The following is a 120,390-nucleotide window of genomic DNA, read 5'->3' on the forward strand; positions in this document are numbered from 1 at the left end:
TCTTCACCCAGAGAGTGGTGGGTGTGTGGAATGCTCTGCCCCAAAGGGTAGTGGAGGCCCAGTCTCTGGATTCATTTAAGAAAGAGTTGAATAGGGCTCTCAAGGATAGTGGAATCAAGGGTTATGGAGATAAGGCAGGAACAGGATACTGATTAAGGATGATCAGCCATGATCATATTGAATGGTGGTGCAGTTTCGAAGGGCAGAATGGCCCACTCCTGCACCTATTGTCTATTCCACACTATCACACAAGTGGAATCACATGCAGAGTGGACGATGACCCACTGACACATTCTTAAAGCTGAAAGCTTGGGAATTCATCACAAATTTTACCAGTATTTTAGCTAAAATGAGCTGTCTTTCATAAACAGTTCTACCTAGCCAGTATTCCATTAGATTAGAGGCATATTTCGCAAAAGGATGAGACTGTCTGATTACCCACAGCACAACTACAAATCCACAAGCAGAGCATTATCGACAGTGGAACAAGTTAGACAAAACAAGCTAGCTGATGCCAGAAGGCCTTTGACAGGGTATCACACAGGAGGCTGCATAATAGATAAGAGCCCATGGAGAGAGAAAGCCAGAGAGAGTGAGTCATAAACTGCATAAATCTACAAGAGAGTCAGGAAGTATTGTAAGCTTAGGGGACAAATAGGGCTGCACATAGCATTGTTGCGAACATGTTAGTAGAATGTGTTTCCTAATAATGTTGAGTCTGTTTATAGTGGTACCAGTTTGTGTTGATAGCGATTTGACTGGATCAGTATGGTGGAATACCTGGGCAAATATACTCAACATCCTGGTTGGAGTTGTCTAACATGTTTTAAGGAGGCACGAGACAATAATTGTCAATCGTCAGAAAAACTTATCTGGTTCACTAATGTCCTTTCGGGAAGGAAACTGCCAACGTGACCAGGTGTGGCCTACATGTGACTTCAGACCCACAGCAATGTGCTTCACTCTAAACTGCCCTCTGGGCAATGAGGGATGGGCAATAAATGGGCAATCACCCACATCAGTGATTGAATCTTGTTGGTCTTGTTTGCAGAAAGATAATGCCGCTCCTGAAAAATACCGACATTAAAAGCAGAAGTCATGGGATTAAAGAGGGTGAAGCTGGTGAGAGCTTAGGAACTGTTTGGTTCAATGGAACTGTGTACACGTAGAGATTTGAATAAACAAAAATTGTGCTCATTAAATCCACATCTTTAAATCGTGCACCATCGGCTGCACAGAGAGGTTGGAATCTCAAGAGTCACAACTGGGAGGGTTCAAGCTGCTGCAATGTGCTGAGACAGGATACAGTGCACTCTCCAAGTACGGTATTACTGCTCTCAGTAACGTCACTACAAAAAGCCGACAAGCCTGGACAAAGATCTGCTCCACAGGAAGCAAGGGAGAAGCTTGAAGGGTTGTCAGGCTGAGCCGCTCTCACATGCATGGAGGGCAGAACTGGAGACAAGCTGTCAGCAGCTCCTTGATCATACGAGCCAGGTCAGGTCAGGCCTATAGTAACTGTCAGATATCCATCCATTCACAAACTATAACTGACCTGATATCTGATGTGAGATGCTATTGATTCTTTTGTGTAAGTCATGATCTAGAGTGCACCGGCTATAAAGTGAGATGGAAGCAAACTGGATGGTAACTTTCACAAAGGAACTGGGTAAATATCTGAAAGGGAAATGTGTAGGTTTGTTGGGTAATAGAGCTGGCAAAGAGCTAGTGCGGACAAAATGGGCTGGTCAGTCTCCTTCTGCATTATACAATTCTATCAAACTATTTCTTAATTGACGGCTAGCCCCATTCAAAGCAAAATGCTACTGTTGTGATTATTGCAGAACACTTTCTCTGAATGCCCAGCAGGAACAGGTTACAGTGAGCTATCATGCTAATCAATGGTCTCAATATTGCTCCCATATTAAATTCAATTCTGAAAAGTGTGCAGTAATACACTTTGAGGTCTAACAGATAAGAGATTCCGTTGTGAATGGTCAGAGCTTGGAAAGCATTGAAAATCAGATGGACCTTGATATGCTTATCCAGAGATCACTGACATTACCAGGGCAGGTAGATACGGTGGTTCAAATGGTATATGAGATGGAGCAGAAGAGTAAGGCACTCCAACTGCAGCTCTTCTGCTTCACCTGTTTGGGAGAGGTCACAGCAAAGAGATGAGTGAATAGGTTTAAATGTCACCTTGGGGCCTTGCTGCAAGTCTGCAGTACTGAATAGTAGTGAATCTTTCTTGATTATATATGTTTGATTGATCTATGTCTCTTGATTAAACTTAAAAATGTAAGCATTAAGTAAGCCTGGAGCAGTATTTTGTAGATGAATAACATGGTGCTATTTTCTGGGACTGCAGATTGGAAGAAGCAAAATGGCCCTTAGTAGTGTGATATGCTCTTCTTCTCGGATGTGGGAGTTTGGGGAGAGTTGACATGTTATGGAGGATTATATCTGCAATAAATGCTGTTGCTTGTGAATCCCATCAGATCGAATGGAACTGTTGGAACGACGGTTAGAGGCAATGAGGAACTTACGAGAGCATGGGGATGTGATGGATGGCAGTTATAGGAAAGGACAAAAGTTGCAGATACAGTCACATAGATGTGTCAACTCTAGAAAAAAGTAAGAGAGGTAGCAAGTAGTGCAGGAGACTTCTGTGGCTGTCCCCATTTCAAACAGGGATGTTGTTTTGGAAAATGTATGTTGTGACAGATTCTCAGGGGAACGTAGCGCAAACAGCCCAGTTTCCGGAACCGAGACAGACTCTAATATAATGACGGGTACGTCGGGTTCCAAGAGATCAATTGTGTTAGAGGACTCGCTATTCCAAAGTACAGACAGATATTTCTGTGGCCAGCAGCGCAAAATCAGAATGATGTATTGTTTCCCTGGTGCTAGGATCAAGGTTGTCTCAGAGGGTGCAGAACGTTCTCACGGGGGAAAGGGGCCAGCAGGAGGTCATGGTACACATTGCAGCCAACGACATAGGAAGGAAAAAGGTTGAGATTCTGAAGGGAGATTACAGAAAGTTAGGCAGGAATTTAAAAAGGAGGTCCTTGAGAGTAGTAATATCTGGATTACTCCCAGTGCTACGAGCTAGTGAGGGCAGGAATAGGATAGAGCAGATGAATGCATGGCTGAAGAGCTGGTGTGTGGGAGAAGGATTCACATTTTTGGACCATTGGAATCTCTTTTGGGATGGAAGTGATCTGTACAAGGGCAAATTGCACCTAATTTTGAAAGGGACTAATATACAGGCAGGGAGATTTGCTAGAGCTGCTCAGGAGGATTAAAACTAGTAAGGTGGGGGGTGGGACCCAGGGAGATAGTGAGGAAAGAGATCAATCTGAGACTGGTACTGTTGAGAAAAGAAGTTAAACAGTCAGAGCAGGCAGGGACAAAGCAGAGAACAAGGTAGGACTGATAAATTAAACGGCATTTATTTCAAAGCAAGGAGCCTAACAGGGAAGGCAGATGAACTCAGGCCATGGTTAGGAACATGACACTGGGATATCATAGCAATTGCAGAAACATGGCTCAGGGATGGGCAGGACTGGCAGCTTTACGTTCCAGGATACAAATGCTACAGGAAGGATAGAAAGGGAGGCAAGAGAGGAGGGGGAGTGGCATTTTTGATAAGGGATAGCATTCTAGCTGCACTGAGGGAGGATATTCCCGGAAATACATCGAGCTAAGTTATTTGGGTGGAACTGAGAAATAGGAAAGGGATGATCACCTTATTGGGATTGTATTATAGACCCCCTAATAGTCAGAGGGAAATTAAGAAACAAATTTGTAAGGAGATTTCAGTTATCTGTAAAACTAATAAGGTGATTATGGTAGGGGATTTTAACTTTCCAAACATAGACTGGGACTGCCATAGTGTTAAGGGTTTAGATGGTGAGGAATTTGTTAAGTGTGTACAAAACAATTTTCTGATTCAGTATGTGGATGTACCTGCTAGAGAAGGTGCAAAACTTGACCTACTCTTGGGAAGTAAGGCAGGGCAGGTGACTGAGGTGTCAGTGGGGGAGCACTTTGGGGCCAGAGACCATAGTTCTATTAGTTTTAAAATACTGATGGAAAAGGATAGACCAGGTCTAAAAGTTAAAGATCTAAATTTGAGAAAGGCCAATTTTAACGGTATTAGGCAAGAACTTTCAAAAGCTAATTGGGGACAGATGTTGGCAGGTAAAATGACGGCTGGAAAATGGGAAGCCTTTAGAAATGAGATAACAAGAATCCAGAGACAGTATATTCCTGTTAGGGTGAAAGGAAAGGCTGGTAGGTACAGGGAATGCTGGATGACTAAAGAAATTGAGGGTTTGGTTAAGAAAAAGAGGGAAGCATATGTCAGGTATAGGATTGTGTTAGAGGACTCGCTAGTCCAAAGTACAATCAGACATTTCTGTGGCCAGCAGAGAAAAAGCAGAATGGTGTCTTGTTTCCCTGGTGCCAGGATCAAGGTTGTCTCAGAGGGTGCAGAATGTTCTCACGGGGGAGAGGGGCCAGCAGGAGATCATGGTACACATTGCAACCAACGACATAGGAAGAAAAAAGGTTGAGATTCTGAAGGGAGATTACAGAAAGTTAGGCAGGAATTTAAAAAGGAGGCCCTTGAGAGTAGTAAAATCTGGATTACTCCCAGTGCTATGAGCTAGTGAGGGCAGGAATAGGATAGAGAAGATGAATGCATGGCTGAAGAGCTGGTGTATGGGAGAAGGATTCACATTTTTGGACCATTGGAATCTCTTTTAGGATGGAAGTGACTGTACAAGAAGGACGGATTGCACCTAAATTGGAAAGGGACTAATATACTGGCAGGGAGATTTGCTCGAGCTGCTCAGGAGGATTAAAAATAGTAAGGTGGGGGGGGCTGTATTCCTGATGAAGGGCTTTTGCCCGAAACATCAATTTTACTGCTCCTTGGATGCTGCCTGAACTGCTGTGCTCTTCCAGCATCACTAATCCAGAATCTGGTTTCCAGCATCTGCAGTCATTGTTTTTACCTCTATGTCAGGTATATACAGGATAGATCGAATGAATCCTTAGAAGAGTATAAAAGCAGTAAGAGTATACTTGAGGGGGAAATCAGGACAGCAAAAAGGGGACAGCAGAGAGCTTTGGCAAATAGAATTAAAGAGAATCCAAAGGGTTTTTACAAATACATTAAGGACAAAAGGGTAACTAGGGAGAGAATAGGGCCCCTCAAAGATCAGCAAGGTGACCTTTTTGTGGAGCCGCAGGAGGTGGGGGAGATACTAAATGAGTATTTTGCATCAGTATTTACTATGGAAAGGTCATGGAAGATACAGAATGTAAGGAAATAGATGGTGACATCTTGAAAAGTGGCCATATTACAGAGGAGCAAGTGCTGGATGCCTTGAAACGCATTAAGGTGGATAAATCCCCAGGACCTAATCAGGTCTACCCTAGAACTCTGAGAAGCTAAGGAAGTGATTACTGGGCCTCGTACTGAGATATTTGTATCATCGATAGTCACAGGTGAGGTGCTGGAAGACTGGAGATTAGCTAACATGGTGCCACTGTTTAAGAAAGGTGGTAAGGAAAAGCCAGGGAACTGTAGACCGGTGAGCCTGATGTTGGTGGTCAGCAAGTTGTTGGAGGGAATCCTGAAGGACAGGATTGACATGTGTTTGGAAAGGCAAAGACTGATTAGGGATAGTCAACATGGCTTTGTGTGTGGGAAATCATGTCTCACAAACTTGATTTGAGTTTTTTGAAGAAGTAACAGAGGATTTATGACGGCAAAGTGATAGACATGATCTATACGGGGTTCAGTAAGGCATTTGACAAGGTTCCCCATGGGAGACTGATGAGCAAGGTTAGATCTCATGGAATAAAGGGAGAACTAGCCATTTGGATACAGAACTGGCTCAAAGGTAGAAGATAGAGGGTGGTGGTGGAGGGTTGTTTTTCAGACTGGAGGCCTGTGACCAGTGGAGTGCCACAAAGATCGGTGCTGGGTCCATCTTTTCATCATTTATATAAATGATTTGGATGTGAACATAAGAGGTATAGTTAATAAGTTTGGAGATGACACCAAAATTGGAGGTGTAGTGGACAGCGAAGAGGGTTACCTCAGATTACAACAGGATCTGGACCAAATGGGCCAATGGGCTGAGAAGTGGCAGATGGAGTTTAATTTAGATAAATGCGAGTTGCTGCATTTTGTGAAAGCAAACTTTAGCAGGACTTATACACTTAATGGTAAGGTCCTAGGGAGTGTTGCTGAACAAAGAGACCTTGGAGTACAGGTTCATTGCTCCTTGAAAGTAGAGGCTCAAGTAGATAGGATACTGAAGGCGGCGTTTGGTACGCTTTCCTTTATTGGTCAGAGCACTGAGTACAGGAGGTCATATTGCGGCTGTACAGGACATTGGTTAGGGGCCACTTTTGGAATACTGCATGCAATTCTGGTCTCTTTCCTATCGGAAGGGTGTTGTGAAACCTGAAAGGATTCAGAAAAGATGTACAAGGATTGGCGGATTTGAACTATAGGGAGAGTTGAAAAAGCTAGGGCTGATTTCCCTGGAGTGTCAGAGGCTGAGGGGTGACCTTAGAGGTTGATAAAATCATGAGGGGCATGGATAGGGTAAATAGAGAAGGTCTTTTCCCTGGGGTGGGGGAGTCCAGAACTAGAGGGCATAGGTTTAGGGTGAGAGGGGAAAGATATAAAAGAGCTGGAATGATGGAGGAAGTGGTGGAGGCTGGTACAACTGCAACATTTAAAAGGCATCTGGGTGGATATATGAATAGGAAAGATTTGGAGGGATACGGGCTGGGTGCTGGCAGGCGAGACTAGATTGGGTTGGGATATGTGATCAGTATGGACGAGTTGGACCAAAGGGTCTGTTTCTGTGCTGTACATCTCTATGACTCATTATATTAAGTACCTAAGATGGCGCCAAAGATTACATTACAAACATTCATTCAAGTGCACGTGACAATATAGCTAATTCCTTCACATGCCCTTCTGCACCATGATGTGGACTACAAAGCAAGGAGGCTCTGCTGGAACTGTACAAACATTGGTTAAGCCACAACTGGAGGACCGTACACACTTCTGGTCCCCATATCATAGGAAGGATACGATTACATTGGGGAAGGTGTGGGAGATCTACCAGGACATTGCTTGGGCCAGAGTTTGAGCTCTGCAAAAAGACTGGACATGCTGGGGTTATCATCCTTGAAGCAGCAAAGGCTGAGAGGCGGCTTGCCAGAGGTGTAGAAGATAATGACAGCAACAGATAGGGCAGATAGGAAGGCACCTTTTTAATTAGTAGTGGGATCAACAACCAGAGGATATAGATTTAAGGTAAGAAGTAAAACGCTAAGAGAAGAGCTGAGGAGAATCTTTTTCACAGAGCGGTGAGAATTTGGAACTCGTTGCCTAAAAGGATGACTGAATCAGTAATTCTACAACATTTAAGCAGTATTTTGATCACCTATGTTGATATAGCCTCCAGAGTTATGGACCAAAAACTGGAAAATAGGATTAGTGCAGTCAGATAATTGTTGACAGCATGGATACAGCAGGCCAAATGACCTCCTTCTGTGTCATAAATATTCACGAGTCTACATTCCTATAACTGTGTATAATAAGTGGTCTTCCTCTCCTGACATAGTGCCTTGGCACGGATCCCGTCACAGCACCACAGACAGGGAATTTGATGGGCAGTGATTGCTGGTGTGTAGGAGATGGGGAACAGCTATTCTGCCCACAGCTGGAGTTCCTCCGTTATTACAATAATGCTCTCTATGTCCACAGGTCTGTGAATCCTCCAACGCTTTCTCCAAATAGCCAGTGTGAACTCCTGCAATCCTGCACTCTCACTTTCCAGTAGCTGACCAGTAAATCAAGACCAGAGGAACCCGCAACAGTCCAGTCCCACTCTTCCTCCAGATAACATATCCCCCTTTCTATTCTCCTCCTCATTATTACCCTGACACTGGGTCAGCTGGGACAGAAGCTGCAACCTTTTCTGACTGCCTGAGAAATAAGGAACCACTAAGTAAGGGCTGCACTGCTTTACATCTTGAGCATTCAGAAACAGCCATCAGATCAACACTTCAACAGAAAACAAGTGTATTAACATCTCTCCCCCACCACACAAACTGATAAACCTGGTGCACTGTGACAAATGCAGCTGTTGGCTTATAATGTCTCAGTGAGAACCCTCACCTGTAACAAGCGTTTGGGAAGAGAGTCAGAGTGCGTCACAAAATTGCCAGTTTTCTGCAACAAATCTTCATCTTCATCACTTTCTATCATATCAGATAAAACAAAGTTCATTAAAGCAAATGCACTGAATACAGAATAATACATACCTTAACATTTAAGGCAACTGTTTTAAGAGTCAGAGTCATACAGTACGGAAACAGACCCTTTGGCCCAACCCCGTGCTGTCACTGTCCTGGGATTGTTTGTTGGGAGACTGTGTAGAGAAAGCTTCACAGTCAGAATCATATGAATTCTTTGGTAAAAGCCGTCCATGCCAACCAGACATCCCAATCTGATCTAGTCCTATATGCCAGCATTTCAGTGACATCCTTCTAAACTCTTGCTATTCATATACCCATCCAGATGCCTTTTAAATGTTGTAATTGTACCACCCTCCATCACTTCCTTCAGCAGCTCGTTCCATACACACACACCATCCCTGTATGAAAATCTTACCCCTCAGGACCTTTTTAAAATCTTTCCCCTATCACCACAAACCAATGTCCTCCCTCACCCTCGGAAAAAGACCTTGCCTATTTACCCTATCCAAACCTCATGATTTTATAAACTTGTGTATGGTCATCCCTCAGCCTCCAACAAACTGGGGAAAATAGACCCAGCATGTTCAGCCTCTCCCTATAACTCAGGCCCTCCAGTCTCAGCAGCATCCTTGTAAATCTTTACTTCAACCTCTCAACTTTAACATCCTTCCTATAGAAGGTGACCAGAACAGTACAAGAGTATTGCAAACATAGCCTCACCAATGTCTTATACAGCTGCAACATGTCATCCTAACTTCTCTATTCAACGTTCTAACCAATGAAGGCCAGTTGTTGTGGTTCTGTTCGCCGAGCTGGGAATTTGTGTTGCAGACGTTTCGTCCCCTGTCTAGGTGACATCCTCAGTGCTTGGGAGCCTCCTGTGAAGCGCTTCTGTGATGTTTCCTTCAGCATTTGTAGTAGTTTGTCTCTGCCGCTTCAGCTTGTCAGTTCCAGCTGTCCATTGCAGTGGTCGGTATATTGGGTCCAGGTCGACGTGCTTATTGATTGAACAGAACCACAACAACGAGCACCCGAGCTACAAATCTTCTCACAGACTTTGACTGAAGGCCAGTGTGCCAAATGCTTTCTTCACCACTCCATCTACCCGTGACTCCACTTGCAAGGATCAATGCACCTACACCTCTCGGTTGCTTTGTCCTGCAACACTCCCAAGGACCTCACCATTAAGTCTTGCTCTGGTTTGCCTTACCTTACAATTATCTATATTAAACTCCATCTGCCACCCTTCCACCCATTGGCCAATCTGATCAAGATCCTATTGTACTCGGAAATAAATCTTCACTGTCCACTACACCACCAATTTTAGTGCTACCTGCAAACTTACTAACCCTTCTTCCTACATTCACATCCATATCATGTCTATAAATGACGAAAAGCAGCAGACCCAGACTGATCTTTGCAGCACATCGCTGGTCACAGGCCTCCAGTTCCAAAAATCAACTCTCCACCACCACCCCCTCCCTCTCCTACCATCAAGCAAATTTATATCCAATTGGCTAGCTCCTCCAGATCCCATGTACTCTAACCTTACTAACCAGTCCAACATGTTGAACTTTGTTGAATGATTTTCTGAAGTCCATGGAGACAATAACTACTGCTCTGCTTTCAATCTTCTTTGTCACCTTTTCAAAAAACTCAATCAAGTTAGCGAGACAACTTCCCATACATCAAGCCACACTGACTTTTGTTAATCAGTCCGTGCCTTTCCAAATGAATGTAAAAGTTGTCCTTCAGAATCCCCTCTAACAAGTGATCTACAATCTAGTAAATGCCTTAATCAAGTTTCATTTCTGTGTTTTACAGAATCCCTCAATTAGATTCAGTCTTTAAGTTGCTCCCATTGATCTGTTATTCCGTATATGAACTCATCCAAATCTCAAAAATATCTCAAAACAAAATTTGTTTATTTTATACAGCTCTAAACAATCATTGAGAAATTTGCATCCAATGTTTGACCAGATGATAATGGCTTACCATCCTCCACATTTTTGTCTTTTCTTCCCTTTTTCTCTTTGTTCTCTGCCCAGGATGGCGTTCCACCCATTGCAGCCTGGAATCTGAACATTAATTTACATTGGAATTAAACTATTTTAAGGCATACTGACATAACACTCTTTGACAATGCTCCCACACACTGCAGAAACGACTGCCCATTAATACCAGTGAGATCAGATACAACATCAAACCCACACATGATGGTACACTGTGCCATGCACATCAACTCTGTTAAAGTGACAAATCATATTCATAATTTACTGCCAAGGGCTTCACATTTTCACTTCTATCATTAATAAGGAATGATTTCTCTGGTGTTGAATTTTCACATTCCACATGATTTCATAACAGAGGTAAATGGAAAAGCTCTAGTTTTGTTGACCTGCAGCCGGGAGCAGACACCTGGCTGAGGTAATATTTGGGGAGTGCCCAAAGACACTGGGATCATTCTCCACACATCCACCCTCTATGCTTTTCTCCCCCCGCTTGGAAACTGCCCTCAACACCAGAGTTGCATTTAGAAGCTCCAATATGAGAGACCAAGTATTATTCCACCCTCCACTCTCATGGTCTGAAGGTCATAGGTGCAAGACCCACTCCAGGTTGACATTCCCAATGTAGCATCCCCTCTGTACCTCAGAAACAGAGGTGATGAGTTTTAAACCAATTCATCTCCAACCTCCTGAGTTGAAGGTATAATACTTATTCACTGGCACTGAAGTCCAATATTTATCCTTTGACCGTTCTAACACAAATTATTTGATCATTATCACATTATGGTTTGTGAGAGGTTGTTGCATATAGATTAAAAGCGGTTTATAATCAGAACAGTGATCACACTGCATGAAATGCTTCATTTTGTGTAAGAACTTTGATGTGTTCAGATGTTGTAAAAGGCGTTATATAAATGCAATTCTTTGTGTTAAAATGTGTTTGAGACAAAAGCTTTACTGCATGGCTCCTAAGTCTGGTCCCTCAGTAGTTTAACCAATCCTCAAAAGAGATCAGTACCAAGTCTGTTCCAAACTCTCTCAGTGCCCGGACATATGTACCAGTACAGCAATGGGATTATCAGAAGTAGCAAATGCTGTGTTCCTTCCGCTACTTCAGGTGAGGGGAACCACTGAAACACAGATCAGGGAATCAAGCCAAGATTCCACAGATATATTATTCAATTTCAACCAGCTGAACCACCACAAGAGATTCCATCCCCTGGCACTACATGACAGCCTTTTAGATTAACTCAAGTCAGCTGAAACAGTATGAAAGTTGGTGTAGTGAAGGAAGAGGCCACTCAGACGAGCAGCATTTGTTGGTTATTCAAAAGATTCCAATTGATCTTACTCTCTTCCCAAATATCCTCTGCCTGAGCCCAATGGCCCCCTACAAACCCCTGCCTCTTGACAGCTTTACAAATACCTCCCTCTCAATTTCATACGATTTATAAAACAGCACACCACTTTTCAGAGTCACTGCTCACTGATCAAAGGGAAATGCCTGAAATTTGGAAGCAATAAGTCTTTGAAGGAAAGAGAGAGACTTGAAGAGAGAGTAACTGGTCTGTTAGTACGTACTGTTCCTTCAGTCTCTGCTGCAACCGCCCCATGCTAAGAGTCTTCTCCGTGGTGCTTTTCAGTAGACCTTTCCGGAATCGATGAGTCATATCCACACTAGAAAGAGAAAGAAAAACAAGTTCACTCACAATAAACTGGATTCCATTTATTATATTAAAACCAGTGAAGTCTGGGTACAGATGTACCATCAGACAGTAAGAACTTGACTTCTGCTTCACTCTGCAGATCAGCATCCAACACTGCCCTTACAGCCAGCAACACGTTCCCTTCGAGGTCCACTTTCAGAACTCATTATGCTTTTATTTTACTCTGTCTTTACCTCATTTTCCCAATCCATGGATCTTATCTCCTAACCCTTATCTAGCACACTGAATCTGTGTTTGTATTTGTTGGTGGTTTTCCCTGTGCTCTCCTTAATAATGGTCATTCCTCCTTTCACTGGCCCATTCTGGTATATACATTACTGTGGTCCCAACTTTCAGTTGTCCTACTCTGGGACAAATAGTCTTGCCCTGCACTCTATATCACTTTGCCCAGATTCAATCAGCCCTTCACGTGCCATAATCCGGTCCTCACAAATGTCCAACACACGTTGACATGAAGTACATGGTGCCTGATCACTTTTGTGACTTGCTTAGATTCTCTAAGTGTGCAACTAGCATCACTTAACCATGAGGAACGCACCAGTTCTGTTGCCATGCTGTAAAATGGTCATATTTCCATCACTTACCATGACCTTCTCCAAAGCTTTCTATCCTTCCTGCCCTTTTCTGTAATATATAATGTCCCCTGATGAACAGTTATTTCCAATGGCCTTATGATCCTGTAAGACTCACCAAATTCTTAAAGTCGATCCTTGCTGGACATTCATGTCCCTGTACAGAGGGTACATTAGAAAGCACAGTTCATTGCAGTGCTTTCACAAGCTGGGTGTGATCACTCATCACTGAAGCATTTTTAGAATTTTTCCCAAAACCAATTAATATGAACTGTGACCTCCTCCCCCCACCCCCCAACCATTTGCAGTGAGTTCCACAATGGTCTGCCCCAGCAAGGATTTTAATCTACAACTTGGTTGATCAGATTTTACAAAGCATATTATCTATTATTACATGATTTCTTTCACGCACAACATTACTAAAGAGACTTTCTCAAGTCATAGGATCTTACAGCACTGGCAGGCCCTTCAGCCCACATATCTATACTGACCAAATATTAAACTACACTAATTGTGTAGTTTAAACACAATAAACACTCGATCCACAGCTTACTTGGCATTTTAAGTACTCATCCAGATACTTTTTCAATGTTGCGAGTGTGTCTGGCTCCACCACCCTTTCAGGCAGGGTATTCCTATATCTGTCACCCTCTGGGTAAAAACATTCTCTCTCATAACTCCTCAAAACCACTTGATCCTCACTTTAAACTTATGCCTTCACACCCTTTATCGCCATATTCATTACCAAACTACTCTTTCTTCACACTTATCCCTAAATTCATCATTGCCAAATTCTCCTCATCCTCCTATGTCAGTTAGGAACACAGCCAATAAACTCCAACCCAGTCCCCTTTTCCATTTCTCCATTACCTTGTCCAATATACTCTGCTACCATAACTATATTCCCATTGTACACTGACTAAATCTAGTTGGCACGTCTCCAAGTGCAAGATGAAAATGCTTTCTCCTGAATCTCATACCTTCAAGCCCACTGCTACAACTTGTTTAAAGTCTCTTGCTAATGGGAGACTCGCTATAAGCCATGATGGTGCCCATCTGTATTAATTACATACATATGTTAATTGACAATTGCTTTTCTAAGTTAAGTTCCCAGCTTCCTACAACTTTTAGTGAAAGTTTGAGCCTGTGAAAAGATGGATGGGCAAACTGCCAATTTGGCTTTAAGATAATTAGCCTTTTTTTGCCCTTTCAACTCATCTCCTGGCGCTAGTAACATCAGTTTAATATTTTGACTGGACAGGTTAGCTCCCATCAAAGAGATGCAATAATGTTTGGACTGTTTAAATCGCAAATTGTTCAACAGAATACAAGTGAATGAGTCTGTGACTAAAACATTCATGCACTGATCAGCAGAGAATTTACTGAAGGATTGAATCACTTCCTCCTATTACAATGTAAGAACATAACAATTAACAAAAACATCAAGAAACATCCTTAAAATATTTTTGTGGGGTTTTGGAGAAGAGAGATTGATTGGAAGCTAACAATGTAGATATTTGAGTTAATTCAGTAACATAAGTTTTAAGTTCACCTGGACCATCTCAGACACCTTGCTCCCCTTCCTGGACCTCTCCATCTCCATCAAGGGACCGACTCAACATGGACATCTTCTCCAAACCCATCGACTCCCACAGCTACCTCGACTACATCTCCTCCCACCCTACCTCCTGTAAAAATGCCATCCCTTATTCTCAATTCATCCGCTGCATCTGCTCCCAGGAGGACCATTTCCACTACAGAACACACTACTTGGCCTCTTTTTTCAGAGACCGCAATTTCCCCTCCCACATGGTCGATGATGCTCTCCAGCACATCTCATCCACTGCTCGCACCTCTGCCCTCAAAAGCCCCCCGACCGGTCCTCACCTTCCACCCCACCTACCTCGTATACATCGCATCATTCTCTACCATTTCCGCCACCTACAAACCAACCCTAACACCAGAGATATATTTCCATCCCTACCCCTATCTGCTTTCCGTAAATAACATACCCTCTGTGACTCTCTTGTCAGAGAGTATCTCTGAGACACCCCCACTAACCAACCCCACCGCTCTGTGGCCGAACACTTCAACTCCCCCTCCCATTCCTCCAAGGACATGCAGGTCCTGGGCCCCTCCATCACCACATCCTATCCACCCAACGTCTGGAGGGAGAACGCTTCACCTTCTGCCTTGGGACCCTCCAAACCCATGACATCAATGTGGATTTAATCAGTTTCCTCGTTTCCCCTCCCCTCCTTCCTTACCCCAGTTGTAACCTTCCAACTCAGCATCATCCTCGTGACCTGTCCTACCTGTCAATCTTCCGCCCCACCCTCCTCTCCAAACTATTACCCCCACCCCAATCTACCTACCGCATTGTCAGTTCCCTTCCCCCCAGCCCCACCCCTCTCCCATTTATCTCTCCAGCCCCTTGGCTCAAGCCTCATTTCTGGTGAAGAACTTTGGCCCAAAACACCGATTCTCCTGCTCCTCTGATGCCTCCTGACCTGCTGCGCTTTTCCAGCACCACACACTTGACCCTGATCTCCCGTATCTGCAGTCCTCACTTCCTCCCAGCTCCCTTTACATCCAACAGAACAAATCTCACTCACAGTTCTTCTGCTTCATCCTCTTCATCCACCCACACAGCTTTCTTGGACACAGGAAAATCGGATTTGGCTTCATTTTCCACCTCAGAATCACTGGAATCATCGTCCAGCAAAGATTTGCCTATATTTGTCTGCTGTCCAAGCTGTGAAAACAAAATAGGCAGGTTGTATAAAGACAGTGGTGAGTCGCAATAGTATGAACCAAGACTCAATCTGTATTCCCAAGGCAGAAGGCTGTTTCCTGTGATGTGTAACAGTTCATCCATGGTGCTTTTGGTTCAGCTGCCCACTTCCTGACTCTCACTTAGTCCTATTCGATCTAAACCAGTACTCACTGCCATACTCTGGCTCCCAGTCTTGAATTGCATCAATTTCAAATGCTATGGTCTAGCTCCACCCCCTATCTCTCCCATCCTCCAAGATAATCTGCACTCTACTCGAAATCCACCATGCGTTAAGGTTACTAACGCAACAATGCCTCCAATTGCCAAGGTCCTAAACTCTGGAATTCTCTCCCTAAACCTCTTTTTTTTTTGCCTTTAGATGATGCTTCATCATACGCCATTGCAGGCATTCGAGCCATGGGGAGTTGCTGAATAGACTGGGGCTATTTTCCCTGCAGCATCAGGGGCTGAGGGGTGACCTTATAGAGGTTTATAAAATCTGAGGGGAATGGATACGATAAATGGACAAGGTCTAGATGTAAGTTTGCTTGCTGAGCTGGAAGGTTTAGAGTCACAGAGTCATAGAGATGTACAGCATGGAAACAGACCCTTCGGTCCAACCCGTCTACGCCAACCAGATATCCCAACCCAATCTAGTCCCACCTGCCAGCACCCGACCCATATCCCTCCAAACCCTTCCTATTCATATACCCATCCAAATGCCTCTTAAATGTTGCAATTGTACCAGCCACCACCACATCCTCTAACACTCATTCCATACACGTACCATCCTCTACGTGAAAAGGTTGTCCCTTAGGTCTCTTTTATATCTTTCCCCTCTCACCCTAAACCTATGCCCTCTAGTTCTGGACTCCCCGACCCCAGGGAAAAGACTTTGCCTAATTATCCTATCCATACCCCTCAATTTTGTAAACCTCTATAAGGTCACCCCTCAGCCCCCGACGCTCAAGGGAAACAACATTTCATCACCATACTAGGGTAACATCAGTGGGCCTCTGATGAAGCATTGGTAGTATGCCCTGCTTTTAATTTGTGTGTTTAGCTTCCTTGGGTTGGTGATATAATTTCCTGTTCTTTTTCTCAGGGGGTGGTAGATGGGGTCTAACTCGATGTGTTTGTTGATAGAGTTCCAGTTGGAATGCCATGCTTCTAGAATTCTTGCGCATGTGTCTGTTTGGCTTGTCCTAGGATGGATGTGTTGTCCCAGTCAAAGTGGTGTCCTTCCTCATCTGTATGTAAGGATATTAGTGAGAGAGGGTCATGTCTTTTTGTGGCTCGTTGATGTTCATGTATTCTGATGGCTAGTTTTCTATCTGTTTGTCATAGTTCTTGCACAGTATTTTGTAAATGACATTAGTTTTGCTTGTTGTCTGTATAGGGTCTTTCAAATTCATGAGCTGCTGTTTTAGCGTGTTGGTGGGTTTGTGGGCTACTATGATGCCAAGAGGTCTGAGCAGTCTGGCAGTCATTTTTGAGATGTCTTTGATGTAGGGGAGAGTGGCTCGGGTTTCTGGACGTGCGGTGTCTGCTTGTTTGGGTTTGTTACCGAGAAATCAGCGGACTGTGTTCATTGGGTATCAGTTCTTTCTGAATACACTGTATAGGGGATTTTCCTCTGCTCTGCATAGTTCCTTTGTGCTGCAGTGTGGATGTTGGGATGATTGCTTCTGTAGTTGAGTATTTGGTCCGTGCGTGTTGTTTTCTTGTAGACGCTGGTTTGAAGTTCCCCATTGGCTGTACTCTCTACTGTGACATCTAGGAATGAGTTTGTTGTTGTTTTCCTCCTCTTTAGTGAATGTCATGCCAGTAAGGGTATTGTTGATGCTCTTGAAGGTTTCCTCTAAATTGTTTCGTTTAGTGATAACAAAAGGTGGTATCCACATAGCGGACCCAAAAGTTTGGGTTGGATGATTGACAGAGCTGTTTGTTTGAGTCTCTGCATTACTGCCTCTGCTGAGAACCTGATATCGGAGAGCCCACGGGTGTTCTGTTGGTTTGTCTGTAGGTTTTGTTGTTGAAGGTGAAATGGGTGGAAAGGCATCGGTCCAGTAACTTGACGATATTGTCCTTGCTGATGAAACTGGTGGTGTTTGGTGTATGTGTCTTTGGTTCTTCTAATAGTGTAGTCAGTGTTTGCTTGGCCAGGTGATGTTGATGGATGTTAATAGGGCTGTTATGCCAAAGGAGACCATTATTTCATCCTCTTCTATTTTGGTGTCTTTGATGGTCTTCAGGAATTCTTGGGTGGAGTGGATGGAGTGGCGTGAGTCTTTGCTGTAGCTCCTTGGCTAATCTGTATATTGGTGTTCCAGGTAGTGAGACTATGGGTCTGAGGCAGGGGGCTCCTGGTTTGTGAATTTTGGGTAATCGGTAGATATGTGGTGTGTTGGATCTATCTGGTTTCATTTTTTTGGAAGTCGGTCTGATTTCTTTCTCCACATATCTGACTTTTGTTTTGAGTCGGGCTGTAGTTGCGGGGTTGGGGCCATCACCACCTGTTGGTAAATGTTGGTATCTGCAAGCAGTGCATTCTCTTTCTCAATGTTGTCTCTTTGATTTAAAATGACTGTCAAGCATCCTTTGTCTGCACATAGGATAACAATGTACATTTACAAAATATCTTGCAAGAACTGTAACAAACGCTACATTGGATAAACAAGCAGAAAACTAGTCACCACGATACATGAACATCAACTAGCCACAAAACGACATGACCCTCTCTCACTAGTATCTTCACATACAGATGATGAAGTACACCACTTCGACTGGGATAACACATCCATCCTAGGACAAGCCAAACAGAGACACACATGAGAATTCCTAGAAGCGTGGCATTCCAACTGGAATTCTATCAACACACACATCGACTTGGATCCAATTTACCACCCGCCCTGAGAAAAAGAACAGGAAATGACATCACCACTGGAAATGACAGCACCAGCCCGAGGAAACCTAAACAAATAAAAAGCAGGCCATACCACCAGTGTTTCACCGGAGGCTCACTGATGATGTTACCTAGTAGGGTGACAAAATGTCTGAAAACGAACCTTCCAGCTCAGCAAGCAAACTCACATCCAGAACCTCAACCTGAGCTACAAATCTTCTCAAAACTCACTAACAGACAAGGTCTTTTCTCTGGGGTGGGGGTAGTCCAAAACTAGAGGGTATAGGTTTAAGGTGAGAGGGGAAAGATACAAAAGGGTCAAAGGTTTTACGCAGGGAGTACTGCATGTATGGAATGAGCTGCCAGAGGTGTTGGTGGAGGCTGGTACAATTACAAGATTTAAAAGGCACCTGGATGGGTATATGAATAGGAAAGGTTTGGAGGGATATGGGTCAAATGCTGGCAAATGGGGCTAGATCAAATTGGGATCTCTGGTCAGCATGGATGAGTTGGACTGAAGGGTCCGTTTCCACACTGTATGTCTTGATTACTCTATTATCTGTCCTATCAGTGCCTTATTTTAGCCTGCCATTAAAACCTGTTTCAGAATGCTTCTGTGAAGCATCTTATGGTGTTTGACCAAATTAAAGGTGCTATATAAATGCAAATTCTTGTTAATATATATTCACACAAATAGTGATAATGTCACACTGGAAACTTCAGGCACAGTTTATTTACTCTTCCATCTTTGTCTTGAAACTAAGGTAGAGATAGATAGCAAGATACATTCAGGAAGGCAGAAAGACCTCCTGAGACACTATAGAGGGAATTGTAGGGAGTGGCAGAGAACCTGCCTCTGCTTAAAAAAACAGGAAAGAGAGCCCCGACAGACCAACCACAAGCTGTCATCCTTTCAACCAGAGACACCTCCTTAAAATCACTTAAGTGACTAAAAAGAAATTCTGTGATTTACATATTAATGAACCAAAACCTGCAACCCATCCTAAAAGATAAAAGATTTAACAGCAATCTGGGTTTGTTCAATATATCATTTCATTTGTATGAAATGTAATATTTTTCAGTAAATTCAGTATCTTATGATCCTGCTCCAAGCTACCTGATGAAGGAGCAGCGCTCCGAAAGCTGGTACCCTGTACTTCCAAATAAACCTGCTAGACTATAACCTAGTTTTGTGTGATTTTTAACTTTATAACAACAACATGGTTTAGATGATTGTGGCATCAACTCCACATTGTTGCCTGAAAACTTGGTCAGAAGTCACATGATGCCAGGTTTTAGTGGAACAGGTTTATTTGAAATCACAAGCTTTCAGAATGCTGCCCCATTGTCAAGTAAAGAGAAATTGGTTCAAAGTTAAGAATGCAGATATTTGAGGTGAGTCAGCACCCCTTTCACCAAGAACAGAGCTCAAAGGTTTGTGATTTCAATTAAACCTGCTGGACTGCAACCTGGTGTCATGCGACTTCTGCCCCCAGTCCAACACCTGCACCTCCACATTATGACTCCCTTGATATTGGAAAAATCCAGCTAATTAATTTGTATCAGATACTTGTTTGACCTCAACTAGGGTATTGTGTAGAGCTGAAGGTAAGACATGATAGGAAAGATGTGAAAGCGTTGGAGAGAGGACATAGTGATTTACAAGAATGGTTCCAGGAATGAGAAGCTTTAGCTGTGAAGAGTTCAGCTCGGATTGGGCACTGCTCTTAGGGGAGAGGAGGCAGCTGAGCGATGTGATCAAGGTTTTAAAAATCATATGTACAGAACAGATGTGGGGGAAACTCATAATAAAAATTAAATAGCATAGATGTAAACTGATTTGCAATTATCAAATGATTAAGCAAAAAAGAAGTGATGTGATTCAACAAGATCACATTTGATTTATCTGAACGGTTAGGGTGGACTCTCCAGGGTATAGTCTCCAGGGATGTGGAGGTTCACAGGATCCCCACAGTGGGGCAACAGGCCACTTGGCCCAACAGGTCCGCACCTGCTCCCACACCGTAAAGATTCTCTAATTCTACACAGCCAGCTTTTCCTCAGAGAATGGCCCCGGCCCCCGGCACCCCACCAGCGCCTGCTCGCCCCCGAACAGCAGCTCCTCCAGCCGCCGTTCCACCGCCTCCTCCTTCTCCACTTCCGCCGCCGCCGCCACTCTGCGCTTCTTGGCCCGGGCCGCCATCCTGCCCCAGCTACCGGTTACACGCTCTGCCCCGGCTCCTGGAGCGGGAGGAAACTCCACCGGAGGCTGAGGCCCTGAGCAACTGCGTGGAGACGGTCAGCACATCCGGGTGAGAGGGCACGAGGCCAGTCCACAGCCGTTGGGGGGGGGTTGCGGGGTGGTCAGAGAAAATTACTGAGGCACTTTGATCGGTTCCAGAGTTAAACAAAATGGGAGTTCACCGGAGGCTCCGGGTTTTTATTCTCGCTGTCTGTCTGGGTTGATGTTATTGAGTTTGATTTCCCCCATTCCCCCCCCCCTTGTAGTAATGGCACAGGCCGGTTTCCGGTTTGGTTCTCTATAAAAAGGCAGCGCCGGGAGGCCGCCGCTCTTTCAGCGACTGGAGCCTGAGGGTGAGGGTGAGGTAGGGACCGGGGACCGGGGACCGGGGAAGGTGATGCACCGGGCGGGGACAGAGGCCACTCTGGGGGAGCCGCTGAGGGACAAAAGGCCACCTCCCGGGCCCGGGCTGACGGACTCCTGCAGCTTCTGTCCGTTTCCCGGCGAACCCCCGGCCCCGGGCTGTTCATCAGGGGCGGCCCTCCCGGGACTGAGTGAGCTGTCTCTGGGCTGGGGGTGGGACGGGGGCCCGGTGCTGCTGCTGGGGACCGCCCGGAGCTCTGCCTCCTTGCGGGGGCTGGTGGCAGGCTGTGAGGTTTCAGAGATGTTGCTGGGTGGAGCCTGGGGAGGGGGAGGGGGTGGGGATGGGGGAGGGGGATGGGGGAGGGGGAGGGGCAGGGGGAGGGTCCCTGTAAAGTGGGTGCGACCTCCCTGATCATCCCTGTCTTGTTGCTGGGTGACCTCCTCACTGGTCTCTGACCTTTTATCACAGGAGAGCTAATGAAGTCCCTCTGGGCAGGGTCTCTGCTGTTGCTTAGTAAACTCCGAATGTACCTGAGCATCCCCTGTATAATAGAGCAGTCAGAGACCCCATCCCAATAACATCTTGTTCTGTGGAACCTTTTAGAAACATGTCTGGGATCAAGGAGCGAACCTTCATTGCCGTGAAGCCGGATGGAGTCCAGAGAGGCATTGTGGGTGAAGTCATCAAGCGCTTTGAACAGAAAGGGTTTAAACTGGTTGCCATGAAATTTCTTCAGGTATGAGTGTCAGAGCCTTCATGTAAACCACATCAGTAATTGACCTTTGCTGCTAATTTTCATAGAATCCCTATGGTGTGGAAACAGGCCCTTTGGCCCAACAGGTCCACACTGACCCTCTGAAGAGTAAGTCACCCAAACCCATTCCCCATCCCTATTAATCTACATTTACCCCTGATTAATGCACCTAACCTGTACGTTTTTGGATTGTGGGAGGAAACTGGAGTGCCCAGAGGAAACCCATGCAGACACGGGGAGAATGTGCAAACTCCACACAGCTGCCTGAGGATGGAATTTTTTAATGTTTTACTTGAGGGAATGAAAGTTTGACCTAATTCTATTTGCATATCAAACCTCTTTAGTTATTGGCTACTGTCTTAGTTTTTGGCTGGTTCCAGTTCCATTTGGGGTTACTTTGTAAATTACTGGCGGAAAGCTTGCATCCATTGATTTGTGATTTTATTCCTCTTTTTTTTTCATGGGATGTGGGTGCCACACAAGGTCAGTATGGGTTATTCATCTCCAATTGAACTGATTTTATACCACTTTACTGAGTCTGAAGCCACACATGGCAGATGGAGTAAGGACCACAGGCTTTTATAACCTAAAAGACGTTGGTGAACACAGATGATAATTCAAAGTTTGTGAGAAGATTTGTAGCTCGGGTGCTCGTTGCTGTGGTTCTGTTCGCCGAGCTGGAAGTTCTTGTTGCAACAAAAACTTCCAGCTCGGCGAACAGAACCACAGCACAGATGATAATTGGCATGGTCACTGTTCCCTAACTTTCAGTTCCAGATTTTTATTAGCTTGTGTCACAATTGGAGTTTGAGCCTATGTTTCCTTGACCTCTGGATTACTGTGGAATCGAGCATTGTTAACCTAACATTACCATTTTCAATCTGGTTAATTATAAGTCGGTGAGTAGCCCATCAAACACTCCCTGGACAGGTATCCTTCTATACTGACTTAATTGTAAATTCTATTTCACAATATGATTGGATTTTGCTCTCTCCCTGCAGGCTCCTAAGGATCTGCTCGAAAAACATTACTGCGAGCTTTCAGACAAACCTTTCTACCCCAAGTTGATCAAGTACATGAGTTCAGGTCCTGTTGTTGCCATGGTGAGTGAGCAGAAGAGAAGTGTGGCTCTGGGCACCTGGTTAAATAGCTTTTCTGTTGAATTCTACTAAGAAGGGATCTGTGTCTTTACAGACCTGAACTAACATCTACTCTCAGCCAGTGTTTAAGCACTGGTGCATGGATCGCTTTTGGGAAAAGTCAGGCAAGTGAATGTGGGAGTTTGAAGCTGATTAGAATGGTGAATAGAACTCTGAACAGTCTTGGGATGGAGGTGGAATTGGCAATGTATTTGAGAGAACTGGGATAAATGAGGTTTTTGATCTTTGATTTTGGGGCTTTGAAAGGAACAATGCATTATCTGGATAGTGCAATCTCTGTAGCTGTGGTAAATGTGGGGTATGGGGATGGGGAGGGGGAACAAGTGGGGTCTGTGTGGGTTAATGCTCAGCGAATCAGTTCAGACTTGGAGTCAGATGTACAGCACGGAAACAGACCCTTCGGTTCAACTCATCCATGACGACCAGTTATCCCAACCCAATCTAGTCCCACCTGCCAGCACCTGGTCCATATCCCTCCAAACCCTTCCTATTCATATACCCATCCAGATGCCTTTTAAATGTTGCAATTGTACTAGCCTCCACCACTTTGGCAGCTTGTTCCATACATGTACCACCCTCTGTGTGAAAAAGTTGCCCCTTAGGTCTCTTTTATATCTTTCCCCTCACCCTAAACCTAAGCACTTGTGTGCTGGACTCCCCCACCTCATGGAAAAGACCTTGTCTATTTATCCTATCCATGCCCCTCATAATTTTATTAGCCTCTCTAAGGTCACCCCTCAGCCTCTGCTCCAGGGAAAACAGCCCTAGCCTACTTAACCTCTCCTAATAGTGCTCATCCTCCAACCTTGGAAACCTTTTCTGAACCCTTTCAAATTTCACAACATCTTTCTGATAGGAAGGAGACCAGAATTGCACGCAATATTCCAACAGTGACCTAACCAATGTCCTGTACAGCCGCAAATGACCTCCCAACTCCTGTACTCAATTCTTTGACCAATAAAGGAAAGCATATCAAATGCTGCCTTCACTATTCTATCTACCTGCGACTCCACTTTCAAGGAGCTATGAACCTGCACTCCAAGGTCTCTTTGTTCAGCAACACTCTCTAGAACCTTACCATTAAGTGTATAAGTCCTGCTAAGATTTGTTTTCCCAAAATGCAGCACCTCTCATTTAACTAAATTAAACTCCATCTGCCACTTCTCAGCCCATTGGCCCATCTGATCAAGATCTTGTTGTAATGAAGTAATTCCTTTGCTGTCCACTACACCTCCAATTTTGGTGTCATTTGCGGACTTACCAACTATACCTTTTATGCTCACATCCAAATTATATAAGTGATGAAAAGTAGTGGACCCAGCACCGATCTTTGTGGCACTCAACTGGTCACAGGTCTCCAGTCTGAAAAACAACACTCCACCACCACCCTCTATCTTCTCCCTTTGAGCCAGTTCTGTATCCAAATGGCTCGTTCTCGCTGTATTCTGTGAGATCGAACCTTACGAAATAGTCTCCCATGGGGAACCTTGTTGAATGCCTTACTGAAGTCTATATGGATTACATCCACAGCTCTGCCCTCATCAATCCTCTGTTACTACTTCAAACTCAATCAAGTTTGAGACACGTTATTTCCCACGCTGTCCACTGGACCTCCAATTTTGGTGTCATCTGCAAACTTACTAAGTATACCTCTTATGCTCACATCCATATCATTATATAAATGATGAAAAGTAGTGGACCCAGCACCGATCATGGTGGCACTCCATGTTGACTATCCCTAATCTCTCCTTGTGTTTCCAAATACATGTTCATCCTGTCCCTCAGGGTTCACTCCAACAACTTGCATCACTGACGCCAGGGTCACTGGTCCATAGTTACCTGGCTTGTCCTTACCACCTTTGTTAAACAGTGGCGCATTAGGCAACCTCCAGTCTTCTGGCATTTTACCTGTGACTATCGATGACAAATATCTCAGTAAGATGCCCAGCAATCACTTCCCACAGAGTTATAGGGCACACCTGATCAGGTCCTGGGGATTTATTCACTTTTATTCTAATCTAATGTGTTTCAAGACATCCAGCAGCTCCTCCTCTAATATGGACATTTTAAGACATCACCATCTATTTCCCTACAGTCTATATCTTCCATATCCTTTTCCACATAAATACTCATTTAGTATCTCCCCCATCTCCTGTGGCCCCACACAATGGGTGCCTTGCTGATCTTTGTGGGGCCCTATTCTCTCCCCAGTTACCCTTTGCGGTACATCCACATAATGAATCAGAAAACTTGTAAACACAACAAATTCCCCTCCATCTAAACCCTTAGCACTATGGCAGTCCCAGTCTATGTTTGGAAAGTTAAAATCCCATCCACACCACCCTATTATTCTTACAGATAGCTGAGATCTCCTTACAAATTTCTTTCTCAATTTTCCTCTCTATTAGAGGGTCTATAATACAATCCCAATAAGGTGATCATCCCTTTCCTATTTCTCAGTTCCACCCAAATAACTTTCCTGGATGAATTTCTGGGAATATCCTTGTTTGGCCAAGTGGCCTTTCAACACTGTGGGGATTCTGATTCTTGTTTGTATTCTTCCAGGCCTGGGAGGGTCTGAATGTGGTGAAGACTGGTAGAGTGATGCTGGGTGAGACCAATCCAGCAGATTCCAAGCCTGGCACCATTCGTGGTGACTTCTGTATTCAGGTTGGCAGGTGAGTACACTTGGAGCAAAGGAAAGTTGGTAGTGTCATATTTGCAAAGACTGTTCCATATGGTTAAAGGAAGATTTTGCTGTGGTTCTGAAGAGCTACCACAGCATGATGAAAACAGGAAATTCTTCCCCCCCCAAGTTCTATAAGATAAATGTTAGATTTCAGGTGGAGTACTATGCATGATTTTGGGTGAATGTTGGCAAGAGTGCAGAAGTGATTTACTTGAATGGTTCTCTGGATGAGAAGTATTAATCATAAAGATAGTGAAGTGGTTGGGTCTGTTCTTTGGAGGGAACAGGCTAAGAGGAGATTGGAGAATTTCTCAGTCAGTGGCTGCATAGACTGGGAGAAGCTTCCCATTTGTAAATGTACAAGGACAAGATGGCATAGACACTGATTTGCAAAAGAAGCCAGGGTGATAAATTTTGTCTTGAAGTAGTGAGGGTTTGGAATGTAGTGCTTGGAAGTGTAGTGGAGGCTAGTTTAATCAAAGCATTCAATGGATATTGGATAATTTAGATAAAAATGTTCAACGGTATGGAGAGAGGAGATTGACACCAGGTAATGATGATCATTTGAACAGCTGGTGCAGACAAGGGGCCAAACAACCTTCTGTACAGTAAGACTTCAGTGATGGAGGTTGTCAGGATAACATTCTCCCATTAACCTAGTGCCTAATCTCACTTGCAGTTCTGGAATCTTGCATGATAACTGTTTTACAGTAACATTGCAGCATAAAATTCCTACACTGCTCCACTGGATCATTTGCATTTAAAAAGGAAGTGTCATGTTGCAGTTAGGAGCCATGCTTGAAATGACAGGTGAAGGATTTTCTTCTCTCTAATCAGTGTGAACCATAACAGAATGAAAATGGGTTAATGTGCCTGTGACCTGAGTTAGTGCCACTTTCCTGACTTTCAAGTTGCAAAGATAATGTTTGAGGGAGGGCTGTTTTAGTAACTCAGCATTTTATTCTGCAGGAACATCATCCATGGCAGTGACTCTGTAGAAAGTGCAAAGAAGGAAATTAACCTTTGGTTCAAATCAGAGGAGCTGGTGGAGTATCAGAACTGTGCCCAAGACTGGATCTATGAGTGAATCATTCCAGATTACAGATGTAACCCTTCTGAATCATTCCAAATTGTCTGCAGAAGTTTTTAAAAACTGATTTCATATCATGTTTTGATCATGAATGTAAAAGCAAACAACAATAAACTGACTTTAAAATACCTATTTTCTTTAATCTGTCAGCTGGAGTTTAAACCCATTCATTAACCTGTTGGTGTTTTACATGGGGCATGTGGTCTGGTCGATAGTGAGGGTTCCATGACAGAATCTTGAAGCTGATCCAGCATTTTGTAGGATGGGTGCTTTGTATCCAGTATTTCCTGTGGAGTGTCTTTAACAGATTTGAGGGGCGAGGAGAAGAGGTCCTCAATCTGCATGGGATCTACATGTCACCTGCAGACTACCTTCTGTGATTGCTGAAGTGAAAAAAGTCTACCAGTATGGCTCCAGTCTTTTTCTGAAGTCTATCTAATGCCTGGGCTATGATAGGCAATTGGAACATTTAATTATTTTACTATGAGACAGATTAGCTTTAATTCTCATCTGGTTTCCCAAGAACACTGCTGTTTGCAGCTCAGTTCTGATCAGGTTTGCATATTCCCTGATTCTCCCTTCATTACAGACTCCTTTTCAATTTTAGGATTTTGGTTAGTTGAATTTAATTACACACTTTTAGGACATAGGTTTAAATACCTGTATGGCAGTGTGTGCAATTAAATTCAATTAACTAAAGTCCTGGAATTGAAAATGTGGACAGTGACTGGGGTAAATGCTGAAGAGGATGTTTTCCTTCATGGGATAATGTCAAAGCAGAGGGCATAGTCTCTGAATAAAACAGCATAAAAGACTGATCTGAGTAATTTCTTAGGATTTAGTGTCAGGACTATAGCTTTGGGGACAGTTGAGAGAAGAAAGAAATTGTAGAATAGAGGATATGAAACCAGGTCAATGAGCTTGTAGCAGTTTAAAATCAGCAGGTATGTTGTGGACATCACAGTTGTAGCAGGAAGAGGATCAGGGCTGAAAACTACATATCCATGAATACAGGGTTGCCTTGCCAGTAAGTAAAGACTTGAAATCAATAGCAAATAGTGATATCTCTATGGGTAGAGTTGGGGAACCACCAAGGGAAAAAAGACCCTGATGGAGGTTGTGTGGAGGCCTCCTAGCAGTCGTCAGAATGTGGGGAATAAATCAGGCAATAGAAACAGCATGCAAGAAAGTCACTGATCATGGAGGATGTCAATATGCAGATAGATTGGGGAAAATCAGGTTGGTAACAGAAATTCCTTTTCTTGAAATCTATGTCTGCAAGATTTTTTTTTGGGAGCAGCTTTTGGTAGAGCCCACTAGGGAAAACAAATTCTGGATTTGAAGTGCAATGAGGCAGACTTGATTAGGGAGCTTAAGATGAAGGAATCCCTGGGGGGCAGTGACGATAATATGACAACTCACCCTGCGGCTTGAGGGGAAGAAGCTGGAATTAGATGTAATGGCATTAAAATTGGGCAAAGACATTACAGAGGAGCTGGCCAGAGTTGAATGGAAAGGGAGCCTAGCAGAAGGTAGTGGAGCATCAGTGGGAGAAATTTCTGGGGATATTTCAGGAGAGGCACAGCAGAAATCCATTGCAAAGATGATGAGGCAAGGGGAGGATGAGGCAACTGTAGCTAACAAGGGAAGTCAGCAACAGCAGTAATGCAAAAGCATATAATGTGAAGATTAGTGTGAAGCCTTTAAAAACCAGCAGAGAATAACTAACAAAACAATAAGGGAAGAGAGTGGATGAAATAGGGTAATCAAGCTCGTGATTGGAGATTGCAAGATGTTTTTAGATATATAAATGTGAGGTTGGACATTGGACTGCTAGAAAATGAAGCTGGAGAAGAAATGGCAGACGAACTGAATAAATACTTGGCATCAGTTTTTACAGTGGAAGATCCGGGGACAGAGGTGAGTGATGTAGCCATCAGGAAAGAGGTGCTGGGGAAGCTGAAAGGTGAAGACTGATAAATTACCTGCACCAGATGGACTACATTCCAAAGTTTAAAAAGAGATGGCTGAGGAGATTGTGGAGGCATTGGTGGTGATCTTTCAGGAATCACTAGAGTTCAGGAGGATCTCAGAGGACTGGAAAATGGCTAATGCGACACCCCTGTTTAAGGGAGGAGGCAGAAGACAGGAAACTCTAGCCCAGTTGGCCTGATATCAATCATTGGTAAGATTTTAGAGTCCATTATTAAGGATGACATTGCAGAGTACTTGGAAATGAATGGTAAAATATGGCTGAGTCAGCGCGGCTTCATCAAGGAGATATCATGCCTGACAAATTTGTTAGAATTTTGAGGGAACGAGCAAGTTAGACAAAGGCGATGCAGTGTATTTGGATTTCCAGGCCTTTGGCAAGGTGCCACACAGGAAGCTGTGAAATAAAGATAAGAACCCCTGGTTTTCAGGGCAAGGTACTGGCATGGATAGAGGACTGGCTGACTGGCAGAGAGTGGGGAATAAAGGGGTCTTTTTCAAGATGGCAGCCAGTGACTAGTGTAATCCCACAGGGGTCAATGCTGGAACCACAAGTATTCACATTATCAACCTGGATGAAAGTACAGAGGGGGTTGTTTCAAAGTTTGCAAATGACAAAAAAAGGTAGATGGAGGGACAGGTAGTGTCGAGAAAGTGGAAAATCTGCAGAAGGACATGATCAAGTTAGTAGAGTGGGCAAATTGGTGGCAGATGGAAAACAGTGCGACAAAGTATGAGATGCCCTTTGGAAGGAAGTACAGAGGCATCGACTATTTTCTTAACAGGGAAAGACTTTGGAAATCTGAATCACAAAGGGCCTTGGAGTCCTAGTTCAGTTTTCTCAAGGTTTACATGTGGTTTCAATTGGCAGTTAAAAAGGCAAATGCAATGTGAGCATTAATTTCGAGAGGGCTCGAATACAAGAGCAGAGATGTACTGCTGAGGCTGTATAGGGCTCTGGTCAGACTACCTTTGCAATATTTGAAGAGAAAATGAGGTCTGCAGATGCTGGAGATCAGAGATGGAAATGTGTTGCTGGAGAAGCGCAGCAGGTCAGGCAGCATCTGGGGAACAGGAGAATCGACGTTTCGGGCATTAGCCCTTCTTCAGGAAAGCACCTGCCTACGGAACCGACTGATCCCGCACGGACTCCGGACTACGTTCCGACCAACAAAACTTGGACACAACCAGTACCTACAACAAATCCGAAGCCTCCAGCAACAGACGTCCCTCCGGATCCTCCGCTCCACACTTGCAGCCATGCGCCGCTACCTACATTCCCTGCAACTCGACCTACCCCAACTCAGGACAACACTCTCACAGACCTGCAAAGGACCTCTACTGTTCTTCATCCACAGAAGGATCCATAAACTAAACAAACAGTTCTTGATTCCTGAAGAAGGGCTAATGCCCGAAACGTCGATTCTCCTGTTCCCTAGATGCTGCCTGACCTGCTGCGCTTCTCCAGCAACACATTTCCATCTCTACCTTTGCAATATGGAGAGCAGTTTTTGAACCCTGTAACTAAGGAAATATATGCTGGTGTTGGAGGAGTTCCAGAGGAGAATGATCCCAGGGATGAAGGGCTTGTCATACAAGAAACAGTTGAGGACAATGGGTCTGTATTCAATGGAGTTTAGAAGGATGAAGGGAAATCTCACTGAAACTGGCAGAACACTGAGAGGATGGACTTGGAGAAGATGTTTCCCCTTGTAGGAGAGACTAGGACCTGAGGGCACAGCCTGAGAGTGAAGGGTTGGCTCTTTAGAACGGAGATGAGGAATTTCTTCAGCCAGAAGGTTTTAATTTTTGGAACTCATTGCCACAGAGGGCTGTGGGGGCCAAGTCACTGAGTGTATTTAAGACAGAAATAGGTTCTTGATTTGTAAGGGGAGCAAGGGTTATGGGGAGAAGTTATGAGAATGGGGTTGAGAAACATATCAGCCATAATCAAATAGTGGAGCAGACTCAATGGACCAAATGGTCTAATTCTGCTATTATATTTTAAGGTCTAATGATACTCTTAGCCATAGAGAGATGTGGGGAAGGGTGCTTGCCTATATTTGAAGAGTGATAATAGGTCAACCTGTGCTCAAGTAGGCAATCTAAGATTGTTGGAAAAATATAGGAAAGCAGATGTAGGAATATTGGATCAGCCACGATCCTAGTGAAGGGTACAGCAGGCGCGAGGAGTCGAGCAGCCGCCTCCTATTCCTATTTCTTATGGTCTAAAGTCCACAAAGCCTCTTCTGGCTTTCTGTCTAATAGACAGATCCAAAGGTTGTAGCCTTGGTCAGAGTAAATAACAGATTACAATCCATTTAAAAGGTTTTATTAAGTGTAAAAAAATGACCATTTAGTGAACAATTTTCATTTCTTTTTACACAAAGCTGTGACTAATGCAACTAATGTTTAGTGAAAAGTATTTCTGAAAAACAAAACAGAAAAGTTCTCTGCTTGGACATGCAGATGCTGAGAGACTGGCATCTTCTTGTCCATAGCCTCGGTACGAAGTAAAAAGGAAAGATTACATTTGTACAATTATCGATTTAGATTATCAAAATACATAGAGAAAACAATGTATAAATCCCACCATTAGCTACAACATTGCTGTCCTGCTCAGTGTCAGGAACAGCAGGAAAAGAATTTCTAGGAACTATGTTTTTTTTTCCCTTTTTGCAATTTTATCAAAATTCGTGCGACTGCCCAACAGGAAGAGAATAGAAGAATTTTCCTGAATCAAATCACAGTTTCTCAAAATCCCTCTTAAGAAATGATCCATATTAAAGATTCATGTAGCACCATATTACAAAAATCAGGGAGGAGCTCACATTGTGAAGAAAAAAGCTGCTGACAGGTTAGTCTGCAGCATGCATGAGATCACCAGAGGTTGTGTGCAAGCCTAGATACGTTTGCGTTTTGAATCAATAATGAATATTTTGAAGGAAGAGCAGGTTGCAGATTAGATTGCTGATCTTGGAGATGGTGGGGTGCACATTCAACACGAACCTGCCATTCCATCCAGTTCCCACTCCCTGCAACTTTTCTCAAATACAGAAATAGGCTGGGACGATAAGCTCAGTTTAGAAAGAGGGAGAAGTTATGAAAAATAGAATCCACAGCCAATCTACTCAAGAGATGACAGATTGGTCAGTCAGTTAGTTTCAAATCTGTCAAATTATGTTTACAAATTCAAAGAAGCTTTGAATTGTAAATTGTGCTCTGGAGTAGATGGTTCCACAGAACATACCCAATAATATCCTGGACTGAACAACCACATGTTGTGAACAAGCCAGGACAATTTGACTGGAAAGCCACATTGGGAAGCGGAATCTTCCATTGGGTTTGCAGGTGGGAGCCAAATTTAGTGAACTGTCCTTGTTCTTTCCTTTCATCCTGCAGACACCTAGATCAGAGCCTGAACCACAACACTGTCAGAAGGCTGTGTCCATATACTCCATTCAATGCCCATACCCAGTCACTCGAAAGGAAGAGTGGAAAGCCTATTGTGGCGCTCTGTATGCTCCCATTTCCTTGAACACTGGATTCCAATGCACAGCATTAAACTCTGCTTGAGAGACAGAATGTCAGCATCTCATTGAAATCTGATGCTTCACAGATAAGATTTTGGCGAAAAGCTGAGGGGTGCAATAGGGGTTGGAGAGACCAGGTTATGCATTTTTATCCATCCCTCATCTCCCAATCCATGGGAAACTGACCCCTCGACACAGGAGAGATCAGGTGGTGAACTGACTGTAGACAGTCAATGGTTAAAAGATTAGTGTTGCCTTTGTTAACAATGACAGAAACAAAATAAGGGTGTCTCCTGTTTATTTTGTTGGTAAAGTGAATGCCATCTTCCTTGCGATGAATCTACCACTAAGTGGAACAGAATCCAGTTTACACAGCAGCCTCTCAAGCAGCCAATGGCAAGGTGGAAGTGCCTACTGACTGCTCCTTGGATATGCTGGAAAGAGAGGGAAGGAGAGGTGGCCACCAACAAACAGTCCCTTGGCCCCCCCCCCCCCTCCTCCATATTCACCAAGTAACCAATTACAGGGGAGCACTGGTGTAGCTGAAAGCAGCCAACCACCTGCCTACACCCCTGATCATCCCAGGGCAGGAGAAGAAACTGTAATGCACATTAGTCATGCTGCCAGTTTAAACATTGTCCTCTAGACGATGCTTTCAAACTCCTAGCAAGGGTAAAGAGAAACACTAAGTTGCAGCATAACAGGCCACTTGGATCACAGTGTGATCCACCCAGAATTTGCTGGTTTCAGGTGCTCTCTTTAGCAACACTTCTCCATTCATTTCAAACATTGCCTCGTTAGCGTTAAACAAAAGGAAAATCAAACAGCAATAAAATGAGGTTGAGCACAAGAGAGCTGTGAGAGGACCAACACAGTCACTCCAAAGTCTGCAGAAGCAACATGTGGAACCATACCAATTAACAATGTTACTGCGTATAAAGACTTCAATCCTTGTGGGGCCCACTCAGTACTCGACAATAAAACACAACTGGCTCAGAGGATAAGAACTGGCTGCACCCTAGATACACATGCACACACACAGGCAGAGTCAGCAAGACCAGGCATCAACTTCCTGAGAGGGGGTTTTCTTCTGGTTTTTATATTTATACAAATAAAAAGTTCAACCTCAAATGAAGAAGAGGTGGAACAGTCTGGCATGTGGCGCCTATGGAGGATGCAGAGTGTCAGAAGTTAACATAACTTCACCTGAATATGTAATCACAGAATGCTCATGAGAGCATTTTATATTTTAAAAAATTAAACACCAAAAACAGACATTCTCCCCTCCCATCCCACCAGTAAAATAACTTCAAGTACAATATACAAGAACGTCCAACAGGGGAACCAAAAACTCGAGCCTTATCACCCATCCTGAACCAGAAAAGAACTGTCCAAGTGTACATAAAAAAAGTAATCACTGCATGTTCTCGCTATCACAGCCTGCAGGACCTGTGGTGAACTGCTCCCATGTTGGGATCCAACTGATTAAAAAGAGCAGATGCTTCAGTCAAGCATCCATGCTTGATACAAGCACGGAGGCCGTGTCTTCGAGGTTGCTGGGTTAGCTGCCACGTCACCTCGCTTTCCTGCTTAGGAGGCACCGTGAAGGAGTCAGAACTCGGCGGGTGACATCCATAAAATTCACCTTGTGCTCCAGTGAGATCACTGGGGAGAGAAAAAAAAAGGACAACAGGTTACAAAACCTCAGCACTTGGGTCAAAACAGAAGGAAAGTCAAAATACAAATAATTTCAGAGGCAAGTTTCCTCCTTCCCTCTGCTCCATGCAAGAGGAGCTGGAACTGAGACTCTGCTTCTCAGTTCAAGGTTCGCTACCCAGGAAGTACAATCTCAGCTAAATAAGGCAACAGGGCAGATCATCTAATTCTGCAAGCAGCAGAAATATTGGAAGGAAAATGAAAATAAAAACAATTGAGGGGGAGCTGTAGAATGTGACCCCACACCAACCATAATCACAATCAGTGACAAGATGCCAGAGTGAATTGGATAGCACAGTACTGTTGGTTTCACTTTAGGAGAACCAGGCGGGAAGCAATGCGAGTTCTACTTGTGGACAAGCATCAACATCAGGAAATGAGGTTTCTCTGAGAAAAGACTGAGTCTTATGCTAAAGAACTAACTTCCTCCTCTTCGTACCCATTGGAGACTGTAAGAGCAGAGCAGTCAGCTTGCCTGGTGGTGGCGCTGCAGGGCAAAGCAGCACTTCCAGCGACAACAGGTTCTGACTAAGAATCTGCTCAACTTTGTAAAATCATCCCCATTTTATTGGAAGGTTAGGAGAGTGACATTTTGTTAAAAAAGCGTAATGAATTGACCAAATAATTGCCAGCAAATAAAGAATTTAAATGACAGAACCTCACAGAAGTTGTTGTTGCAGAAAGGTCAAGTTTATGAGCACCAACAATCCCATACCCACATTCTAAAATGAATATTGCTGTACATCTTACAGCAGTCAAACACTCACATTCCCAACTCCACCTCGTTCTCAAACTTGAGAACCCAACAGACCGTTCACTTGTTCTGCCCCCTGCCCCTGCAGCCAAGATGGAGACTGAGCTTGCATTCTGTACATGGAGATTGCTGGCAGCTCCAGGCATGGGAGCACTGATTCACAGCTGGGCACAGCTCAGACTCTACATTTGGAGCTAGTTTCCAGAAATAATCCTATCCCATTCCTTTCCATCATAATCCAATCCAGCCCCACACAGCAAACAGGATCACAGCCTCTTCCCAGCTCAGGTGACCTTTCGTAATCCCCAATTTCACAGACCCACAACACAGCTGCCTGTTCAACATCCCTCTGCCATCACACAACTATGAGCATGGCATTGCAAAACTGGTAGAATGCAGAGAGTTGCTGCTTGTGAAATTCCTCCTGGTTTTCCACCCACCTGGTAGCTGCCAGTAAACGCCGTGGAGAGATGGCAGCAGCCTTTGGTCACCAGATGATGATATCCCGGTGTTTACTGCTGCTTGCTGAAAGACACAGGGAAATCACACCAGTCAGCACACCAAGCTACTCATGCACATGACCCATCATCTCGTGACTAGCCCAAGGGGCACAAGACAGCACTCATCACCAACTGACCATCAAATACAAAACAAACTGTATTTCAAAGCAGTTCCTAACCCAGGATGACAAGAGCTGTGCAGTGCAAGGAGGAGACACTGGCTGAGGGCAGGAAAAGTGACTCCAAGTTACCAGTTTTTGGGGTGGGGGCGGACAAGCAGATGTCTGTAAGAGAACACATCAAGATTCCTAATCCTCAATCCCGTTATGGCTAAGGGACAAAGGAAAACTACAGTGGTGATGCTGGACGATTTACCGTGTTTCATCAGGTCAGGCTACGTATTCCCGATGCACAGAGTGTGGAAAATGGCACATGTACTGGACAAAACCAAAAATATAAAATAGTCAGTCAAACTGAAGACCATTGCTGTATGATTCCAATCCATTGCTGAACTGGACTGTGTATCTCAACAGTCAGGATCTGACTTCAGAACAGAGAAACCATGACAACAACACATCTCACCTTCCTTCCACAAGGGGAGTTCCAAAGTTAGTCAGAGAGCAGGTGAACTGGGGAACAGACTTAGGAGGAACAATGGAAGGAACATCCTAGGACTACTCAAACATCTCACTGTGGGCTCCGAATGCCTACTGTTTGCACAGTTTTAACATTAGACTGAAACATTACATACTGCAAGGAAACAAGTGCAAACAAGGGCAGGGTTAGGAGCAGCAGCTTCCCTGTAGGGAGGCAGTTAGGAACAGCTTGGTTAATGTGGTTCTGCGGTTGTTTTAACAATCATCTGGTGTGATGAAAGGTGTGGCTTTTTATTAAAAAAATGATTTGAACAGTTTTTAGGTGTTGTGTTTTTAATTAAGGGATTTAATAATAAACTAGGTTAGTCTTGTTCAGAAGAGTTTTGGAAATAAATTACAATCAGTAAGAGAGTCCATTTTGTGAAAACTTCCAGAAGAGGAGTATTTGGCTACAATTGGTTGGTTACTTAAAGCTGAGGATGTCTGAGGTCACAGGACAAGAACTGAGGAAGAAAAAGCAGTTACATTCCAGAGGATTAAGGAAAAGAACCCTGGTAACTGTGAAGTGGCTGTTTTGGGGACCAAATGGAATTTTATTTGCCATGTATTTCGAAATATTTCAAGCCGTATTACTGAGATAGCTTGGTGTGTTTTATTTTATTTCCACTGTATAATAAACTTCTATTTTATAGTTAAATGTAGCAGAACGTTCCTGTGTTTCAGTAAAGGACGGTCACATTAAAATATAAGATAGTCATAGGATCGGACACAGTCAGCATGGATTTACAAAATGGAAATCACGCTTGATTTCCATTTATTGGAAATTTAAAAGGATGTTACTGGTAGAATTGATGAGGGGGAACCAGTGGATATGGTTTACTTGGACCATCAGAAGGTTTCAAGAAGGTTCCATGTAACAGATTAGCAAGTCAAGCTCAAGTACAAAGAACTGGGAGTAGTGCACTGGCGCAATTAGAGAACTGGCTGGCAGACACGAAACAAAAAAAAAGGAACAAATTGATCTTTTTCCAAGTGGCAGGGATCAGTCCTTAGACCTTGGGTATTCACAATATATATGAATAATTTAAATGAAGAACTTAATGTGATATCTTCAAGATTGCACACAATACGTGACGTGTGAACTGTGAGGAAGATGCATAGATGTTTCAGTCTGATTTGGACGAACTGAGCAGATGGATCTCAGATGACCCGATTAGTTTTAGCAGGACTAGACGGAGTAAACACAGGCAGGCTGTAGTTCTTGGAGCTAAAGGGATTAAAGGCTATGGGGAGAAAACAAGAGGAGTGGAAATCACCCGCCATTATACTGAATGGAGGAGCATGCTCTAACAGCCAAATAGCCCACTCTACCTCCTATTTTCATGTTGTTATTATCGAGGTAGTTTTCATTCTGGGATCTGTCTTGTTCAGTAAGAGTAACAGCATCAGCTGAGGTCATAACATTGGGTGCTGTGGTCTCCAACAATGTAGCCTGGGATCTCCATTCTCAGTGACACCAATCTGGCTCTGTAGATGCTTGGCCAGCACAGCAACAGGTTTGGTGGTGATACTGTCCACGGACAAATAGCCATCACATTACAGGATCATAGATAAGCATAATCTGAGAGGCTCCTGGTATAGGATAGACATCAGTCCTATTGGATGAGATAGTAAGATTTCCTTTCCTAAAGTCATGTTAAGGCCGAGAGAAATAAAGTACTTTTTTGTAACTCAAATGGCACTTTACTGTGGCGACAAAACCCTTTTTATTATATCTTTCTAGATATGATACACTAAATGTCTAATCTAATCTAATCTAATTTTGGCCTTATTACCACTTTTCTGCCCGATCCTAAAATTCTCAACTCTCTCCTCGATCAAAAATAGTGTTTGATAAATATATTAGCTTTTGAGAAGTCGAACGTAGATATAGGGGAACCAGAGGATGTTGTATACTTGAGTTTTCAAAGACATTCTGTAAGATGTCACTTAAATGTCAAAACACAAGATGGGGGCTCATTGAATTACACTATAGGCAGTGTAATGTTAAGATTAGGAAGTGAAGTTGCCATAAACAGGGATTGTGCCATGTTGGCAGGCTGTGACTAATGAAGTGTTGCAAGGATTAGTGCTGAAGCCTCAACTAGGCTTCTCTGCAAATAGACTGGGCATCAAAATGAAGCCATGTGCCACTTGTATATTGGAGCCACCGTACAGTTACTGTGTGCACATTTGAGCTCTATATACAAGGGTGGATATACTTGTATTTGGAGGTGGTAAAGGTTCACTCTGAGTTTGAGTAATGACAGCAGACTTAATTGGGTCTATATTTCTGAACAAGTCATATCAGACTCAGAACAGGAAATGTTTCTGTCTCCACAGATACTGCCAGTCTTGCAGCTTCTTCAGCACTTGCTGTTTTTATTTCAGATTTCAGGTATCTGCAGTTTTTTTTTGCTTTTACGATACTTTCTGGAGTTTAGAAACATAAAAAGTAATCACATGAAAATCCAAGATTCTGAAAGGGCTTGACATGGAGTCACTGTTACCCCTGACTGGGGAACCTAGAAAACCAAGGGCAGAATCTCACAAGGAGCAGCTGATTATTCACAAAAGAAATTCCTTCATTCAAAGGGTTTGTGAATCTTTCGATTTCTCCACCCCCAGCAAATGCTCCATCACTGAACATACTGAAGGCTGAGCGCACGAGAACGCAAGTTTTTTTTATTGTCAGGGAATCAACAAATATGGACAGATGTTGAAGAAATGGAATAGGAAGCTGAAGAACAGCCATGATAGTACTGAATGATGGGGCAGGCTTGGGGGACTATACACAGATTTCCTCTACTCTGTTTGTTGTGCTGTGTACAGGGTGGGAAAACATCCACCATATATTTCCAAATCCTGTGTTTCAACATTAAAATGGGGATACTTGGAATGGGATTAACTATATCAAACGACTCCTTTCATATTACAACCATGAGATTACCTGTTCTGAGCCCAGCATTGACCTGCCTGCTAGTGCTGGGAGGCACGTGGGCCTCTGAGGCTGCCTGGACTGGAAGAGTTCGGTATGGAGGAGTCAATTCATCATCCGCAGAAAAACTGCTGCGCGTCCCGCCACTCAGAGGCAGGATCGGCAAACTGACCGGCTTCTTCCCAACTCGATTCTTCCTCTCTAAACATCAGGTCAAACTTTGTTAAGCTCTCATTACAGCATTCTAAATGTCTGCACTACATTTGCTATCAATCTTATTAAAATACAGAGGCAATAGGGCTCAGTGTGACTAACCTATAACTGGACCTTGCTGAGGCCCAACTACTCTTGAAGGAAATGTTCTGCATTTGTTCTGTTGGCCAGAGTTGGTGGCTTCCATGCAATGTGCTCAGTATTGAACAAAAAGCAAAATCAACTGTCACCAAACATCCTTGTCCAAACTCCCTTGTTGTGTGATGATGCCTGCTTTAAAGCATGCAGGCAGCTGGGGGAGGGGACCATCAGACAGTTATTGGACTTCCACCATCTCTCTGGTTCACACATGATAAATCCTCACTGTGAAACAGATTTTGAATGCTCAATATGCTGAATGAAAATAAGAGCTTTACTCAATGTTTCCTATGATGTGTTCTTGGGAAAAGAAAGGAATACTTCACACTCTGCTTGATTATAGCTATTCATAGAATGAAAAATAATTACTCTCAATTTGAACAGGAGGAAATGATCAGATACAGACAAAAGTTCCTTCTACAGTGTGATCATCCAGCACTCCCAGGACAGTGCAGCACAGGGTTAGATACAAAGTAAAGCCAGCACTACACTGCCTTGGTATGAGAGTCTTTTCTGTACAGCCTTGGTGTGAGCGCACTCATTTATTCAGAGATTCTGAATAATTCTATACCGTGGCCTAACTACTTTAGTCATTAATATTTAAACACTTCTTTGGGGGCTTCACTCCACTAATTGTGACATCAAGGGAAGAACAAAGTTCTAAAGAAGTCCCCCAGCCCTTCCTTCACAGTTCAGGCAAACTTGCTGATAGGTTCCACCACACAATCAAGTACATTCTGATCAATCCCTGACCCTCCTGAATGTGCAGACATTGGATAAAGGACAGGATCAGGATAGGCTATGATCCTACTCACATCAACAGTCTGTCAGACCATCAAACTCAGAAGAAAAAATGCCTTCAAATGACAGTCTTCAAAACAAAAACTTCTACTCCAGAAACTAAAACTTTCTCCAAAACTTCATTTATTGAAGCAAAATTATTCACCAGCAATGACTGAATAAATAATTAGGAGCTGCCTCTGGGATTTACTGAACTCTTGTGAAGCAGCTAAATCTAACACAAGAAAGCTGTGGACACAGGCCAAAACAATCAGCCCAGACAAGAGCAGACTTTTACTCAGGTTGCTTTGTTGTACCAAGCTACCTGCCCCATTTCCCAACTCATGTCACTGCAAAGCATGAGGAACATCTCCACTTCAGATTTCAAGCACCATTTTGTTCAGTGATGAGCATTTCCTGTTACATGTCACTTGCATAGTGCAACATTTCCCTTTCTGTGTATCAGTATTTCCCAAACATTCACCATGAATAGTCTCGACCAAGGTGGCCAAAGGTAGTTGTTCCAAAATGATGACTCAGAAGAAATAGTACAAAGGCAGACCTCTTGTGAATTTACCAGCAGGAAGAGACGGATGGGCTGGAAATAGCAAAATTCAATGCCAATTTTCAACAATGAACAGGATCAGGTCAAAGTACCACAAGCTGATGTTAATGCTAAGTGAAATGAGGCACCCTGCAAACCCTCTCTCAGAGTAATGAAGTTCAATGGTGCTCGTTTTACCAACGGCCAACAACATAACACAGATGTGCTAAAAATCCATTACTGTAAAACCAGATTCCATTGCTCACATACACATTCCCTAAGAGAATAACTGGGTTACAACCCTGCCTCCTCCCCAGATGACAGCATGAGTGAAATTGCAGATTTCATAACATGGGAGGTTTCAAAGATGTTGGTTTGTTCCTACTCACCCTGTTTGTCAAGATTTTAAACAAACCTTTTGGCAAGAGCACACATAGAATCCCTACTGTGTGGAAGCAGGCCATTTGGCCTACCACGTTCACACCAACCATCCAAACAGCATCTCAGCCAGACCCATCCCTTATCCCTACATTTCCCCATGACCAATCCATCTAGCCTGCACATCCCTGGACACTATGGGCAATTTAGCATGGCCAATCCCCCTAATCTCCACAGAGACAGTTGCTCGAGGGTGGAATCGAACCTGGGTTCCTGGTGCTACGAGGTAACGCTAACCACTGTGCCATCCATTCATCCCCAAATTGTGGTTACTAACCTGTCACTTTATAGAGTCATAGAGATGTATAGCACAGAAACAGATCCTTTGGTTCAACTCAACCATGCTGACCAGGTATCCTAATCTAATCTAACTCCATTCGCCAGCACTTAGCCCATATCCCTCTAAACCCTTCCTATTACTGACAATCTCATTCTTCATCCACTGACACATACCGAATAGGTCCCACTCTTTTCACTGGACAGCCATAAAATCATATACCAGTTAGATACAGGCCACTCAGTCCACGAAAGCTGTATTGCTGTTCTTCATCATGCAATAAGTTAGCCTACTCTAATGCTATCCAATGCTAATAATCGTTAATGGATCTCATTTTTAAACAGGGTGCCTAATGCTGAATTGGTCCTGTAGGCAGGAATAAAATTCAGTCCTGAGGGATGTGCTCTGTTTGGACTAAGGAGATGGACACTGATTAATATTCATCTGGTGAAAGATGAAGCAGGAACCAGAGTGTCCTCTACATTGGTTTATTTACAATGTCTTGTGCAACCTGAGTGCAGACTACATTTCCCATCCACAGACCAACCACTCCCAAATGAAACTGATTCTTACAGCTATTTTAAAACCAGCCCGTTCAGACAGATTATAATACTTTTCATTTGGGGGGCAGCTGGGATTTGAACCTCGACCTTTTGGTTCAGAGATGGGGGCTCTACCACAGCATCACCAACAGCTCGTAGGAAATTGGTCCTTATTTCTTTATTCCAATCTTTCCTTAAATAGTATCAGATGCTGTTAATCACAATTAGAGCAGGTATACACACACTGATATGACACATCATTTGCAACATTATCATACTCAATGAACAAACTGTTTTCTGGCAGATTTCAGCTGAAGCTGGGGAGCACTGTATACACTGAACCGAGCTATTTCAAACACTATCAGAGAGTCAATTAGAAAGATCACAACAGAAAACCTCACCAAGGGAAGAACTTCTATTAACTCTGTCAGGAGTGGCAGTGTCCCTAACTCTAAGCTAGAAGCCCCACCTGCTGCAGAAGTACCTGTGAACACTCTCAGGTCATCCCAATATATTTCACAGCCAGTAGATTGTGTTTTGCTGCGTTTAGTTAAGGGATGTGATTTAAAAACTCCTCTAAGGAATGACCAAAGTGGTCAAAGACCAATACCAACCATGAAAGATTATGTTTGGAATCACTAGGCCTCCGCTCTCTGTCTGGAGGGAGAATCACATCCAGCATTAAGCCAGTTTACCCCGAAATACACTCCTTCCAACTCAATGCACAGGCTGAGCTCCATGCAAGATTTGGAAGGATGTCACCTTTTCACATCTGAATATTTACAAATCACAAATTCCTGAGAAATAAATTCTAACCTTCAAGGTGTTCAGCATATTTCTGATGAACTAAATACTAGTTTAAGAACAGAATAACCAAAAACAGGGAAAAAAAATCTATAAAAACCGAAAGCCTACTTTTTTTGTGTCCCTTGTACTGGCTGGACTTTGCTTTTTTCTTCTTCATCACATTGGCCTGATTCTCCCTCGAGGCTGGAAGTGAAACAGGAAAGCAATTTAAGAGACACAAGCCAGGAAGGAGCAACGTTCAGTTCACAAACCAGGACTCTCACATCTCCACTGGCAAAGTACAGCTCCAAACAGACAGAAAACCAGACTCTGATGATCTTGGAGAATTATATATCAACACCCCAGTTGAGGAAGGTCAAGGGGATGAGAACAACCCACAGAAACTCAGGCATAATGCGTACAGAGCAGCTATTTCCCATTTCACCAAAATCATCAATAACTTGAATACATCACTTTTAACAGAAAAAAAATCCTAAGGCTCTTTATCAAGGGGTAATCAGACAAAACAGTTTGGACAAAAAGGTGAATCTTAACAGGGTCTTTAAAAGGAACAGAAAGTGAAGCAATGCCTGGGGAGGATCATGGAACCCAGGTGAGATCTGGAAAATTGCAGTTTAAAACAAAAACGGTAATAGAATGCTTATACGATTGAACTCAAGACCTTGGACTAATAATGTGAAACCCGAGATTGGATCATACTGTGGACTGAATTGAATTTATCATCATGTGTACCAAGGCACAGTGAAAAGCTTTGTCTTGCGAGCAATACAGACAGATCAGAGTTAAATAGCATAGCTAAGTAAATAATAGGTATACAACGGTAAAAACCAAAACACAGGTACAGGAAAATGTTAAGAGTTTGAGAGTCCATTCAGTATTCTAATAGTAGGGTAGAAACTATTACGAAACCGGCTGGTGCGTGTGTTCAGGCTTCTGTACCTTCTCCCCGGTGGTAGAGGTTGTAGAAAAGCATTGCCAGGGTGGGGGATGGATCGTTGAGAATGCTGGCGGCCTTTCCTTGACAGTGAGCCTGGTAGATGGATTCGATAGATGGGAGGTTAGCCTTCGTGATTGCCCGGGCCAAGTTCACCACACTCTAACAGGTACAGTTGTCATACCAGGTATCGATACATCCAAACAGAATGCTCTTGATGGCGCACCTATAAAAGTTGGCAAGGGTATTTACCGTCATGCCAAATTTCCTCAGCTGCCTGAGGAAGAAGAGACGTTGTTGGGCCTTTGTAACCAGTGGGTCCACATGAATAGTCCAAGAAAGCTTGTTGTGGATGACCACCCCCAGGCGCTTGACACTCTCCACTCATTCCACCTCTGAGCTGTTAACGTGTAGGGGGGGCATGAGTAACATCCCACCGAAAGTCAATAATGAATTCCTTGGTTTTGCTGGCATTAAGAGCTAGGTTGTTCTTGGTGCACCATTTTTCCAGGTCTTTCACCTCCTGTCTGTAGTCTGTTTTGTCGCCATCAGAGATTCAATCGACTATGGTGGTGTCATCAGCGAACTTGTAAATGGCATTAGCCTGGTTTTTGGCAACTCATCATGGGTATACAGTGAGTACAATATGGGGCTGAGTACGCACCCCTGGGGAGCTCCAGTGTTGAGCATTAGTGAGGATGAAATTTTATCCCCAATCTTCACTGGTTGTGGCCTGTGGGTCAGGAAACTGAGGATTCAGTTATAGAGAGCAGGGCTTAGTTCAAGATCACCGAGTTTCGTAATCAATCAATCAGTCTCGAGGGGACAATATAGTATTGAAGGCTGAACTGTAGTCAATGAGTAGGATTCTTATGTAGCTTTTCTTGGTGGCAAGATGCTTGAGGAAGGAGTGAAGGAGAAGTGTGGGAATGGAGAGTTTAAACTGAATTAATGAAATAAGTCTCTCAAGGAGCAATCTCAATAACAATGGCCAAAGTGTAAAATCACACCCCGCTCAGTAAGGAAGGAAGTTTACCACCTAACAGGGCCTGGCCTATACATGACTCTCAGCAATGTAGCTACTCTTACCAGCCCTTTGAAATGGCCTAGCAAGTTCATGTGGAAGCTTACCACCCCAAAAAAAAAATCAACACATTTCAATCTCACGCAACTTCCCTCAGGCTCAGGTGTTGTCAGGTATCTATATTTGTTGAGTTGGAATGGGACGGGCTGTTATTAGATAGGTAATAGATGCTGGGATTGTCACTGACATCCACACCCTGTGAAGAAATAAAAACATGTGGCATTCTGCCAGAGGGTTTGAAAGGATAATCTGGTAACTTACACTGTGATGCTGGTGGTTGAAGCTGGTAGCCTGTCAATTCGCACCAGCCGACAGGGTAGAGATCTGGAGATTCACAGTCTACCCACTGGTCATATTCATCCTCCCATCCATCAAAGTGGATCCTGAGGAGCCGATGGACAATGCGGGTAACAGTCGCCACACACACCAAGCGCGGCTCCATCAGATCGACAGCTTCCAATTTCATTCCCACTCGAAAGCCATGGTTTGGAACTTCCTGCGTTCACAGGGAAAGCTGGAAATTAATGATTTGGAAAACCCTTTCAAAAATATTACTCTGCAAACAACGCCAAATGCAGGGGTCAGTTCTGTGGGTCCAGGCTGCCTCTGGGAACACAACACAGGTTTCACACATTCCAGTTTCAGCAAGTACAAGTAAGCTTCACAGTTCTCAGTAAGCAGTTTGGAGAGAATATATCGAGAGTGAGCCATAGCTAGAGTGTGCGCACATTCTAGAATTTGAGCTTTATGGGAATTTGGTGGAGAGGACAACAAGTGCTTTTGGCATTGTTTTGTGATTTATAATTTATAAGTGCTATATTCAATAGTGACCAATAGACCGAGGAGTAAGGACCCTAGATGAAACAATATGATTTGATATTAAGCATCTTCCAATAGGTTTAAAAGTAAAAGGGGCAAATCATGGCAGGAGAGCTCAAAGCAGTGGTGTGCTCTTCCTGTTAGATTTGGGAAGCTAGGAACATTTGCTGCATGTGTGCAGGAAGAAAAGTGTCTCTAGCTGCAGCTCCTGGAAGGCTGAGTTTCAGAGTAGTGGCTGGGAACACTATGCAGCATCTACAAAGCTGAGGGAGGTGGTCACACTGAGGGCTAAGACTTCCCAGGCTGGAAGGGAATGTGTAATGACCAAGCAGAGCACAAGGATTAGGCAGGCAGTGTAAGATCTCCTGTGGCTATTCCCCTTGCAAAACAGATGTTCTGCTTCGGATACAGTTGAGGCGAACAGCGTCAGTGGGGAAAACACAAAGAGCCAAATGTGTTGCACCATGGTTGGCTCCATTGCACAGAGTAGTAGTAAAAGATGTGGGCATGTTTTAGTTCAGATTCAATTTTAAAGGAATTGGACACCACTCTGGGGTTATGTTGCCTTCCTGGTGCTAGAGTCAAGAATGCCTCAAAGTTGCTACAGGACCTTCTGGAGGGAAGAGGACAAACAGCCAATGGCCATGAGTCCAGAACTTAGAGGGCATAGGTTCAGGGTGAGAGTAAGATGTAAAAGAAACCTAAGGGGCAACTTTTTGATGCAGAGAGTGGTGCGTGTGTGGAATGAGCTGCCAGAGGAAGTGATGGAGGCTGGTACACATTGCAACATTTAAAAGGCATCTGGATGGGTATATGAATAGGAAGGGTTTGGAGGGATATGGGCCAGGTGCTAGCAGTTGGGAATGAAATAGGTATGAGAGAAAAAAGGATGTGGTCTTAGAAGCAAAATACATGGCATTAGGAAACATGCTGAAAAGTAGGATCTCAGAAGGCAGGGATCTTAAGATTGCTACCAGTGACATATGCCAGTCCCAGTAAAAACAGCAGGATATATTAGAAATATGTGGCTGAAGAGATGGCGTGAGAGAAAGTATTCAGGTTCCTGGGGTATTGGGATCAGTTCTGGGGGAGGTGGGACCACTATAAACCAGATGGATTATACATGAGCAGGGCCGGGACTGATGTCCTCAGCAAGGTATTTGCTCATATGGTTAGGGAAGGTTTAAACTAAAATGGCATGAGGATGAGAATCTATGCAAGGAGTCAAAGCAAGGTGAATCAAGGGCAAGGAGGACAAGAATCAAACAGAGCCAAAAGTGAAAAACAATTGAAATGCAATAAGTAACATCATAAAGATAAGCCACAATGCTCCGAACATTCACAATACAGTGGATGAATTAGTTGCACAAATAGATGTAATGGTATGATATGGATGGGATTACAGACATAACTGCAGGGTGACCAGGGTATGGGAACTGAATATTCAGGGGTACACAATATTTGGGGAGGACAGACTAGAAGGAAAAAGATGCTGGGATTGCACTGTTGGTTAAAGGGGAAATTAATAATAGTAAGGAAGGAAATTTGCTGGTGGAAGGGTGAGCTGTGAGGAGGATGCATAGATTTGGACAAGGTGAGTGAATGGGTAAATGTCTGGCAGATGCAGTATAATTTGGAAAAACGTGAAGTTATTCACATTGGTAGCAAAAATAGGAAGGCAGATTATTTGAACAGCTGCCGAGAGAGGAGAATGTTCAATGAGACCTGAATGTCTTCATGTATCAGTCTCTGAAACTAAGTGCTCAGGTGCAGCAAGCAGTAACGTATGTTGGTCTTAATGGCAAGAGGGTGAGTCCAGGGATATCTTACTGCAAGTATACAGGATATTGGTGAGGACACACCTGGAATATTGTTTCGCGTTTTGGTGTCCTTATCTGAAGAACTATATTCTCGTTGTACAGTGAGTGCAGAGAAATTTACCAATTGACTCCTGGGATGGCAGAATTGACAGGAGGAGAGATCAAGTCAAGTAGGAATGTACTCAGTTTAGAAGGATGAGTTGAGGGGATCGAGGGGGTAATCTCATATAAGCTTATAAAATGCAAACAGGACGAGACATGTCAGATGCATGAAAGATGTTCCTGATAACAAGAGAGTCCAGATTAAAGGGTCATCATTTCAGCATTAGGGATAAACATTTTAAGACAGAGATGATCTGAAAATTCTTCAGCCAGAGTGGTGAGCCTGTGGAATTCACGATCATGCATACCATTCGAGGCCAACATGTTCTATGATTTCAAGAAGTAATTGGTTAAAGCACTTGGGGAAAACTGAAAGCAGACTATGGAGTTGGATGTTCAACCATAATCATAAGAAATGGTGGAGCAGGCTCGAAGGGTTGAATGGGCTACTCTGCTCCTATGTTTGTGTGTTAGTCAACCATAAGTATAGAATGATTTATAGTTATTATAGCTGATTGTAGGTGTTATAGCAGAGGCTGTTAACAGCTGTACACATGTCTATTCCACTGTAATAATTAAAATATCTGCAACAACTAACCTGTTGATCAGACTTTTGCTTCCCCTTACAGTGAGGAGACTTGTTGCCATGAGATTAACAAACTCTGTACATCTGAGATCAAACATTGGCTCCACCTAGTTCATATGACTCCATACTGCAAAGCAAGTCTAATCAAATAAACCCAATGTTCTGATGGCTATCCAAGCAGCCCCACGGGTTTATGCACAATCTCCCATTGATGCAAATAGAACCTTAACTTTCTTGATGAGAGATTATCTGAAAATTCAGTAGCAATTTCAACTTTACCGTCAAGGTCACAACATAGAAATGGCCAGAAAAAACAAACACACATTAGCTTAAAATAGACAACTGTCAATAAAAATTCAAAGCTACTCTTTCAAGAGAGAGCTCCTCAATGCCAATTTTTGAATGCAGGCAGAAGGTGAAAGTGGAAGAAGTCATCTCTGACAACACATCCTCTCACCTTGTTGAACAGTTTGACAGGTGCTGCAACAGATCCCGTCTCCCTAAGGTAGTCGAACCATTTGAAAGGAATTTTGGAGTAACCTGTAAAATAGCCAGCATCATTTTAGTGTGCAATAATTTACTAAAGCTGAAGTGCCCATCTCATCTTGGGACAGCAAGAATGTTCAGCTAGTGGGACAGTATAAAACATAACATGATACGATATCAGTTCACATACCTGCTTCAAATACAAAACCAGAGGTACGTCCATACATGTGCACAACCATCATGCTCTTTTTGTTCTTTCCACCCCCTTTGTTATTCTCCCATCCTTGCTGTTGGTAACAACTTTTTTTAAAATTCATTCACAGGATGAGGGAATCATTGGATAGGCCAGTATTTTTGCCCTTCCCCAATTATCCAAAAGGCAGTTAATAGTCAACCACATTAGCGAACCAGATGGATTTTTTCTGACAATCGACAATAGATTCATGGTCATTATTAGACTTTTAATTCCAGATATTTATTGAATTCAATTTCCACCATCTACCATGGCCCAGGTGCCCAGAACATTTCCTGGGTCTCTGGATTAACAATCCAGCGATAATACCACTAGGCCATTGCCTCCCCTGGTATATGACACAAACTGAACACCTTGCTAATGGCAGTCATGGTGGCATCACCATTGAATCCGATTCCACAGTCTTCCCATTATGTTTACTTAAAGGTTTCTAGCAAATGTGAATGGAGCCGGAATACCACTGGCTTTGTCCTCCTTCTAACTCTGGGGTTAGAAGGCTACCCGTGGCAAACTGACGACTTGTTCCTGCCCAAGATCAAGATAACTCAATTCACAACAGGAATCCATTCTGATACCTTCTTGAGATTTTGTTGTGTGAAATTCAAATCAGAAGTCTTCAATTTTCAAGAGACAGAACTGTTATCAGATTTTTTTTGCTTTAGAAGTGATGCCATTTTATAGACTGATATTGGCTGGGGTAAATGCCAAACTCTTGTTCAAGATCATCTCCTGTAACCTTTTATATCCACAGCAGATGATGTCGTGAATTAAATCTCGTACCAAAGATATCACCTTCAACTGCACTGAAGCTTTAAGCAAGACTTTGCACTTTACAGCAGAAAAACACGTGCCCATGACAATGAAGGAGCCAACAATCAGCTGAACAGAGAGCATAGACACCATATAGTTGAAGGTACACTAAGTGTGGGTCCATTAACATCAGCGCTTAATTACCACAAAGGTGCTCTACTTTAGTGCAGATTAGACTGTTAACCTTTATCTACATAAATTCTCCTTTTCCATTCCACTCATCACCAGAGACAGCAATTCTACTACCTAGGGCTTAAAGCAAGGCTAAAGGTATTGCCCCAAATTTTAAAAAGTATCCAACACAAGATTCTGAGTAATCCAAGATGGAGGACAGGAAAACATTGTGGCTGTAAGAGCTGCTTTTATTTTGAGGTATTTTAGGTATTGTAGGTGATTTCCTCGAATTCCAGGAGCAGCAATTACTGTTTTATATGCTCTTGCATTCTTTTGGAACTTTGGGGAAAAAAGTCAAAACAACAGCACTTTTAAAAGGGAGCGAGACAGACAAAAGGCAGTGACCACATGGTCAATGAGGGAGAGAGTGAAAGAAACCCACACTGCTAACTGACACAGCAGTGAATCTGCAGTTACTGCCTTTGCTGTTTGAGTTCATATATCGCTGGACATCGGAGTGCATCTGGGAAAAATTAACAAACAGCAAAATTCACAGCTGACCTTGGAGGAATCTGTGTGGGAGAGCTTACAGCACAGGAACAGATAAGTGCATAGCTTTTTTTAGACATGTAACCTTGCCATAAGTCCACAGTAGTGAGTAGAGTGGATTCTTTCTTGATTAAATGTTTTATTGAAATCTGTTTCTTGATTAAATTTTAAAAATATAAACCATAAATATTAAGTTAGCCTGGAGCACTGTTTCTTTGAAAGAGCAAAAAGACAGTGCTATTTTCTGGGTCTGTAGATTGTGAAGGAGCAAAGATGGCCTTTAGTAGAGTGATAGGCTCTTCATGTTCGATGATAGAGTTTAGGGAGAGTTTCCATATTACTGATGATTATCTCTGCAGGATGTGTCTTTGGTTGAGAAATCTATCAGATCGTATGGATCGGTTACAGCAGCAGTTAGAGGCAATGAGGAATTCACAAGAGCCAGGGAATGTGATGAATGGCAGCTATAGGAAGGGAGGAAAACTACAGATATAGTCATGTGGATGGGTTAACTCCAGGAAAGATGGGAGAGGTAGGGAGGAAGGGCAGGAGTCTTCGGTAGATATTCCCATTTCAAACAGGTATGCTGTTTTGGAAAATGTAGGAGTGATGGTCTCTCAGGGGAATGTGACACAAGCAGCCCAGTTTCTGGTATTGACACAGGCTCTACTATAATGAGGGGTATGTCAGGTTCCAAGCGATTGATGGTGATAGAGAGCTTTCTAGTCAGAGGCACAGACAGATGTTTCTGCAGCCAGCAACGAGAAGTCAGAATGGTGTGTTACCTCGCTGGTGCCAGAGAGGGTGCAGAATGTTCCCAAAAGGAGAGAGGGACCAGCAGGAGGTCACTGTACACATTGGAACTAATGACATAGGAAGGGAAAAGGATGAGATTCTGAAGGTAGAATATATAAAGTTAGGCAGAAATTTTAAAAGGAGGTCCTCGAGGGTAGTCATATCTCGATTACTCCCAGTGCTACAAGCTAGTGAGGGTAGGAATAAGAGGATAGAGCAGATGAATACATGGCTGAGGAGCTGGTGCAGGGGAGAAGGGTTCACATTTTTGGATCATTGGAATCTCTTCTGGGGTAGAAGTGACCTGTATAAGAAGGATGGATTGCACCTGAATTCATGTAGAATTCAGCTAGAGCTGCTCGGATGGATATAAAAGAGACGTGGCGCGGGGGGGCGGCGGTGTGTGGAGCTTGGGAACTATTGAGAGACAAGATCAATCTGAGGTTAGTTGGAAAAGGGAGACAAACAAACACAAACAAAAACAAACAAAAAATACAAACAAAACAAACAAACAAACAAGTCAGGGCAGGCAGTGACAAAGCAGAGAACTAGGTAGGAAGAATAAATTAAACTGCATTTACTTCAACACAAGAGGCCTAACAGGGAAGGCAGATGAACTCACGGCATGGTTAGGAACATGGAACTAGGATATCATAGCAATTACGCAAACATGGTGCAGGGATGAACGGGACTGGCAGCTTAATGTTCAACGATACGAATGCTACAGGAAGGACAGAAAGGGAGGCGGGGGGGGGAGTGGAAGTGGCATTTTTGATAAGGGATAGCATTACTGCTGTACTGAGGGAGGATATTCCTGGAAATACATCCAGGCAAGTTATTTGGGTGGAACTGACAAATAAGAAAGGGATGATCACCATATGGGGATTGTATTAGAGAGCCGCTAATAGTCAGTAGGAAATTAAGGAATAAATTTGGAAGGAGATCTCAGTTATCTGTAAGAATAATAGAGTGGTTATAGTAGGGGATTTTAACTTTCCAAACATAGACTGGGACTGCCATAGTGTTAAGGGTTTAGATGGAGAGGTATTTGTTGCGAGTACAAGAAAACTTTCTGATTCAGAATGTGGACATACCTACTAGAGATGGTGCAAAACTTGACCTACTCTTGGGAAATAAGGCAGGGCAGATGACTGAGGTGTCAGTGGGGGAGCACTTTGGGGCCAGTCACCAGACTTCTATTAGTTTTAAAATAATGACGGAAAAAGATAGACTAGATCTAAAAGTTGAAGTTCTAAATTGGAGAAAGGCCAATTTTGACGGTATTAGACAAGAACTTTCAAAAGCTGATTGGGGGCAGCTGTTCACAGGTAAACATGGCTTGGAAATGGGAAGCCTTCAGAAATGAGATAACGAGAATACAAAGAGAGTATATTCCTATTAGGGTGAAAGGAAAGGCTGGTATGTATAGGGAATGCTGGATGACTTGATAAATTGAGGGTTTGGTTAAGAAAAAGGAGCACAGGAGGCTCCCAAGCACTGAGGATGTCACCTAGACAGGGGACAAAACGTCTGCAACACAAATTCCCAGCTCGGCAAACAGAACCACAACAACGAGCACCCGAGCTACAAATCTTCTCACAAACTTTGAACACCTACAGGAAGCATATGTCAAGTATAGACAGGATAGATCGAATGAATCCTTAGAAGAGTATAAAGGCAGTAGGAGTATACTTGAGAGGGAAGTCAGGAGGGAACATGAGATAGCTTTGGGAAAATGGATTAAGGAGAATCCAAAGGGTTTTTACAAATACATTAAGAACAAAAGGGTAACTAGGAAAAGAATAGGTCCCTCAAAGATCAGCAAGAAGGCACATGTGTAGAGTCGCAGAAGAGGGGGAGATACTAAATGAGTATTTTGCATCAGTGTTTACTGTGGGGAAGGGCATGGAGGATATAGAATGTGGAGAAACAGATGGTGACATTTTGAAAAATTTCCACAATACAGAGGAGAATGTGGCTGGATGTCTTGAAACGCACAAAAGTGAATAAATCCCCAAGACCTGATCAGGTGCATCCTAGAACTCTGTGGGAAGCTAGGGAAGTGATTGCAGAGGCCCTTGCTGAGATACTCGTATCATAGATAGATAGTCACAGGTGAGGTACCGGAAGACTGGAGGTTGGCTAACATGGTGCCACTGTTTAAGAAAGGTAGTAAGGACAAGCCAGGGAACTATAGACCAGTGAGTTTGACGTCAGTGGTGGGCAAGTTGTTGGAGGGAATCCTGAGGGACAGGTTTTACATGCATTTGGAAAGGCAAGGACTGATTAGGGATAGTCAACATGGCTTTGTGTGTGGGAAATCGTGTTTCACTAACTTGATTCAGTTTTTTGAAGTAACAAAGAGGATTGATGAAGGCAGAGCAGTGGATGTGATATATATGGAGTTCAGTAAGGTTCCCCATGGGAGACTGGTTAGCAAGGTTAGATCTCATGGAATACAGGGAGAACTAGTCATTTGGATACAGAACTGGCTCAAAGGTAGAAGACAGAGGGTGGTGGTGGAGGGTTGTTTTTCAAACTGGAGGCCTGTGACCAGTGGAGTGCCACAAGGATCGGTGCTGGGTCCACTACTTTTCATCATTTATATAAATATGAATAGGAAGAGTGCATCAACAGGACGAATTTCGAGGGATATGGGCCAAGTACCAGCAAATGGGACTAGATTAGATCTGATCAGCATGGACAAGTTAGACAGAAGGGCTATGACTCCATGGCAAGTTCTTTCTTGCAAGGATCAGCTCTGAACTCAATTTCCTACAGAACTTTGCACAGATACTCAAATCATCCTTATCTTTCTTTTGTAGGTAACTATGGTTACAAAAGAACCTCTGTTTACGACTGACCTGGGAGCTACCCTGGAAAGCCATATTCTCAATTATGTCAGGAGCAGTAAGCTTACAGCAAAAGAGAAGCTGAATTTAAAAAAGGAGCAAACAGCAAATGTTGGGTTTCAAACATAATATTAACTCAGACCCTCAATGAAACAATGATATCATATTGAGCTTTAACAGAGTTTGATTTACAGCAATTAAAGTATTACACCACATCCTATCCCCTGACAAAGGTGTTACCTCTGGGCGGCGTAAGTTCAATCTTGTTGATTTCACAGAATCCCACAGGGAAGATTGATGGAGATACAGAGTGGTAACAAAACCAGTCCGAGCCATCTGCTGCCTCTGAGCCATCGATGCCAATCATCAGGTAACCCTCAGCTAATACCTATAAAAGAAATGGGAAGTTTCACAAGTCAGGAGAAAAGCACACAGTTAATATCACAGAAATTCACATGGGTCCCTTTGCAGAATGCAAAAGTATGCCAGGTAGTGACAATTTCTCCTTCCTGTACAACTTGGAGAAAGGTTCACCATATGACCATCTTAGTGAACTGATACTCTCCAGGAGCCCATCAATTTGAAACTTTGGTGGCTCTTTCAAATGGCAAAACACAAAGGCAGGCTTGCAGCATCATCACAGTGTGCTGCCATTCCAACTAACAGGTCTGACAGGCAAACAGTTTACAGCAGGATTATTCCCATGGCTCTTTATAAAAAGAACAGACAGCACTTCTTTACAGAGGGGAAGAATGGCAGGAGAAATACACAATCAGAGGTTGATGTGGCAGGTCCTAAAATCCATGTCCACTCACAAATGCCCAGTTAATTGTCCCAGATTTTATTGCACAGTAATTGATCGTCAAATTGTAGTTCACTTTGCTCAGAGAGAAATTTGGTTTTAATTACACATCTTTCCTCCTTCGGACTTAATCCAGTGCTGCATTTAATCACAATACAAACATACTAGGAGCGATTAATTAATTTGTGTCATTAAGGACTAGAATATTTCTCCGCAGCATTCCTTTAAGCAGATAAAACACTCCTCACTCAGATTAAGCCAAAGGAGAAGGAAAAGTTGGAAGAGCCAGCAGCAAATTTGTTAGCAAAGCAACAGATTCTACATGGAGAACTGAAATAACTGGAAAGGGAAAAGTCTCTTCACCCTCACAGTGGGAAGAAACAAAGTAAAAATGACTTTACAAAAATTAACAGGATGTATATTTCAGTACGTGTGTCCAGCAACAATGATCATTTGGTTTTAAATCCCTTGTATAAAGCTCAACAGCTGGAGGAATCAGGGCACACGCCCAATCTCTGGAAACAAAGTTAATTTAAATAACTCAGGAATAGCTTAAACAAACAGTGATGACTTTAAATCTCAAACATATTTCAAAACATTAAATAGAAAAAATACTGCAAATGATGATTGATCTGAGTTTGCATGTATGCGAATTCAAGTATTTATTTACTAAGGGTCATCAGGATTACTTGCTTACAAACCCGATCTTCCTGTCTTCACTGCAGCAGGTAAAATAGGCTGTGCCTGTATAATAACTGTATTCCACATTCCTTCAATGGAATGAGAATGAGGTTTGAGAATCAATTCATGATTGATCAGTTGATACTGAGCCTGTGGGCAAGGTAGAACCTGTAGCCTCAGGACAATCCTCTAGTTCAACAGTGGAGAGTGACAATACGGTTTAAAGCATAGACATAAATTCCAATTTGAAATAGCTAATAAGGTTTGGTTCAAGCATACCAGTATATACACAGAATCCCCAACTGGAAAGCATCAGAAACTTCAACTCACTTGAACTGAGCTGATAGATGATTCCAAACCCATCTCAGTCAAGGTTCTTCCAGTAAAAGGAAAGAAACTTTCCTCCCATCAGGGCAACCATCTGTCAGGGCCCAAAGGCAGTACATAACCCAGAACAAGAGCCAATTACCATTTATAAAGAGGATGATTAGAGTAAGATGGTAGGGTTCTGCATGTGTGCTAGTGACCTTACTTTGCGGACAGTTGCCACACAGATTGCAGACAGATTCAGTGGGTCAATTGCTTCCAGTTTCATCCCTTCCTGGAACCACTCTCCACTCTGGTCCACATCCTTCACCTGAAAAATCAAGAGATTCAGTACGGTCACAAAGAAAAGCACATCATTCTTTGCAAACAAAAAATAAATCATTCTCATGATGGGGGCATCAAAGGTTTTATTTCCCAGAGCAGATGGCGAACTGCCATGTTGAACCATAAAATGATTTAACTGGGTAGCACATTAGGCCAAAGTGAGGACTGCAGATGCTGGAAGTTAGAGTCTAGATTAGAGTGGTGCTGGAAATGCACAGCAAGGCAGGCAGCATCCAGGGAGCAAGAAAATCGATGTTTCCGGTAGGAGCCCTTCATCAGGAATCACATTAGGTCACTTCAACGCTAGTTAATAGATGGCACAACATAACGAGAAATCAGAGCAGGTGCAGGCCAGGCTTTTGATGCTATTTCATTCAATGAGACCTTGGCTGGTCATCTACTTCATCACCACATTACCTACACAATTCCCTTGCTATTTCTAATAGCCAGCAAAATATTAATCTGTCTTGAACATACTCAACATCTGAACCTCCACAACCCTTGAGTAGAGGGTTTCAAAGATTCACCATCCTCACAAGAGTTTACTTGTCACCTCAGTCTGAAATGGTCTATCCTTATGCTACCTTTTGAAAGTTATTAGTATAGCTAATCACATGCTATTGTTTACTACGATGGGATGTGAATACAAAATGTCGCAAGTTATGTTTCAGTTATATCAAAGTGAGATAATATCTCAAGTACTGTGTACAGTATTGGTCACCTTATTTAAGGATGGATGTAAGTGCAGTGGGTGCAGTTCAGAGACAGTTTATCAGACTAACACCTGGAATGGGTGGGTTATCTGATGAGAAAGAGTTGTACAGGTTAAGATTTTCTCTGCTGGGGTTTGGAAGATTAAGAGGAAACTTGGTTGAAGCATAAGAGATAGTGAGGGGTACTAACAGGTGGAAAGGATCTTTCCTCTTATATAAAGAACTTAGAACCACCTCCTAAAGACATAGATGAGATTATTTTCTCAGGCACTCGACTTCAAGACTGTTGAGGTAGAGGGTCTTTGAATATTTTCAAGGCAGAAGTAGACAGATTCGTGATAAGCAAGGGGATGAAAGATCATGAGTAGGCAAGAATGTCAACTAATCATCTATTACTTTATTGACTGGCAGAGTGGGTTTGAGGGACGTGTACTCAATGCTTAAATGCGGCAAAAATAGTGACAATTATTTGATAGAAAACAGCTTTCAAATCATTTGTGTAAAACAATTAAACTTCACTAGATGGGATTAGAATATTTTAAACTGATAGATCAGGAGTCAAAGTTGATAACAGTCCATGTCCTCCAGGAGTTTTGACACAGTCAAGCTGAAATGGGAATATCAGTGCACAAATGTAGCCACAAGGAAAAAGAGTTATAATGCTGATGCAAAACTTAATTCCTAAACAAGACCTTTAGCATGAAACAACATTGATATTTGGAAGCTGCTCTCTTCAATGACAGATTACAAAATTGAGAGGCAGATTCAAGGAAAAAACTGCATTCGTTCCTTGAATAATGGGAGTCCGACAGAATTAAAGTTACCTTCTCAACTCAGGGGGAAAGAAAAATGCTACTCATACTCAATGACTATAAATCAGTCACAAGTTCAGGCTCATGACAAGATTTTGTATTCATATTCCTTGGTCTTTCTGCAGCTGTACAGCTTTATGTAGCTTTTCACAGAATGAAATGTTTAATTCTTCTGAAGTCTTTCGCGATGGCACAACAAGAAATCCTGCATTTAAAGATGAAGTTATCAACTTATTGTTGTACTAAAGAAAATGAACATGACTACTAACATCTTGCATACCTCTGCTAGCAAGTCATGTTTATTTCATCTAGCCAGTTCAACCTCATTGACTTTGTAATGCTGCATGATTAAACAGCATTTATTACAGCAAGCTGCAACATGAGCTTATAAACATCACATCCAAGTGACAAAGCAGGAGTCGTGTCTCGATTATAAAGGCACATGCAGCTTTTGAACATACCATTTAGGAGGCCATTCAGCCCCTCAAGTCAGCTCTTCCATTCAGTAAGAACATGACTGATCCGATTTTATCCCTAACTCCAAATTCCCACTTGCCCCTGATATCTAGTCCCTTGTTAATCAATTTTCTACTTTTGCCTGAAAAATATTCAGTAACTTTGCCTCCACCAGTTGAGGGAGGAGGGTTCCAAAGACTTAAGCATTAAAAAACAAACCTCTTCAAATGGGAGACACCCTCATTTTTAACAAACCCGTCAACCAAATCTAAACTCTAATAAGGCAAATCGAAAACTCTAGGCCATCATGAATGTTTGCAGATTATAAATATCAGGAGCACTCCATATTCATTCATGAAGGACACAATACCTTACTTCCTGAAGCTTACCTTTGCAAACAGCTGTGGTGCAGCATCACACTGTCCTTCCTGCTTCTTTGAACCATCTAAATATAAACAAAGTTTGTAAGTTTAATCTAATTTTTAAAAAGGGCACACAGTCAAGCAATGCAGGAACTATTCAATGATAGAAACTAAACCCAGATGCAAATGAAAACCAACCAACAGAAGAGAGAGGGGAATTTCAGTATCAGTATTCAGATGATATTTCATAGACATGAAAATGTGAATAGTCAGAATACCAATCAATTCTGATTTCAGCTACATCCTTAATTTTAACCCTATTCTAAACATCAGAATTCTCCCCAAGCCTTATTCTCAACTGCCAAGTGGTGGTTATTTGTCTTTTGTTTCTTTCATATCTATTATATATAGTATCCATTACAGTCAATCAGTCATGATAGCACAGATAAAGGCCCTCCAGCCCATTGTGCCACACCAGTCATCAACTATCTAATAATAATCCCACTTTCAAGCACTTGGTCTGTAGCTTTGAATGCTATGGCAGTTCAAGCTTTCATCCAAATACTTATGTCTTGAGGGTTTACACTGCTTCTTAAGCAGCGAGTTCCAGATATCAACCACCTACTGGGTGAAAAAACGTTTCCTCAAAATCCTTTAAATTTCTTGCTCCTTCCCATTGAACTATACCCTATTGACCCTCTACTAAGGGCAAACATTTCTCACTATCTATTAGAGTCATAGTCATCGAGTTGTACAGCATGGAAATTTGAGTCTAGATTAGAGTGGTGCTGGAAAAGCACAGCAGGTCAGGCAGCATCCGAGGAGCAGGAAAATCGACGTTTCAGGCAAAAGCCCTTCATCAGGAATAGAGGCAGGGTGCCTGCAGAGTGGGGCACCCCTGCCTTTAATCCTGATGAAGGGGTTTTGCCCGAAATGTCGATTTTCCTGCTCCTCGGATGCTGCCTGACCTGCTGTGCTTTTCCTGCACACTCTAATCTAGACTCTGGTTTCCACCATTTGCAGTCCTTGTTTTTACCCAGCATGGAAATTTGTCCATGCCGACCAGATATCAGATATAAATCTAGTCTCATTGGCCAGCATTTGGTCCATATCCCTCTAAATGCTTCCTGTTCATATACCCATCCAGATGCCTTTTAAATGCTATAATTGTACTGGCCTCCATCACTTCCTTTGGCAGCTCATTCCATATAAGCACCACCCTCTGCGTGAAAAAGTTGCCTCTCAGGTCAAACCTTTCCCTTTCTCATCTTAAACCTATGCCTCTAGTTGCACCCCAGGAAAAAAACTTGTCTATTTATCTTATCCAGGCCCTCATGAATGTATAAACCAAAGATCACCCCTTGGCCTCTGACACTCCAGCCTATTCAGCCTCTCCCTATAGCTCAAACCTTCCAACCCTAACAACATCTTTGTAAATAGTTCCTGAACCCTTTCAAGTCTCACAACATCCTTCCTATAGCAGGGAGACCAGAATTGCATTCAATACTCCAAAAGTGTCCTAACCAATGTCCTTTACAGCCACAACATGACCTCCCAACTCCTGTACTCAATGCACTGACCAATAAAAGCAAAGCATACCAAACACCTTCTTTACTATCCTATCTATCTGCAACTCCACTTTCAAGGAGCTATGAACCTGCACTCCAAGGTCTCTTTGTTCAGCAACACTGCCCAGGACCTTACCATTAAGTGTATACATCCTGCTCTGATTTGCCTTTCCAAAATGCAGTACCTTACATTTATCTAAATTAAACTCCATCTTCTACTTCTTGGCCCATTGACCCATCTAACCAAGTTCCCATTGTAATCCAAGGCAACTTTCTTCGCTATCCACTACACCTCCAATTTTGGTGTCATCTGCAAACTTACTAACTATACCTCTTATGCTTGCATCCAAATTATTATATAAATGACAAAAAGCAGTGGACCCAACACCGATCCTTGTGGCATTCCACTGGTCACAGGCCTCCAGTCTGAAAAGCAACCGTCCACCACCACCCTCTGTCTTCTATGTTTGAGCCAGTTCTGTATCCAAATGGCTAGTTCTCCCAGTATTCCATAAGATATAACCTTGCTAACCAGGCTACCATGAGAAATCCTGTTGAAGGCCTTACTGAACTCCATATAGATCACGACCACCGCTCTGCCTTTATCAATCCTCTCTGTTACTTCTTTAAAAAACTGAATCAAGTTAGTGAAACATGATTTCCTACACACAAAGCCATGTTGACTATCCCTGATCAGCCCCCACTTTTCCAAATACCTGTAAATCCTGTCCCTCGGGATCCCCTCCAACAACTCGCCCACCAGTGATGTCAGACTCACTGGTTTATAGATCCCTGGCTTTTCCTTACCACCTTTCTTAAACAGTGGCACCATGTTAGCCAACCTCCAGTCTTCCGGCACTTCACCTGCGACTATCAATGATACAAATATATCAGCAAGGGGCCCAGCAATCACTTCCCTCGCTTCCCACAGAGTTCTAGAGATTTATCCACCTTTATGCGTCAGAATTTTATACAGGACCTGTATAACTGCAGCAAGACACCCGTCCTCCTATACTAGAATCCTCGCACTATGAAGACGACTATACCATTTGTTCTCTTCATTGCTTGCTGCACACCTGCATACTTACCGTCAGCAACTGGTGTACAAGGACACCGAGGTCTTGTAGCACCTTACTTTTTCTGATGCTGGTTGTGAGGAAGGCAGAAACACATAAACTATGAGATGTCAGGCCACATGCAGTAAGTGCAGCTGAGAAACGTAACCGGGAAGGGGTGAGGGGAGAAAATTTGATCAGAACAGAATAGTTTGCTCATCAGACAGTTCTCTCCATTATAGTCAGACAGATGCCTCGACCCCACTACTTGGAACATACAGCAATGAGCTTTTACCAGAGAAGAGCATCAGCTTAATGTGGCATGTGGAGTCTGAGGAAGAGCATTGCTGCAGTATAACAGGGATTGCAGCTCCTAGACTGAGCTGTCAGCAGCTCAGGCCCAGCTAGAGTGCGCTGCTGGGTCCAGTGCCCAGAACAGTACTTTCCTCATACATTGATTTACAAAGAGGACTTGAACTTTTATGGCGTTTAATCACAACAGTCAGCAATTAGTGTCAAACTAATTACCTTTTGGTGCAGTCTCAGCTGTTACATTGGCAAAAACTGTAGCAGGATCTCTCAAATTGCAATTGGGTAAATGTTCGGTTTAATCTGTTTCCGAGGGTGGCTGACGTAGGAATGTTGGCTCCTCTCATACTTTCAGCATCATCCAGAAGGCAGCTCGGGACTTCCCTTGGGATTTGAATGTCTGTTCTGAAGCACTCACTCAGTACTGCACTGCTACATCTGGACAAGCTGAGCTCAACTCGTTAGGGTGATGCTCAAGCTCACAGTCTCATGGCTCTGGTAAGAGCAAAATAGTACTGGGCTAAATATCCCATCTGTTTCGGAGATAGCTATTCTAACATCCTTCCCAAGCCTCTGGTCAGGACACGAGAAGATCTTAAAAGACCCCATTCTACTTCCATCACTATAATGCATATATGCTGGCCAGTTCCCCACCTGAAAGGCGGGAAGAAATTAAAGCTGCTTCATTTGGGCAAGATGGCTCCTGTGCCCATCAGGGGCAACATGCCCTTGATGCTGCTACTCCTCAAAGCTATCACTGCTGCTTTGTCTCAACCCCTGACCTCAAAATCTCAATGTCCACCTCACTTCCCTTCCCACCCCAATCCCCAGGCTAGCGGTGGCTACATCTGGTGTTGCTGGATTGGCTGGCAGCTGGAGGGGCTCAGATTCCATGTCACTTGGAGGCAGAGGTCCTGCTCTCTAATAATGAAGAACTGGCCCAGAGGTATCATGTAGGGCAGCTAGATTTCAGGTGGTAAAGTCAACCGGGAGGTTAGTGAAGACTAGCACCACCTCAGGAATGTTCCTTATTTGCATATGTTACCAGAGAGTGTATTTTTTAAACTTTAAAAAATTTGTCCAGTTCTCCTACCTTGGCCAAAATCACTGTTGACTCCCATCCCTCATATCTGCCCTTTACAAATTCGATTTAATTCTACAGACTACATCAGCTGGCAGTGAGACCCCATGGAGGCGGGAATCCCCAACATAGTGAATCTCTGACCTTCCAGCCATCATTTGGCTTTTGGATAGCAAGAACTTGAATTCTATACTTAAACACTTTGAAGTCATCTTATGGCATTCCTCAGGTCAGGAAATAAACTGAAAGACAGACTTGCATTTATAACCTCAAGTTATTCCAAGCACATTGCAGTCCATAAAGTGCAGGTGAAATATAGTCACTGTTGCACCGTCCAACAATGCAGTGCAGGAATGCACAGCAAACACAGTTTGATAATGATCTGATCAGCTACCTCTGATGTTAGTTGAGGGACAAATGTTCACTAAGACACTGAGGAGAACTTAACCACTAGTGACTGTGCAATATTTTATATCCACCTTATTTTCCTTTTCTCTTTCATGGGATGGCCAGCATTAGCTGCCTGTCAATTGAGTGGCTTGCCAGGTTATTTCAGAGTGTAATGAAGGGTGTGACAATGCTGTCACTTTCAAAAAGGTTATTTTGTCAGTGGGTTTTTTTTTGAACAGAAGTTGTAAAGGCAGAGGTACAGAAGAGTCTAGTTTAACAATGGAAAGGGAATGGCCAGTTCTCCCAGTTCAGGATTGTTTTTTCTAGCTTGTTTTAACTGTAGCAGTCACAAGACGTTAAGAGTCCAGGAGAGATGCCAGCTTCAGTAAAGAATTCCTCTAAATTTCTCGGAAATCTCTCTCTAGATGTTGAGCCCTCCTGCCTGTATGAATCTGTGTTTGAATTTACCTTTTTGCCAAGAAGCATGTTTATGGATGTTACAGTGTTGGAACAGTTAGTCAAATGGTAATAGGTACTGTGTCAGATTGATTCAGTTTTCCCAAAGCCAAGTTGTTCTAAATTTCATTTTCTTTTGTTCATGTTTCAACTGTAGTGTTGAAATCAATCCTGTTTTGCTTAAAGCCGAGTGGTTTGGCCAGCTGCATCACACCTGGAACACCCACTTCACATCTGCCTTTAAAATTACATAAAAAGTTAGGATCTAGGCTACCTTCTTAGAATACTTGGAGGGGTCTGGCCAGGTCCATAACAAGAGTCAACACTTTGCTGAGGTTCCTGAGTCATATGTAGACCCGACTGTGGAAGGATTTGGCAGATTTCCTTAAGTCATTAATAAACCAGATGGATTTTCATGGCATTTGAAAATAGTATAGACCCCATTACTGACAATGGGTTTCCATTACAGGTTATCACCAACTTAAATGCTCAAATCAGATCCCAGTAGTAAATTGGACATTCAACAACGTACATTTGTAGGTGAAAGTGAGGACTGCAAATGTTGGTGATTAGAGTTGAGTGTGTGGTGCTGGAAAAGCACAGCAGGTCAGGAGGCAACCGAGGAGCAAGAGAATCGACGTTTTGGGCAAAACCCTTCCTGATGAAGGGCTTTTGCCTGAAACGTTGCTCCTCCTGCTCCTCAGATGCTGCCTGACCTGCTGTGCTTTTCCAGCATCACACTCTTGAATGTACATTTGTGGATCACCTTTTAAAAAAATACCCGTTTAGGTAAGTTATGACATACCTCTGGGGAAGTGGTACTTCAACCCAAACCATCGGGCCCAGACTTAGGTATACTACCACTGCGCCACAAAAGCACCAAAATAGATTGATACATTTAAGGTCTCACATTTCACACGATTTTTGCATCATTCTACAGATTACCCACATATTGAAATGGCAATCTTTTCCATGCAGCATTTTTTTTAGTTCATCCATTGAAGGTTAGCATCACATATCCCCAACTGCCTTTATTGAAATGGCTTGCTGGTACTTTGAGGGCAATTAAAAATCAATCACATTGCTGTGGACATGCAGTATTACACAGATCAAACAAGGCAAGGACAGGAGATTTAAAATGAGACCTTCTGCCTCTCTCACGCCTGCAGCTATCCTTCAGAAGCAAAACCAAGTCGGCACAGGACGACCACAATGAACATGAAGAGGGATTTCAGCTAAGCCCAATCCTGGTCTGACTAGAAGTCCTTACAAAACAAAACTTCTCAACTCAACACTTACCTGTTCTTTTGAATCGATGTCCAATACTTCGAGACCAACCAATGGGGTGAATGAGTGGACTCAGCATATGACACCAAAAATCATCTGTTCCATCTTCACATTCTTCGTAAATAAGCCGTAAACGACCACCGATTATGCTTTCAACCACTGCTATTCGTGTTCGGCAGAGGTGAGTCTTATCAACAACTTCTACACGCATGGCAGTTTTGAATGGGTACTGCATGCTTTCAACAACCTGCAAGACAACTTAACGTGACTGAAGGGAACAGGCTGGCATTATCTGCACTTCTGTTCCTTAAGTAGGATGATGAACACTGTTGTTCCAATACTGTGAGTAGCAAGTCAGTCCATGGCCCATTTCAAATTAAAGGACAGTACGGAAAGCTCAATGACTTTATATGAACTAACACAGCCACAAAATCATGTTCATGCAGCAGATTACTGTCTCAATGGAAACGAGTACCAGATCAGAATGAACAAAGATTTAGTAGTGACATTGTAACCACCTGTGCTTATCAACAAGCTTGGTGCATGCTCTCGTGTTGGGTGAAGTATCAAAAGGAACAACTGATGCCTATGGAATCAGACCCAAGGATAATTTCACATTTGTGAAGAAACAAAGTATTAATCACGTTGACAGGAGCATAAAATGAAATAAAAATAATGAAGAATAAATAATACAAGATGATATCCGTCTCCAACATTGTGAAAATGTAACATTTATGGAATGGACTGCTCCAAGGGTTACCAGGCGGAAACAGTTAATTCAACCCAATAAGACAGGGGCTTGTTGCAAGGTTTGAAATAAGTCACGCAGGACAGTTCGGGGGTCACCGAGGCAGATTTCAATAGTTACAGGATATCAGTGTGAAAACACAGATGTAGGCTCCACATTAGGCAGTGCTGCTTTTAGCTGTACTGCTGGGAAGGCAACTGATTAACATGGGTTCTGTACAGGAGACTCAGTGAGAAGTCAAAAAAAGTTGAATGGCTCTTTGCTGTTAGAACGCAAGGAGAAATTCTAGCAGCTAAGTGTTGGAGTCTAGGCTCAGGGTAAATCCTGAGAATTGTTTGGGCTTAGAATCCATGTGTTTCCTTGTAAAGTTGAGAACGGCTTTTGAAAATACTCCATCAAGCAGTATTTGCTTCATGCAACTGAGCAACATTAGACCTTAGAAGAACCCAGAAGTATGAAGCTAGCTTGTCACTTCATTCTCTGCATAGGTTCCATGGGTCTCACACATCGTGAAGCTTTTTAGTTTGAAAAAAGTTACTTCCCTTTGCCCAATTGCAACAAATTTTGGCAGTATAGTTCAGGAACAAATGGAAATGATAATAAGGAAACGATAAAATGGAAATAAGGAGCTGGCCATCTTACCTTGGAGCAAAAATCAGGTGGAAGGGTCTTGGCACCAGTCAGTCTTTTCACAAGAAAAGCTTTCCAGTTTGTATATTTGTGTTGGATAGCTGTCGAGGGAACAAGGGGGAAATTATGCTGGATTGAAATTAAATCAGGTAGTAACAAGGCATTAAGCCCAACATTAGGCAGAAAACTTGATGTTCTGACTGTACTCGTCACCTAGAATACTTAAGATAGTAAGTGGAAGAGATGTTCACCTGCAGAGACCATGCCTGTGGTGAAGACTGCAGATTGAGATGAATGAGAAATGAAAGTTGATGACTGTCACAATCATATAAGGTAACAGTGATTACTTTGTCAAGAGCTATTTCAGTGGCCCATAGGAGTAAAGGAAACTTGACTAGAGGGATTCAAACATGGATTTCTGAATTATAAATTTTCTTTACCGAGAGAGTGGTGGGGGCATGGAATGCGCTGCCTGTGGGAGTGGCAGAGTCAGAATCATTGGTGACCTTTAAGCGGCAATTGGATAGGTACATGGATAGGTGCTTAAGCTCGGACAAATGTTCAGCACAACATTGTGGGCCAAAGGGCCTGTTCTGTGCTGTATTGTTCTATGTTCTATGCGCACGGGCTTGGGAAGTGACAACGTCAACATGATTTGGATGAGAAAAGGGAAATTAAAAATGAGGCACCATTTTGCAAGGGCATTGCAATGGGAAGTTTTTTTTTTAAGAAAGAGGATGGGGATGATATTAGCAACTTAAAAAGGAAAGGCACAGTAGATGGAGAGAAAATTGTAAACAAACAGGTAGAAGACTGAGGATGGGGGTGGAGGGTCGCTTTTCAGACTGGAGGCCTATAACCAATGGTGTTGCCACAAGGATCGATGTTGGGTCCACTGCTTTTTGTCATTTAGATAAATGATTTGGACGTGAACATAAGGGGTATAGTTAGTAGGTTTGCAGATGACACCAAAATTGGAGGCGTAATGGACAGCGAAGAAGGTTACCTCAGATTACAACGGGACCTTAATCAGGTGGATCAATGGGCTGAGAATTGGCAAATGGAGTTTAATTTAGATAAATGTAAGGTGTTGCATTTTGGGAAAACAAATCAGGACAGAACTTATACACTTAATGGTAAGGTCCGAGGGAATGTTGCTGAACAAAGAGACCTTGGAGTACAGGTTCATTGTTCCTTGTCAGTGGAGCTGCAGGTAGACAGGATAAAGAAGACGACATTTAGTATGTTTGTCTTTATTGGTCAGAGAGCACTGAGTATAGGAGTTGGGAGGTCCTGTTGTGGCTGTGCAGGACATTGGTTAGGCCACTTTTGGAATGGTGTGTGCAATTCTGATCTCCCTGCTCGAGGAAAGATGTTGTGAAATTTGAATGGATTCAGAAAAGATTTACAAGAATGTTGTTAAGATTGGAGGGTTTGAGCTATAGAGAGAGGCTGAATAGACTGGGGCTGTTTTCCCTCCAGCATCGGAGGCTGAGGAGTGACCTCAGAGGTTTATAAAATCATGACAGGCATGGATAGGGTGATTCGGAGATGCTGGTGTTGGACTGGGGTGCACAAAGTTAAAAATCACACAACACCAGGTTATAGTCCAACAGGTTTAATTGGAAGCACACTAGCTTTCGGAGCAACGCTCCTTCATCAGGTGATTGTGGAGGGCTCGATCGTAACACAGAATTTATCTTCCTGCGAAATTCTGTGCTACGATCGAGCCCTCCACAATCACCTGATGAAGGAGCGTCGCTCCAAAAGCTAGTGTGCTTCCAATTAAACCTGTTGGACTATAACCTGGTGTTGTGTGATTTTTAACTATGGATAGAGTGAACAGACAAGCACTTCTTCCTGGGATTGGGGGGGTCCAAAACTAGAGGATATAGGTTTAAAGTAAGAGGGGAAAGATTTAAAAGGGACCTAAGGGGCAACTTTTTCACACAGAAGGTAGTGCATGTAATGGAATGAGCTGCCAAAGGAAGCAGTGGAGGCTGGTACAATTACAACATTTAAAAGACATCTGGATGGGTGTATGAATAGACACGGTTTAAGAGGGATATGGGCCAAGTGCTGGCAAATGGGACGAGATTTATTTGGAATATCTGGTCAGCGTGGACAATTTGGACCGAAGGGTCTGTTTCCATGCTGTACAGCTCGATGACTAAGACTAATACGGAGCACCAGGAAGAGAAGTTGGATGACCAGCAGTTTATGGGTAGAGGGATGTGGGAACTGCAGTTGGGTCTTGCTGACAAGAGCTGTTTGGAGGGGTGTCAGTGAAGACAAGAGGAAAACTGAAGTAAAAAACACTAGTTCAGGGCTAGGGCAAAGGGGAGTTTTGCCAGAGGTTTGGGTGGTGAGGGCAGTGAAATTGAAAGAGATCAAAGTGATGGAGGCAGCTAATTAGATGGTGTCAATGACAAAAAGAAAAATCCATTAAATCCTTTTTATCTTGTTGGGGTGACAGTGAAGGAAGCAAGGGACATGGGTTTAAGATCATTGGCAATAAAGAATAGAAACTGAGTGAACCACGTTGCCCCTGGAATCTCTGAATGACACAGGCAAACAAACCTTTCGAATTTTAAAAGGGAAATTGCCCAAGAACACTTACTGCGAGGAGTAACTAATGGCTTGCCACTGGTTGCACACCAGCCAACTGGATGAACATCAGAACCACATATGTTGCACCAGAAGTCAAGACTAGAGTCATTGTCAAAACCTTCATATCGGAGCAAAGCCTTGTAACCTGCAAGAAAACAAAATAACTGAGACCAAGAAATTAAATTTTTATTAGAACTACAGAAACCCTACAGTGTGAAAGCAAGCTATTCGGCCCATCAAGTCCACACTGACCATCTGAAGAGCATCTTACCCCGATTCCCCCCACCCTCCACTCCATTCCTGTTATCCTGCATTTCCCACGGCTAATCCACTTAGCCTACACGCCTCTGGACACTATGGGCAATTTAGCATGACCAATCCACCTAATCTGCACATCTTTGGACTGTGGGAGGAAACCTCAGTTCATGCCATCCAGCTGAAATGTCAATCACAGCCACATTACTACAAGCACAGATCACATCCCAGAGAGAATGTCAGACATCACATGACAATGGGTTATAGTCCAACAAATTTAAAATCACAAGCTTTCAGAGCGCTGCTGAGAGAGAAATATTGGCCAACATGCCAGGGCCAACTGCCTGTCCTTCAAAATAATGCTGTGTGATCTTACTGACAGGGTCTCTGTTTCCTGTTTTCTTCAAACAACAGTGCACCTCCAACAGTGCTAGTTACCTGAACCTAGAACCTTCTGTCTCAGAGGCACGACATAACTGATGTGAAGGTTATGAACTGTCCTCTTCTTGAACTGGAAACCAATGAATCTTTGGCCATAACTATACAGAGAAGTTTTAAAATGAAGGACAATTAGATGATACATTGGTGTTTCAAGATGACAAAGTCATCGTGCTGTGTTAGCCCCAGGCCTGAAAGTCTTCGTCCTTTGTAGAAAGGACTCTCTTTATACCCCTGCTTCCTTTCTGGTTAAGATTGTCTAAGTTAATGAAGGTAAAAGTAGTTGTGAATGTCCCATCCAAATTGCAGTCCAACTTGCCAACATCCATGCTCTCAGCAAATAAAAACTGGACAGACAAATTTACTGCTACAACCAATGTTTAACTTAACATAAGCTGTTGGCATCATTGCTCCAAGGGCAGGTTAGCTCCCTCTCATTGAAACACAAAAGGTAGGAGGGGTAGGCCATTTGACCCCTCGAGCCTGCTCTGCCATTATTATCATGGCTGATCATCAAACTCAATACTCAAATTCCACCTTCCCTGCTACACTTCAGCCACAACAACTGTATCTAACTCCTTCCTGAAAACAATGTTTTCATGTCAACCACTCTCTGTGGTAGTGAATTCCACAGGCTCATCACTCCCTGTTTGAAGGAATTTCTCCTCATCTCAGTCCTAAAAGGTTTACCACTTATCCTTGAACTATGAACCTTGGTTCTCGCTTCCCTACCATCAGCAATGCTCTTGCTGTATCTAACCTGACTGGTCCTGTTAGAATTTTATAGGTTTCTATGAGAGCCCCACAACACCCCCCCCCCTCCGCCCCCCCCACCAACATTCTTCTAAACCCCAATGAATATAGCCCTAACTGACTCAATATCTCCTCATACATCAGTCCTGCTATCCCAGGAATCAGACTGGTATACCTTCACTGCACTCCCTCTACAGCAAGAACATTCTTCCTCAGATAAGGAGGCTGAAATTGCACAATATTCTAGGGTGTGGCCTCACATACTTAACTGAAGCAAGACGTCTTGATTCCTGTACTCAAATCCTCTTGCTATGAAGGTTAACATACAGTCTGTTCTCTTTACTACCTGTTGCACCTGCACACACATTTTCAGCAATTGGTGCATGAGGACAACAATGCCTCGATGAACAATGTTAAAAATCACACAACACTAGGTTTAATTGGAAGCACTAGCTTTCGGAGCGCCGCTCCATCAGGTGGTTGTGAAGAACACAATTGTAAGACACAGAATTTATAGCAAAAATTTACAGTGTGATGTAACTGAACTTGTACATTGTACATTGAAAATTGCCTTGATTTCGGCACTCCGAAAGCTAGTGCTTCCAATGAAACCTGTTGGACTATAACCTGGTGTTGTGTGCTTTTTAACTTTGTACACCCCAGTCCAACACCAGCATCTCCGAATCAACGAACAATCCCTTCTTTCAATTTACAACCATCGTTTCCCCAACAGGTATAACCAAGAAACTGCCTAAATTCAGGGGAGGGAAACATTATTGAAGTGACTAGGCTGGAAACCAAATGATCACCATTTAGGCACCATAATAACTGTAGGAGAGTTCTTGTATCATTGAAGTTTTATTATCATTGAAAGCAGTACATAAATCTCACAAGGACCTCACAGCAGAGTTATAAAACAAATATGATAGTAAACCACAGAAATATCAGGAACAAGAAGTTTGGTCAAGAGCTGGTTTTAAGGAGTATCCTCGGAGAGTAAATCATATGCAGCAATACCTATCATTGCTATCAAAGCAAGCATTTGATTGTACCTGCTAATTTTATGATGCCTGCAATCCAGAAGACCTTGGTAGGCAGGTTGCAATCTGTGTTTGGTACTTCCACCCTTACACCCTCCGCAATATCTCCCCAGTGAGTCCCCATTGGTACCTGTTTGATAACAGAAGGAAGTAATGTTACAGATGCTGCAGCCAAAGTTAGATTTGCAGATGTATACATTATCATTGTTCAGACTTTATACTCTGAGCCCATGGTCTTTTGGCTGACCATTATTTATAGATATTACTGGATTTAATCTTTCAATATGAATAAAGCTGAAGTCTATACGACTACAAATAAGATAAACAGGCTCTACATCTTCCAGGAGGTGGCTACACTGATCAAATCATCACTTCTTGTATCTCGTGCAAGCCCATCAAAGGGCTTCTTACTGCTAGCCTAATCTCTGAACATTGTACAGTCCATCTCAGATCATACTGAAAAAGGGAGGAGTATCTAAAATTCAGAGTTAGTGAGGCCATGAAGCTAATTGTCAGTAAATGTACTAGCTTTTTAAATTTCCCACAGCAACACCCTGACCAGTGTGTATCTACCTGGTCTTTCAGCTAAATACAACTAACAGTTAACTTGGACTGTTTCTATGCTGTATGACTGACTCGGAGTCCTGATGAAAAACTTGGACATGCTAAGTGAATGAGCTAGAACATGGCAGAAGGAATAGAATGCAAGTTAAGTGTGAAATTTGGCAGAAAAAAAAAGCAAGGGCAAAATATTTAAATGGTGGCAAGTTCGGTGATCAAAGCGGGGCCTTGTTCACAAGTCTCTAAAAGCTAGCATATACTTGCAGCAAGTAGGATTGCAAAAAAATGGTATGCTGGCCTTCATCACAAGGGGATTGTAGTAAAGGATTAAAGATGCAGTTGAATAGATCCTTGGTGTGACCACACCCAGAGTATTGCAGAAAGTTTTGGCCCCTTTACCACGGAGAGATTTATGTTATTTGCCACCTACAGGGAGTATAACAGAAGTTTACCAGATCAATCCCTGCAGTGATCAGATTATTTCATGAGGAAAGATTGGAGAGACTGGGTCTGCATTCCCTGGAGGTCCTAAAAAGAGAGGAGTGACCTACCCAAAAACAGATTTCTGACAGGGATTGGCAGGGTAGACGGATAGGATATTTCCCCTGGCTGGTGAGTCTACATGATGTAGATATGCAGGTGTTGGCCTGGGGTGGACAAAGTCAGAAGTCACATGAAACCAGGATATAATCCAACAGGTGTATTTGAAATCACAACTTTCAGAGTCCTGCTCCTTTGTCAGGTGGCTACAACCTGGTGTCATGTAACTTCTGACTTGATCAGTCTAAAACCAAGGGATTTAATCTCAGAATAAAGAGTACGTATTTAAGACCGAGAAGAGGAGGAATTTCTTCACTCTGATGAATCTTTGGAATTTTCTACATCAAAGTTGTGGAAATTCAATTAGAGCAGGATCAAGACAATAATTGATAGCTTTCTGGAGCAAATAACATCAAAGGATATGAAGACAATGCAGGCTATTGGCATTGAGGTAGACAATTAGCCATGATCTAACTGAATGAAAGAACAGATTCAATGGGCTGAGGGGCCAAATTCTGTTCCCAAGCTCTTACATCCACAGTTCCAGCTGCATCACCATGCCATCTGTAATAAGTATCCTCTTGTCATGTGATACAAATTGGTGCTCCCCTAAGTTTGGTTTCTTGAATGTCAGTCCTGAAGCGTGCAAAATCAAAAGCTTAAACTGTTGCTTTTTAGCTAAGTTTCAGTTCTGGGGCATAGCAAGTGTAGTCATAAAAAAACCCACTACTCGCAGAAGTCGAAGTTAGTTTGCAAAGGGGTGGATAAAAATAAATAAAAAGTGATCAAAAAGAGCAACTGGTTAATAGACAGAAGAGAGTTAGAAAACGGAAACAAGTAAACAGTTACAGGAGACTCTTGCACATGACCAAGTTGGTTAAAAAAATAAATTGGAAGAAAGTTTACAAGGCAGAACCATAATTGAGAGGTTCAGATGACATCATAGTCTACTTGATTATACTGCAACCTCATCAGCAGGATATTTTTAAGCTGTTTTAAAATACTCAATCTGGTCTTATTACAAATGAACTCACTTCCTCCCACTTATTATGCCGCACTGATTATATCCCTCCAAAATTCCAGTGACTGTATTTTACAATTAAAACTCCAAAGGAAACAATTACATCTCACGGAGTTACAATTGTGTCATGGTGCTAACAATATACCATAATTAAAGTCACTGACAATCCTAAAATTTCAGCACTATTCCTGAGGGAACTACAACATTGTCATCTGTTTCAGAAATAAAATAGTCAAAAACAACTTATGTAGGAGAGGGAGGCCAAGAAGTGAGGCAAACAGGGGAATGTTAAGGCTCATGGCATCAATCCCAAATGAAACATCAAGTAACTGAAACATACATAACCTCTCTCTCCCTTCATGGGATGTAGGCATCGGCAGCAGGGCCAGCATACATTACCGACCCCTAACGGCTCTGGGAAAGGTAATGGTGAGCTGCATTCTTAAACCAAAGGAGCATCTGCAGTAATGATACACACACAGTGCTTTAGGAAGGGAGCTCCAGCGACACTGACGGAATGACGATATATTTCCAAGTCAGTGTGGTGAGGGGCTTGGAGGGGAACTTGCAGGTGGTGGTGCTCCCATGTATCTGCTGCTGTCTTTGTCATTCAAGGCAACGTTTGTGCTTAGGTGTTCGATCGAGCAAGGGACATGGTGCAGATATAACTACTCCAAGCAATACCCCAATCAGAAAGAGCAATACAATTAGAACTTTGGTATTACATTCAGACCGTCGACCAATTGCTCCCATTCAATTAGATCACAAGTTATCTGAAGCTCAAATCAATGTGTCCATCTTTGGCCGATATCACACCACAAAACTCTTGGTGTTACTGAGTATTGGGACAGTGCCACAAGCTGAGCTCCACCATCCCCAGAATTGTGCCAAATGTTAAAGATTACCCCGATTTACTTCACTTTCAGATCAAGGTAGGTAGAAAGCACGGAACAGATTTCTGTACCAAACAAGAATGATTTATTCCAAACAATTAGACTCTAGCTTCTGGTAAACAGATATAAACCATTGGTATTCAAAATGACTAACACAAACACACTAACACACACAAAACAGGTGTTTGGCAGAGGTAGAAAAACTGCAAAGTCAGTTCTGACATTTTTGCTTCCTGCTTTCGATGATGAAATGATCCTTTGGCTAGCCAGACCACTTGTTGCTCAGATGCCTTTCTCTGCACTTGGAAAATGTCTCGGATTTATCCATTCAAAAGTTACACCTCACAGCAACTTTGAGCTGTAAGGAGAGGCTGGATAGGCTGGGATGTTTTTCACTGGAGCAGAGAAGGTTGAGGGGCCTTATTGACATTTCTAAAATCATGATAGGTATAGATAAGGTGCAGGGCAGCTGTCTTTTCCCTAGGATGGGGAATTTCAAGATCGGAGACATATTTTTAAGTTGAGAGGCGAGAGATTTAAAATAAAACATGAGGGGCCTTCTTGTTTTAAACGCAGCATGGCTCATGTGTGGAATGAACTTCCAGAGAAAGTGGTGGATTTAGGTAAGTGCAGGAATAGGCAAGGTTTGGATGGTTATGAGTTAGGAGCAGGCAGGTGTGACTAGTTTAGTTTGGGATCATGGTCAGTTAGGACTGGTTGCACCAAAGGGCTTGTTTCCGTGCTGTATGATTAACTGCTCCAGTAAAGGGAACTGGCATTCTTCAGGTTTCTACTGATTGCAGAGAACAGACTGCTGCTGGACTGGGAGAAGATGATCACCAGTGTTCCCTCTAATTTTAACTGCAACTCAGTCTTTGGAGGATTCTGTGGGGGCAGTGACTTCCAGAACTGAAGTCAATGCCATGATCAGCATGCCAACTCCATGCACTGAACATTGAAGCAGCTGTAGGAAGCTTACAGCGAATATTGTTCATCACACCGCTTTTGCTCAGTGTCTCTGCAACCTGTTTCCAGCTTCAAGCTGCTCAGACAACAGAGATCCAATCACATAATTGTTGGCAAGCAAAAGGTCTCAGTCATTGATGACTGTCACTATTCCACTGACCATAAACCTCTTGTCACAAAGAGGAGCTGCATCAATACATACCCTCAGTTCCAGATTCAACCATTGCTTGTTCCAACAGTTGATTATAATGCCTGGTATCGGGTTAGTTGCCCTCAAAACTGCAGCCACTCGCGAGAGTGGCTTTAAAAACCAGGGTTCATTTTCATTTCAGTAAAGACATAAAAATAAGAAGACAGGACTTGAATTGATTTTACTCTTGAAAATGTCACGCCTTTCAGATGATTTCAGGTTTCCATTACTATTTATGTGAAAAGGTGCTTCTTAACTAACCGCTAAGTAACAGTAGGATTTTGTTTCTGCACATTCACAGGATGAATGTGTCATGGCTTGGTCACCACATATTGCACACCCACTCTTGTCCTTGAGAAGAAAGATGTGGAGCTACTTTTTTGAACTGCTCAGTCCCTGGTATGTAGGTACACCAATGCTATCTTGGAAGGTATTTGACCCAACAACAGTGAAGGAACAGTGACATAGTTCCAAGTCAGAGTGGTGTGTAGCTTAGTAATCGCAGTCCCAATCATCTGCTGCTCTTGTCCTGTGTAGTAGAGGTGGTGGGGGCAGTACGGTGGCTCAGTGGTTAGCACTGTTGCCTCACAGCACCAGGGACCCGGGTTTGATTCCAGCCTCAGGTGAACACCTGTGTGGAGCTTGCACATTCTCCCAGTGTCTACATAGGTTTCCTTCGGGTGCTCCAGTTTCCTCCCACGATCCAAAAATGTGCAGGTTAGGTGAATTGGCCATGCTAAATTGCTCATTGTGTTCAGGGATGTGTAGTTAGGTGCATGAGTCAGGGGTAAACGTAGGGGAATGGGTCTGGGTGGGTCACTCTTCGGAGGGTCGGTGTGGACTTGTTGGGCCAAAGGGCTTGTTTCCATACTGTAGGGATTCTTTAAAAAAAAAAAGGAACTGGATAAGCTTCTGCATGCATGTGTAGTTGGTGCATGCTGTGACACTGTATCAGCGGTGACGGGAATTAATGTGAAGGTGGTAGATGAGTATCAAGCTGGCTGCTTTCTCCTGGATAATGTCAAGTCACAAAACGTTGGAGTTGCAGTCATCCAGAACAAATGGAAGAGTATTACATCATGTTCCAGCCTTGTGCTTTGTGGATAGGGAAATACAACAGATGAGATGGAAAGTTACTTAACATGGAATTTCTGGCTTCTGATGTGCTGTTGTTAGCACAAACATTTAAATGGCTGGTCCAGTTTAGTTTCCAGTCAATGGCAACACCCAGCTCGTCGATGGTGGGAATTTAGCAAGGGGAGATGGTTGGACTCACTTAGGTTTGTGATCATCATCTGGCACTTGTGTGGCACAAATAAAAGTTGCCACACCAGGCAATGTCTGGATTTTGCCGAGATCAAGCTGCATTTAGATACTAACTGCTCCCTTAACAAAGGAATGATGAATGGTGTTGAACATGGTGGAATCATTGGTGAACATGCCCCCTTTGACTTTAAGATGAAGGGAAGGTCATTATTGAAGCAGCTGAAGAGAGTTAGGCCAAGGACACTTTCCTGAAGAACTCCTGCAGAAGTGTCCTGGTGCCGAGATGACTGATCTGAGAGCCACAGCGATTTTCCTTTGTGTTAGGTATAAACCAAACCATTTGTCCTGCCCATTTTAGCATCCAAGTTTCCAAATCATCATAATAACAACAGTCATTAACTTTCATAACAGCTCATGTCTAAACAATCCTGGGGTTCTTCGGGAAAGAGCCACATGTACATTGTACCACTTGCTGCCTACAAGTCAGTAAAATAAAATTCTACTCACGTGCTTGAAGCAGCTGACAGGTGCCCCAATAAATTTATTGTTCCAAACATATTGACCCCAGTCAAAGCCTTCCACAGTGACTGCTGTAAAATTACATAACAGTGAAAAAGACAGCCTGCGGCAACATTCTTACAGTCAATAACTGAACAAGATAGCAACTGTACAGCATAAACTAATTGGGAAGTACATTTCTAGAAGTACTACTTTCTTTCCCCTCACACATTTACCCTCATCATGCCCTTTTGGTCACATTGTATCAGTTACCCAACTGTATCGGTCAACTTCACCAGGAACAAGTGCCTAAGCTTAGATGGGTGGGTGAGAAATTCCTAACGCTGATCTAACACACTCTTCCTTATGTGTGCACTTCACCATCTGGCTAACTGCAGCAAGTACACTGGCTAGATTTTCTTCTGTCAACCCAAGTTTGCCAAGGCCAATTGTAGATCATCTACTTGCACTCTGCTCCAGATTGGTTTCTCAGCACAAGTGAAGGGTCAAACTTAGGGTATTTGGTGATCTGGTTCAGGCAGCCACTAGATATGCTGGCTGAAACACAGGAAGCAATTTTTTTTTTGAGAACTGACTCGCCCTTGCACAGTGTAGCGTAAGATGGACAGTTGACCTCACTAAAAGGGGATCTGGGATGACACGGGGATTTTGTTCAATGCTGAGTGGGGCTGCAACAGATACAAGATATTAATAAACTTGCAGAAATTGCAATTAATTTTAGTACAGATAACTGAGGTACTCCATTTTGCTCAGTAAGTAAGGTGGTGTCATGTAACTTCAAAAATAAGAATCTAAATGGAATACAGGAGCAAAGGGAATACCAAGATATAAATCTCAAAATGGCAACACAAGTTAAAATTAAAAGCAAATCAAGCACTGATGTCTATTTTATAGGGATACAGAACTGAAAAGCAGAAAAGCTATAGAAATTTCTATCGAACTTTGGTTACTGTACTGTAGTCTTGCTTACAGTAGTCATGTTATTATAAAAGAATATAGATGCACTGGAGACTCAACAGCTATTTACAAACATTATATCAGTAGTCTGCAGTCATACTATCAGGACAGAACTAACAGCTGGCACTACTTTTCTTTTAAAAAATGAGAAAGAAATTAGAGAATCTAAAAGTATGAATGGCTTTGATCAAGTAGACAATATTTCCACTTGTGGGGGGAAATGCAAAAATAAAGAAAATCAATGCCAGAGAGTCATCAAGAAATCAAACAGGGAATTCAGAGGAAATGCCACAACCAAGAGAGTAACAAAAACTCTCCAACAGGAAGTAGTTGAAATGAATGGTATACATTTCAGGGAAAGCTTGATAAGATTAGCAAAGGAGTGGGGGGGGTGCTTAAGACGGTTAGGCTCAAGTGAGATTGGAGCATGGCATGGACTAGTTGTACCAAATGAACTGCTTCTGTGCTGCATATTATATATAACTCCACTTGAAGAAATGCAACCATTCAAAAATAAAAGGCATATAATTTTTAAAAATTGTCTTGATTTTTAAAATCTTTAATAAAGGACATAATATACTGTCAGGCTTGGTAACAGTGACAGTAAAGTGCTGCAGGTTTCCTCAGCTGGTCACACATTAAAGAGGGGACAGAGATTCTGCCAAGCTTGGAGGTGAATCATCCCAGGAAAGCATGCTTCCAGCTGTCAGATCGATGGGATTTCTTCGCAGTAACAATTTCTGGTCCCTGTTCTGATTAGATTAGATTACCTACAGTGTGGAAATAGGCCCTTCGGCCCAACAAGTCCACACCGACCTCTTCGAAGAGTAACCCACCTAGACTAATACACTTAACACTATGGGCAATTTAGCATGGCCAATTCATGTGACCTGCACATCTTTGGACTGTGGGAGGAAACCGGAGCATGGGGAAGAAACTCACGCAGACACTGGCAGAACATGCAAACTCCATACAGACAGGCGCCTGAGGCTGGAATTGAACTGGTGCTGTGAGGCAGCAGTGCTAACCACTGAGCCCCACCGTGCCGCTCTACACAAAAATTTGCAGATGACACAAATGCAAAACCAAATAGGATTTCCTCTCAAATAAATGATATCACACACTCAAAACCTCAATGCTTCAGCTAAATTGTTAAAACTTAAAGATGAATGCACAAAAATTCAGGGAAGTTATCCAAACTTTTAAACTTTTCCTTGCTGACCAGCATTTTTCAGTGCTATGCAAGATAACAGAAATGATCCATTACCTGCTTTACTCTTGGTTTGGTTCTGTTGGAGACTTGCCTGGTACTGTGCGTAGGCTGCCAATTTAGCCACTAACGGCTGTTTCTGTAGAACTTTTGCTTTCTTTGTTGGGGGTTTTCCCTTTTGAAAGGAGAATTAGGCATAAGTGAAAAACATATTGCCTATTCCTGCAATAACCAAATTAAATGCACTTGACGGAAACCACTTACTGTTAGGGATTGTCACCAACCTTAAAGGTGTCATTTTTGGAACGCTGGTGTCGCTGGTTAGGCCAGCACTCACTGCCCAATTAATTACCCTCAACAAGGGGGATTGTGAATTGTCTAACTGAACTACTGCAGTCAATGTGGTGTAGGGGCACCAACAAAGCTGTTATGCAGAGAGCACAAGGATTTTGACCAGTGCCACTGAAGGAAAGGTGATTATATTTCCAAGTCAACATGGCCCTTGACTTGCAGAAGAAATGCAGGTAGTGGCATTCTGAGATATCCACTGCTCGTCATTCTAAATTGTAGAGGATGCAGATTTAGAAGGTGCTATCCTTTCTAAGAGAATTAGGACGAAGAGGATTACCAGGGAAAGAGTGGGACCTATTAGAGACCAAAGGGGCAATCTATGCCTGCAGCCTGTGGATGAGGGCTTAAATGAATACTTCTCAACTGCATTCACAAGAGGAGAAAGACATTGTAGCCGGGGATGGAAAGGTTCTCAACCGCAGTAAGATTAAGAAGAAAGGGAGATTAGATTTAGTGGGCATGCTGGTGCATAAATCACCAGGGTTTGATGCCAAGGAGGAGATTGCTGAGGGCCTGCCAGAGATATTGAATATTTTGCTGGCCACAGGTGAAGTGCTGGTTGACTGGAGGATCGCTAATGTGGTTCCTTTGTTCAAAGGGCGCGCGCGAGAGAGAGAGAGAGAGGGAGCGCGTGCGGGAGAGAGAGAGCACGCGAGAGAGAGAGCGCGAGCGAGAGAGGGGGCGCGCGAGCGAGAGAGGGGGCGCGCGAGCGAGAGAGGGGGCGCGCGAGCGAGAGAGGGGGCGCGCGAGCGAGAGAGGGGGCGCGCGAGCGAGAGAGGGGGCGCGCGAGCGAGAGAGGGGGCGCGCGAGCGAGAGAGGGGGCGCGCGAGCGAGAGAGGGGGCGCGCGAGCGAGAGAGGGGGCGCGCGAGCGAGAGAGGGGGCGCGCGAGCGAGAGAGGGGGCGCGCGAGCGAGAGAGGGGGCGCGCGAGCGAGAGAGGGGGCGCGCGAGCGAGAGAGGGGGCGCGCGAGCGAGAGAGGGGGCGCGCGAGCGAGAGAGGGGGCGCGCGAGCGAGAGAGGGGGCGCGCGAGCGAGAGAGGGGGCGCGCGAGCGAGAGAGGGGGCGCGCGAGCGAGAGAGGGGGCGCGCGAGCGAGAGAGGGGGCGCGCGAGCGAGAGAGGGGGCGCGCGAGCGAGAGAGGGGGCGCGCGAGCGAGAGAGGGGGCGCGCGAGCGAGAGAGGGGGCGCGCGAGCGAGAGAGGGGGCGCGCGAGCGAGAGAGGGGGCGCGCGAGCGAGAGAGGGGGCGCGCGAGCGAGAGAGGGGGCGCGCGAGCGAGAGAGGGGGCGCGCGAGCGAGAGAGGGGGCGCGCGAGCGAGAGAGGGGGCGCGCGAGCGAGAGAGGGGGCGCGCGAGCGAGAGAGGGGGCGCGCGAGCGAGAGAGGGGGCGCGCGAGCGAGAGAGGGGGCGCGCGAGCGAGAGAGGGGGCGCGCGAGCGAGAGAGGGGGCGCGCGAGCGAGAGAGGGGGCGCGCGAGCGAGAGAGGGGGCGCGCGAGCGAGAGAGGGGGCGCGCGAGCGAGAGAGGGGGCGCGCGAGCGAGAGAGGGGGCGCGCGAGCGAGAGAGGGGGCGCGCGAGCGAGAGAGGGGGCGCGCGAGCGAGAGAGGGGGCGCGCGAGCGAGAGAGGGGGCGCGCGAGCGAGAGAGGGGGCGCGCGAGCGAGAGAGGGGGCGCGCGAGCGAGAGAGGGGGCGCGCGAGCGAGAGAGGGGGCGCGCGAGCGAGAGAGGGGGCGCGCGAGCGAGAGAGGGGGCGCGCGAGCGAGAGAGGGGGCGCGCGAGCGAGAGAGGGGGCGCGCGAGCGAGAGAGGGGGCGCGCGAGCGAGAGAGGGGGCGCGCGAGCGAGAGAGGGGGCGCGCGAGCGAGAGAGGGGGCGCGCGAGCGAGAGAGGGGGCGCGCGAGCGAGAGAGGGGGCGCGCGAGCGAGAGAGGGGGCGCGCGAGCGAGAGAGGGGGCGCGCGAGCGAGAGAGGGGGCGCGCGAGCGAGAGAGGGGGCGCGCGAGCGAGAGAGGGGGCGCGCGAGCGAGAGAGGGGGCGCGCGAGCGAGAGAGGGGGCGCGCGAGCGAGAGAGGGGGCGCGCGAGCGAGAGAGGGGGCGCGCGAGCGAGAGAGGGGGCGCGCGAGCGAGAGAGGGGGCGCGCGAGCGAGAGAGGGGGCGCGCGAGCGAGAGAGGGGGCGCGCGAGCGAGAGAGGGGGCGCGCGAGCGAGAGAGGGGGCGCGCGAGCGAGAGAGGGGGCGCGCGAGCGAGAGAGGGGGCGCGCGAGCGAGAGAGGGGGCGCGCGAGCGAGAGAGGGGGCGCGCGAGCGAGAGAGGGGGCGCGCGAGCGAGAGAGGGGGCGCGCGAGCGAGAGAGGGGGCGCGCGAGCGAGAGAGGGGGCGCGCGAGCGAGAGAGGGGGCGCGCGAGCGAGAGAGGGGGCGCGCGAGCGAGAGAGGGGGCGCGCGAGCGAGAGAGGGGGCGCGCGAGCGAGAGAGGGGGCGCGCGAGCGAGAGAGGGGGCGCGCGAGCGAGAGAGGGGGCGCGCGAGCGAGAGAGGGGGCGCGCGAGCGAGAGAGGGGGCGCGCGAGCGAGAGAGGGGGCGCGCGAGCGAGAGAGGGGGCGCGCGAGCGAGAGAGGGGGCGCGCGAGCGAGAGAGGGGGCGCGCGAGCGAGAGAGGGGGCGCGCGAGCGAGAGAGGGGGCGCGCGAGCGAGAGAGGGGGCGCGCGAGCGAGAGAGGGGGCGCGCGAGCGAGAGAGGGGGCGCGCGAGCGAGAGAGGGGGCGCGCGAGCGAGAGAGGGGGCGCGCGAGCGAGAGAGGGGGCGCGCGAGCGAGAGAGGGGGCGCGCGAGCGAGAGAGGGGGCGCGCGAGCGAGAGAGGGGGCGCGCGAGCGAGAGAGGGGGCGCGCGAGCGAGAGAGGGGGCGCGCGAGCGAGAGAGGGGGCGCGCGAGCGAGAGAGGGGGCGCGCGAGCGAGAGAGGGGGCGCGCGAGCGAGAGAGGGGGCGCGCGAGCGAGAGAGGGGGCGCGCGAGCGAGAGAGGGGGCGCGCGAGCGAGAGAGGGGGCGCGCGAGCGAGAGAGGGGGCGCGCGAGCGAGAGAGGGGGCGCGCGAGCGAGAGAGGGGGCGCGCGAGCGAGAGAGGGGGCGCGCGAGCGAGAGAGGGGGCGCGCGAGCGAGAGAGGGGGCGCGCGAGCGAGAGAGGGGGCGCGCGAGCGAGAGAGGGGGCGCGCGAGCGAGAGAGGGGGCGCGCGAGCGAGAGAGGGGGCGCGCGAGCGAGAGAGGGGGCGCGCGAGCGAGAGAGGGGGCGCGCGAGCGAGAGAGGGGGCGCGCGAGCGAGAGAGGGGGCGCGCGAGCGAGAGAGGGGGCGCGCGAGCGAGAGAGGGGGCGCGCGAGCGAGAGAGGGGGCGCGCGAGCGAGAGAGGGGGCGCGCGAGCGAGAGAGGGGGCGCGCGAGCGAGAGAGGGGGCGCGCGAGCGAGAGAGGGGGCGCGCGAGCGAGAGAGGGGGCGCGCGAGCGAGAGAGGGGGCGCGCGAGCGAGAGAGGGGGCGCGCGAGCGAGAGAGGGGGCGCGCGAGCGAGAGAGGGGGCGCGCGAGCGAGAGAGGGGGCGCGCGAGCGAGAGAGGGGGCGCGCGAGCGAGAGAGGGGGCGCGCGAGCGAGAGAGGGGGCGCGCGAGCGAGAGAGGGGGCGCGCGAGCGAGAGAGGGGGCGCGCGAGCGAGAGAGGGGGCGCGCGAGCGAGAGAGGGGGCGCGCGAGCGAGAGAGGGGGCGCGCGAGCGAGAGAGGGGGCGCGCGAGCGAGAGAGGGGGCGCGCGAGCGAGAGAGGGGGCGCGCGAGCGAGAGAGGGGGCGCGCGAGCGAGAGAGGGGGCGCGCGAGCGAGAGAGGGGGCGCGCGAGCGAGAGAGGGGGCGCGCGAGCGAGAGAGGGGGCGCGCGAGCGAGAGAGGGGGCGCGCGAGCGAGAGAGGGGGCGCGCGAGCGAGAGAGGGGGCGCGCGAGCGAGAGAGGGGGCGCGCGAGCGAGAGAGGGGGCGCGCGAGCGAGAGAGGGGGCGCGCGAGCGAGAGAGGGGGCGCGCGAGCGAGAGAGGGGGCGCGCGAGCGAGAGAGGGGGCGCGCGAGCGAGAGAGGGGGCGCGCGAGCGAGAGAGGGGGCGCGCGAGCGAGAGAGGGGGCGCGCGAGCGAGAGAGGGGGCGCGCGAGCGAGAGAGGGGGCGCGCGAGCGAGAGAGGGGGCGCGCGAGCGAGAGAGGGGGCGCGCGAGCGAGAGAGGGGGCGCGCGAGCGAGAGAGGGGGCGCGCGAGCGAGAGAGGGGGCGCGCGAGCGAGAGAGGGGGCGCGCGAGCGAGAGAGGGGGCGCGCGAGCGAGAGAGGGGGCGCGCGAGCGAGAGAGGGGGCGCGCGAGCGAGAGAGGGGGCGCGCGAGCGAGAGAGGGGGCGCGCGAGCGAGAGAGGGGGCGCGCGAGCGAGAGAGGGGGCGCGCGAGCGAGAGAGGGGGCGCGCGAGCGAGAGAGGGGGCGCGCGAGCGAGAGAGGGGGCGCGCGAGCGAGAGAGGGGGCGCGCGAGCGAGAGAGGGGGCGCGCGAGCGAGAGAGGGGGCGCGCGAGCGAGAGAGGGGGCGCGCGAGCGAGAGAGGGGGCGCGCGAGCGAGAGAGGGGGCGCGCGAGCGAGAGAGGGGGCGCGCGAGCGAGAGAGGGGGCGCGCGAGCGAGAGAGGGGGCGCGCGAGCGAGAGAGGGGGCGCGCGAGCGAGAGAGGGGGCGCGCGAGCGAGAGAGGGGGCGCGCGAGCGAGAGAGGGGGCGCGCGAGCGAGAGAGGGGGCGCGCGAGCGAGAGAGGGGGCGCGCGAGCGAGAGAGGGGGCGCGCGAGCGAGAGAGGGGGCGCGCGAGCGAGAGAGGGGGCGCGCGAGCGAGAGAGGGGGCGCGCGAGCGAGAGAGGGGGCGCGCGAGCGAGAGAGGGGGCGCGCGAGCGAGAGAGGGGGCGCGCGAGCGAGAGAGGGGGCGCGCGAGCGAGAGAGGGGGCGCGCGAGCGAGAGAGGGGGCGCGCGAGCGAGAGAGGGGGCGCGCGAGCGAGAGAGGGGGCGCGCGAGCGAGAGAGGGGGCGCGCGAGCGAGAGAGGGGGCGCGCGAGCGAGAGAGGGGGCGCGCGAGCGAGAGAGGGGGCGCGCGAGCGAGAGAGGGGGCGCGCGAGCGAGAGAGGGGGCGCGCGAGCGAGAGAGGGGGCGCGCGAGCGAGAGAGGGGGCGCGCGAGCGAGAGAGGGGGCGCGCGAGCGAGAGAGGGGGCGCGCGAGCGAGAGAGGGGGCGCGCGAGCGAGAGAGGGGGCGCGCGAGCGAGAGAGGGGGCGCGCGAGCGAGAGAGGGGGCGCGCGAGCGAGAGAGGGGGCGCGCGAGCGAGAGAGGGGGCGCGCGAGCGAGAGAGGGGGCGCGCGAGCGAGAGAGGGGGCGCGCGAGCGAGAGAGGGGGCGCGCGAGCGAGAGAGGGGGCGCGCGAGCGAGAGAGGGGGCGCGCGAGCGAGAGAGGGGGCGCGCGAGCGAGAGAGGGGGCGCGCGAGCGAGAGAGGGGGCGCGCGAGCGAGAGAGGGGGCGCGCGAGCGAGAGAGGGGGCGCGCGAGCGAGAGAGGGGGCGCGCGAGCGAGAGAGGGGGCGCGCGAGCGAGAGAGGGGGCGCGCGAGCGAGAGAGGGGGCGCGCGAGCGAGAGAGGGGGCGCGCGAGCGAGAGAGGGGGCGCGCGAGCGAGAGAGGGGGCGCGCGAGCGAGAGAGGGGGCGCGCGAGCGAGAGAGGGGGCGCGCGAGCGAGAGAGGGGGCGCGCGAGCGAGAGAGGGGGCGCGCGAGCGAGAGAGGGGGCGCGCGAGCGAGAGAGGGGGCGCGCGAGCGAGAGAGGGGGCGCGCGAGCGAGAGAGGGGGCGCGCGAGCGAGAGAGGGGGCGCGCGAGCGAGAGAGGGGGCGCGCGAGCGAGAGAGGGGGCGCGCGAGCGAGAGAGGGGGCGCGCGAGCGAGAGAGGGGGCGCGCGAGCGAGAGAGGGGGCGCGCGAGCGAGAGAGGGGGCGCGCGAGCGAGAGAGGGGGCGCGCGAGCGAGAGAGGGGGCGCGCGAGCGAGAGAGGGGGCGCGCGAGCGAGAGAGGGGGCGCGCGAGCGAGAGAGGGGGCGCGCGAGCGAGAGAGGGGGCGCGCGAGCGAGAGAGGGGGCGCGCGAGCGAGAGAGGGGGCGCGCGAGCGAGAGAGGGGGCGCGCGAGCGAGAGAGGGGGCGCGCGAGCGAGAGAGGGGGCGCGCGAGCGAGAGAGGGGGCGCGCGAGCGAGAGAGGGGGCGCGCGAGCGAGAGAGGGGGCGCGCGAGCGAGAGAGGGGGCGCGCGAGCGAGAGAGGGGGCGCGCGAGCGAGAGAGGGGGCGCGCGAGCGAGAGAGGGGGCGCGCGAGCGAGAGAGGGGGCGCGCGAGCGAGAGAGGGGGCGCGCGAGCGAGAGAGGGGGCGCGCGAGCGAGAGAGGGGGCGCGCGAGCGAGAGAGGGGGCGCGCGAGCGAGAGAGGGGGCGCGCGAGCGAGAGAGGGGGCGCGCGAGCGAGAGAGGGGGCGCGCGAGCGAGAGAGGGGGCGCGCGAGCGAGAGAGGGGGCGCGCGAGCGAGAGAGGGGGCGCGCGAGCGAGAGAGGGGGCGCGCGAGCGAGAGAGGGGGCGCGCGAGCGAGAGAGGGGGCGCGCGAGCGAGAGAGGGGGCGCGCGAGCGAGAGAGGGGGCGCGCGAGCGAGAGAGGGGGCGCGCGAGCGAGAGAGGGGGCGCGCGAGCGAGAGAGGGGGCGCGCGAGCGAGAGAGGGGGCGCGCGAGCGAGAGAGGGGGCGCGCGAGCGAGAGAGGGGGCGCGCGAGCGAGAGAGGGGGCGCGCGAGCGAGAGAGGGGGCGCGCGAGCGAGAGAGGGGGCGCGCGAGCGAGAGAGGGGGCGCGCGAGCGAGAGAGGGGGCGCGCGAGCGAGAGAGGGGGCGCGCGAGCGAGAGAGGGGGCGCGCGAGCGAGAGAGGGGGCGCGCGAGCGAGAGAGGGGGCGCGCGAGCGAGAGAGGGGGCGCGCGAGCGAGAGAGGGGGCGCGCGAGCGAGAGAGGGGGCGCGCGAGCGAGAGAGGGGGCGCGCGAGCGAGAGAGGGGGCGCGCGAGCGAGAGAGGGGGCGCGCGAGCGAGAGAGGGGGCGCGCGAGCGAGAGAGGGGGCGCGCGAGCGAGAGAGGGGGCGCGCGAGCGAGAGAGGGGGCGCGCGAGCGAGAGAGGGGGCGCGCGAGCGAGAGAGGGGGCGCGCGAGCGAGAGAGGGGGCGCGCGAGCGAGAGAGGGGGCGCGCGAGCGAGAGAGGGGGCGCGCGAGCGAGAGAGGGGGCGCGCGAGCGAGAGAGGGGGCGCGCGAGCGAGAGAGGGGGCGCGCGAGCGAGAGAGGGGGCGCGCGAGCGAGAGAGGGGGCGCGCGAGCGAGAGAGGGGGCGCGCGAGCGAGAGAGGGGGCGCGCGAGCGAGAGAGGGGGCGCGCGAGCGAGAGAGGGGGCGCGCGAGCGAGAGAGGGGGCGCGCGAGCGAGAGAGGGGGCGCGCGAGCGAGAGAGGGGGCGCGCGAGCGAGAGAGGGGGCGCGCGAGCGAGAGAGGGGGCGCGCGAGCGAGAGAGGGGGCGCGCGAGCGAGAGAGGGGGCGCGCGAGCGAGAGAGGGGGCGCGCGAGCGAGAGAGGGGGCGCGCGAGCGAGAGAGGGGGCGCGCGAGCGAGAGAGGGGGCGCGCGAGCGAGAGAGGGGGCGCGCGAGCGAGAGAGGGGGCGCGCGAGCGAGAGAGGGGGCGCGCGAGCGAGAGAGGGGGCGCGCGAGCGAGAGAGGGGGCGCGCGAGCGAGAGAGGGGGCGCGCGAGCGAGAGAGGGGGCGCGCGAGCGAGAGAGGGGGCGCGCGAGCGAGAGAGGGGGCGCGCGAGCGAGAGAGGGGGCGCGCGAGCGAGAGAGGGGGCGCGCGAGCGAGAGAGGGGGCGCGCGAGCGAGAGAGGGGGCGCGCGAGCGAGAGAGGGGGCGCGCGAGCGAGAGAGGGGGCGCGCGAGCGAGAGAGGGGGCGCGCGAGCGAGAGAGGGGGCGCGCGAGCGAGAGAGGGGGCGCGCGAGCGAGAGAGGGGGCGCGCGAGCGAGAGAGGGGGCGCGCGAGCGAGAGAGGGGGCGCGCGAGCGAGAGAGGGGGCGCGCGAGCGAGAGAGGGGGCGCGCGAGCGAGAGAGGGGGCGCGCGAGCGAGAGAGGGGGCGCGCGAGCGAGAGAGGGGGCGCGCGAGCGAGAGAGGGGGCGCGCGAGCGAGAGAGGGGGCGCGCGAGCGAGAGAGGGGGCGCGCGAGCGAGAGAGGGGGCGCGCGAGCGAGAGAGGGGGCGCGCGAGCGAGAGAGGGGGCGCGCGAGCGAGAGAGGGGGCGCGCGAGCGAGAGAGGGGGCGCGCGAGCGAGAGAGGGGGCGCGCGAGCGAGAGAGGGGGCGCGCGAGCGAGAGAGGGGGCGCGCGAGCGAGAGAGGGGGCGCGCGAGCGAGAGAGGGGGCGCGCGAGCGAGAGAGGGGGCGCGCGAGCGAGAGAGGGGGCGCGCGAGCGAGAGAGGGGGCGCGCGAGCGAGAGAGGGGGCGCGCGAGCGAGAGAGGGGGCGCGCGAGCGAGAGAGGGGGCGCGCGAGCGAGAGAGGGGGCGCGCGAGCGAGAGAGGGGGCGCGCGAGCGAGAGAGGGGGCGCGCGAGCGAGAGAGGGGGCGCGCGAGCGAGAGAGGGGGCGCGCGAGCGAGAGAGGGGGCGCGCGAGCGAGAGAGGGGGCGCGCGAGCGAGAGAGGGGGCGCGCGAGCGAGAGAGGGGGCGCGCGAGCGAGAGAGGGGGCGCGCGAGCGAGAGAGGGGGCGCGCGAGCGAGAGAGGGGGCGCGCGAGCGAGAGAGGGGGCGCGCGAGCGAGAGAGGGGGCGCGCGAGCGAGAGAGGGGGCGCGCGAGCGAGAGAGGGGGCGCGCGAGCGAGAGAGGGGGCGCGCGAGCGAGAGAGGGGGCGCGCGAGCGAGAGAGGGGGCGCGCGAGCGAGAGAGGGGGCGCGCGAGCGAGAGAGGGGGCGCGCGAGCGAGAGAGGGGGCGCGCGAGCGAGAGAGGGGGCGCGCGAGCGAGAGAGGGGGCGCGCGAGCGAGAGAGGGGGCGCGCGAGCGAGAGAGGGGGCGCGCGAGCGAGAGAGGGGGCGCGCGAGCGAGAGAGGGGGCGCGCGAGCGAGAGAGGGGGCGCGCGAGCGAGAGAGGGGGCGCGCGAGCGAGAGAGGGGGCGCGCGAGCGAGAGAGGGGGCGCGCGAGCGAGAGAGGGGGCGCGCGAGCGAGAGAGGGGGCGCGCGAGCGAGAGAGGGGGCGCGCGAGCGAGAGAGGGGGCGCGCGAGCGAGAGAGGGGGCGCGCGAGCGAGAGAGGGGGCGCGCGAGCGAGAGAGGGGGCGCGCGAGCGAGAGAGGGGGCGCGCGAGCGAGAGAGGGGGCGCGCGAGCGAGAGAGGGGGCGCGCGAGCGAGAGAGGGGGCGCGCGAGCGAGAGAGGGGGCGCGCGAGCGAGAGAGGGGGCGCGCGAGCGAGAGAGGGGGCGCGCGAGCGAGAGAGGGGGCGCGCGAGCGAGAGAGGGGGCGCGCGAGCGAGAGAGGGGGCGCGCGAGCGAGAGAGGGGGCGCGCGAGCGAGAGAGGGGGCGCGCGAGCGAGAGAGGGGGCGCGCGAGCGAGAGAGGGGGCGCGCGAGCGAGAGAGGGGGCGCGCGAGCGAGAGAGGGGGCGCGCGAGCGAGAGAGGGGGCGCGCGAGCGAGAGAGGGGGCGCGCGAGCGAGAGAGGGGGCGCGCGAGCGAGAGAGGGGGCGCGCGAGCGAGAGAGGGGGCGCGCGAGCGAGAGAGGGGGCGCGCGAGCGAGAGAGGGGGCGCGCGAGCGAGAGAGGGGGCGCGCGAGCGAGAGAGGGGGCGCGCGAGCGAGAGAGGGGGCGCGCGAGCGAGAGAGGGGGCGCGCGAGCGAGAGAGGGGGCGCGCGAGCGAGAGAGGGGGCGCGCGAGCGAGAGAGGGGGCGCGCGAGCGAGAGAGGGGGCGCGCGAGCGAGAGAGGGGGCGCGCGAGCGAGAGAGGGGGCGCGCGAGCGAGAGAGGGGGCGCGCGAGCGAGAGAGGGGGCGCGCGAGCGAGAGAGGGGGCGCGCGAGCGAGAGAGGGGGCGCGCGAGCGAGAGAGGGGGCGCGCGAGCGAGAGAGGGGGCGCGCGAGCGAGAGAGGGGGCGCGCGAGCGAGAGAGGGGGCGCGCGAGCGAGAGAGGGGGCGCGCGAGCGAGAGAGGGGGCGCGCGAGCGAGAGAGGGGGCGCGCGAGCGAGAGAGGGGGCGCGCGAGCGAGAGAGGGGGCGCGCGAGCGAGAGAGGGGGCGCGCGAGCGAGAGAGGGGGCGCGCGAGCGAGAGAGGGGGCGCGCGAGCGAGAGAGGGGGCGCGCGAGCGAGAGAGGGGGCGCGCGAGCGAGAGAGGGGGCGCGCGAGCGAGAGAGGGGGCGCGCGAGCGAGAGAGGGGGCGCGCGAGCGAGAGAGGGGGCGCGCGAGCGAGAGAGGGGGCGCGCGAGCGAGAGAGGGGGCGCGCGAGCGAGAGAGGGGGCGCGCGAGCGAGAGAGGGGGCGCGCGAGCGAGAGAGGGGGCGCGCGAGCGAGAGAGGGGGCGCGCGAGCGAGAGAGGGGGCGCGCGAGCGAGAGAGGGGGCGCGCGAGCGAGAGAGGGGGCGCGCGAGCGAGAGAGGGGGCGCGCGAGCGAGAGAGGGGGCGCGCGAGCGAGAGAGGGGGCGCGCGAGCGAGAGAGGGGGCGCGCGAGCGAGAGAGGGGGCGCGCGAGCGAGAGAGGGGGCGCGCGAGCGAGAGAGGGGGCGCGCGAGCGAGAGAGGGGGCGCGCGAGCGAGAGAGGGGGCGCGCGAGCGAGAGAGGGGGCGCGCGAGCGAGAGAGGGGGCGCGCGAGCGAGAGAGGGGGCGCGCGAGCGAGAGAGGGGGCGCGCGAGCGAGAGAGGGGGCGCGCGAGCGAGAGAGGGGGCGCGCGAGCGAGAGAGGGGGCGCGCGAGCGAGAGAGGGGGCGCGCGAGCGAGAGAGGGGGCGCGCGAGCGAGAGAGGGGGCGCGCGAGCGAGAGAGGGGGCGCGCGAGCGAGAGAGGGGGCGCGCGAGCGAGAGAGGGGGCGCGCGAGCGAGAGAGGGGGCGCGCGAGCGAGAGAGGGGGCGCGCGAGCGAGAGAGGGGGCGCGCGAGCGAGAGAGGGGGCGCGCGAGCGAGAGAGGGGGCGCGCGAGCGAGAGAGGGGGCGCGCGAGCGAGAGAGGGGGCGCGCGAGCGAGAGAGGGGGCGCGCGAGCGAGAGAGGGGGCGCGCGAGCGAGAGAGGGGGCGCGCGAGCGAGAGAGGGGGCGCGCGAGCGAGAGAGGGGGCGCGCGAGCGAGAGAGGGGGCGCGCGAGCGAGAGAGGGGGCGCGCGAGCGAGAGAGGGGGCGCGCGAGCGAGAGAGGGGGCGCGCGAGCGAGAGAGGGGGCGCGCGAGCGAGAGAGGGGGCGCGCGAGCGAGAGAGGGGGCGCGCGAGCGAGAGAGGGGGCGCGCGAGCGAGAGAGGGGGCGCGCGAGCGAGAGAGGGGGCGCGCGAGCGAGAGAGGGGGCGCGCGAGCGAGAGAGGGGGCGCGCGAGCGAGAGAGGGGGCGCGCGAGCGAGAGAGGGGGCGCGCGAGCGAGAGAGGGGGCGCGCGAGCGAGAGAGGGGGCGCGCGAGCGAGAGAGGGGGCGCGCGAGCGAGAGAGGGGGCGCGCGAGCGAGAGAGGGGGCGCGCGAGCGAGAGAGGGGGCGCGCGAGCGAGAGAGGGGGCGCGCGAGCGAGAGAGGGGGCGCGCGAGCGAGAGAGGGGGCGCGCGAGCGAGAGAGGGGGCGCGCGAGCGAGAGAGGGGGCGCGCGAGCGAGAGAGGGGGCGCGCGAGCGAGAGAGGGGGCGCGCGAGCGAGAGAGGGGGCGCGCGAGCGAGAGAGGGGGCGCGCGAGCGAGAGAGGGGGCGCGCGAGCGAGAGAGGGGGCGCGCGAGCGAGAGAGGGGGCGCGCGAGCGAGAGAGGGGGCGCGCGAGCGAGAGAGGGGGCGCGCGAGCGAGAGAGGGGGCGCGCGAGCGAGAGAGGGGGCGCGCGAGCGAGAGAGGGGGCGCGCGAGCGAGAGAGGGGGCGCGCGAGCGAGAGAGGGGGCGCGCGAGCGAGAGAGGGGGCGCGCGAGCGAGAGAGGGGGCGCGCGAGCGAGAGAGGGGGCGCGCGAGCGAGAGAGGGGGCGCGCGAGCGAGAGAGGGGGCGCGCGAGCGAGAGAGGGGGCGCGCGAGCGAGAGAGGGGGCGCGCGAGCGAGAGAGGGGGCGCGCGAGCGAGAGAGGGGGCGCGCGAGCGAGAGAGGGGGCGCGCGAGCGAGAGAGGGGGCGCGCGAGCGAGAGAGGGGGCGCGCGAGCGAGAGAGGGGGCGCGCGAGCGAGAGAGGGGGCGCGCGAGCGAGAGAGGGGGCGCGCGAGCGAGAGAGGGGGCGCGCGAGCGAGAGAGGGGGCGCGCGAGCGAGAGAGGGGGCGCGCGAGCGAGAGAGGGGGCGCGCGAGCGAGAGAGGGGGCGCGCGAGCGAGAGAGGGGGCGCGCGAGCGAGAGAGGGGGCGCGCGAGCGAGAGAGGGGGCGCGCGAGCGAGAGAGGGGGCGCGCGAGCGAGAGAGGGGGCGCGCGAGCGAGAGAGGGGGCGCGCGAGCGAGAGAGGGGGCGCGCGAGCGAGAGAGGGGGCGCGCGAGCGAGAGAGGGGGCGCGCGAGCGAGAGAGGGGGCGCGCGAGCGAGAGAGGGGGCGCGCGAGCGAGAGAGGGGGCGCGCGAGCGAGAGAGGGGGCGCGCGAGCGAGAGAGGGGGCGCGCGAGCGAGAGAGGGGGCGCGCGAGCGAGAGAGGGGGCGCGCGAGCGAGAGAGGGGGCGCGCGAGCGAGAGAGGGGGCGCGCGAGCGAGAGAGGGGGCGCGCGAGCGAGAGAGGGGGCGCGCGAGCGAGAGAGGGGGCGCGCGAGCGAGAGAGGGGGCGCGCGAGCGAGAGAGGGGGCGCGCGAGCGAGAGAGGGGGCGCGCGAGCGAGAGAGGGGGCGCGCGAGCGAGAGAGGGGGCGCGCGAGCGAGAGAGGGGGCGCGCGAGCGAGAGAGGGGGCGCGCGAGCGAGAGAGGGGGCGCGCGAGCGAGAGAGGGGGCGCGCGAGCGAGAGAGGGGGCGCGCGAGCGAGAGAGGGGGCGCGCGAGCGAGAGAGGGGGCGCGCGAGCGAGAGAGGGGGCGCGCGAGCGAGAGAGGGGGCGCGCGAGCGAGAGAGGGGGCGCGCGAGCGAGAGAGGGGGCGCGCGAGCGAGAGAGGGGGCGCGCGAGCGAGAGAGGGGGCGCGCGAGCGAGAGAGGGGGCGCGCGAGCGAGAGAGGGGGCGCGCGAGCGAGAGAGGGGGCGCGCGAGCGAGAGAGGGGGCGCGCGAGCGAGAGAGGGGGCGCGCGAGCGAGAGAGGGGGCGCGCGAGCGAGAGAGGGGGCGCGCGAGCGAGAGAGGGGGCGCGCGAGCGAGAGAGGGGGCGCGCGAGCGAGAGAGGGGGCGCGCGAGCGAGAGAGGGGGCGCGCGAGCGAGAGAGGGGGCGCGCGAGCGAGAGAGGGGGCGCGCGAGCGAGAGAGGGGGCGCGCGAGCGAGAGAGGGGGCGCGCGAGCGAGAGAGGGGGCGCGCGAGCGAGAGAGGGGGCGCGCGAGCGAGAGAGGGGGCGCGCGAGCGAGAGAGGGGGCGCGCGAGCGAGAGAGGGGGCGCGCGAGCGAGAGAGGGGGCGCGCGAGCGAGAGAGGGGGCGCGCGAGCGAGAGAGGGGGCGCGCGAGCGAGAGAGGGGGCGCGCGAGCGAGAGAGGGGGCGCGCGAGCGAGAGAGGGGGCGCGCGAGCGAGAGAGGGGGCGCGCGAGCGAGAGAGGGGGCGCGCGAGCGAGAGAGGGGGCGCGCGAGCGAGAGAGGGGGCGCGCGAGCGAGAGAGGGGGCGCGCGAGCGAGAGAGGGGGCGCGCGAGCGAGAGAGGGGGCGCGCGAGCGAGAGAGGGGGCGCGCGAGCGAGAGAGGGGGCGCGCGAGCGAGAGAGGGGGCGCGCGAGCGAGAGAGGGGGCGCGCGAGCGAGAGAGGGGGCGCGCGAGCGAGAGAGGGGGCGCGCGAGCGAGAGAGGGGGCGCGCGAGCGAGAGAGGGGGCGCGCGAGCGAGAGAGGGGGCGCGCGAGCGAGAGAGGGCGCGCGCGCGAGCGAGAGAGGGGGCGCGCACGCGCGCGCGAGCGAGAGAGGGGGCGCGCACGAGAGAGAGAGAGAGAGAGAGAGAGAGGGGTCGCGCGCGCGAGAGAGAGAGAGAGAGGGGTCGCGCGCGCGCGAGAGAGCGAGAGAGGGGGCGCGCAGAGAGAGAGAGAGAGCCGCGCGCGCGAGCGAGAGAGAGAGTCGAGCGCGCGAGCGAGAGAGAGAGTCGAGCGCGCGAGCGAGAGAGAGAGCCGAGCGCGCGAGAGAGAGCGAGAGTCGCGCGCGCGAGAGAGAGAGCGAGAGAGAGCGCGAGAGAGAGCGCGCGAGAGAGCGCGCGAGAGAGCGCGTGGGAGCGAGCGCGAGGGAGCGAGCGCGAGGGAGCGAGCGCGAGGGAGCGAGAGCGAGAGCGAGGGAGCGAGAGAGCACGAGCCCGAGAGAGCCGAAACCTCACAACGTTAGAAGGGTTACAGCACCTAATGATAAAAATTCCAAAAATGTACTTGAGTTGAGTAGCTGCACCACATGTGAAAGACGTGATTCTAAACATTACACAGAAATCAATAAACTGAATCTGTAAAACACACCACGTGCAAAGTTATGACTATTTAAAGATTCTCACTGTATTTAAAGTGCAAACAAAACATCACTTTGTAAGAAGAGAAATTTGTTAAACAGGTGCGTGCCATTTTAAATTAAAATTAGTATGACATCTTCAGCGACAAGAACAGCAATTCTAGCTACAGTTCATGAATACCATTGGGAAAAGACTCAAGTAGTACCTGAAGTCTGGCTAAAATGCTGGCTTTTTTCGAGTTTGATGAGTAGCTTCTGGAGCACGAAACACTGCAGAATCGTTTTGTCTTGGAATAAAAAGCATCTCTCACACCAACCATTCCACACATCTCACAGGTGGCTAATGGAGACAGCACAGAACCAGAGAACAATCAAAAGCAATGACAAGAAACTGCAGCAAGTCACTACTTCATCACTTAATGGTGAATACATCACAGATCATTTTTCATAAACAATTAGAAACTGAAGTTATCCAGCATCAGAAAATTGGAAGAACTTCAAACCTTCCTCAGTTTAAGAGTCAAGCCTGGATATGTTAAAAAGCACAAAGTAAAGTGCAGTTGTGATTTGGAATTAACTACAAACCCATTTTTTTCTCACTAGTAACAAATTCTAATAAACTCCATAATTTGAAATGAGCTGCCAAGATATTGCTCACAACTCCTTTGAAACCAATGTTCTTAAACCATCAATTCACTGTTGCATTTACCTTTCAACCCTCCTATGTATCCATGCAGAGAACTACATACTTCGGATCTCAGCAAGAGTTCAAAAGCACCTCGAGGAAACCCACGCAGACGAGGGGAGAAGGTACAAACTTCACACCGACAGACAGTCACTACAGGCTGGATTCAAACCTGGGTCCCTGGCACTCTGAGGCATCAGTGCTAACCACTGAGCCACTGTGCTGTACTGAATAGGTTGCCAATACAAAGATCAGGATTGGATGAGATGCATCTAAGGGTACTAATCAACAAGTGGAAATTACATAGGCATTTGATACCGTGTCACACAACAAGTTTGCAATAAGATAAAGCTCATGGAATGAACTGGTCAGTCTGACATGGATATTTGGCTGAAGGACCGTACAGAGAGCAATCGTCAATGGATGGCTTTTTGGGCTGAAAAGTTTGGAGGGCTCCTATTGGTTGGTTTTTGAACCCCCACTTTTCCTGAGGTTATGATTTCAATCTTGATTAGCAGGGAACAATTTCCAAGTTTACAACAATACAAAACTTGAAAACATTATCAACTGCAAGTCAGAAAATTAAAACTCTTAAAAACTGATGGATCAGACAGAAAGGCAGCAGATAAAAAAGGTCAATGGAGAGAAGGGCAAGGTTTTTTAAAAATATTAATTTGTGGTTCATGGACATCACTGGCTGGCCTGCATTTATTGCCCATCCCTAGGTGCTCTGAGGTGGTGGTGGCGAGCGACCTTTTTGAACTTAGGAAGCGAATTTCAGGATTTTGATCCAACGACAGTGAAGGTACAGCGATACAGGGGGTGGTACTCTGCTGTATCTGCTGTCCATGTCCTTCTAGATGATCATGGGCCAGGGACAGCAGAGGTAATATACTTGGATCATTAAAGACCCTAAAAAAGTTCTCTCTTCAATAAGTGCTACCCCAAATAGCAGAGAGAATGCATAAATCATTGAAGATGTCAAGACAGGTTGAGCAAGTAGTTAATAAAACATACAGAATCCTAGTCTTTATTTTTAACAGGGGCACAGAATTTAAGGGCAAGGAGGTTGTGCTGAACTTGTTTAAGACACAAGTTCGATCTCGGCTGGAATACTGTGCACAGAACTGTACACAGCACTCCAGCTGAGGTTGAACTTGTGTCTTAAACAAATTCAACACAACCTTCTTGCTCTTAAATGAGGTCAGTGTGCTAGAGAGAGTGCGGAACACATTTATGGAAGGACAATGGAGTTGAAACTCTATTTCCACTTGTTAGAACAAACTGTTCAAGTCTCTTCATCCTTGCACTCATAGGATTCTAAGTCGCCCAATTCCTGCGATGCTTGTCTATCTTTTTTCTTAATTTACTTGTGTGTCAAACTGGTGGCATGCTCAAAGCACCTAAGGGCAATCGAACTGGTTCACAGCTCTCCGAAATTTAAAAACAGACGATTTTTGTTGAATACGTTTGGCTAATTTTGCCTAGTACACATCTTGAACAGACACGTGGAAAATTTCACACAAATGAAATGGACTGAGATCAATCACAACTTTGGTGGTACTTTGAAAACTCTATCCACCAAGATGTCTTCAGGTAGGATAACAAGAGAATATTGCTGTCCCATGTCAATATAGATGAATCGAATGATTAACTGTCGTGAAGAACAAAGCCACATACTGACCCATTCCAGATTTGCCATCAGGGTAAGTGTACACTTGTCCATTGGTTTTGATAAGTGGGAGACTAGCTGGTATTGAGGTAACTTCCTCTTCACTCTCATCAGAGCTCGAACTGCTGCTGCTATCCTCACTGCAACTGTCATAACCGTCAAACATTCCAAACGAGTCCCTCCTCTTTCTTTCTGACCGTGGAGAGTGCTCAGTCTGTAAAGAAATTACAAACATTTTTACACAGGCGCAATAGTTGATGGCATTTTTTGTTCATTTTGTTTGGGAGTTTATTTATCAAGACTGAATGACTTGCTTCCCAACTCCACAATGTCACTGAGATCAACATTTGAAGGATGCTGGGTGCACAAGGAGTGTTCAAATCTTCCATTTCTCTTCCCTCAGTGCAGCACAGTAGGAAAGTGGCAGCCCTGAACCTCGGCTGGTATCTAGTGTAAACAAGGGTAATAAAAAAGGCAGTTAATTCCTGTGATGTTTGTCCATCATGTTGAAAAGCATCTTATTTGCAGGACACCTTGATTAAATCATAGCAAAAAAAAAACAAAAAACAGCTGGTCACCTTAAGATACTAAAACGTACAAACACCTTAAGGCTTCCCAAACTGCCATTAATTTAAAATTTCGAGAAACTACTGAACAAAAGCAGAGCTAAATGAAACAACGCCCACATACACATCCATCTTAAAAATGCATAATCTCATCACTAATTTTTCTGGGATCATTAATCTGCATAAACTGACATTACAAGTCAAACTATGCCCATTTCATTTGTCACTTGAACACACTCAGCAAGCCAGCCTCCAGAGTCTTCTGTGATGGCACATTCCACAGGTTTACCATCCTCAATGGAGATATCTTTCTTCATTGCAACCTAAAACAACAGTTTGACCTGTATCCTGAAACTGTGACCCCTCATTCTAGACTTGGCAACCAGGGCAGATAGTATACCATAATTAGGTTAAAACTTTTACATATTTAAATCTTGTTCTACTAAACTTTCATGAATGCAGGCCCAGTCAAAACAATCTCTCGACATAGAATAACCATGCCATCCCTAAACCAACCAAATGAACTTCTGCTGCAGTCCCTCTGGCTGTGCTTTTCCAGCACCACACACTCGAATCTGATCTCCTGCATTTACTGTCCTCACTCTCTTTTATATAATTATCGTAAGGCATCCCTACTTTTGCATCCCTTACTCTGGCATTTAAGGCCAATATACATTTGCCTAATTTCTTGCTGTTCCCACTGATTTACTTTTATTGACTGGTGTCAAAGAACACCCAGATTTCTTGGTGTATCCCATTTCCCAATTTAGTACCATTTAAATAATACACTGCTTTTCCGTTTTTCACACTGAAATACATATCTGCACATTTAACCATGTTGTACTGCATCTGCTTCACACTGTTTGTCTACACGTATACAACCTTCAACCCCATTGATTTCCATCAAGCACTTTTTTTTAAAAACTAAGTGATTTTCTTCAATTCACCCTTGCTTCCTTTCTTGTGTGAAAGCAGAAGAAAGTTTATGTTCAATTCCTCTGACATGTCTTCGTTCCCCATCATAATTTCCCTCATTTCTGACTGTAAGGGACCTACATTTGTCTTTAACTTTTTTGTCACTTTTTTTTTAAAACTGACTGCGAAAGTTTATAATGTTCCTTGCAAGTTTTCTCCTCTTAAAAAAAAAAATCGTTTTTTTTGTCCTCATTTGCCGAATTCTAAAATGTGTCCTGTCCTCAGGCTTGGTGCTTTTTCTGGCAGTTTTATGTCTCCTCTTTGGATCTAATATTATCCATAATTTCTTCTATCAAGCATCTTTCTGGTTTTGTTTGTGGAACAGATAGCAAGGAAAAATTGTTTTAAATCATGCTGTGATCCTCAATTAATAGCTCTTGACTATCCACTGCCCCTTGGTTTCCCCCTGTCTTTCTATTTAGGTTCCATCATTTTGCCATTCTCAGTGAAACCCTCCCAAACGGCGTCCAAGTAATAATCCAAGTCTCTTTTGTTAGGTTTAAATAAGAAATCACATGACACCAGATTATAGTCCAACAGGTTTTTTTGAAATCACAAGCTTTCGGAGTGCTGCTCCTTCATCAGGTGAAGTGACTTCAGAAGTCAGACAACATCATAGGTTTAAATAAGGAGTGAGGCCTTATAAGATACATTATTGATACACATCATGACCACCGGCTATTCACCATGCCCCTTCAGAATGACTTGCCAACACATCCTTGAGCCTAGGAGGCAACATACCATCCTGGAGTTTCTTTTACCACCACATAAATGCTGTCTGTTGCCCTTACTAATGAATCCCATCTTACTGTCTCTGCCATTTTTGTTCCACCACTTGTGCATAGAAGAAGCAGCAGTTATGTCATGGACCCAGGTCCTACTACTATAAATCAAGAAGTGTCACCCTTTACATTATCTGAAATGGTCTGTCATGGAAGGGGATGCCCAGAGTCTCCTGCACTACCTCATTCCCTTCACTCTGCCTGGTGACCACTTACCCCTTTTCTACTTGTTCTGTTCACCTGGGGTGCTGTCCACCTTGAAGTTCTTCTCTGCAACTTCAAGGTTGCAAATGTTACCTTGTGTTTTGGCTACCAGAACTACATGCAGAATACAGACAGTGTCCCTGAGCAGGGACCCCTGACTTGGATTCTTATCAACAAAGTTTCCCTTGACCATGTGAAATTCTACCACATACCATTCCACCCCACACACCAATGCTCCATGAGAACATACAAGTTACCCGGAGATAGCTTCTATCGTGCCTGGTGCACGCTGTCATGAAATTCAAAACATTTCACAGTGGTCAACAGACAGCAATTAAATAGTAGATAATTTTTCATCGCCGAAAATCAATGGTAACAGCCACACCCACAATGAGCTCATGCAGTATGAACTTGCCACCCAATTAGTTTCATGGCTCAATATCACAACACCCAGAACCTGAACCAAAGTGAGTCAAAGGTTTAAACTTCACAGCCTTTGAACATGCACACGGAAACAAATCTCCAATATTACAACAGGTTGTGATTACAGTGTGTTTACTTAGCTCCCACAAGATCTGCTCACTGAAGGATATCACTGCCTAATGTGACAGGTTCCAAATAACGTCACAAACAAGTACTTACTGCCCCATATCAATGCTACCAATCTGTACAGAGAATTAAAACAAATGACTAAAGCTGAATGAAGCAGTGTGAAACTGTACTCGCTGGCACTGGACCAGCAACCCAGGAAATGATATTGTATGAACAAATTATGAGCAGTTGGCCATTTAGCTCCAAACCTGCTCTGCCATTCAACTAATCCGTGGCTGGTCTCACTGTAACTTCAAATCCATACTCCGGCCCATCACCAGTAAACTTTCGTCCACTTGCTTCACAAGCATCTACCAAGCTCAGAAATTCACCTCAATTTTAAAGGGACAACCCATAGTTCTAAATTCTCCCAAAGGAAATATCTTCACCACATCTATCCTGTTAAAAAAACCTCAGGATTTTGTTTCAATCAAGTGAAAATGCCACTCCTCTAAACCCCAGTGAAGTTCAGCCTAGTACAGAAACCATTTCTCATTATATAACCTGCCGATTTCAACTATCAGTTTCATGCATTTACATCTCTTCTCAAAAAAAAGAGACCAGACTGTGCACAATACTCAAGATAGTCTCACAATACCCTGTTTAATTGAACTTATTCACACAATGATAAAATTCGATCAGCTTTTGTAATTACTTAAATGTAACTGCAAATTAATCTTTAGTAATTCATGTACAAGAACACCAATACCCCTCTGCATTTTATCATTTTGATAATATGCCACTTTTTTGCCAAAACAGGCAATGTCACATTTTCCCATATTATACTCCATTTGGCACAGTTTTGCCCACCCATTCAGCTTATGAAATTTCTTTTCTAACATCCTTGTGCCATCTTCACAACTTACTTTCCCACCTATCTTGATGTCATCAGGAAAATGGTAAACATACCTTACTTTCTTTTTTTGATCATTTAAATAAATCATTAACAGTTGAGCCCCAGCAGAGTTCACTCTAGCATACCACTTGTTATATCTTGCCAATGTGAAAAGGATTCGTTTATACCCACTGTCTCCTTCCTGTTAACCAGCCAATCTTTGATCCAATCTTGAATTTTAATTTCACCTATCAAAATGCCTTCTGAAAATTTAAATGCTGTACATCTGCTAATTCCTTTTTATCTAGAGTATACATCACCTGATCAAAAAATTCCAACAAACTGATCAAACACAACTTCCCCCTCATAAAAGCAGATTGACTCGGTCTTGACTTATTCTCTGGCTCTGCTATAAAAAAATCAGATGTTATAATAACTGGTCTGCAGTTTCTTTTCTGTTCCCTCTCTTTTTGCTTTGTTACAATTTAATGGGACTGTCTAAATTAGGGAGATTTGGAAAATTAAAGCCAATGCATTAACTTTCTCAGCAGTCTTTTTTTGAAATTAGAGGAACAAGTCCATGAGAACCCAGACATTTTTCAGTCCGCAGTTCTAACAACTTACTAATTGCCACTTCCAGTTTTCCACAATGTCTCTCACCCTTCCATTTCTTTACTTATTGTTGCATCTGGTACATAACTTGCAGCCTCCAGGTGAAGACAGATGCAAAATGCCTGTTCTTTTTATCTGCCAGTTTCTTATTTTTTGCTATCAATTCTTCAGTCTCATTTTCTATAAACCAACGTTTACTTTGTTACAAAAACTAAAATTGCTGGAAATACTCAGCAGGTGTCACAGCATCTATGGAGAGAAAGTGAAGTTAACATTTTGGATCTAATGACCCTTCTTCAGAACTTTGTCATTTGCTCCTTGTGTTAATTCTGCCCATCTTCAAACATTTCTAACATTTCTTACTATCCCTCTATTTCTGGCTACCTGTCTCTCTCTAAATCTTTCCCCTCAATGTTTTTTTTTTAAATATTTTATCCAAAAACAATCATTTGACATGCCACCTGTCTTTGTATGTTTATATGCTTTCTCCTTAATTTTGGAATTAACTATAACTGGTAGACACATTCCTTGGATTTTTTTTAAGTCAACATATCAACTCCTACACCAATTTAGACTACCATGAAGGACTTGCCTTCTCAATTTCTCACCTTGCCTGAGGCATGGCGACCCACAGGTTATCAACCACCGATAGCCTTCCTAACAAAGGAACACTCAGTGATTTAACCCTGTTTATAATTTCTATCCAATCTGGTTCTTGAACTCTGATCATCCGTCACAAATATGCCAATACCATTACTAATTGACAAAGCCAACCTTCCACCTTTTCCCCATCTCCTGTTCATTTTCAATGTCCTGTGCCCTTCAAGACTCCGGTTCTAATCCTCATCATCCTGCAGTCACATCTCTAACACAATCAGTATATACCTATCCATTTCGATGTGCATTCTCAGTTTACCGATTTTGCTTCAAGCGTAACGTGCATTCAGATAGAGCCTTTAGTTTTAATCTGTTTACTCTCTTCATAAATGTCAGTCTTACCTGTTGGTTGACTCATCCTATAACAGTTGATCATTTTTAATACCGTATCTCTTTGGCCATTTCAATTACCACATCTTCCCAAATCTGATACTTATCCCCACTATTCAATTTAAAATCCTCTTTATATCCCTAGGTGTGTGGTTGGCTAGAACATCAGCCCTAGCATGGTTTATGTAGGAACTGCCCATTTGGAATTGCTCCCATATTCTCCAGTACAGGAGCCAGTGCCCCATGGACCAGAATCCACTTTTGCATTCAGCTAGTAATTTGCAGTTGTTCACCAAGGGAAAACAGAATAAGCATCAAAACTGGTCCTTGTAAACACTGGCCTGTTTTTCAGGACAAGTAACGCGGTCACTCCTACCTTATCTCCCAATCCCACAATATCCTTCAAATAGTCAACAAACACAGCATGACCTACACTGGAGGACAAATGGAACCTGTATGCTAAAAAAAATTGCCACACTGCCTTTGTTTGGGATCATCTGCAAAACTGTGCTTTCAAATCAATATCCGGAGCCCCCAGGAGAGATTTCTGAATCATATCACTCAATACGTTGTCCAGACCCACATTAATACTATTAATATCAGAATCTGATTCCTCTCTTTCAGTCAGTCAATTACTTAACCATTTTCAAGTTTTACCTTGGATACACCTGCACATGGCCAATTATAAATGGGCTGGACCCTGGGGAAAGAAGTCATGTTGAATTGTACTGTCTTGAAAAGTGCAGGATTAAGATACTCTGAGACATATGAGAGACTACAATTAATCAGGCTGATAGAATTAGGATATGAACAAAGATGGTCAAACATATATGCATTTATGAACTAGGCAAGGTACCCAAGGTCTACAAAGTTAATGCAGTGGACTGGCTCACAGAGATGGTGAGTGTGTGGAATGAACTGTCACAGGAAGTAATAGATGGAGAGAGTTACAACATTTAAAATCCGTTTGGACAGGTACACGAATAGGAAAGGTTTAGAGGGATATGAGCAAAAATGCAGGTAAATGGGGCTAGTTTAGTTTGGGGAACTTGGATGAGTTGGACTGAAGTGTCTGTATCCATGCTGACTGACTATGATTCTATTAAAACATTAGTGAGAACTCATTGACCATTTTTAATTCTTTATTTTTTATTGTCTCAAATTGAACCGGTCTGAATTTTTATGAGTAAATTGCACACTGCGCTACGAAGTAAGTATCCAGCGAAAATTCCTGATTCAAAGGCCTCTGAGTAAAGTCACAAGGGAGTTCAAGTCAGCCTGGTTGAAAATAAAAGCTTTCAGCTGACCTGAGCTCAAACTGCCCTCTATATTCACTTAAGTGGTGCTCACACCTCCAAACAATTCCCCCAAAGAAAAAAAAACACCTTGTGGTAAATTCCACAGTCAGACTCAAATCACATGCCTGAATAAGGCATTAGGGAACATAAATAAAAAAGCAGAAGGCAAAGTAGTGCAAGTTACACACTTCTGCAGAAAAAGAAGAACTTCAGGTTCCTTCAGCTCTATCATTAATCTCCGAGCTGTCAGACACTGTAGAAACACAGCAGCATTTCAGTGCAAAATCACACAAAAGCAATTATTTGCCCCAAAAATGTCCACATACTAAATGTCTAATACAGGCATTGAAAACTTTGGATTCATCAGATAATAGGTTAGTGAGCACCTGATAAAGAAACCTCCCTTCCACTCAGTTCCAGAATTCACTACAAAATCATAAGCGAGAAACCATCTCGCTGAATTTTCTTTTAAAAAGATAGGCCACTGCAACACAAGGGATAACCTGCTCAGTGGCACAAAATAACTGGACAATATCAGTAAGACTACACAGACTGAACAGTCAGCAGAAGAACCAGGGCATGCACAAAATGCTCACTAAGAGTCACTCTTCCTCTCCAACCTGTTCACTGCCTGTGCACAGTAATAATCTTCAAACCAGGTTTACAGTACTCAAAACATCACTTGGCCATCAAGCTATTGATCAAGAGATGCAAAGATACAGAAATTGATATAACTCCACTATAGCTATCGGCCTTGGCCACAAATTTCTCCCAACATTTAACAAATTTTAAACTAACTCTAAGGGAGGAGAAATCATATCACATCTATCCTTAAAATATTGATTTACAAAAGTAAATGTGGTACTTTGTCTATTTTATTAAAAGACAGTAGATTGTGGGCCATTACATTTCTTCCTCAATTCTCAGGGTCACCTATTTTCAAGCTCTGAAATTTTGAAGAACTATATTTGACAGGATAGTATGAAGTATGAAATGAGGCCGCTAGTCTTTCATGGAAACCATAACAGTGAGTGGCCTGTTCCCAGGATCCAAGAATGCTAACCTGCAGCAAATTTGCTGAAAAAATGACATGTCGCCCTCAAACCTCAGCAGATCTGGCAACAACTTGTACTTCAATTTCTAGTTCCTGTGACAGAAGAAAATGTCCCTAGGCACTTTTGATGCATATTACAGAAGCAAAGACATGGAGGTATTCGATCAGATTACCGGAGAAGGCCTTAAAGGAGGACAGTGAAGTAGACACAGAGTGCAAATTCCAGACATTAGAGATCAGGCAAAAGCATAGCAATCAATGGTGAAGCGATTAAAACTGAGGATGTTCAGAACCTAGAATTACACAGGCACAGATATTCCACATGGTTGTGGGGTTGAAGGAGATTAGAGATTAGGAAGGGTCAGGCTATGGAGGCATTTGAAAACAATGAGAATTTTAAATCAAGACATGTAGGCAAACAAGACAGCAGAGTTTTGGATGGCCTCAAATTTAGATGAGAGAGACCATCTTCCATTATTGCTCATCATTGCTCATCTTTTGCCCATTCCTAATTTCCTTGAACTGATTCAAACAGATTAGAGGGGCATAGGGCAGTCAAAAGTCACTGGTAGACCACAGCAGATAAGGTCAGAAAATTTCCTTTCCTGAAGCACAGTGAACCAGATTGCTTAATCAACAATTCTACATTTTCTTAGCTTGACTTTTCACCTAATGTCCACGGTGGTATTCAAACCCATGTCCACATAGCCTTAACCTGCGATTGCAAATTACCAGCACAATGAGAATATGACTACTCCCCCACCTAATTCTTGGAAAACTCAAAGGTCACAGGAATAAACACTATTGAAGGTGTAGCAGATGACCTGTGACAAGTGAAGTTATAAATGAGAAAGCAAATGGTCTTAATAATGGCAGAGATACATGGTAGGAAGCTCATTGCAGAGTCAAACATGACAAAGACTGCACAGTCTGGTTTATTCTCAAAGTTGCCAGGAAAAGAGTTGAAGTTGGCAGTGTGCAGAGGAACCAAACAACAGTTTTTGCCCAATATTTATCTTTTGCTCAGCCAGTACTGGATGTGAGATAAGGAGCCCCAGAAAGAAGTGGGGCTCATCAGAGTGCATGCAAAAACACGTAAATGAGACTATAGGACAGTGGTGGTGGTTGGGGGTGTGTGGGGGGGGTGCAGGGGTTCACCGATACCATATTGATGGTCACAGACAATGATGCCAAAGGAGTAAGAGAAGCCATCATCAGTTCCCCTGCACTGCCAGAGCACCAGTCCTCCACCCTCAGCTAGTCAAGAATGATGCTTTTAAATGGGTGGATGGGGGCTGTCGGTGGGTCATGGGGGTTTAGCATGCTCCATGGGTTAAGGAGGACAAAAAAAAAGTTGTGTTTCTTTGCCACAGTCACAAGTTGTCATTTTTAACTGTGAGAAATGTATTTTATGGTGGGAGGAATAGAATTCTAAGTGAAGGTATTTGAACACACAGCTTCAGTAAAGACAGAAACCGCTTTAGAAAACACTTTACAAGACTTGAGAGTGAGGGAGGTTAGAGGTGGGATGATGTTTACAGATAAAGATGGGGTCAATAATTGTGTGTTATTGATAGGGGTGGAGCTAGCAAATTTAAAGGGAAGAGGGACAAACACCTGAAGATATCACCAAAAGACCAAGTTGGGTGGTCAGCAGTTTAGACAACAAAAGGTCATCAACCTGAAACATTAAATTTTCACAAGGGCTGTTTTCCCTGGAGCGTCAGAGGCTGAGGGGTGACCTTAGAGATTTACAAAATTATGAGGGGCATGGATAGGGTAAATAGACAAAGTCTTTTCCCTGGGATTGGGGAGACCAGAACTAGAGGGCATAGGTTTAGGGTGAGAGGGGAAAGGTATAAAAGAGACCCAAGGGGCAACTTTTTTGCACAGAGGATGGTATGTGTATGGAATGAGCTGCCAGAGGATGTGGTGGAGGCTGGTACAATTGCAACATTTAAGAGGCATTTGGATGGGTATGTGAATAGGAAGGGTTTGGAGGGATATGGGCCGGGTGCTGGCAGGTGGGACTAGATTGGGTTGGGATATGTGATCAGCATGGACGGGTTGGACTGAAGGGTCTTTTTCCATGCTGTCCATCTCTATGACTCTATAAGTGTTGTCTGCCTTGCCAAGTACTTGCAGCAGCTTCTTCCATTAATTTCCCTCCACTTTCCCCAGGAAAGGCCAGATCACATGGTGGAAGTGATTTAAAGATATACACCAACAGCACTGCCAGAGCCACAGCCTCCAGCTCAATCACAAAGTCAAACAGTAGATTTTATTTGAAGCTGAGAACAAGGAGAACTGTTGCCTGTGGTGAAGGACATCACAAAGGCTTTCACAACGAGCTCAAGCTAACCACTATCAGCTTACCAAACATGATTCAAGGTTTTTTTAAAAAAATGTGCATTTGTGAAAAAGGAGGAAGAGAGACAATTGTCCAATGGCATTTAACTTGTTTTTAAATTCAATTTTGGGTCAAGGGCATTGCTAGATAGACCAGCATTCATTACCAATCCCTGATTGCCCAGAGGTCAGTCAAGAGTCAACCAAAGTGAGTTTGGTGTTACATGTAGGTCAGACCAGGTAAAAATGGCAGTTTCCCTACCTGAAGGACAACAGTGAACCAGATGGGATTTTCCAACAATTGACAATGATTTCATGCTCATCATTAGGCTCGTAATTCCAGATTCTTTTTTCCCCCAAATTGAATTCAAATTCCACCATCTTCCATGGCAGGATTTGAACCCGAGTTCCCAGAAAATTATCTGGGTTTCCTGATTAAACGTTCAGCTCACTGGGCCATCACCTCCCCATAGAGCATAACAGCACAGCACAGACTTGCATATGGCCCATATTTCACTTTTCTCTGCCTATTTATTCTTAGGATGTAGAGAACACAAAACTGCACACATTACCCATCCCTGGAGTAGTGGTCAGCCACCTCAGAATTGCCACAGTCATTGTGCTAATCCTGCTCCCACAATTTTAAACTCAGGGACTAATTCAGAATACTCTGATATGTCAAAGTCAGGGTGGTGTGCAATTCAGACATTAGAAAACTGCCATGAATTTGCAGCACTTTACTTGGTTAAAATTTGAGTTTGCAAGGCTGAATTGTAGGTCAATAGAATTGTTGACTTGTCCCTATCCTGTAAACTCAAGGCAAATGAATTGCAGCCACCCTGAGCTAATGCTGGAGGACATTCTGCTCAAAGTCTTGGAGACCAATCGAGCAGGTTACTGTCCCTAAACAGAGCTCCCAAGCAAGTCTTAAGGAGTCCAGCACACTCCTGACCACAGCATGGTACACAGTGGATTGAGAAAAGAAAACATCATTTATATCTGTCATTACTCTGTATTGTTGTGAAGATTGAACTAGTTTAGTTTCTGGTTACCATTGATCCCCAGAAGTTATTCCTAGGTTCCTAAGATAACATGTACCTAAGGACAATTATAACCACATTTGGGAATACACCAAACATGATCTTCTTTCTCTCTTTTCAGATACTGGCTGATGCAACGAAGATTAACATTTCAGTTTTAATTTTATATCAGTCAATAACTCAAAAAAAGAATTGCACACAAAAGAAGATTCAGATTCATCCTCGGAGGCTGAAGTATTGCCCACAGCTGAGACTTGAATGCAACTTTGATCCATAGTCATTGTCAAAGTGTAGGAATAGGTCCATATTTCCAATAGAACTCAATGTCGTAACATCCTGCTTCTATTTACTTCACTCTTTTCATGATCTCAGAATGCAATTGCAAGCATGACAAGTTACATAAACAGCTTTTATTATAAGCAAAAACAAAAGTTTAGGTTTTACTAAACAAGCTGTTTAAGGAGCACTGCGAGTGTTCAATAACTTTGTCCCACTGAGACAGGCAAGGAATGGTAAGGTGAAGGAGCCTTGCATGACAAGAGCAGAGGAGCTTTGCGTCAAGGGAAAGAAGAAAGCTTACTTAAGCTTGAGGCGGCAAGGATCTGCCACAGTTTTAAAGGATTACAGGGTAGCTAAGAAAGAACCCAAAAATGGACTGAGGAGAGCTAGGAGGAAACACGGAAAAACCTTGGCAGGTATAATTAGGCAAAACCCAAAAACATTGTAAACGTATGTGAGGAATACGAAAATGACCACGGAGAGGGAATGCTGATCAGGAATAGTGGAGGGAACTTGTGCCTGGAGTTTGAAGAGGTAGGGAGGGCCTAATTGAGATTTTTGCTTCAGTATTCATGATAGAGGGACCTTGTTGATTTGTGAGAACACTATGGACCAGGTTAATAGGCTTAAACAGATTGATACTATGGAACTGGATGTGCTGAAAATTCTGGGAAGCATCAAGATAGATATGTCCCCAGGGCCGGAACAAATATATCCAAGGTTACTACGGAAAGCGAGGAATGAGACTGCTGCGCCTCTAGCGATGATCTTTGCATCCTCACTCTCCACAGGAGTAGTACCGGATGATTGTAGGGAGGCAAATGTTGTTCCTCTGTTCAAGAAAAGGAAAATTCCTGGGAATTATAGACCTTACTTCCATGGTAAGCAAGGTACTGGAAAGGATCCAGAGAGATAGGATTCACGTCTATTTGGAAAAACAGTTTGATTAAAGATAGCCAGCATGGCTTTGAGGGGGGCAGGTCATGCCTCACAAGCATTACTGAGTTCTTTGAGGATGTGACAAGACAAATTGATGAGAGTCAAGCAATGCATGTGGTGTATATGAATTTCAGTAAAATATTTGATAAGGCGCTCCACTGTAGGCTCATTCACGAAGTTAGGAGGTGTGGGATATAGGGAAATTTGGCTGTCTGGATACAGAATTGGCTAGCCGAAAGAAGACAGTGAGTGGTAGTGGATGGAAAGTACTCTGCCTGGAGGTCGGTGATCAGTGGTGTCCCGCAGGGATCTGTTCTCGGGCCGCAGCTCTTTGTAGGTTTTATAAATGACTTGCAGGAAGAAGTGGAAGGATGGGTTAGTAAGTTTGCAATTGACAGAAAGGTCGGTGGTGTTGTAGATAGTGTCAAGGGCTGTTGCAGGCTACCACAAGACATTGATAGGATGCAAAGCTGGGCTGAGAAGAGGCACATGGACTTCAACCTGGATAAACGCAAAGATATTCATTTTGGAAGGTCGAATTTGAATGCTGAATACAGGTTTAAGACAGGATTCTTGGCAGTGTGGAGGAACAGTAGGATCTTGGGATCCATGTACACAGATCCCTCAAAAATTGGCATCCAAGTTGATAGGGTTGTTAAGGCGGCGTATGGTGTTTTGTTTTTCATTAACGGGGGATTGAGCTGAAGAGCCATGAGATTTTGCTGTAGCTCTAAAACCCTAGTTAAACCACATTTGGAATATTGTGTCCACTTCTGGTCACCTCATTATACGAAGGATGTAGATGCTTTCGAGACGGTGCAGAGGAGATTTACCAGAATGCTGCCTGGACTGGAGGGCTTGTCTTGCAAAGAGAGTTAGGGCTTTTCACCCTGGGGAGAAGAAGGAAGAGAGGTGACTTGATAGAGGTGTACAAAGTGATGAGAGGCAGAGACAGAATAGGTAGCCAGAGACTTTTCCGCAGGGCAGAAATAGCTGTCACGAGGGGTCGTAATTTTAAGATGATTGGAGGAAGGTATAGGGGAGATGTCAGAGGTAGGTTCTTTACATAGAATGTGGTGGTTGCACGGAATGCACTGCCAGGAGTGGGAGTAGAGTCAGAGACAGAAGGTTCGACGTTTCGGGCACAGGCCCTTCTTCAGGAATGAGCAGAGAGTGTTCAGCAGGAGAAGATAAAAGGTAGGGAGGAGGGACTTGGAGGAGGGGAGTTGGAAATGTGAAATGTGACCTATCACATTTCCAACTCCCCTCCTCCAAGTCCCTCCTCCCTACCTTTTATCTTCTCCTGCTGAACACTCTCTGCTCATTCCTGAAGAAGGGCCTGTGCCCGAAACGTCGAATCTCCTGTTCCCTGGATGCTGCCTGACCTGCTGTGCTGTTTCAGCAATAAAGTTTCAACTTTGATCTCCAGCATCTGCAGACTCACTTTCTCCTCAGAGACAGAAGGAACTTTTAAGCAACTGCGGGACAAGCACATGGATGGCAGTAAATTGAAGTGTGTAGGTTAGGTTGACCTTAGATTAAGATAACTGCTCAGCACAACATCATAGGCTGAACGGCCTGGATGCACTGTTCTATGTTCTAACATAATTTGGTTCATTGGTCTCAAGGTATGATTCGCACTTGGTGACAGTTTGTACAATGATGTGTGAAAGGTTCCAAGTTCTATTCTGGATGAATCCCCAATTACTGTCAATTGCTGTGTAAGCTGTTGGGTATGAGTTTGGGCAGGTTGAGTGAGTGGGCAAACGTTTGGCAAGTTCAATGAAACATGGATACGTAGGAGGTTATCCACTTTTGTCGCAAAACAAAAAAAAAAAAGAGGAAGGCAGATTACCTGAATGGCAATAGATTTGAAAAGGGAGGTGTAACGAGACTGGAGTGCCTTCATACACCAATTGCTGAAAGCTAGCATGCAGGTGCAGCTGTTGGTGAAGGTGGGAAAAGGTATGTTGACCTTCATAGCGAGATGGTTAGAGTACAGAAGTAGGAATGTCTTGCTGGAATTGTACAGAGCCTTGGTGAGACCAGACATGGAATATTATGTGCAGTTCTTGTCTCTGTACCTTAGGATGGATGGATGTTCTAGCCATGGTGCGAGTTCAGCAAAGTTTTACCTGGTATGGCAGGATTGATGAATGAACAGAGACTGAATCAGTTAGGACTACATTCACTGGAGATTAGAAGATTGAGGGGACACCTCAGGGATCTATAAAAATTAACTGAACTAGGCAGGGTAAACATAACATGGTTTCAATAACCAGAGAGTCCAGAATCAAGGATCACAGTCTAAGGATCTGAGGTAGGCCATTAAAACTGAGCTAAGGAGAAATTTCTTCACCCAGAGTGATGATCACATGTTTTCAATAAGAAGTCAGACATAGTTCTTAGGCTAAAAAAATCAAAAGATATAGGGAAAAAGGAGGAACAAGGTGTAGTTGGATGACCTACCACAATCATATTGAATGGCAGAGAAGGCTTGAAGAAGCAAATGGTCTACCCCTACATCCATTCTTTATGTTTCTGCGACAAGACAACTCAAGGTATGCAAATTTGATCAAGAATGATGAAGCACAAAAAAGGACACCCTTCAATCATCATGTCTGTTCCAAACTTCAGAAGAGCTAAAAATGTACCACTCCCCTGTTCTTCCCCATGATCCAGCAAATGCTCCTCCTTGGAATATTTGTTGTACTTTCAAACATTACTTTAAAATCTGCTTCCACCTTTCAGTCAACACTTTCTAAATCACATTAAGCTCAGAATAAATTTGCAGATGACAAAAAAAATGGAAAGTTTTATAATCTGAGTGAGATAAACTGAAGAGGGCAGGGGCAGGTGGGGTGCACAGACAAGCGACGAATGAAATATGCTGCAGGGAAGTGCAAAGCAGCAATATAAAAGGGTAAATTTTCAATACAGAAACAGGAGCTGAGGAACTGAAGACTATGTGTGTGTAAACCAACGAAGGTAATGGCAACTTGAGCAAGTGGTGAAAAAAGCATTCTGGATTATAGGATTTAGAAACAGGGGCACATAATACAAAAAGGTATGATAAACCTGTAGAAATATTGATTTAACCTGAATTGATGTAATCAATTCTAGACCACATTTTAGGGTGTGCGTACAGTCATTAGAAAGTTGAGAAGATTTGGAGCTCAGGTTGAGGTTTTGGATGTAGGTTTGCTCACTGAGTTCAGCGAGCAAACCTACATCCAAAAGTCATTAGAAAGGCTAAAGAAAAAGTTTACAATAATTATTACAAGAAAGAGAGCTTAAGTTATATAGCTAGTTTGGAGAAGTGAGGCCTGTTGCTCTGGAAGAGTAAAGGTTTGGAGAAGATTTGATGCAAGTTTTAACATTGTGAGTAATCTACTAAAACAAGGACAGGAGTAATCCATTCCCATTTGTGAAAGGACTAAACATCAGAGGACAGCAACTTGTAATGTTGGGCAAAAGTAACAACAATGACATGAGGAAAAGCATTTTTAAGCAGCAAGTGGTTAGGATCTCTAGTGCACTGTGTTGTGGTGGAGTCAGTCTCAGAGATCTTCAAAAGGCTTACAGCGAAATAAATCTGCACGAGGGAACAGCGGCTCATGGGCACAGAGTTACTTTTTCAAAAAACTGAAGCAGAAGATGGACTGAATAATGACAGCAAAGAAATAAATCTCAGATAAAATCAGCCCCTACTATCAACAGAATTAAGTTACCCTCACTTGCACTACAAAAGTCATTCATAGTTTTCAACACCATAAAATCTCCCTTGACCCATCCCTACTCAATCATAGATAGGATTCCAATTATATGTCTGCACATCACAGTATGAGGAAGCAGTGACCAGTCAGGTTGTACCAGACTGAAAGAAAACAACAAACATAGGGGAACAAAGAGGGGCCCGTTGAGTGGAGAAAGAGTGACCCAGGCGGGTAAAGGAGAAGAAAAACACAAAAGGTTTGGGAAGAGGAGTGAGAGAAGAATGGGGAGAGACTGGCGCTGGTGGGGGTTAGGGACACAGAGAGAGGGGGAAGCAATAAGGCGGGGCAGGGCGTGGGGGGGGGGATCACACTGACTGGGCAGGAGGAGAGTGGGTGGGGAGCCCGCAGCAACCTCTGACACCTTCTCCCCCTCCCCCCAGCTGGAGGCCAGCCTCCCGGTCGCTATAGAGACGGCACAGCGCCTGAGTGACAATGAGCCGAAGCCTCAAGGAGTGAAGACCCAGAAGGTGCACCAGCACAAGGGCCTGGCTCCTCCCCGGCTGGGCGGAATGCAGGCTGCAGCCCCCGCTACCGCGGTTGCCTGCCCCTCAGCCGAATCCCTGGAAAGCCTGAGGCCTGGGTAACCCTCACAACAAAGAAGCCTGGGCCTCTGCCTCCCTCCCGCCTGGCCTAGCGCCCCAAAGCTAGCGCCGCACTCACCAGATCGCGAGTGTTTTCCATCAGGACCCCGCTGTCCTACCACCTCCTCCGGCTCCCCGCCGCCCGCTCCCACTCCCGGTCCCGCTGCCTCTGGTTTTTCTTCAAAGCTCCGCTGCGGAATATCAACAAAATTAGCATATCGGCCGGCTGACTGCGCCTGCGCACCGCCTGCCCCGCCCCCTCCCCCTCAGTCACGTGGTGCCTGGGCCTTTAACTGGGAGAGGTCGCGCGCATGTGCAGATTGGAGCTGCTGTGTCAATTTTAGCCTGAGGTTTCCAACCCTCATCTGCGTGCACTCTTTCCATTGCAAATCCCCAAGGTCCACACTGAGAATGTAAACATATCACAGCCAAACTTTAACGACACATGCGCACCTGTTAGTGGGAGCAGCAGGTGAGGTCCCAGTAACAAGCTGTCTGAACACCAGGTAACCTCGCCCTGAGATCTTTTTATGCTCTCTCTCTTGTCAAGAAGACAGAGTGAGAAATCACATAACACCAGCTTATAGACAATCACCTGATGAAGGAGCAGCGCTCCGAAAGCTCGTGTTTCCAAATTAACCTGTTGGACTATAACCTGGTGTTGTGTGATTTTTAACTTTGTCCACCCCAGTCCAACACCGGCTCCTCCATATCAAGAAGACATAGCCCCAGTTAACATCTTCGTCAAATGATGGCATCCCTAAGTACAACAGACTCTCGTACAGCACCGCAATGTCAGCTTAGTTTTGATTCTGGACTCTCCAGGGGACACTTTCACGCAACTGCCATACCACTCAGAAGTAAATTTTCCTTTCAGTAGTTAGAGTTTATTAGGCTATCAACCCTGATGCTACTGCTCCTAACATTGCCCCTAATCTTGACTCTCACAGTCAAGCCACCAGCGAGCCGCTGGTAAATGTACACTAAGTTGTACCGGAGCCTGTTCTGATGCCTTGGAGCATTTCAATCAGTTTACAGTGATCACAGGAATTATTAGCATCTTAGTGATACAATTATTAAGTAATCTCCAGTATTTTTGCAAGAGGAATCGAATGTATGCACTTCAGGTGAAGTGCGGTTAGAAATATAAATGTATCAGATTGTACAGATAAAATTCGGTTCCGATTGTCGGACCATACATTCTGTCCATTTTTTTAATATTCTCGTGCGCCTCTCCAGTTTCCCTTTAACTGTATCAAAGCTACTCACCTCAATCATCCTTGTGGTCGTATATTCCACATTGTCGCCACAATCTGGTTAAAGACTTTGATCCTGAGTTTCTTGTTGAACATGTTCGTAACAATCTGATGTATTCGTGGACCTTAGTTTGGGAACCACAAGTGGAAACATCTCTATTTATTCCCATTATATCGTGTTGTACTTATAACTTCTTGATTTCGTGACAAAACATGCAACGAAGATAAAACAAAAAAATTCCGGGTGCTGGAAATCTGAAACAAAAACGGAGGAAGGGTCACTGGACTCGAAACATTAACTTTGCTTTGTCTCCACAGCTGCTGCCAGACCTGCTGAGTTACTCCAGCAATTTTTGGTTCTTGATACAACAATATGAGTTCACTGTGACCAAAATCTTTGGTCATACTTTGAGATGTGGAGATACAGCATCGCAGTGGATGGTAATTACCATGTGACCAAAATCTTTGAGCAATTCCCAATTTAATTTGCACACTTGATGTGCTGTCTTGCCCAGTGGCATGACCTTGACACATTGGCTCAGAATTAAAAATCTGCAGATTTTTGTTGACGGTTTTTGTCACTGGGTTTATCATTGTCTTTCACCACCAGAGGCAGGTTGAGGAACTAGTTTCCAAATTTATCTTAACTGATTCTGATGAAGAATCACCAGATTTGAAGCATTGACTCTGATTTCTTTCTCCACAGATGCTGCCAGACCTGATCAGTTTCTCGGGGAGAAAGTGAGGTCTGCAGATGCTGGAGATCAGAGCTGGAAATATGTTGCTGGAAAAGCGCAGCAGGTCAGGCAGCATCCAGGGAACAGGAGAATCGACGTTTCGGGCATAAGCCCTTCTTCAGGAAAGTTTCTCCACAATTTCAACTCATGTTTCAGCTGGAAGGAGAATTGAATTTGTGCTTTTAGCATTATTCTGAACCACACATCAGCCATTATAAAGCCCCTGTTTTCTCCCAACACCTTGCCCCTCCACATTTCTGATGGGGGGCTTATGCCCAAAACGTCAAATCTCTTGCTCCTCGGATGCTGCCTGACCTGCTGTGCTTTTCCAATGCCATACTTTTTGACTCTGACTCTCCAGCATCTGCAGGCCCTCACTTTCTCCTCATCATCATTGAGCTTGACAGAACACATGATCTACTTAACATTTATAATACATTAATAATTACATTCATACACTTAGATATAAACATTACTATGTCAATAGCATAACTGGCTTTGTGAGGGGCAGGTCATGGCTCACAAGCTTTATTAAGTTTTTTGAGGATGTGACAAGACAAGTTGATGAAGGTCGAGCAGTGGATCTGATGTATATAGATTTCAGTAAGATATTTGCGAAGGTTGCCCATGGTAGGCTCATTCAGAAGGTTAGGAGGTATAGGATACAGAGAAATCTGCTGTCTTAATATAGAATTGGCTGGCTGAAAGAAGACAGTGAGTGGCAATGGATGGAAAATATTCTGAGTGGAGTGTTGACCAGTGGTGTCCCACAGGGATCTGTCCTTAGGCCACTGCTCTTTGTAGATTTTATAAATAACTTGGATGAAGAAGTGGAAGGGTGGGTTAGTAAGTTTGCCAATGACATAAGGATTGGTGGTGTTGTACATAGCATCAAGGGCTCTTACTGGCTACAACAAGACATTGATGCAGAGCTGGGCTAAGAAGTGGAACATGGAGTTCAATCTGGATAAATGCAAAGAGATTCATTTTGGAAGGTTGAATTTGAATGCTAAATACTGGGTTAAAGACTGGATTCTTGGCAGTGTGGAGGAATAGGGGAATCTTGGGATCCATGTACATAGATTCCTCAAAGTCGTCACCCAAGTTGATTGGGTTGTTAAGAAGGTGTATGGTGTTTTGGTTTTCATTAGCAAGGAGATTGAGTTTAAGAGCTGCGAGATTTTGCTGCAGCTGTATAAAACCCTGGTTAGACACACTTGGAATATCATGTCCACTTCTGGTCACATCATTATAGGAAGGATGTAGATGCTTTGGAGAGGGTGCAAAGGAGATTCACCAGAATGCTGTCTGGATTCGAGGGCTTATCTTATGAAGAGAGGTTGATTGAGTTGGGATTTTCACACTGGAGAGAAGAAGGGAGGTGACTTGATAGAGGTATACACGATAATGAGAGGCAGAGATAGAATAGATAGCCAGAGACGTTTCCCCAGGGCAGAAATGGCTGTCACGAGGGGTCATAAGTTTAAGGTGATCGGAGGAAGCTATCGAGGAGATGTCAGAGGTAGGTTCTTTACACAAAGAGTGGAGGGTGCGTGGAATGCACTGCCAGCAGTGGTACTAGAGTCAGAGACAGTAGGTGAAAGTGAGGACTGCAGATGCTGGACATCAAAGTCAAGATTAGAGTGGTGCTAGAAAAGCACAGCAGGTCAGGCAGCATCCAAGGAGCAGGAAAATCGACGTTTCGGGCAAAAGTCCTTCATCAGGAATTACAGTAGAGACATTTAAGCGACTGTTGGACAAGCATATGGACAGCAGTAAATTGAGCGGTGTGTAGGTTAGGTTGCTCTTAGATTAAGATAAATGCTCAGCACAACATCGTGGGCCCAAGAGCCTGTACTGTACTGTATTGTTCTATGAACAATTAATCATGGTCTTGAAGAACATAGCAACTTTAGGACAGGGAGAGACGATTCAGCACATCAAACCTCTTCCATCATTTAATTAGATCATGGCTGACAAGTACCTTCATTCCATCCATCCGCTTTGGTTTTAGATTAGATTAGATTGCCTATAGTGTGGAAACAGGCCCTTTGGCCCAACAAGTCCACACTGACCCTCTGAAGAGTAACCCATCCAGACCCATTTCCCTCTGACTAATGCAGCTAACACTATGGGCAATTTAGCATGGCCAATTTACCTGACCTGCACATCTTTGGACTATGGGAGGAAACCGGAGCACCCAAAGGAAACCCACGCAGATACGGAGTGAATGTGCAAACTCCACACAGACAGTCGCCCGAGGCTGGAATTGAATCTGAGACCCTAGTGCTGTGAGGCAGCAGTGCTAACCACTGAGCCACCATGCCGCCCAAAAATTGACAATGGATTCAAGATCATTAGACTCCTAATTCCAGATTTTTATTGAATTCAAATTCCACTATCTGCTGTGACAGGATAGTGGAATTTGAATGTAATAAAAATCTGGAATTAAGAGTCTAATGATCTTGAATCTGTTGTTGATTTTTATAACCTTTTAAACTCTTTCATAACAAAAATCTATCAATCTCAGTTTTGAAATTTCAATAGTTCCAGTTTTCATCCAAATTGTTGTGCACCAAACATTAAGATTCAGCAAGCATTCACTATCTATATTCAATTCTCTCTTCCTTCATCCAAGTTATTCATAGGCTAAGGCCCACAACAGATCCCTGGGCTCACCTCCACTCATTTCCTATCAGTTTTAGTACACAACTATTATCCTGAATCTCTGTCTCCTCCCGACAAATGAATTCCTCATCCAAATTAAATAAGGACTGATACCCTTAATGGTTAGGTCCTAGGGAATGTTGCTGAACAGAGAGACCTTGGAGTGCAGGTTCATAGTTCCTTGAAAGTAGAGTCGTAGGTAGATAGGATAGTCAAGAAGGCATTTGGTATGCTTTCCTTTATTGGTCAGACTACTGAGTATAGGATTTGGGAGGTCATGTTGCAGCTGTACAGGATGTTGGTTAGGCCACTTTTGGAATATTGTGTGCAATTCTGGTCTCCTTCCTATCGGAAGGATGTTGTGAAACTTGAAAGGGTTCAGAAAAGATTTACAAAGATGTTGCCCAGGTTGGAGGATTTGAGCTGTTAGAGAGAGGTTGAATAGGCTGGGGCTGTTTTCCCTGGAACGTCGAAGGCTGAAGGGTGACCTTATAGAGGTTTATACAATCAAGAGGGGCATGGATAGGGTTGGGGAATCCAGAACTAGAGGGCATAGGTTTAGGGTGAGAGGGGAAAGATATAAAAGAGACCTAAAGGGCAACTTTTTCACGCAGAGGGTTGTGCGTGTATGGAATGAGCTGCCAGAGAAAGTGGTGGAGGCTGGTACAATTACAACAGTTAAAGAGCATTACGATTGGGTATATTAATTAGGAAGGGTTTGGAGGGATATGGGCTGGGTGCTGGCAAGTGGGACTATATTAGGTTGGGATTTCTGGTCAGCATGGATGAGTTGGACTGAAGGGTCTGTTTCCGTGCTATACGAATCTATGACTGATAACTTGCCTCACGTGGTCTCATTGATGTCAACAGTCTGTTGTGCAAAACATTGTTGAATGCAAGGGTGAACCAGACTGAATGTATTCATGCAAAAATAAATCAAATTAGAAAGGTAAAATGATGCAGCTTGAGTAATCACTCCTCTTGGTTGCCCTGATCCAGGTAAAAACTCACCAGAGCAGCTGGACTGAGATGCTCTACTCTCAGGACTTACATCAATATGAGTTGAGTTTCTCTCAGTATGAAACTAAGTGACTTCTCCCAACTACTGCTCAGATGAGTTTGTAACTAATCATCACCATAATGAGTATTATACAATGGACTTTGGAGATAATAATTTGACAGGGTCACTGTATCTGATTGATATCCAGTTGACACTGCCTCTAGTAAGTAAGTGAGTGCACATTTAATGTGGAGAGGATTAAAACTGAGTTACATTGTCATGCCCTCCCAGTGAGAAAGAACCTACGAACAATCACTGCCTGAATCATGCAGGAAAAGTGGTCATTTAGATGAGAAGTAAAGTACAGTGAGTAGGAGAAGGCCATTTGGCCCTCTAGGGCTGCTGCACTATTCAACAAGATCATGGCTTATCTTCTACCACAATGCCGCTTTCCCATTCTATCCCTACATCATTTAAGATACTTAATATCTCGGATGAGAAAGGATAAAGGAAAAAGTCACAATCATCGGAGAAATGGTAATGAACAAATTACTGGAAATCAAGCTGAGAGGTTCTTGGTTCTCATGGACATGGCCTTCGGGTTTTTAAAGAAATGGCAAGTGAGATATTTTGTGCGTTGGTTCTAATTTTCTAAAACCACCTAGATTCAGGGAAGGTTTCATTAGATTGCAAAATATGAATGCAAGTAAGCGAATTTTGAGAAGATTTATAACTCAGGTTGAGGTTCTGGATGTAGGTTTGCTCGCTGAGCTGGAAGGTGCGTTTTCAGACGTCTCATCACCATACTAGGCAACGTCACCCAAGGAAACCTAAATACATAAACAGAAAGCAGGCCATGCCACCAGTGCTTCATACAGAAGCTTACTGATGATGTTACCTAGTATGGTGATGAAACGTCTGAAAACAAACCTTCCAGCTCAGCAAGCAAACCTACATCCATGAGTGCAAGTCTTTTATTGAATAAAGGTGGGAGACAGAAAAAAGAAAACTACAATCCAGTTAACTTAACATCTGTAATAGGGAAAATTTTGAAAGTTACTATTAAAGAGGCACATGCAGGGCACTTAGAATGTTCAAAGAATCTAAGCAGAGTAAATGGAGCTTTGTGAAAGGGAAATTGTGTTTAACCAACTTATTAGAGTTCTTTGAGGAAGTAATGATTTGGAGACGCCAATGTTGGACTGGGGTGTACAAAGTTAAAAAACACACACTAGGTTATAGTCCAACAGGTTTATTTGGAAACACCAGCTTTCATAGAACATAGAACATAGAACATAGAACATAGAAGAATACAGCGCAGTACAGGCCATTCGGCCCTCGATGTTGCGCCGATCCAAGCCCACCTAACCTACACTAGCCCACTATCCTCCATATGCCTATCCAATGCCCGCATAAATGCCCATAAAGAGGGAGAGTCCACCACTGCTACTGGCAGGGCATTCCATGAACTCACGACTCGCTGAATAAAGAACCTACCCCTAACATCTGTCCTATACCAACTCCCCCTTAATTTAAAGCTATGCCCCCTCATAATAGCTGACTCCATTTGTGGAAAAAGGTTCTCACGGTCAACCCTATCTAAACCCCTAAACATCTTGTACACCTCTATCAAGTCACCCCAAA

At 46.9% G+C, this 120,390-nt stretch overlaps 3 protein-coding genes across 7 annotated transcripts in view; 1 reads left to right on the forward strand and 2 right to left on the reverse strand.

Annotated features, from left to right (window-relative positions):
• Positions 1-20,613, reverse strand: part of utp18 (UTP18 small subunit processome component) — a 44,106-nt gene extending 23,493 nt beyond the window's left edge. For both annotated transcript variants that reach the window (XM_043715164.1, XM_043715163.1), the window contains exons 1-5: positions 20,371-20,613; positions 15,225-15,367; positions 11,892-11,987; positions 10,297-10,379; positions 8,222-8,304 (exon numbers count right to left, since the gene is read on the reverse strand). In XM_043715164.1, the coding sequence (XP_043571099.1) occupies positions 8,222-8,304; positions 10,297-10,379; positions 11,892-11,987; positions 15,225-15,367; positions 20,371-20,493 (528 nt within the window). In that variant the 5' untranslated portion in view covers positions 20,494-20,613. The remainder of the gene's footprint in view (positions 1-8,221; positions 8,305-10,296; positions 10,380-11,891; positions 11,988-15,224; positions 15,368-20,370) is intronic.
• A 204-nt stretch (positions 20,614-20,817) lies between these two features.
• Positions 20,818-26,717, forward strand: LOC122562312 (nucleoside diphosphate kinase). 3 transcript variants are annotated; one of them, XM_043715165.1, is made up of 5 exons: positions 20,818-20,885; positions 21,500-21,632; positions 22,652-22,753; positions 25,376-25,488; positions 26,469-26,717. In XM_043715165.1, exons 2-5 carry the CDS (start codon positions 21,504-21,506, stop codon positions 26,584-26,586), a joined length of 462 nt encoding a protein of 153 aa, XP_043571100.1. In that variant the 5' UTR covers positions 20,818-20,885; positions 21,500-21,503; the 3' UTR covers positions 26,587-26,717. The 3 variants fall into 3 exon arrangements, with proteins under 3 accessions (XP_043571100.1, XP_043571103.1, XP_043571104.1); XM_043715168.1 differs by having other exon boundaries at positions 20,873-20,896; XM_043715169.1 differs by lacking the exon at positions 20,818-20,885 and adding an exon at positions 20,910-20,926.
• Positions 26,718-30,903: 4,186 nt separating this feature from the next.
• Positions 30,904-113,288, reverse strand: mbtd1 (mbt domain containing 1). 2 transcript variants are annotated; one of them, XM_043715170.1, is made up of 18 exons: positions 113,166-113,288; positions 96,231-96,432; positions 94,068-94,201; positions 78,878-78,995; positions 76,642-76,724; positions 70,710-70,827; positions 68,222-68,356; positions 65,614-65,702; positions 64,236-64,470; positions 58,105-58,160; positions 55,616-55,720; positions 53,841-53,988; positions 48,199-48,281; positions 44,676-44,910; positions 42,505-42,579; positions 38,670-38,858; positions 35,025-35,109; positions 30,904-33,779 (listed from the first exon to the last, which is right to left on the reverse strand). In XM_043715170.1, the coding sequence occupies exons 1-17, from the start codon at positions 113,184-113,186 to the stop codon at positions 35,072-35,074; spliced, it is 2,064 nt and encodes a 687-aa protein (XP_043571105.1). In that variant the 5' UTR covers positions 113,187-113,288; the 3' UTR covers positions 30,904-33,779; positions 35,025-35,071. The 2 variants fall into 2 exon arrangements, with proteins under 2 accessions (XP_043571105.1, XP_043571106.1); XM_043715171.1 differs by lacking the exon at positions 38,670-38,858 and having other exon boundaries at positions 113,166-113,285.
• Positions 113,289-120,390: the final 7,102 nt, after the last annotated feature.

Source organism: Chiloscyllium plagiosum, chromosome 24, assembly GCF_004010195.1.
Source record: "Chiloscyllium plagiosum isolate BGI_BamShark_2017 chromosome 24, ASM401019v2, whole genome shotgun sequence".
NCBI lineage: Eukaryota > Metazoa > Chordata > Chondrichthyes > Orectolobiformes > Hemiscylliidae > Chiloscyllium > Chiloscyllium plagiosum.

What these genes read in the sequence shown, in the direction of transcription:
- LOC122562312 (XM_043715165.1), top strand. Translation starts at nt 21,504, where the DNA reads ATGTCTGGGATCAAGGAGCGAACCTTCATTGCCGTGAAGCCGGATGGA. An exon ending in TTGCCATGAAATTTCTTCAG is followed by an intron (nt 21,633 to 22,651) that starts GTATGAGTGTCA and finishes CTCTCCCTGCAG; the next exon opens with GCTCCTAAGGATCTGCTCGA. An exon ending in TTCTGTATTCAGGTTGGCAG is followed by an intron (nt 25,489 to 26,468) that starts GTGAGTACACTT and finishes TTTATTCTGCAG; the next exon opens with GAACATCATCCATGGCAGTG.
- mbtd1 (XM_043715170.1), bottom strand. Translation starts at nt 113,186, where the DNA reads ATGGAAAACACTCGCGATCTG. An exon ending in TGGAAAACACTCGCGATCTG is followed by an intron (nt 96,433 to 113,165) that starts GTGAGTGCGGCG and finishes ATTTCTTTACAG; the next exon opens with ACTGAGCACTCTCCACGGTC. An exon ending in CAATGCTGGGCTCAGAACAG is followed by an intron (nt 35,110 to 38,669) that starts GTAATCTCATGG and finishes TGTGTCTTTCAG; the next exon opens with CAAGCAGCAGTAAACACCGG.